Below are 127,282 nucleotides of genomic sequence, written 5' to 3'. Positions count from 1 at the left end.
GAGCTGCCTCAGTCCCGAGCTGCCCCTCAGTCCCAATCTGCTCCTCAGTCCAGTGGGGTTCTGGGTGAGGACTACTAGGCCATGGTCGGCGGCGAGGGTGGACTATCCAAGGACGCGAGGAGAAGGGACTAAGACATTGATTGAGTGGGGTCCACGTCCCGCGCCGGAGCCGCCACCATGGACAGACGCCCACCCGGACCCTCCCTATTGTTTTGAGGTGCGTTCGGGAGTCCGCACCTTAGGGGGGGGGGGGTTATGTCACACCCTGGTCGAAGTATTTTGTGTTTATCTTTATTTATTTGGTCAGGCCAGGGTGTGGCATGGGTTTTTGTATGTGGTGTGTATGTATGGGGATTGTAGCTAGTGGGGTGTTCTAGCTAAGTCTATGGCTGTCTGAAGTGGTTCTCAATCAGAGGCAGGTGTTTATCGTTGTCTCTGATTGGGAACCATATTTAGGCAGCCATATTCTTTGAGTTTGTCGTGGGTGATTGTCCTTAGTGTCCTTGTTCCTGTCTATGTGTTTCCACCAGATAGGCTGTTTAGGTTTTCGTTACGTTCATTACGTCCTTTATTTTGTAGTGTTTGTATTGATTTGTGTTTTACGTTTGTTTATTAAAACATGGATCGCAATCGACACGCTGCATTTTGGTCCGATCCTTGTTCTACCTCTTCATCAGAGGAGGAGATAGAAGAAAACCATTACAATGGGGAGATAGGGAAAGGTAGTTTGTAGGATGAGGGGGGGGCAGGTGATGCTCCCCTGAGGTTTTGTTTTGGGTTTTTTGTTAAGTTAAATTAACATACCATTATTGAAGTATGAATGAAAATTATGAGTTATAAAGAATGAATGGTATTGAACGTAATAAATAATATTTTTCATTTTTAGAAAAAATAAAGCTTTACGTTCGTTTTGTTATTTTGTATAGTTTGTTTAGTGTTCGTCTTCATTAATAAATAGAAGATGTATTCATATCACGCTGCGCCTTGGTCTCCTCCATTCAACGACCATGACACAAAGGTATAAACTAGAGGTGACATGCAGGGATTTGTAGTCTATTATTGTCTAATTAGCATTTTCAAATCTGAGCATAAATAGACTAATATATTGATAAAAGTCACCTTGCCCAAGAGAGATTTGCATGCCCTTATTTGAAGTATTTCTAAAATTCCCTATGGGAAAAATAATTGGTGGAAAAACAATTGGAACCATTTCCCTGTTTGACCGCTAGGTTTTATGGGCATTATGACACCTCTAATACGGTGTATCAAGACTAAGTGGGATGCTTTTTACATTGACGATCTTCTGTAACCTCTTTAGACATCTATCCAACATATTATCCCAACGAATTATACATTTCTGAAATCCTCAAGATGTTTCCTAATCACACAAAAAAAACAAATGTTGATATCATATTCACAGGAGGCATGACACACCCATTTGCGTGCACTGAGTAAAAAACATGTTTTCAGTTTGGATTTGGTAGACAGCAGGATAGATAAACTGGGACACCATTATAGTCCTAATTGTACCCCAATGACAAATCAATTTGTTTGATTAGGAAGCATTGAGGATTTCAGAAATGCATCATGAGTTGGGCTAATATGTTGGATGCAAAAAGTCTCCCACATTTTCTGAATTCACGTTCTTAACTGACTTGCCTAGTTAAATAAAGGTTAAATAAAACTTTTTTTTTATTTTTTTTATCCTGCTCCACTTTAGCTACTCCATCATGCTGTTCTATTGAAACATAATATTGGCAACTTCATGTATTTTGATGCACCAATACACAGTATGCACATTTACATCACAATTTCGCACAGTGCATTATTTAATCTGACCTTCTTTTCTTCCTGTTTTGATGTTATGTCACTGATCTTACCATGTGCTTTGCGGGGTGAGCTCCCTGTTTGAAGCTTACTTGGACTGCAACCCTCTTTGATGTCACACAAATGAATGGATGTGATTTTTACAATGTGGTTTCTCTGCAAGGACTTCACAATAGTTGTGATTGCCTCGTCAGACCAAGCTGTCCCCGTTTGTATGATGTTCAAAAGCTCTGACAAAGGCCAAGATAACAATAAACACTTTTCAATGAGAAAACAAAAATCCACTTTGGTTAAGAACATTTAAAAAAACGTTTTTCAAAGATGTAGACTCAGATGCAACAGGCCGACTCGTGATCAAAAACGACCTACCTTTGTAAGTGGTTTGAAATCCGATACAAATCTGATTTAATTAGCACTCAAGTGGTTTTTAGACTGTTATTTGCCTTGTTGCCTACTAGCTACTCTGTTGACAGTTTGACAAAAAAATGTGGTAGCTAACTAGCTTGTTAATTGTTTACAAACAAATTAGTGAATTTGTTATGAAGATAAACTGCTACCTAGCTAGCCAGTTGACTGCTGTGGCTAGCCAAAAAGGACTTGAAAGTTGGATCATCTTATTCTTAGAGGCTTTAAAAGTGTTCTTACACTATTGTTTTCAACATTCAAGGTTTAACTGACGGGGCCACAGTGTCTCAACCCCTCCTGTCTCAGCCTCCAGTTTTTATGCTGCAATAGTTTGTGTCGGGGGGCTAGGGTGAGTCTGTTATATCTGGAGTATTTCTCCTCTCTTTTCCGGTGTCCCGTGTGAATTTAAGTATGCTCTCTCTAATTCTCTCTTTTTCTCTCTCTCTCTCCTTTCTTTCTTTCTTTCTTTCTCTCTTTCTCTCAGAGGACCTGAGCCCTAGGACCATGCCTCAGGACTACCTGGCCTGATGACTCCTTGCTGTCCCCAGTCCACCTGGTCGTGCTGCTACACCAGTTTCAACTGGTGCTGCGGCTATGGAACCTGTTCACCAGACGTGCTACCTTGTCCCAAACCTGCTGTTTTCAACTCTCTCTAGAGACAGTAGGAGCGGTAGAGATACTCTGAATGATCGGCTATGAAAAGCCAGCTGACATTTACTCCTGAGGTGCTGACCTGTTGCACCCTCTACAACCACTGTGATTATTATTATTTGACCCTGCTGGTCATCTATGAACATTTGAACATCTTGGCCATGTTCTGTTATAATCTCCACCCGGCACAGCCAACAGTTGACTGGCCACCCCTCATAGACTGCTTCCTCTCTAGGTTTCTCCCTAGGTTCTGGCCTTTCTAGGGAGTTTTTCCTAGCCACCGTGCTTCTACATCTGCATTGCTTGCTGTTTGGGGTTTTAGGCTGGGTTTTCTGTACAGCACTTTGTGATATCAGCTAATGTAAGAAGAGTTTTATAAATTTGATTGATTGAACTGGGAAAAATCCATGGTGGGCAATTGTTGTCACCTTACCTTGCCACATAACTTCTGAGTGATAGGAAGCATGAGCACCACCACCAATCAGCCTACACCACTGCACACATACAGTTGAAGTTGGAAGTTTACATACACTTAGGTTGCAGTCATTAAAACTCATTTTTCAACCACTCCACAAATTTCTTGTTAACAAACTATAGTTTTGGCAAGTCGATTAGGACATCTACTTTGTGCATGACACAAGTAATTTTTACAACATTTGTTTACAGACAGATTATTTCACTGTATCATAATTCCAGTGGGTCGGAAGTTTACATACACTAAGTTGACTGTGCCTTTAAACATCTTGGAAAATTCTTGGAAAACTCCAGAAACAATGTAATGGCTTTAGAACCTTCTGATAGGCTAACTGACAAAATTTGAGTCAATTGGAGGTGTACCTGTGGATGTATTTCAAGGCCTACCTTCAAACTCAGTGCCTCTTTGCTTGACATCATGGGAAAATCAAAAGAAATCAACCAAGACCTCAGAAAAAAATTGTAGACCTTCACAAGTCTGGTTCATCCTTGAGAGCAATTTCCAAACGCCTGACGGTACCGGCCGCCATACCGCTCAGGAAGGAGATGCGTTCTGTCTCCTAGAGATGAACATACTTTGGTGTGAAAAGTGCAAATCAATCCCAGAACAACAGCAAAGGACCTTGTGAAGATGCTGTAGGAAACAGGTACAAAAGTATCTTTATCCACAGTAAAACTAGTCTTATATCGACAACCTGAAAGGCCACTCAGCAAGGAAGAAGCCACTGCTCCAAAACCGCCATAAAAAAGCCAGACTACGGTTTGTAACTGCACATGGGGACAAAGATCGTACTTTTTGGAGAAATGTCCTCTGGTCTGATGAAACAAAAATAGAACTGTTTGGCCATAATGACCATCGTTATGTTTGGAGGAAAAAGGGGGAGGTGTCACACCCTGACCTTAGAGAGCCTGTTTATTTCTCTATATGGTTAGGTCAGGGTGTGATTTGGGTGGGCATTCTAGTTTGTCTGTTCTTTGTTGGCCAGGTATGGTTCCCAATCAGAGGCAGCTGTCTATCGTTGACTCTGATTGGGAATCATACTTAGGCAGCATTTTTTCCACATGTGTTTGTAGGTTATTATTTATGTTCTGTGAGTGTTTGTGTGCCACGGTTGCGTCACGTTCGGTTTACCTGTTTTTTGTGAAGGTGTCACTCCGATTAAAGATGTGGAATTACATGCACATGGAGCAACATCTCAAGACATCAGTCAGGAAGTTAAAGCTAGGTAGCAAATGGGTCTTCCAATGACCCCAAGCATACTTCCAAAGTTGTGGCAAAATGGTTTAAGGACAGCAAAGTCAAAGTATTGGAGTGGCCATCACAAAGACCTGACCTCAATCCTTTTTGAAAATGTGTGGGCAAAACTGAAAAAGCGTGTGCGAGCAAGGAGGCCTACAAACCTGACACAGTTACACCAGCTCTGTCAGGAGGAATGGGCCAAAATTCACCCAACTTATTGTGGGAAGCTTGTGGAAGGCTATCCGAAACATTTGACCCAAGTTAAACAATTTAAAGGCAATGGTAACAAATACTAATTGAGTGTATGTAAACTTCTGACCCACTGGGAATGTGATGAAAGAAATAAAAGATGAAAGAAATCATTCTCTCTACTATTATCCTAACATTTCACATTCTTAAAATAAAGTGGTGATCCTAAATGACCTAAGACAGGGAATTTTTACTAGGATTAAATGTCAGGAATTGTGAAAAACTGAGTTTAAATGTATTTGGCTAAGGTGTATGTAAACTTCTGACCTCAACTGTACCCGTTGTTACAATGACAACTAGCGTAGCCTTGTCAGAAAGTGACTGCCTGTCTGAACACACTCACATCCGATTTGGTCACTTATTTGGTCACTTGTAATTTGGGCAGTCAGCTGTTTGGGCAGTCAGTAGTCCAAAACGGAAGGCGCATTGAAGCTGTTCTGGCGGCTTGTGATAGCCCAACTCCCTAATAAGAAACTTTACGTTGGTGTTTATTTTGGCAGTTCCCTGTATATAGGCCTAGTGAAAATTGTGTTGCAGCTGTGCTATGATTCAAACATATATGTTGTGATTCCTGGCCCCTCAGAGGGCTGAACATCTTCATGATATAATGTAAGCTGTTCACATTGTAGTATGATGTTAGAATGTTTTGTTGCCTGTACAATGTCCTGTCTTCTCTTGATTTGGGCCATTGGCCTGTGTGGGCCATTGGCCTGCTGGGATTTTACCCCTGGGAGGTATGCTGTCCCACTGACTGCCTGTATGCCTTTCAGGGCCTAATGGCCCACTGTTGCTCGGAGATAATCCAGTGAGTTTGTAATAGTAAACACGCATGCAGAACACAGGTGCACACACAGCATCATTTCAGATGCTAACTAGCATTCAGGCAGCTGCTTTGTTGCAGCTGGTATGTAGATGCCTTTCAAAGTTTCCTACTACTGAAAAAGGGCTACAACAAAGAGTATTTTTTTTACATGTTTTAAAGGCTCCACACACAGTGGATCTAGACATGAGTTTTCACTGAAAAATAAGCCGAGCGCTAAATGTCAAGGGAAATCAAGTCAGTCATCAATCTGTTTCATAATTCCGATCATTGAAACCTTTAACCCTTCACCTGGTTGAACCCACAACAAATCTCTTGACCACAGTATAATGTATTTATAGAAATCAAATTAACTATTAAACTAGAAGCACATGTGAGTTTCTGCGAGAAGATTCATAAACCCTCATACATCAGATAACTATGTCCCAAATGGAATGTGAGAGCAGATTACTCCCCAGGAAATGCCTGAGGAGCAGAATTTATCCAGTTAGACTGCAGAGATTGCTTCCCTAAATGTAGCTACTGCTAAACTGTTTGTGTTAATTTCTATTTATGAATATGCTCTGACATGTTGACTGTGATGTAGCCTACTTGAGTAGTTACACAAAGGCTGTATTGAAGTAAACTCAGTTGAATCTGTCTACACCATCAGCTACCTACCATTAGCCACACTCTTTTTATATATGAATAAAAAATATTTATGATTTGCGTAACTTAACATCTACGTTCAGTGCCTTCAGAAAGTATTCAGACCCCTTGACTTTTTCCACATTTTGTTACGTTACAGCCTTATTCCAAAATTGAGTTTTTTTTACATTCTCAGCAATCTACACACAATACCCCATAATGAGTCAGAACAGTTTGTTAGAAATTTTTGCACATTTATAAAAAATAATAATAATTACAACGTATTTACATAAGTATTCAGACCTTTTGCTATGAGACACGAAATTAAGCTCAGGTGCATCCTGTTTCCATTGATCACCCTTGAGATGTTTTTACAACTTGATTGGAGTCCACCTGTAGTAAATTCAATTGATTGGACATGATTTGGAAAGGCACACACCTGTCTATGTAAGGTTCCAACGTTCACAGCAGATACCAAACCATGAGGTCGAAGGAATTGTCCGTAGAGCACGAGACAGGATTGTGTCGAGGCACAAGTCTCGGGAAGGGTACCAAAACATTTCTGCAGCATTGAAGAACACTGTGGCCTCCATCATTCTTAAATGGAAGAAGTTTGGAACCACCAAGACTCTTCCTAGAGCTGGCCTCAACCGGGGGATAATTGTCTTGGTCAGGAGGTGACCAAGAACCCGATGATCACTCTGACAGAGCTCTAGAATTCCTCTGTGGAGATGGTAGAACCTTCCAGAAGGACAACCATCTCTGCAGCACTCCACCAATCAGGCCTTTATTGTAGAGTGACCAGACGGGAAGCCACTTCTCACTAAAAGGCACATGACAGCCCGCTTGGAGTTTTGCCAAATGGCACCTAAAGACACTGCCAAAAGGTGCTTCAACAAAGTACTGATTTAAAAGGTCTGAATACATATGTAAATGTGATATTTCAGTTATTTTATTTAAATTAGCCTGTTTTTGCTTCATCATTATGGGGTATTGTGTGTAGATTTGAGGGGGAAAAAAACGATTTATTTTAGAATAAGGCTGTAATGTAACAAAATGTTGAAAATTGGGGTCTGAGTACTTTCTGAAGGCACTGTAAGTCATAAAACGTTTGGAGTAGCTCTTCAATCCATTCAATTGGAGTTAAGACATGTTGTTAGACCTACACATTTTTGGAGGGCAATTTTTCTGCAATCTAATGTAGTCTTTGAGTCAGGTACATTTTTCATGTTTCAAACATTTTAAATATGTATGGGTTCACTCCTGGGGTGATTGAAAATAACAAAGCTCAACATATGACAAATAGATCGCCATCTGTTTATGCATTAGCTGCCAAGTTTATTTCATTAAATACTGATCAGTAACTTTTGTTTTACACAACGATTTTGGAATGATCACCTAACGAAGTGTCTTCTAAATGCGCTTTGTCCATTATTATCTATGCTTAGTGTGGTCTACTGGTACCGAGACGAGTGTAGGATAGGCAGAAGTTGATGCTCTACAAAGGAACTACTTTTGAATATATCTTGGCTCAGCACAGAAGCCTATTTGCTTTCATGAAAACATTTTCAAGAGGATTCAGATGTCATTAACTTCCACTTATGAACGTTAAGATATCTAGTTAGTCTAGTATATGTGTGGAGACTGCTGAAGGGAGGACGGCTCATAATAATGGCTGGAAGGGAGTCAATGAAATGGTATCATACACATCAAAGACGTGGTTTCCATGTGGTTGATCCGCTCCACTGACTCCATTCCAGCCATTATTATGAGCCGTCCTCCCTCCAGCAGCCTCCACTGTTGTACATTGACTTGCAAAGTGATCAGGGTTAACACATTTGATCAAGTCTGTTCTTTATTGGATTGAACATCTACTTAATCTATCCTATACAATGTATTGATGTCTGAGGGTGGAGTGCAAAGCACTTTTTTCTTAAATCCTATTCACCTCTTCTGTCCCCCTTTCTATTTGATTGGTTGGTATTTTTGAAATCTAGGTCCTCATGCCACCTGGGAAATGTCACTAAACTCTCTTCCAGTGAGTCTGGCTGATCTCAAGAACATCAACAAATCCTGTTAAGGCTATCTTGGTATTTTTAGATTAGAATTAACACATCAAATATGTCTGTCTATAGAGTAGAAGTTAACTATAACTTTTGTGCTACTTCGTGCAGGGCTACTGTCCCTAAAGGAGGGAACCAGTTTAAATGCTGCATGGTAAGTAATTGCTCCATTTTCCATATTAAATCATTACTGTATTCACTCTTATTCCTATAAAAGAATCCAGTCATTGCATTACAATATGTTGTAGTGTTAAATCATAAAATAATATGATTGCCATTGTTTGGATTGTGTGGAAACATTTGGCTGTATTAGCACAATTTACCATATACATTTTTACTCAGATCTCAATGATTAGTCAACTCTGAAGTAATATTCTCTATTTACTAAGTGTTATGGTGTGTTCTTTACAGAGAAGATGAGCTCTCCTTACCTGTGCAAACACCACCAGTGTTGATGTTCTCCTGTAAAACGGCACTCATCATTTTCAGTGTACTTTTCCATCCTCAGTAGGCAAACACTGTTTTCTGAGAGGCTGCATAGTCTGGCCACTACAGAATGACCGAGAGAATGGGACAAAAATCCAAGCAAGCTGGTCCTGGGGCTCTGTTCACAAACACAAACAGAGCCCCAGGACAGCAACACAATTAGACCCAACCAAATCATGAGAAAACAAAAAGATAATTACTTGACACATTTGGCCCTAAACAGAGTACACAGTGGCAGAATACGAGAGAGAGAATTTGCATTAGAGAAACTAATTTGGCTTCTCTGCAAGGCAGCACCGTTCTTCAGTGAGGTAATATAGTGCCATTTATGTACCTTTTTGAGTTTCTTTACAGGTCAGCTATTCTGGAACAATGTTACACAATAGAATTATGACACATACATCACTGTTCTGCAGTTGTAGGATCGCTAAGATTGATTTATTTAACTAGGCAAATCAGTTAAGAACAAATTCTTATTCACAATGACAGCCAAACCCTCCCCTAACTCAGACGGGACGATGCTGGGCCAATTGTGCGCCGCCCTATGGGACTCCCAATCACGGCTGGTTGTGATACAGCCCAGGATCGAACTCAGGTCTGTAGTGATGCTTAGACCGCTGTGCCATTCGGGAGGCAAAATAGACCAAGTTAAGGTTGGTCGTAAGGTATCTGCGTTGCATCATGCCAAGCCTATTTCACACAAGCTCTTAGACTGTTCACCAAAATCACATCCACTTGTTGGAACATCATATAGCCAGCCATATTGCTGTTGAGACATTTACACCAAAACTATCACTATCAGATAGAGCAGCTGCTGAAGATACATACAGCTAGCTCTACCTGATGGGATAGGTTTTGTTTGAGGACATTTGAAATGTTCTTCTTTCATATGCGGCAAAGCGGTGGGTGAGCTTCTCAAGGAAATCTATTCCTCAAATATTTCATGTGTCTGCGCAACCACGCACTCAAGAAGGGATGGGGGTTTGTCGTCCTGGAATGTTTTGGTGTGCGCGCCCCCGATTGTGTCTGATCGTGTGGCGCGCCAGAGGGCGAGGGTACGTACGCGCGGAAGCGCGATTTGTCTGTATCTGGAGTACAAGGAAGGAGGAAAACTGGAAAGGGGAGTGATGGCGGTAACGAAATGACAAGTTCGGGAGTATAAATTACACAAGAGTTGCATTATGAGGAGCCTTCAGCACCTAGGATGAAGAAACAAGTATCGTAAGAGGTAAAATACAACGGAAGTTAATTTGCGTGCGGTAAAGCTCTGAAATGTTTCGCTCACAGTTTACTTGTAATTGTTACAATGAAACTGATCACCACAAAAGACGTTTGGTATCTAACGTGTTTTGCACAGTTAGCTTATTTTTGTGTTTCATCTTTAGCTGACTTTTATTGTCAGTGTTTGACCGGCTACGAATTATCATAGGCTCTTAAAAGCCCACTCACATTCAATAATTAAAGAAGTTGGTCTACGACAATGTAGTGGTGAGGGAAAAGTAATTTGCTTTGAAGCAGCCGGAAGAATGCGATCGCAAGGTATATAGGAAGTTGCTTTGGATAGGCTCGAATAGTACTAACAGCTAGGTTTTGAAAGTGTATTTTCCTCTTGTCTCTGTAGATGACCACCACATTACGCATGATTTAGACTCCCTGACCAAGACGCCGAATAATCTGTGGGATCCATGGCACTGGTCGACTGAGAACAACAATAGGGGAACAAGAAACACTCAAAAGTTTAACTTCTATCGCCTCTTCCCAAGATACTCCCAGTAAATATTTGAAAATGATAAAAGCCGAGAGCAAAGGAGAAAGGGCGCTGAGGAGTGCGTCCCCGCATAGAAATGCTTACAAGTCGGACTTCCACGCTATTAAGTGTACTTTTGATGGGACGAAATCGGACGGTGCTGCAAAGTCATATGCAAATGGCTCTAACGACACACAGGAGGACACGAGGGGGAGGCATTTAGGCAATCGGATAAACAAGATAAAGAATATTTTCCTCCAGATGGATGGCCAGCAACAAGAGATTCAAGAGGTGAAAACAACTTTGAAAGCTGATTTGTCCCTGGTCTCCCCACCAAATGTGCCATTTGCAGTCACCACACACAAAACAAGTTTGAGCTGTGCCACTAGCCCAGAATCTCCAAGTCTAGACAAAACCCCCAAGGGAGAAGATGTCGAAGTTGACAAAACAGCTTTGGCAGAGAAGTTCTCTTCGACCAGGAAACTCTTTGAGAAGACTATCAAAGAACAACCCGCAGCGGAGAAGTCTCCCAACAGAGTTGTAAGCCGGGTGCCCCTGGGCAGTGTGTCTGATGGGGGGAAAAGTACCAGGAGATTGTCAGGGTCCACTGAAACTAGCAACATCAAAACAGAGCCTGGTCCCACTCCAGTGACGAGAAGCCAGCCAGATGAGAGGAGCGATACTGAGGAGACTAAACATGTGTCCAGGGTGTCACTGAAAGCTGGACCCATGTCCAGACGGCTAGACAACTTCATTGTGGACAGTGACAACGAGGCAAAAGCCACAGAGATGTTGTCTAAAGTACGCAGTCTCTCAGATCGCTCAATGCCTACATCTCCGACAAGGGACAGTTTTAACAAATCCACCATTCCAACAAATGATGCCACTAACAAACCTACCTCCATAGTTACCGGTGTCATTCTCAAACCAACTTCCCCATTCAATAACACTACTCACAAAACATTCCCAACAACAGCCAATGCCACTCCAAAGCCCATCTCCCCAGAGCCCGTATCCCCAGGTGGCCAAAGCGCTTACAAGCGCTCCCCTTCAACCAGTGACGGTTTCAGTAGACCATCTGTGGGTAGCGATGGAGTAAAATCCTCCAGTCCACCCCCCAGGGATCAAAAACAGCCTACTGTGTTTGCCAATAGCTTTTACAGTAGCAACAGGGCCAAAACCTCCAACAGTGCCAAGAGTGATGGGCATGTGGCACGGAGTCCCACCAGGGAAAAGCCACCTACCCAGGCCTCGTCTCTGCCTGGCATGGTCCGGGCTGAGCTCGTAGTGGTACAGAATGAGTCATCAGAGAGCGAGGAGAACGAAGGGGATAATATTGAAGACGATGTTTTTGAGGAAGTGCATGTTCAACCCCCAAAAGAGATCAAAGTTGAGCTAAAAGAATCGCCACCAAAGGCGATCAGTCAGAAGGATGACCACCATCAGCCGATCTCAGAGAAAGATGACGGCAAGGAGACTACACTGGAGAAGGAAGAAGGAAGTCGATTTGAGGAGTCACGGCATGAATTGAAAGAGGAGTGGAGAGAAGACACGAATCCTGTAAATCAAACCGCGGATTACGAGGAGGAAAATGCGGAGGAGGAGGTTGCTGAGGAGGAACAGGGCAGAAGGGGCAAGATTTCCCCAGTGGCATATGGTAGAGAGAACACAGCATTTGTGGATGATGGGGATACTGACCAGACCCTCGAGGAGGAGAATGAAGAGCAGCTCTGTGAGGAGGAGTATGAGGAGGCCCCTGGGCTTTCAGATGATGAGGAGGAACCGGAACCACTGAGGAAGATCAAGTTTTCAACGTCACCGATACGGGTAAGCATGGAGAAGAGGGAATGTTACATTGATAATCTGAAGTGAAGTGAAGTTGATGTTAATTGCTTTCATTTTGGGGTCTTAGAGAATGTGAACCTTACTATATGGTTTCTATTCATGGTAGCTAGCTAGCTTTTGTCTGGCCTAAAAGTTCTGAGAGAGGTCAATTGTACATGTGGTAATATACTGGACAATGTCACAGCTGGCGCCCTTTTGGATCAAATTTATTAACCAAGGAAGTCTGCTTTCGCTCAGGTTGTTGACTTATTTGTGGAGGGCATTCTTTGGTGCCTTGATTGACAGATCACACATAGGAAATTAGTGTCTTTGTTACACATGATGATGTTATGACTGCTGTAGCACTGTATCAGGTGAAGCGTGTCATGGATGAGAACCCAAACTATGGGGTGTTTAAGCTTCTGTAATTACTGAGGCATTGCCTAAAGCTGGTGTGTCTGACGGTCACATATTTCTCTTGTTAACAATGTTGTGGATCTAGGCTAGTAGTAGTGGAGACATTTCCGGATGTTAGTCCAGAATGCTCCACGCTGTATTTATGGAAACATTGTTGACATTACATAAGGGGTCTGTGTGAACCCCAGCTGAATGAGGACAGTCGGGAGGGAACTGGAGTGACGTGGTGGAACCCTGACTTAACTGTACTGTACAGTATAAACAACCTCATCATGGCTCTTCCAGTGACTTGTTGATGGTTGGTTGGAGGCCTATTCTTGGGGAATTATGATTTCCATTCACTGTGAATCAGCCTTTGAACATTAGGATTGGGCAGTATTCAGACTTTCATACTGTTTCTGTACCATACTATATATATATATATATATATATATCTATAGTACCAGTCAAAAGTTTGGACACCTACTCATTCAAGGGTTTTTCTTTATTTTTATACATTGTAGAATAATAGTAAAGACATCAACACTATATATATCACTAGCCACTTTAGACAATGCTACCTTATATAAATGTTACTTACCCTACATTATTCATCTCATATGCATACGTATATACTGTACTCTATATCATCGACGGTATCCTTATGTAATACATGTATCACTAGCCACTTTATACTATACTATGCCACTTTGTTTACATACTCATCTCATTTGTACATACTGTACCCGATACCATCTACTGTATCTTGCCTATGCTGCTCTGTACCATCACTCATTCATATATCCTTATGTACATATTCTTTATCCCCTTACACTGTGTACAAGACAGTAGTTTTGGAATTGTTAGTTAGATTACTTGTTATTACTGCATTGTCGGAACTAGAAGCACAAGCATTTCGCTACACTCGCATTAACATCTGCTAACCATGTGTATGTGACAAATAAAATTTGATTTGATTTGACTATGAAATAACACATATGGAAGCATGTAGTAACCAAAAAAGTGTTAAACAAATCAAAATATATTTGATATTCTTCAAAGTAGCCACCCTTTGCCTTGATAACAACTTTGCACACTCTTGGCATTCTCTCAACCAGCTTCACCTGGAATGCTTTTCCAACAGTCTTGAAGGAGTTCCCACATATGCTGAGTACTTGTTGGCTTCTTTTCCTTCACTCTGTGGTCCAACTCATCCCAAACCATCTCAATTGGGTTGAGGTCATGTGATTGGAGGCCAGGTCATCTGATGGAGCAATCCATCACTCTCCTTCTTGGTCAAATAACCCTTACACAGCCTGGAGGTGTGTTGCGTCATTGTCCAGTTGAAAAACAAATGGCAGTCCCACTAAGCGCAAACCAGATGGGATGGCGTTTCGCTGCAGAATGCTGTGGTAGCCATGCTGGTTAAGTGTGCCTTGAATTTTAAATACCTCACAGACAGTGTCACCAGCATGCAACCCCACACCATCACACCTCCTCCTCCATGCTTCACGGTGGGAATCACACATGTAGAGATCATCCTGCGTCTCACAAAGACACGGCGGTTGGAAACAAAAATCCCAAATTTGGACTCAAAGGACAGATTTCCACCGGTCTAATGTCCATTGCTCATGTTTCTTGGCCCAAGCAAGTCTCTTCTTATTGATGTTCTTTAGTAGTGGTTTCTTTGCAGCAGTTCGACCATGAAAGCTTGATTCACGCAGTCTCTGCTGAACAGTTGATGTTGAGATGTGTCTGTTACTTGAACTCTGAAGCATTTATTTGGGCTGAAATTAACTTATCCTCTGCAGCAGAGGTAACTCTGTGTCTTCCTTTCCTGTGGTGGTCCTCATGAGAGCCAGTTTCGTCATAGCGCTTGATGGTTTTTGCGACTGCACTTGAATAAACTTTCAAAGGTCTTGAAATTGACTGACCTCATTTCTTAAAGTAATGATGGACTGTAGTTTCTCTTTACTTATTTGAGCTGTTCTTGCCATAATATGGACTATTTTACCAAATAGGGTTATCTTCTGTATACCACCCCTACCTTGTCACAACACAACTGATTGGCTCAAACGCATTAAGGAAAGATTAACTTTTAACAAGGCACACCTGTTAATTGAAATGCATTCCAGGTGACTAGCTCATGTAGCTGGCTGAGAGAATGCCAAGAGCGTGCAAAGCTGTCATCAAGGCAAAGGGTGGCTACTTTTTAAAGAATATAACATATATTTTGAGTTGTTTAACACTTTTTTTTGGTTACTATATGTGTTATTTCATAGTTTTGATGTTTTCACTATTATTCTACGTTGTAGAAAATAGTATAAATAAAGAAAAACCCTGGAGTAGGTGTGTTACATTTTTGACTGGTACTGTATGTATGTATTTCTTTTTTAATTTACGCACAAGAATTTAGACAATCCAGGAGGGGATTGAATGTCTCTGCTGTAACCAAGAAGCTTCATCTTGACATGTAGCCGCTTAACTAGCAAGTTAGCAAATCAAATGCATAGCTGGAGCCCTGAGCTGGATATCATTTATTGACACGTGTTGGATTTTAAAAAATGGTTATACTTAACCTATATACCGTAAAAGCAGTGGCGTAGCCCTCGCCACCACAAGGCGAGGGTGCCCTCAACCCAAATGGTATTGAAAATCATACCGTCAGTATTTCGAAATTCCCCGGTATACGCTATAAACAGTATATCACCCAAGCCTAGTCAACATGTAAGGACTCTTGACCAACAAGACGTGTAGATGTTAATTCAACTCGTATGATCTCATTTTACTGACCGGTGCCAAGTCATTTCATGATAATGGTGGGGATAGTAAAATCAAGAATTCCCTATTTACTCTACCTTTTACGAGCGAGCGGAACTTAAATCCTTTTGGGAACAAACACATTCCTGCCCTCAGAACTCCCTCCTATCTATTGTGTTAATGATCCGCCTGGTCAATATGCTCAGTTCACTGCTGGTGAGTGACTTGAAGATGGTAAGCTAGAGGGTATTCTTATCTGTGCATGGCATTCTCCTTTACCACTGGCACTCATGGGAATGTAGGGCTGGGCGATATATCAAGTTAATTTAAATTTATGTTCATTCCTAATGCCTGTATCGCAGAATAGTATTTTGTTTTTATGAGCGTTTATGTACGCTTGTTCTCACGTTGTCTTTTTGGTCTTGTTCGCTCCTTCTGTGCTGTGCACCTTCCCATTTACACCAGAGATCTGTATATAATGACGAGATGCTCATGTCTCCGCCCTAACAATGGGAGTCGTTGTCCCAAAAGCGGGAAGGCAGGTGACAATCTTAGGTTCAAAACAAGAGCATAGAAATGCATTGGGCTTATTTTGGCGAGAGTGAAACCTCTTGCTTCACCTCTTTCACCCAAGCCTCTCCTCCTACCACTCACAACATCAACAGATGGGATATCCCATCTTCCTCTCTGACAAACAGTTTCAACTTGCTATTTGCATTTGAGGTTTGGTCCAACAGAATTGGTCACATGGACACCAAAACACATGGGAGACATTATTTTTCTGTAATAGATGAGAAGTTTCGAACCATAACCTTTTTTTAAATGTTTCAACTCCTCATGATTTGAAACAGAGCAGACACTACTGAAACGGATGTACCAATGAACATTCTGGAAAATGAATGCTCAGTTAGTCACGCGCGTATTATGGTACCACGTATCGCTAGCAGATTTTTAGTCAAATAAAGATTGTGTAGTCTGTTTTATAAATGTGCAATAAGCGTAAAACAATTTATGTGAGGAATTGGCAACCTGTTCTCATTCTTTAGAAACAAGGCAGGCCACTTGATTTCAACATTTGAACAAACTGGACAGGCTAGCATGCTGTTCAAACAGTTGGAGACAGACAGAAGGTTGTGTTCATAACAATACAACTGTTAGCTGAATTCAGATCCAAATTAGCCAAACTTGAAATATAAATATTAGCTGGCTACTCACTAGCATGTGGACTTGTTTATGAGAATGGTGTTAATTGTCTATAATGCCTGCTACGTTATTAGTGAATGGTAAAATTTCTAACAAAAAGGGTATTTTTTTATAGACCAACCTGAAAGCTAGTTCAGTGATTTGTTTGGGGCGGAAAAGCGGCTACAACTATTTTGATAAATAATGACATTATTAGTGGGTCTTATGGTTGTGGAATGCGTACACTACTGTTCAAAAGTTTGGGGTCACTTAGAAATGTCCTTGTTTTTGAAAGAAAATCACTTTTTCCCCTTCCATCCCTCCAAAATTGATCTGAAATATAGTATAAATGTTGTTAATGTTGTAAATGACTATTGTAGCTGGAAACGGCTGATTTCTAATGGAGTATCTACAGGGGTGTATAGAGGCCCATTATCAGCAACCATCACTCCTGTGTTCCAATGACACGTTGTGTTAGCTAATCCAAGTACTATTTAATGAAGCTGCCAATTGAGGACTTGTGAGGTGTCTGTTTCTCAAACTAGACACTAATGTACTTGTCTTCTTGCTCAGTTGTGCACTGGGGCCTCCCACTATTTCTATTCTGAGCCTGTTAGCACTGTTTTGTGAAGGGAGTAGTACACAGTGTTGTACGAGATCTTCCATTTCTTGGCAATTTCTCACATGGAATAGCCTTCATTTCTCAGAACAAGAATAGACTGACTAGTTTCAGAAGAAAGTTATTTGTTTCTGGCCATTTTGAGCCTGTAATCGAACCCCCAAACATTTGAACGTAGTGTACGTTCAGCCTAATTTCACAAGCTCCGAAATCATTAGATTATTGCTGACTGTTTTTAAATGAAGTGTATTTGACCTTTTAATTGTACAACAAAGCTTATTTAGAGAAAACAAATATATATTCAAATCGTGAATTGCCCATAGGTTTGAAAAATATTGAGATAGGGCTGGGCTATATGGCCTAAAACTAATTTGTGAAATGCGTCAAAATGAAGTGGGCTGGGCATGGGGGGTGTTGGGTGATATCTCCCATCAACGCAGCTTATCAACAATTTTGACAGATCAGGGGGGAAAAAATCACTTCAGGGCATTCCACAGCCTATATATTGGTCAATGTTTATCCAGGGCCTCATGTGTTATCTCAGGGTGTGGATGGCCCCAATTGGCCTGACATAGGGTCCTAGGGAGGGGGTCCTGTGAGAGGGGGCCAGTAGCTGACATGGAGGACGACACAAACAGTGTGCTGCATCTGTCCTAGGGACGACATAGCAGAGATTAGCCTAGCTTTACACTTCACGTCATTGGGTTACAGTAGCAGTTCACATATTGATAGAGCTCAGTAACAGTGTGAGTGAAGAGAGATACACAAATGTGTTCAGAAATTCAAGCCATTGCAAACTCCATTATCAAACACTGTTTCAGTGAAGAATGCATTACTTCTAAACTCCTGTACAAACGATGGATCGATTTATGATCACCAGTCTTTTTGTCCAGGTAACGCTAAGGTTAAAGGGCGTCTCCTTGTTAGGATGTGACATCTGTTGGTTGACAGTGTTCTTCCCGTGGTTGTGAAATGGTGGATTCTTCGTTTTGGTCTTGCCCTGGCATGTGCTGCTCATCATTCTTCCCTCCTTGTTTCTCAATTCTAACAGGCTGAAGGTAGATAGCATGTCATGTGTCTGGGACAAAGTGTTTACTAGTTATTAATGAAAGATTGTTTTCCGCAAGCTTTTTTGCACCCTTCATTTTTTTAGCCTTCTATACTCCTTAGGTAGGGTGCCATCTGTAAAATGGTGGGTGTCCTATTTTAGATGAGTCATGATTGAACTGCTTCCAGACAGTTTGAAGTGGGCACGGCACTTTAGGTTTTCCTCAAGCATGCACTTCCTGAAAACACTCCACCCTGGAGTATCTCTTAACAACACGAGGATGAGATGCGTCTTCTGCTATGTGTTGACTCAAAAGTGGAATGCTTCCTCTGGTCTTTCCTTTAAACGTCAACGATGATATTGCAAGCAGGGAGGGCTTCTGTTACAATACTTAACAATTTGTTTCCACAATTGTAGCATTACTTGCCTAGAGAGTAAAGTTATGTAAGCGGAGTTCTTTCCCTCTCAAACAGGCCTCTCAGGAGAAAAGACACTCTCCTTTTGCAATAGGAGTAATTTCGGTGACAGGTTGGCCCTTGCTGTTGGTGTTTGAATATCAGTTGAAAAAGGGGATTGACTGTCTAATCACAACTGTTGTCTTTTTCAATTATCTGGAAAGCAGAAAGATTTGCATTTGACAGTTTGGTCTTCAACCGAAGCGTCTTTCCATTTCATTTTCAACACCAGTCTGTCCTCACCTCTAGTGGCACAATACAGAATGATTCTAGTTTACCTCACTAGTAGTGCTTGACTAGGGTATTCAGTCGACAATGCCGCAGACAGTGTGCTGGTTTGAGCTGGCCCTGCCTGGCGTCGTATGGTGGGCCACTCTGGAGCCCTGGCCTGCTATCAGAGGAGAGTTGAAGTGCTTTGTGCTATAGCCTGCAGCAGGATTTAGGTCTTTGTGTGCAACCTGAGCCTGTACAGAGGGGACCTGTCGTCTGAGGAAGAAAGGTCTTCTTTGTCAAGCTGCTGTTGGAGACTCCCATTCTGAACATGTCCCTTGACCGAGGCTCAAAAGACAGTTTGCAGCTGCACATATGGAGAGTTACTGTTTGTTTTTTGCAAATGATGGATTGTAAATTCGTTGACACTGATTTTCAGACACCTGTACTCCTATCCCATTAGCTCTGTACTTAATCTGCTTGTTCGGCTTTGATGCATCTTTAAAAATAGAGGTTGTGCTTTACGTAAGGAATCTCAACTTAAGTTGACACTTTGTACCCATCAGAGGCTGAGTATTCCGGGCCTCCCGAGTGGCGCAGCGGTCTAAGGCACTGCATCGCAGTGTTGCGGCGTCACTACAGTCTGGAGTCATAACCGTCCGTGACCGGGAATCCCATAGAGCGGCGCACAAATGGCCCTGCGTCGTCTGGGTTAGGGGAGGGTTTGCCCAGGGGTGCTTTACTTGGCTCATCTCGCTCTAGCGACTCCTTGTGTCGGGCCGGGCGCCTGCAGTTGATCTGTGTTTCCTCTGACCAGTGGTGGGAAAAGTACCTAATTGTCGTCCTTGAGTAACAGTATAGCTACATTTTTTTTTAATAGAAAGTTACTCAAGTAAAAGTCAGCCAGTAAAATACTACTTGAGTAAAAGTCAAAGTATTTGGTTTAAAATATACTTAAGTATCAAAAGTAAATATAAATAAGAAAGAAATTCCTTATATTAAGCAAAGCAGGCGGCAATGTTTTCTTGTTTTTAAAATGTATGGATAGCCAGGGGCACACTCCAGCGCTCAGAAGTTATTTACAAAAGATTTTGTGTTTAGTGAGTCCGCCAGGCCAGAGGCAGTAGGGATGACCAGGTGTTCTCTTGATAAGTGCTTGAATTTGACAATTTTCCTGTCCTGCTGAGCACTCAAAATGTAATGAGTACTTTTGGGTGTCAGGGAAAATGTATGGAGTAAAAAGTACAATATATTCTTTAGGAATGTAGTGAAGTAAAAGTTGTCAAAAATATAAATGGTAAGTCGTTTTTTGGGGTATCTGTACTTTAAGTAGTACTTTACACCACTGACTCCGACACATTGTTGTAGCTGGTTTCCGGGTTAAGCGAGTGGGTGTTAAGAAGTGTGGCTTGACGGGTCATGTTTCGGAGGACACATGACTCCACCTTCGCCTCTCCCACAGCCAGTTGTGGAGTTGCAGCGACGAGACCAGATCGCAATCACAAAATTGTGGAGAATAAAGGTGTAAAAAAATGACTAACTATAAAAACAACAACAAAGAAGCTGAGTATTCCAACCTGAAGTGCTATAATGGTTATTTGAAGGTTAGGCTTAATTACAAGGTGACAATTATGTCAAAGTTACGTTGGACCTTTTTTGTCTACTGCCTGCTATACTACCCGGAGACTACCCACTGGCTTGTTGACACGTGCACACTGTCATATTTCTGTATGCCAGATAATATAGGGCAGACCACTTCTGCTCCTTGATTTACTGTAGTCGAAATGTCTGTATTGCCGCAGGTTCCTCAGTCAGTCAATGCATTAATGCAATGGTGGGGGGGGAAATATCTTCATGTTAATATTTGGATAACAGAGCACCTAGATGGGGTGTTGGATACGATGTACTGCATTCCCATAGCAGCTGAGTCGGTAGTAGTCTGTTGCTGCAGCAGTCTCAACCTTCTGTACAGGCCTCGTGATAAATGGTCAACATAAACACTGGGGTTATACCTTAGTCTTTTCCACACGTTTTATCTTCAAGATATCTCTTTGCGCAATCGTTTTCGTATCGTTTTATGTCATATTGCATAGCTTTTATTCTTACTTCAAAGAATGGCTGGGTGATCAATCAAATGAATTTGAATGCATGTTTTGGTGCGCTGTTCCAAATGCCTGTATCGCAAGAATCCTTAACATTCTCATCTGTTGCATCAGACTAATTGCTTTTTAAGGTAACTGGTTGTATGAATTTGGACTCTATCATCTCACAACTGTCCCAGAGTCTGTTTGGAATAGGCTATTTCTTTCTTGACAAGCTGACCAATAGAATAGGTCAACTTTTCTACTACAGGGGATAGTAGGTTGACAAAGGCCAGTGATTTTGCTGTTCGTTACTCGTCTTGCTGGCTGAGAGTTAGCAGTTATTCTAACATCTTCAAAGTGCACATCAGAATTCGGTAAGAAGGACCGCACATCATTCATCCTCGACTTGCATGTTCTGATTATATGAATTGCCCTAATATAAATGTGATTTCTGTCATTCTGAGCACAGTAGGTGGAAGCCCTAATCAGGTTACACAACCTATGCATATGGGTACGGTCAATTTCTCAAATGTCCGGTAAATTAAAATGCTGTTGGTCAAATGTCCGGCGCCATGTTTTCCTAATTGAAACCCAGTCATAGACAGACTTGAAAGCCAGATCGGTGATTATTGCAAAAAAGCAGGTTAAACTAATTTGATCAAATAAAATGATTAGTGGGTCTTATGGTTTTGGAAGGCATATTTAGCCTAAATATAATTGTATACCTGTATAACTGTATACCTGACTGTATACCTGACTGTATACCTGACTGTATACCTGACTGAAATGCAGTGCATTGACCTTTTTTTAATTGTGCAACAAAGCTTATTTAGATCTTGAATCGCCCATAAATAAATAAAAAAATGCAATATGATTTTCAGGACATATCTCCCAGCCCTATTTCAAAGGGCTTTTGAAACATTTGATTGTGTCATAGGCAGAGGTAAGGAAAGGGTTAACTCCTCTGTTCTCCGTACAGTTGGAATTGTGTTTTCTAGGTGTGGCCTAATCTGAAGAAAATTATGGAGTGGTGTGACACACAGAGCTATGTTCAAACTGTGAACCACAGGTCTAACAAACAGCACACCCGGCAATCTGTATCTGCTGACATTCACATTCACCTTGACACCAATGCTATGACCACATGTTGTAGAATTATAGTAGAGAGCGGTAACACTCCCCAGTTCCAGGTGTGTTATTATCCTGTTGTAGATACTGTGTGCAGTACCGAGGTAAGTACACTGTAGTTTATCCAGTTAATTCACTGTCCAGAGAGGCTGACTAAACTATTGTACTGTGCTGCTCATTGCTGTTGAAGTCTGGGTAGACATTTGGAGTTTAGTTTAGTTTTTTTTTTTTTTTTTTTACAGGGACAGTGCACATTAATCAACGTTTCAGTAAAAGTGCCGGTTTTAGCCAGCCGGCTAATTTTCAACCGCAGTCCCTGGGCAGGTTATTAAAAACAATTACAATATGGACAATAGCAGCATAGAACAAGCAAGACATAGCAACATAGGACAAGCAAGACATAGTATACAGACAGAGCAACATAGGACAAGCAAGACGTAGCATACAGACAGAGCAACATAAAGCAGCAAGACAAAATTCATAAAAGCAACAAAGTGTTTCCACACCTCACAAGCTACAGACAACAGACAACATGGAAAGCGGCAACACACAGCTAGGGAGTTGGGAATGAGTTAATCTTCAGAGAAAAGCATATTGGCACTGAGTATGGATCAACAATATTGTAGTTACTCCACAATACTAACCTAATTGACATTGTGGAAAGAAGGAAAAAATATGTATCCTGTTTGCAACAAGGCACTAAAGTAATACTGCAGTAAATGTGGCAGAGCAATTACCTTTTTGTCCTGAATACAAAGTGCTATGTTTGGGGCAAATCCAATACTATAAGGACAGACGCTGGAGATGAGAAGCAGGTACAGGGAGTGAACATTTAGCCAACGGACAGCGTAAACATAAACAAAAATAATGCTGACACGGGGAACAAACTGAGGAGCAGACAGATGTATAGGGACAATCATCAAAGTAAGGGAGTCCAGGTGAGTCTAATGAGCGCTGATGCGCGTAATGATGGTGACAGGTGTGCGTTATGAAGGGCAGCCTGGTGCTGGAGAGCGGTAGCAGGCATGACAGTACACCCCCACCCGGCGTCCTAACCTGGGCGAGCCTGACGGGCTGGCTGAAGCGTAGAAGCCCGACGAGCCAGCTGAATCGTGGAGCCCGATGAACTGGCTGAGGCATGACGTGGGTTGGGCGCCTGCCGAGGCAAGTAAACCGCTCAGGCCAACTGAGGCACCCCCAGTTCCATCGGCGACGGAACCCGGACCCAACTTCTCCAACAAAAACAAAAACTCCCTGATGCTTCACATATTGGTGTCAGCATTCTGTAAGGACAGACGCTGGAGATGAGAAGCAGGTACAGGGAGTGAACATTTAATAACCAACAAACGGAACAGAATACGGACAGGGGAAACTTAAACGACAATGCTAACATGGGGAACAAACTGAGGAGCAGACAGATATAGAGGGGCAATCAATAAAGTAAGGGAGTCCAATGAGCGCTGATGCGCGTAGTGATGGTGACAGGTGTGCGTAATGAAGGGCAGCCTGGTGCCCTCGAGCGCTAGAGAGGAAGAGCGGGAATAGGTGTGACAAATACAACACATTACTGAATATGACTATCCATATTTTCAAGCTTAGTGGTGGCTGCATCATGTTATGGGTATTCTTGTAATCATTAAGGACCGGGGAGTTTTTCGGAATTAAAAAAAAAAAAAAATGGATTGGATTGGAGCTAAGCACAGGCAAAATCGTAGAGGAAAACCTGGTTGTCTGCTTTACACCAGACACTGGGAGATTAATTCACCTTTCAGCAGGACAATGAACTAAAACACAAGGCTAGAGTTGCTCTACACTAGAGTTGCTCACCAAGAAGACAGTGAATGTTTCTGAGGGGCCGAGTTAAATCTTGAATTGACTTAAATCCACTTAAAAATCTATGGCAATATCTGAAAATGGTTGTCTAGCAATGATCAACAACCAATTTGATAGAGCTTGAAATTATTTGAAAATAATAATTGGCAAATGTTGCACAATCCAGCTGCGGAGAGCTCTTACAGATGTACCCAGAAAGACTCTTACAGATGTAATTGCTGCCGATGGTGCTTCTACAAAGTATTGACTCAGGGGTGTGACTCATTATGTAAATTAGATAGATCTGTATTTAATTCGAAATACATTTGCAAAAAGAAATGTAAACATGTTTTCACTTTGTCGTTATGGGGTATTGAGTGTAGCTGGTGAGAAAAACATAACTTTCATGTGTAGTAAGTAAAGGGTTATGAATGCTTTCTGAAGGCACTGTACAGTGTCAATGTTTAGGATCACTATGTTTGATGTACAGTTACCAGATGACATGTCGTCATACCCTGGGTTGTTATGAACAGAATGAATCTATGACTCAGATTGCCAATTATAATGGGCTGTTTTTGGATAGCGTGAACAACAATCGGAATTGTGTGATGGCAGGGATGCAGTGCTGTGTTCCAAATAAAACTACAAGTGTGCTTGCTGTAGTTCCTCAACGGCACAGCTAGGAGAGCTAAAAAAAACACCTTATAGTTGAAGACTCTTCTTTGAGTCATAAAAGTGCATTGAGATTACTGTGCACACTTTGAAAAGGTGTGTGGCCACTTGGAGACACCAGTTAGACCTCACTCAAGCCTTGTCATTGTTTGTCTTATGTTGCACCAACTCCACATTTTCCAGGAATGTTCCTATGATTTTACTCAATGTATCCAGTATATTTTCTGACTTGGTTATCAACAAATGCGGCAAAAAGTAGAGTAAATGTAAAATTCTCAAATCAACAGTGTAATGTTTGGATCCAGTCTTCTGTCAGGTGAACTGTCCCCAAACAATTTGATTTGTTGGTTCTAAGCATTAAACTTTCAAGTAGTTCTTTGTTGACTGTTGCTGGGTGCTATCGTCCTCCATCCTCACCGGCCCTAAGAGCTCTCCTAGCCCCTTACACTGTCTGAATTTGTCCTGCTAGGTGACCTAAACTGGGACATGCTTAAACCATCTGACCAAGTCCTAAAGCAATGGGACTCCCTAAATCTTTCTCAGATTATTACCAATCCCACAAGGTATGACTCAAAATACCCAGAAAAGGCTACTCTCCTCAATGTTATCCTCACAAATAATTCTGATAGGTATCAGTCCAGTGGTTTCTCTAATGACCTTAGTGATAACTCAGTGAAACAACCTGTCCTGATTTGTCATTGACACTTGCTAAAAAACGTAATGAACTGGCCTCTGTAAAATGGTATAGAATCAGCTTGAAGACTGTCGTCTGTCGAAGACGCTTGGATCTTCTTTTTTAAATATTTTCAGTGGTATTATTAACAAATACGCCCCATAAAGAAAATTCGAATTAAAAACAGGTTCAGCCCCTGGTTCGACTGTGATCTTGCAGAGTTACTCCACCTCAACAATTGCATTTGGTGAAAATGCTCAGGCAAATGAGAAATAAGTGCACTCAGGCTATCCGGAAGGCCAAAGTTAGTTACTTTAACTTCTCTGGGATATGTGGGACGTTGGCGTCCCACCTCGCCAACAGCCAGTGAAATTGTAGAGCGCCAAATTCAAAACAACAGAAATCCCATAATTAAAATTCCTCAAACATACCAGTACTTTACACAATTTTAAAGATAAACTTCTTGTAAAGTTTACTTGATTTCAAGTAGGCTTTATGGCGAAAGCATACAAAGTCAGGTCAGCACCTAGTTACAGAAAACCATATAGTCATTTTCCAGCCAAGGAGAGGGCTCACAAAATCAGAAATAGCGATTTAAATTAATCACTAACCTTTTGATGATCTTCATCAGATGGCACTCACAGGACTTCATGTTACACAATAAATGTGTGTTTTGTTCGATAAAGTTAAACTTTATGTCCAAAAACCTAATTTGAAATTGGTGTGTTATGATCAGAAATGCATTGTCTCAAACAAACATCCGCTGAAAGTGCAGAGAGCCACATCAAATTACAGAATGACTCATAATAAACATTGATAAAAGATACAAGTGTTATACATGGAAATAACTTTAACTTCTCCTTAATGCAACCGCTATGTCAGATTTCAAAATGGTTTTACGGCGAAAGCACACCTTGCGATTATGTTTGGTCAGCGCTAGTCACAGAAAAACATCCAGCCATTTCCCAAAAAAGGAGAGGTGTCAGAAATGGCGTTATTCACTTACCTATATATTCACTTACCTTTTGATGATCTTGATCGGAATACACTCCCAGGAATCCCAGTTCCACAATAAATGTTTGTTTTGTTTGATAAAGTCCATAATTTATGTCCAAATACCTCCTTTTTGTTAGCGCGTTTAGCCCAGTAATCCAAATGCATAATGCGCAATCACTTGTTCAGACAAAATGTCTATTACAGTTTGTAGAAACATGTCAAGGGATGTATAGAATCAATCTTTAGGATGTTTTTAACATAAATCTTCCAATAATGTTCCAACCGGAGAATTCCTTTGTCTTTAGAAATGCAATGGAATGCAGCAACCTTTCACGGGAACGCGCGTGATCAGCTCATGGCACTCTGCCAGACACCTGGTTGAAACGGCTCTCATTCGCCCCCACTTCACAGTAAAAGCCTCAAACAAGGTTCTAAAGACTGTTGACATCTAGTGGAAGCCTTAGGAAGTGCAATATGATCCCAAGACACTGTATATTCAATAGGCAATGACTTGAAAAACTACAAACCCCAGACTTCCCATTTCCTGGTTGGATTTTTTTCTCAGGTTTTTGCCTGCCATGTGAGTTCTGTTATACTCACAGACATCATCAAACTGTTTTAGAAACTTCAGAGTGTTTTCTATCCAATACTAATAATAATAATAATAATATGCATATATTAGCATCTGGGACAGAGTAGGAGGCAGTTCCGTCTGGGCACGCTATTCATCCAAAAGTGAAAATGCTGCTCCCTATCCCAAAAAGGTTAAGAACAAATTCTTATTTGCAATGGTGTCCTACCCTGGCCAAACCCAGACGACACTGGGCCAATTGTGCGCCACCCTATGGGGCGGCCTGGATTCGAACCAGGTACTGCAGTGACACATCTTGCACTGAGATGCATTGTCTTAGACCACTGCGCCACTCGGGAGCCCACTTGTTTAGACCCTTTCTTCTTTAAGGTTGCTGCCCCTATCATCGCCAAGCCTATCTCAGACCTTTTTAACCTGTCTCTCCTTTCTGGGGAGATTCCCATTGCTTGGAAGGCAGCCACGTTTCCTCCTTTTATTTAACTGTTAGGCCTATTTCTATTTTGCCCTGTTTATCAAAAGTGTTGGGAAAAACTTGTATGTAATCAACTGACTAGTTTACTTGATGTCTATAGTATTCTCTGGTATGCAATCTAGTTTCCTCTCAGGTTATGGATGTCACTGCAACATTAAAGGTCCTCAATGATGTCACCATTGCCCTTGATTCAAACAATGTTCAGCTGCTATTTTTATTGACTTGGCCAAAACTTTTGATACAGTAGACCATTACATTCTTGTGGGCCGGCTAAGGAGTATTGGTGTCTCTAAGGGGTATTTGGCCTGGTTTGCTGACTACCTCAAGAGTGCAGTGTATAAAGTCAGAACATCTGCTGTCTCAGCCACTGCCTGTCACCAAGGGAGCACCCCAAGGCTCGATCCTAGGCCCTACGCTCTTCTCAATTTGCATCAACAACATAGCTCAGGTAGTAGGAAGCCCTCTTCCATTTACATGCAGATGATAGTCATACTCAGCTGGCCCGGACTTTGTGTTAAATGCTTTACAACAAAGCTTTGTAAGAGTTAAGCAAGCTTTCTCTGCCCTTCAGAACACCTCCAAAACAATATGGTAAAAATAATTCCCTTCTCCCCACAGGTGTGATTACTACCTCTGAGGGGTTAGAGCTTGAGGTAGTCACCTCATACAAGTACTTGGGAGTATGGATAGACGGTACACTGTCCTTCTCTCAGCACAAATCAAAGCTCCAGGCTAAAGTTAAATCTAGACTTGGTTTCCTCTGTCGTAATCGCTCCTCCTTCACCCCAGCTGCCAAACTAACCCTGATTCAGATGACCATCCTACCCTTGCAAGATTTCGGAGATATAATTTATAGATCGGCAGGTAAGGGTGATCTCGAGTGGCTAGATGTTCTTTACTGTTCGGCCATCGGATTTGCCACCAATGTTCCTTATAGGACTAATCACTGCACTCTATACTCCTCTGTAAGCTGGTCATCTTTGTATACTCGTCGCAAGACCCACTAGTTGATGCTTATTTCTAAAACCTGCTTAGGCCTCACTCCGCCCTATCTCAGATATCTACTGCAGCCCTCATCCTTCACATACAACAGCCGTTCTGCCAGTCACATTCTGGTCCCAAAGCACACACATTCCTGGGTCGCTCGTCTTTTAAGTTGGCTGCAGCTTGCGACTGGAACGAGCTGCAACAAACACTCAAACTGGACAGTTTTATTTCAGTCTCTTCATTGAAAGACTCAATCATGGACACTCTCACTGACAGTTGTGGCTGCTTTTCATGATGTATTGTTGTCTCTACCTTCTTGCCCTCTGTGCTGTTGTCTGTGCCCAGTAATGTTTTGTGCTGCTACCATGTTGTTGTTGTGTTGCTACCATGCTGTGTTGTCATGGGTTGCTTGCTTGCTATGTTGCTAGGTCTATTATGTAGTGTTGTCGTGATGTGTGTGTTGTCCTATATTTATATTTTATTTTTGTAATTTTTAATCCCAGCCCCCGTTCCGCAGGAGGCCTTTTTGCCTTTTGGTAGTCCGTCATTGTAAAAAATAATTTGTTCTTAACTGGTCTAGTTAAATAAAAACAGTTTTGTCCTAAACTTTGGTCTAATAATTTTCCCATAATCTCCAAACTGTTGCCTTTCAATTACTACCATTATTTTCAGGTTTCTTCCTTAAGAAACATTTACATTTAGCCTATCCATATAGGCCAATTCCCACATGTGTAAAGGGTTCAAATAAATAATTGTTAAACATATACTTTTTTGCCCAGATGCACTTTTAAATTTAGATTTTGGCAAATAAGCCGTTTTTCTACTTACCCCGAATCAGATGAACTCATGGGTATCATTTTTATGTCTGCGCGCAGTTTGTAGGAAGTTGCTAACTAGTGTTAGCGCAATGACTGGAAGTCTATGCGAGCAGCTAGCAAGTCTATGGGAGCAGCTATTATAGATGTCAAGTCATTGCGCTAACGCTAGTTAGCAGTGGTTCACAAAACTCATTTTAACTTCCTTAATTCAAACTGCACACGGAGACAAATTGTATCAATGAGTTCATCTGACTCTGGGTAAGTATACGAAGGGCTTGATTGCCAAAATATTGCACTATCCCTTTAAATCAGTGACTAGTTACAATGTATATTTGTTGCCAACATAATTAGCAGTGGCGCTAATGAGAGACTTGAATCAGTTATATCTCAGATGGCGTCAACATAAATAAGTTTACTTTTTTTTTAAGTCACCAGAAGTGACTTTCTCAGTCGTTCTACAGAAAGAAACATTATGTTGTGGCATGCCCTTTGTCCTGCTCGATTTCCTGTGTGTGAATCCTGGAAAGTGGAGAGAAGTGAACGTAGATACCATTCGGCCCCACTACTCTATAGTCATGGACACTCAAGGAGGGGCGGCTCCTGTACATCCCCCTCCACAAAATGTTATACTTTAATTTCCTGTCTCTGTTTCGTTCTCTTTGGTTGCCAGAGGAATGTGTCTGACACACTCCACCAACGTTCCCTCGAAGCTGTGCGCACAGTAGCCCTGAGACTGCCGCGCAAAGCTTACAAGAAATATCAGCCCACGGAGAGACGAACGAGATTGAACTTCACTCAACTTTCTCGGGTTTTCCCCGTTAACACTATCGACGTTTCCCTTTACTGTGGCAATTGGGATCGAATCAATGCAATATTACCCACTTTCAATACGACATACCGAAACAAAACTAATTATGCAAGAGAGTTTGTTGTAGGCAGAACGAATCGGAGTAGGATTTTATTGGGCACGACAAGCTGCCGTAGGCCTAAATGCAAATCAACCATTGCCATATATGGATCTGTGCCATTTACTTTGAACTGGACTGTGTTTACAGCTGTGGTCGTGATAGAGATGAGCTTGTTTTGAGATCAAAGCAAGAGCTGCATGTAGCCACGTGTGGACATTTTGTTCATATATTTTGCTAGTTAGTGAGTTATTAGCCCAGTTATAGATAATTTGTAGTCAGCAATAAGGGAGTGATTGCTTCCTACAAGAGCTCAAAATGTGTACATCTCTAGACGTCTTTGAAAAGCGAGTCAAGTAAAGAGCTTTTTTGTCTTAAAGGCAGTGTTGTATTTTTAGACTGGCTTAAATAAGCTAAGTAGCCAATAGGCAGAGGGTAGCATAATTTGTCTGATTCTCTGTAATAATGGAATGGGAATAATAATTAATTTTATTTTGTAAAGTGGTTTCTTGTATCTAGCAACACAAATGTTTTCAGGCATCTCTTTGTCTGAAGGACAAGTGGATAAACAGGTTAATGTCAGGCCCTGCATGTTTTTTTTCCTTCTCCAAAGTCCCATGGAATGCCTACGTTGAACTCAACACATTCTCTGCTACTTTAGGCTGAGTGATAGAACAGCTATTTCCATGTTTAAAATGTTGTGGGATGCATAATTTTCTCCATTGTTTTTGATGGTTGGCAACTCTGGTAGGCCTACATTATGATCAAATAGCCACAGTAGCCTACTTGGCCACTGCTTAAACTGTAACTTAAAGCGGGTTCAGCCTCAGTGTTCACAGTAAACACATGCTGGAAGTTGCACAGAATTTTCATAATGTTCAAGTTTGCGCTCAGCAGACCTGAAATTTGCTTAGTGACGAAAATATTTTGAGGGAACATTGCACTCCACCCCTTACCCAGCCAGTAGAGAAGCCGGAGAGGTGAGGAGAAGGAGGCCCGGCCTGCCAGGATCTGTGCTCCCTCCAGACATCTGGGCTGGAGACTGGAGGGATGGGCCTGAATACTAATACAGCTGCCTCAATGCTGCCTTTTCGCTCTTTGGCACAGGGAGACGCCGACTAGTCTGGGGCTGATTGTGATTGCCTCATAATGCGTTTCATTGTGTGATTTTAAAAGTAAGTACATCAATAACTGTTGTTTTCACTTAGCTGGTTGACAGAAGATGAAGTGGTATCGGAGGGTTTTTGACAGCTGCCCATAGCAGGGCACGAGAGGTGCCTGTTAATCTGAGTCTGTGGGCCGTTTAGAAGCAAACCTGTTCAACCTGTCTGCACTCCACGCTCCTTTGAATATGATTCCAAAATGGAACCCAGCCGCATTCTATCCATCTTAATCCACGTCACCAAACACAAGGTTAGGGTATGGCCTCTTTGTCACAATTAAACAGTCAGTCACTTGCTTTTCCAGAGTGATTCATTGTTTATTTCTTCAAAGGTAGAGTTGAAAAGGAGGCCTATTTGACAGATATTTTTTGTTGTTGAACCAATGTCTATTTTTTTTTAAAATCTGGTCTCATCTTTTTGTAGAGCGTGCTAGCAGGAAGTATTGAACCGATTCCGTGCTCTGTTTATTCAGGACTGAATAACTTGGCGGCATGCTTTCTTTCCTAATTACTGTATGATCTGCACCAGGCCCCTGCCCTGCTCCCACAGCATGTTTTCATTTGTTGTCTTTGTAGAGCTGCTTACATTATGTGCTCTTCCCGATCCTGCGCTCGGCGCTCGCTTTGGTGCCCTTGCGTAGCTCGGGCTTCTCTGGTTAGCTTCCCTCCCAGCTGCTGACTCATTTCCCACAGTGGTATGTTTTGGGGGGAAGGGATAACGGGAGAGGGGGAAAATATGTGTGTGTGTGTGTGTGTGTGTGTGTGTACAGCAGGCAGGCCTCTGTGGTGGTTGAAGGTGGATGAAGTGTAATTGTCAAGCCAGGCGTGCTGGGAGACAGGCTTTCACAAGCCATGGAGAAACAGAAAATATGAAGCAGATGGCACTACGGTTTACCAAGCCACATCACAGCTTCTGCCACTCTATTAAAGATTTAGTGGCACAAAATGTAAAAAAATAAAATGCTACATTAATTGCCCAGCTTTCAGCTCAGTAGTCAAAGAGAATACTATGCGCTTGACCGATTTTGATCTGAATCTGCTTGTCCTTGCCCTCCAGAATGGAACAAATTGTTACTCTTACCTGGCCAACCACCAGGCCTGCACACAGAGATAAAGGTAAATGGGTGTTTCACATGGTAACTGGAGATTGGTGATCACAACGTCAAGCTGTTTTTTAGGGGGGGGGGGTTAATAAAGACATTGATTCCAGAGTCTCTATCTTGTGTGGAAGACGGTGCTTGAGTGATTAGGTTTCGGCAACAGAGAAAGGAACATTGTTCCGAATAGCTGGAATATTCCATGGCAACAGGAAAATGGAACAAAAGAAGTGAGAGGGGAGAAGCCAAGCAAAACCACTGCAGCGCTACTGCAGAGTCCAACTGAGGCCTGGGATGCATCAGTGTGTTCCCGCCGTTCTACAATTTACATTTTCTATTAACGTTTCTCCACTTAATTACTGTACACCCCCAAAACCAGGCCTTTTTTTATCCTTAATGACTTTTGTCTGCCTCGGTTTTATTGATTCTTTTTGGGATTTTAACTGGCTATTAAATCCCAAACCAATTGGATTCGGTTGTTCACATAGACTTTTTCTAGAGCACACTGTTCTCAGCCTTAGTAAATGTGTGCGTGTCTGATAATCCAAGGACTGGTGTGCTCCGACTAAACTATTTTCATTTGAAATGGCAGAGAGCACTTGTACTATACATCCTGTATTAATTGGCAGATTCAGTCATCTCAATACCAAGTGAGATGGCATTGCTTGTGTCCAAGCTTAAGCAATGTCTGTCCAGCTAGGAGAATAAAGCCAAAGCAGGGGATGCAGGCAGGGGAAATGGTGTTCAGCTATGAGATTATACCCACGGACACGGTCAAAATCTACATCTACCTCTAGTAAAATGAGGGCCATTCTTCACTTCCACAAAATTGCAATAGTGTGTACAAACCTTTTTGGATTGTAATCTGTTTACATGGGAATGTGCTTGTGAGAACCCATAGCGGTCTACACGGAGACGGACGGTTGGTCGTCTCCTACTCCCGCTGAGCTCCTGCCAGGTTCCTCAAGTCCTGACATGCTCCAGCACCCAGACCTCAGACTGGGCTTCTCAGAGTGGAAATGTTTACTGGATTACATCATGCAGCCTTCACACTACTCCTCCATCCAAGCTTCCATAGGGATCTACTTCTAATCATGTAGCTTTCCTCAGTCACTCTCTGCCTACCTCGGCAGACAGCAAACCTCTGCCTTTTTCTGAGGGCTGGCTTGTGTTGTCTCCTGGACCGCACTTCCTTACCACTCGCAACATTTGGGGAGGACTTGGAGATCACAACTGCCATGAACCGCCATGAAGGGAGAGGATTAGTCTCCCTCAGTTAGACATCTATTTTCTACATTGTAGAATAATAGCGAAGACATCAATACCATGAAATAACACACATGGCATCATGAAATAACCAAACAAGTGTTAATAAACAAATCCAAAATATATTTTATATTTGAGATTCTTCAAAGTAGCCACCCTTTGCTTTGATGACAGCTTTGCACACTCTTGGCATTCTCTCAACCAGCTTCATGAGGTGGAATGCATTTCAATTAAATGTTAATTTGTGGAATTTCTTTCCTTAATGCGTTTGAGCCAATAATTTGTGTTGTGACAAGGTATGTGTGGTATACAGAAGAGCCCTATTTGGTTAAAGACCAAGTCCATTTTATGGCAAGAAAAGCTCAAATAAGCAAAGAGAAACGACAGTCCATTCCTTTAAGACATGAAGGTCAGTTTGTCTGGAAAATGTCAAGAACTTTGAAAGTTTCTTCAAGTGCAGTCGCCAAAACCATCAAGTGCTATGATGAAACTGGCTCTCATGAGGACCTTCACAGGAAAGGAAGACCCAGAGACACCAATAAGAAGAAGAGTCTTACTTGGGCCAAAAAACACAAGTAATGGACATTAGACCGGTGGAAATCTGTCCTTTGATCTGATGAGTCCAAATTTAGATTTTTGGCTCCAACCTCCATGTCTTTGTGAGACGCAGAGTAGGTGAACGGATGATCTCTGCTAGAGGTCGACCGATTTATGATTTTTCAATGCCGATACCGATTATTGGAGGATACAAAAAAACGCAGATGCCGATAAATCGGACTATTTTCGGAATAATGACAATTACAACAATACAGAATGAACAATGAACACTTATTTTTTACTTAATACATAAATAAAAACTGTTTAGTCTCATAAATAATAAAACATGTTCAATTCGGTTTAAATAATGGAAAAACAGTGTTGGAGAAGAAAGTAAAAGTGCAATATGTGCCATGTATAAAAAAGCTAACTTTTAAGTTCCTTGCTCAGAACATGAAAACATATGAAAGCTGGTGGTTCCTTTTAACATGAGTCTTCAATATTCCCAGTTAAGAAGTTTTAGGTTGTAGTTATTATAGAAATTATGACGCGTCAACTATTTCTCTCTATACCATTTGTATTTCATATCTTTGACTATTGCATGTTCTTATAGGCACTTTAGCATTGCCAGCTTAATCGCGGGAGTTGATATGCTTGAAGTCATAAACAGCGCTGTGCTTCAAGCATCGCTAAGAGTTGCTGGCAAACGCAGTAAAGTGCTGTTTGAATGATTGCTTACGAGCCTGCTGCTGCCTACCACCGCTCAGTCTGACTGGTCTATCAAATATCAAATCATAGACTTAATTATAATAAACACTCAGAAATACGAGCCTTTGGTCATCAATATGGTCAAATCAGGAAACTGATTTTAAGAAAGGCATTGATGTTTATGGTTAGGTACATTTTGTGCAACAGGTGTGCTTTTTTTGCGAGAAAATTCCCGTTAGTAGATAGCAGGTGAGGGAGGATACATCTATCCTCTGGAGAATGAGAGAGACAGTTTGTGTCTGTCTTTGGTGTTCGCTACTATACTGAACAAAAATATAAACGCAACATGTAAAGTGTTGGTCCCATGTTTCATGAGCTGAAATAAAAGATCCCCGAAATGTTCCATAAGCACACAAAGCTTATTTCTCTCAAATTGTGTTCACAAATTTGTTTACATCCCTGTTAGTAAGCATTTCTCCTTTGCCAGGATAGTCCATCCATCTGACAGGTCAGGCATATCAAGAAGTTGATTAAACAGCATGATAATTACACAGATGCACCTTGTGCTGGAAGACAAAAGGCTACTCTAAAATGTGCAGTTTAGTCACACAACACAATGCCACAGATGTCTCGAGTTTTGAGGGAGCGCGCAATTGGCATGCTGACTGCAGGAACGTCCAAAGGAGCTGTTGCCCAGAGAATTTAATGTTCAATTCTCTACCATAAGCTGCCTCCAACATCGTTTTAGAGAACGGCCTCACAACCGGAGGGGGTGCTAAGAGGTATTTCTGTATGTAATAATGCCATTTTGTGAGGGGAAAAAACATATTCTGATTGGCTAGGTCTGGCTCCCAAGTAGATGGGCCTGGCTCTCAAGTGGGTGGACCTATGCCCTCCCAGGCCCACCCATGGCTGCGCCCCTGCCCAGTTATGTGAAATCTATAGATTAGGACCTAATGAATGTATTTCAATTTACTTATTTCCTTCTATGAACTGTAACTCAGCAAAATCTTTGAAATTGTTGCATGTTGTGTTTTTATATTTTTGTTCAATATAGTGCATGCTTTGACTAACATTGGGCCTCACTTTTCTGAGCTCGTCATTGGGTTGTAATAACACAGTGGGTCATGTCTAAGACTCTGTAGTGACATGAGGTAACAACTACCCTGTCCATGTATGGAGATTGCTGTTGTTACAGTGAGGTCACACATGAAGCTGACCCCATGCCTTAAAAATGAGGGAGAACAGAACAACTCTAGACTAGAGTTTGTTCCCTTGGCTTTGCAGTTGTAGACTCCGCATTCCAACTCTTTTAAACCTTGACATATCTTCCCTTTCCTCCGTTTCCTGTAGCTAGCAACACATTTCGTTTTGAGTGAGTTTCCTGCAGTTCTTGACATAGGATGTCCGAAGAATATCAAAGCTGAAGACTAATGTGTGGTCCGATCTATTCCATCCCCACCATCAGTAGAGCTCCCTTCTCTCGGAGCAGATCTGAGATCATCTGAAAAAAGAAGCTTTGAAATGTCAGCTGGCTGTGCTGCTTGCTCTGGCTCTGTCTCTTTGGCTGGATATCACATTGTGACTGAGGAGAGGACACCATACAGACCTGGGAGCCCACAGCCCAAGCCGTTTTAGATTCTTACTACATCCTGGTAAAGTAGTCACTGTAGATGGTTCTAAGAGTGTTTCACAAATTCGATTATGGAAGGCGGCCATGCCAGCTGACTAATACACGCGGTATGCCGGCTAAATGAACTGTGTGATGTTTGATTTAATCACAGATATGGCGGGATAACGCCCACCTGCAATGAAAGCTGGCAGAGGGCAGTAGATTGCTGACTGAATACAGGCTTTCTGTGAGCTATTCATTTTAGCGCTGAGGATTGCCACCTGTTGCCACAGAGCAATGATCTTTGCCACATCCACTCTTTTCCTTCCAGCTGTGGCCTGCTTTTTCTCGAGGCAGGGTGTGCTTTGCCTGCCACACTTTGTGCGACTAGGATCCTAACACGGAAACCGCTACATCGTCTCTGAACTGAACAGTGTCTGAACTAGTGCTCTGATGTTATGTCTGCTAAAATCGTAGGTTCTTTAAACCCTAATGGAATCCCTGTAACAGTGTGTCTTGGTGCATACTGGCATTTGCATGCCTCAGTGCTTTAGTTTGCTGTAAACTAGGGAGACTGCAAGTTACCTCACTGTCTGAAAACTAAGAGACAGAAGCCTCTTTCACTGGCAAAGGGTGAACAAGAGTTGATGGCACAGAGACTGCTTTTTTTAATTGATAATTAATGGAGGGTTAGAGTTCGAGACATCAAGGCCTAGTCTGCTTAATATTTATTGAAATGCATAACCACAGTAGAGACAAAAACAAATACAATAGTTCTGAGCAGAACAGACTTATTTTAGAGAATAACGTTAATTCTATGAGTACAGAGACAGAAAATGTGTCTGTCCCATATTAGGTCCATTGCTTGTTGTTGGAGTGGTTTACCTAGTTGTAAGCCCCATGCTTGTTGTTCCCACACTGCAGGTGTTCAGCACCTACTCTAACGAGGATTACGACCGGCGCAACGATGAGGTGGACCCCGTGGCGGCGTCGGCTGAGTACGAGCTGGAGAAGAGGGTGGAGAAGATGGACGTGTTCCCTGTGGAAATTGAAAAGGGTCCGTCACCTTGTCTGTCTTTCATCTTTCCTTTATTAATCCATTTGAGTACCATTGGGCAGCCCTGGCCAAGATACATCATCATCAACATCATCACAAGGGTCCAGAGAATGCAGTCCCATCCATCCATTCTAACTCCCCATCTGTCTTTGCCCCACAGGAGACAACGGCCTGGGCATCAGTATCATAGGGATGGGAGTGGGAGCTGACCAGGGCCTGGAGAAACTAGGAATCTTTGTGAAGACCATATCTGAGCGTGGAGCAGCTGAACGGGATGGCAGGTGATGCCCCTGCCTTTGGGGAAACGCGCTCCGCTCCACTGTGCTTAACCGAACAATTACAGTTTTAACCTTGGCATTTAAAATGTGTTGTGAATTATAGGCGTATCATGATGATCCACAACGCTGGAAGAATTTGTGCATTTCAAAGAAATTAAGGAAAAGCGTCACTATAACATAGTTACAGTATTTCTCAAATATCATCCCCTGTTGATTACACTCCCTCTTTCTAACATGCAGTATGTCTCAAATGTCTTGCCTTATGATTGCATTTTGTCCTTTCCAACTAGAATCCAGGTGAATGACCAGATAGTGGAGGTGGATGGGATCAGTCTGGTAGGAGTGACCCAGCTGTTTGCTGCTACAGTTCTGAAGAACACTAAAGGAAGAGTCAGGTGAGCTCAGAGTCCAGCTCTAATAGACCCTTTGATAGAATGGTGCCGGAGGAGATGGCACTCCACACCGTCCTTTCCCACCTGGACAAAAGGAACACCTATGTGAGAATACTATTCATTGACTACAGCTCAGAGTTCAACACCATAGTGCTCTCAAAGCGCATCACTTAGCTGACCCTGGGACTAAACACCTCCCTCTGCAACTGGATCCTGGACTTCCTGACCGGCCGCCCCCAGGTGGTAAGGCTAGGTAACAACACATCTGCCATGCTGATCCTCAACACAGGGGCCCCTCAGGGGTGTGTGCTCAGTCCCCTCCTGTACTCCCTGTTCACCCATGACTGCATGGTCAAGCACGACTCCAACACCATCATTAAGTTTGCCGATGACACAACAGTGGTAGCACTTATCACCCACAACGATGAGATAGCCTATAGGGAGGAGGTCAGAGACCTGCTGGTGTGGTGCCAGGATAACACCCTCTCCCTCAGCGTGACCAAAGGAGATGATCGTGGACCAGAGGAAAAGAGGGCCGAGCACGCCCCCCATTCTCATCGACAGGACTGTAGTGGAGCAGGTTGAGAGCTTCAAGTTCCTTGGTGTCCACATCACCAACGAACTATCATGGTCCAAACACACAGTGACAGTTGTGACAGTTGTGAGGGCACGACAAAGCCTATTCCCCCTCAGGAGACTGCTCTGCCTCCGACCACAAGGCACTACAGAGAATGTGTACGGTCCAGTACATCACTGGGGCCAAGCTTCCTGCCATCCAGGACCTCTATACCAGGTGATATCAGAGGAAGGCCCTACAAATTGCCAAAGACTCTATCCACCCTAGTCGTAGATTGTTCTCTCTGCTACCGCACAGCAAGCAGTACCGGAGCGCCAAGTCTAGGTCCAAGAGGCTCCTTAACAGCTTCTACCCCCAAGCCATAATACTATATTATGCTGATGCTACTCTGTTTATTATCTATGCCTGGTTACTTTACCTCTGTACGTATTACCTCAATTACCTCGACTAACCGGTGCCCCCTCACATTGACTGTACCGGTACCCCCTGTATATAGCCTCGTTACTGTTATTTTATTGTTGCTCTTTATTTATTTGTTATTTTCTTCTTTTTTTTCTTTCTTTTTTGACTTATTTGTTTATACTTCAGTTTTATTTAGTAAATACTTAACACTTATTTTTCTTTAAACTGCATTGGTTAAGGGCTTGTAAGTAAGCATTTCACTTCAAGGTCTACACCTGTTGTATTCTACGCACGTGACAAATAAAACGTGAGCTGATTTGATTTTGAAATAAGTCGTAATCATCCTAGGTGTGGCTAGCCTCGCCCCCAGAGTTCTAGGTTGCCTGGCAACACGAGATTAAGGTGTGACAGTAATGGAACGTCCCACAAAATACCTCCATAGCTTTCTTCAAGTGATATGGTATGACTGGAGGAAAATAAATATCCTTAAGGAATGTCGAAATATTGAATAAATCGGTTGGTTTTTATTATTGTCTACTGCATGTGCCTCAGGCCTCCACACAGAGAGTAGCCCACATGGGACACTGGTGAATATGTTAATGATTTACTGTACACAATTGAAACGAGAGCACACACACACTCTAGGAAAAGTTCAATAAACAGGCTTCACCCGTTTGCCTTACATTACAACGACTCATATCAGTATGAGCCCGCTATTATGATTGAAACTACGCTGGTATGCCAAGACTTAGAGCAAAGGACATAAAATCGACTAGGCAAGGTGTCTGCCAGATACTAAGGCGTCTACTGGTACTACCACTCTCCACGCTGACCCACTGCACTCTCACACAAACAGCTTTCTGATTGGCCGGGAGAAGCCGGGGACACAGAGCGAGGTGGCACGTTTGATCAGTGAGACCCTGGAGCAAGAGAAGAGCGAGCAGCAGCACCTGGACGACCCCTATGAACAGTCCACTGAGGAGGTGAGTCACCTGGCCCGTTCGTTAGCCCAATCCAGTTACACTCCATCCGGGAAGGGAGCAGTGAGTAACCCTGGTGCTGCGTGGGTGGGGTGGCTGCTGGAGCCTGCTGGAATTGTGCAATGTTTGCTTTTCAAAAGCACAGGCAACCACAGGCCTTTATTTGTAGAGGGAACTGGGCATGAAAAGGTAGGGCTCCTTGAAAAGAGACAAAGCTTAAACCTATTGGATCTGTTAAAAGGCGATATACACTGATTATACAAAACATTATGATCACCTGCCCTTTCCATGACATAGACTGACCAGGTGAAAGCTATGATCCCTTATTGATGTCACGTTAAATCCACTTCAATCAGTGTAGATGAAGGGGAGGAGACAGGCCAAAGAAGGATTTTTAAGCCTTGAGACAATTGAGACATGGATAGTGTATGTGTGCCATTCAGAGGCTGAATGGGCAAGACAAAATATTTTAGTGCCTTTGAACGGGGTATGGTAGTAGGTGCCAGATGTTTGTTTTAAGAACTGCAATGCTGCTGGGTTTTTCACGCTCAACAGTTTCCCGTGTGTATCAAGTATGTTCCACCACCCAAAGGACATCCAGCCAGCTTGACACAACTGTGGGAAGCATTGGAGTCAACATCCAAGTGGAACGCTTCCGACACCTTGTAGAGGCCATGCCCAGACGAATTGAGGCTGTTCTGAGGGCAAGGGGGGGGGGGTTGCAACTCAATATTAGGAAGGTGTTCTTAATGTTTTGTACACGCAGTGTACATGTCTCATTGTGGAGCATATCATGTAGATACAGTGCATTTGGAAACTATTCAGACCCCTTGACTTTTTCCACATTTTGTTACGTTACAGCCTTATTAAGAAATGTATTCCATTGTTTTTTCCCCTCATCAATCTGCACACAATACACCATAATGACAAAGCAAAACAGGTTTTTAGAATTGTTTGCAAATGTAAGTATTCAGACCCTTTACTCTGTACTTTGAAGCACCTTTGGCAGTGATTACAGCCTCAAGCTACAAGCTTGGCACACCTGTATTTGGGGAGTTTCTCCCATTCTTCTCTACAGATCCTCTCAAGCTCTGTCAGGTTGGATGGAGAGCATCACTGCACAGCTATTTTCAGGTCTATCCAGAGATGTTAGATCGGGTTCAAGTCCGCGCTCTGGCTGGCCCACTCAAGGACATTCAAAGACTTGTCCCGAAGCTACTCCTGCGTTGTCTGGGCTGTGTGCATAGGGTAGTTGTCCTGTTGGAAGGTAAACTTTCGCCCTTTCATCAAGGATCTCTCTGTGCTTTTCTCCGTTCATCTTTCCCTCGATCCTGACTAGTCTCCCAGCCCCTGCTGCTGAAAAACATCCCCGCAGCATGATGTTGCCTCCACCATGCTTCACCGTAGGGATGGTGCCAGGTATCCTCCACCTCAACAACAGCCCCTTCACATTACACTCCATGCAGTTTGGCTTCAGAGCAAAACACTCCACAGAAACGGCCAACTGCTTTCTTCTGGAAAATGTGAAGTCCAAGATGGACAAAGGGGGTGCTGTTGGGGCTGTGTTTCTGGACCTAAGGAAGGCTTTTGATACTGTTAACCATGAGATTCTCATCACAAAATTGTCCAAGTTCAACTTTTCCCCTGATACCTTGAAGGCAGAACTCAGTGTGTCAGAGTGAACAATGAGCTGTCGCCCACTCGTAGCTATGATGTGGGCGTGCCCCAAGGGTCAATACTGGGGCCCCTCCTGTTCAGCCTGTACATTAATGGTCTGCCTTCTGTCTGTACTGGGTCTGAAGTTCAAATGTATGCAGATGATACAGTGATATATGTGCATGCAAAGAGCAAACAACAAGCTGCACAAGAACTCACTACTGTAATGGTCCAGGTTACAAAGTGGCTCAGTGACTCGTGTTTGCATCTCAATGTGAAAAAAACTGTTTGCATGTTCTTCACAAAGAGGGCAACAGATGCTACTGAGCCAGATGTCTATGTGTCAGGGGAGAAGCTCCAGGTGGTATCCGATTTTAAGTACCTTGGCATCATACTTGATTCCAACCTCTCTTTTAAAAAGCATGTGAAAAAGGTCATTCAAATAACCAAATTCAACCTAGCTAATTTCCGATTTATACGAAATTGTTTGACTACAGAGGTAGCAAAACTGTACTTCAAATCTATGATACTCCCCCACTTAACATACTGCTTGACTAGTTGGGCCCAAGCTTGCTGTACAACATTAAAACCTATTCAGTCTGTCTACAAACAGGCTCTCAAAGTGCTTGATAGGAAGCCCAATAGCCATCATCATTGTCACATCCTTAGAAAGCATGAGCTCTTGAGTTGGGAAAATCTTGTGCAATACACCGACGCATGTCTTGTATTCAAGATCCTTAATGGCCTGGCTCCCCCTCCACTCAATATTTTTGTTAAACAGAAAACCCAGACATATGGCAGCAGATCCACAAGGTCTGCCATGAGAGGTGACTGTATAGTTCCCCTAAGGAAAAGCACCTTTAGTAAATCTGCATTCTCTGTGAGAGCTTCCCATGTCTGGAATACACTGCCATCAGACACGCATAACTGCACCACATATCACACTTTCACAAAATGCTTGAAGACATGGCTAAAGGTCAATCAGATTTGTGAACATGGTCCCTAGCTGTGTGTTGCGGCTTTCCATGTTGTCTGTAGCTTGTGAGGTGTGGAAACACTTTGTTGCTTTTATAAATTTTGTCTTGCTGCTTTTTGTTTTATGTTGCTCTGTCTGTATGCTACGTCTTGCTTGTCCTATGTTGCTCTGTCTGTATGCTCTGTCTTGCTTGTCCTATGTTGCTATGTCTTGCTTGTTCTATGCTGCTATTGTCTATATTGTAATTGTTTTTAATAACCTGCCCAGGGACTGCGGTTGAAAATTAGCCGGCTGGCTAAAACCGGCACTTTTACTGAAACGTTGATTAATGTGCACTGTCCCTGTAAAAATAAAAAATACTCAAACTCAAACGTGACTCTTGGCAAAGAGTTCAATCTTGGTTTCATCATACCAGAGCATTTTGTTTCTCATGGTCTGAGTCCTTTAGGTGCTGTTTGGCAAACTCCAAGTGGGCTGTCATGTGTGTTTTACTGAGGAGTGGCATCTGTCTGGCCACTCTACCATAAAGGCCTGATTGGTGGAGTGCTGCAGAGATTGTTGTCCTTCTGGAAGATTCTCCCATCTCCACAGAGTAACTCTGGAGCTCTGTCAGAGTGACCATCGGGTTCTTGGTCACCTCTCTGACCAAGGCCCTTCTCCCCCGATTGCTCAGTTTGGCCTGGCGGAAGTGGCTCCAAACTTCTTCCATTTAAGAATGATGGAGGCCACTGTGTTCTTGGGGACCTTTAATGCTGCAGAAATGTTTTGGTACCCTTCCCCAGATCTGTGCCCCGACACAATCCTGTCATGGAATTGTCCTTCGACATCATGGCTTGGTTCTTGTCTGACATGCACTGTGAACTGTGATAGACAGGTGTGTGCCTTTCCAAATCATGTCCAATCAATTGAATTTACTACAGGTGGACTCCAATCAAGTTGTAGAAACATCTCAGGGATGATCAATGGAAACAGGATGCGCCTGAGCTCAATTTAAACTATCAAAGCAAAGGGTCTGAATACTTATGTAAATATGGTGTTTCTGTTTTTTATTTTGAGTAAATGTGCAAACATTTCTAAAAACCTGTTTTTGTTTTGTCATTATGGGGTATTGTGTGTAGATTGAGGGAACAAACATATTTTAACCCATTTTAGAATATGGCTGTAACGTAACAAAATCTGGAAAAAGTAAAGTGGTCTGAATACATTCCGAATGCCGGACTACTCCTGTCCAAGGAGCTGTTGGTAGTGGTGAACAAATTTGGCCATTTCAATGTGGGTATGCAATTAATCTGTGCAGTAGTGTGATGGGGCTTTTTGTGTTGTTTTTTTCTAAGTGTGTGGTGGCTCATGTTTGGGGTTGTGTGTGTGTGTGTGATGGAACATGTTGATGAGCAGAAGATATGAATTTCCTGCTGATACAGGCCTCCTGCTGAGCTCTCTGCAGGCTACCACGGTAACACTGAGATATGATGTAGTGATTACCCATACCTCTCCCCTGGGCTCCGAGCCGAGCTGCTGGGCGCCACGTGGGCAGGTGATTGGCTGCGTGATTGTGTGGTTGTGGTTGTTTTGTGTTTCAGGAGGAGCACTATGAGGAAGAGGAGGGAGAGGAGGGAGGTATCCTAGGGTCTAGTTTCTCCGGCGGAAGGACAGTGGAGGTGTTTGACCTGCCGAAGACCGAGGCCATGTTCATGCCCTCCAACGTGGACTCCAAACAGATGGGCTTCAAATTCAAGGAGGTATTTCTAATGTTAGAATTATCACAAGTTTACAGTTTGGTGGCTGTGTAATTATGTGTGTGATATGTGCTTGTTTTTGTTGCTTAAATTGTTTCTTTCTTTACCCTAGCTCCAGCTGAAACACAACACAGCAACAGCTGAAATAAACCAACTGAAGGAAAAGGTAAAGTCAATCTGAAGAACAAACGATTGTTTTATAAACACGAGAACTTATGGATAAATGCTTGGAGCGTAAGCCGACGCCAGCCCGGTGACTAACCATAAATGTTATCAGTCACACTGTCTGTTTCTGCCTGTCAGTCACCTGACTGACCGTAATGATTTGAATATGTTGATTGTACTAGTAGACGAGAAGCCCTTACGTTTAGGTAGTAAAAATACCTTTCACTCTTCCTTCACAGCTACGGGTGTCTGAGGAGGACAAAGCATCCAGGGAGTCCATGGAGGTTGAGTTGGAGCAGAAGATTGAGGAGAATAACGAGAAGATGTTGAAGCTGGAGAAGTACTGGCTGGAGGCCCAGGCTCTGTGTAAAACTGTCAACAAGCAACTGTCGGAGACCCAGAGCCAGTACGGGACGCTGGACAAGAAATACAACAAGGCCAAGAAACTGCTCAAAGACTACCAGCAGAAGTGAGTTTTTTATTGTTTTTATTTCACTTTTATTTAACCAGGTAGGCCAGTTGAGAACAAGTTCTCATTTACAACTGCGACCTGGCCAAGATAAAGCACAGCAGTCCGACACATACAACAACACAGAGTTACACATGGAGTAAACAAACATACAGTAAATAATACAGTAGAAAAAAGAAAAGTGTATATATACAGTGTGTGCAAATGAGGTAAGATAAGGGAGGTAAGGCAAGAAATAGGCCATGGTGGCGAAGTAATTACAATATAGCAATTAAACACTGGAATGGTAGATGTGCAGAAGATGAATGTGCAAGTAGAGATCCTGGGGTGCAAAGGAGCAAGATGAAAAAATAAATACAGTATGGGGATGAGGTAGTTGGATGGGCTGTTTACAGATGAACTATGTACATGTGCAGTGATCTGTGAGCTGCTCTGACAGCTGGTGCTTAAAGCTAGTGAGGGAAACATGAGTCATCAGTTTCAGTGATTTTTGCCGTTCGTTTTGCAGTTCGAGTTGAGTTCACTAAGTTAGACGTGCATTTTTTCATTATTTAGAAGTCGCTACTTCAGCTAAGTAAGTTTCTGTGTTAACCAGGCCGAAGGCTTCCTTCCACTATGCTGAGTCACGTTGTGTAGAAAGTACAATATGTTTATACGTCAGTGGAATGATTTCTGAAGTTTAATGCTCTGATTCCTTTCCAGGGAGATTGACTTTGTGAAGAAGGAGGAGGAGATGAGGAAAGTTCTAGACGAGAAGGATCGATGGTACAAGGGGCAGCTTGAAAGCCTGCAGGACAGGGTAAGAGGGACATATTGGAATAAAGAGACTTCAACATTAGAACAGACCGAGTGGAGAAGAAGTTGACTGGCCATTCGGTGGTTCTCTCCTCAGATAGCGGTCCTGGAGGGCAGTGGTCCACCTTCTGTCCGTGAAGAGACCCAGGCGGGTCAGGACTCTGCTGTGGAGAGGAGACGGAGCAGCCAGGGGAGTGAAGGCCCTCTCATCAACACACAGTCAGTGGACTCTCTAGCGCTAGGTAGGGTTCCAACGTACACTTGACGAACAGGATAGAAGCCACCCATTATTTACTACCACTGGAAAGCGTGACTGTCTCTGTGACTGTCTCTGTGACTGTCTCTGTGACTGTCTCTGTGACTGCCTCTGTGACTGCCTCTGTGACTGCCTCTGTGACTGTCTCCGAACACCAGTATGTCTGAGAATAGGGTACAGTTTGCCTTATGTTGTGTTTACTGAGCTGTTTTGTCTCTCTTCCACAGATACAGACTGGAGCGAGCTGGTTCCGGAGACTGAGCGCTTGGACACCAGTGCACACAAAGCCAAGTGCCTACTGGCCCCAAGGAGGAATCGTCCGTCTCGCAACAAACGGAAGGAGAACCTCATGTCCCCTTGCCACTCACAGGTCAGCTCAGAAAGTTCTCTCGTTCATTTTGAAAACAATTTCAGGGTTCAATAGTACTATCTATTTCAAAGATTTCTTCTTCCGCAATCTCTTTCTATGGATGCATGTTCAATTTCAATATTCACATGTTTCAGTTCCATCTCCGAGCCACTGTTTGTCTGCTCAATTCACTGCTAACTGTTTTTCCCCTCCAGGAGAACGAGGAGGAGGAGGAGGACTCTGCCAGCAGGAAGAGGTGCATCCAGGAGAGCCTGTCCCTGCCCGGGCCCATCTGCTGTCCTAGGAACGGCCAGAGGGACGACACCCCCGAGGCTGCGGAGAGGTCCAGGAGCAAGTTGAAGCTCTCCAGCAGCCCCTCCCTGCCCCCGTCCCAGAGAGATAGTGTCGAAAGCGGGGGCAGTCCTTCCCTGTCCCCGCCGAAAGACACCTCTTCGCCCTCGCCACACTCCCCTTCAGGGTTCCTTCGCAACGTCAAGAAGAGGGAGTCCAAGGGGAAGGGCAAGGAGCTCAAAGGTACCGCCATTAATCTGCTACCCAAAATATGCTGTTTACACAGTACATTTATAAAACAAGTTGTTGCTGCTACCTCCACTGACTGTCACCATATTGATATGCCTCTTACTGGCTCTCTGCTTGTGGCAGTTCATAACTTTGTAAAAAAAAGAATTACAAAAAATTGACTCTGTTACAGATGAGACAAATGAGAGTTCTTCTGTCGGAAAACCCAAAAAGACAATTTTTGGGTAAGTGCCTGTAATAAAGATTAGTTTCCAGTTTGACAGTCCTGTTAGTCCCTGTGCAATCTAAAGCTTTTGAATAACCAACAGTGGCCTTCGGAAGTCTGGTGGCAAAGGGAAGAAACATGACAAGGAGGCGATGCGAGCATCTCTGGACAGCAGGTATGTCACATGTCATGTTACCAGGCTGACTGTTTCACCACATCCTAGATACGTCACCACAGTACACTCACAGCTCTGCTAGCAGAGGACCTTTCTCCTATTAAATGGACAATATGTAACTTGGAGACTTATTTTTCTTCTTTTTCCTAATGTCCAGGGGTTCTGCCGAGCTCCTGGAGGAATCTGGGGGAAACTTGTCCCCTTCTGAGTCCATGACCTCTATTCCCACATGTATGCCCTTCTCCTGGTTTGGGGACCGAGATAGGGACAAGGAGCCTTCGTCCACCAGCAGCAGCATACCATACGCAGCCACTGAGACCAGCAGTGAGCAGAGCCAGGACCGCAAGAACAAAGTGAGCACACACACACACACACACACAGTGCCAACTCCATCAAAAGACAGAATGAAAAAGCTCTCATCATCTAGACATCTTTATCCAAGAGGTAGAGATTTTCAGTCACTTCAGAAACAAACGGAAGCAGAACATATAAAGGAATGATTGCATTAGGCCATTTTACTGTAATGAAAAATATAGCCGGGATTCAAATTACATTTAATTTGCTACTACTAAGTGGAATAAAAGAAGTCCTATGTCACTGAACTGACCCCTCTCAGTCATTTCCTGACCGTTTCATGGTGAGTTGGCCAGTAATAAGCCAGTGATTCATTGGTCAGTAATCCACTGTTTAAAGCAGGTTTTTGCTTTGCGTGGAAATACCACATTCAGTCAAGAGATGTGTAGCAGCCGGCCGTTAACGTTTATCCCAGAGCGTGACGATGACATTGCTGTGGAGTGGCTGTTCTGTCTCCTATAGCTCCTCCCATTCAGGAAGAGAGCAGAACAGGGTTGCACTGCTGCTGCTCCTGCTGCCGCCTGTGGAACCATATGGGGGCCGTGGCTGCGTCCCAAATGGCACCCTATTCCTCTATGGGTCCTGGTCAAAAGTAGTGCACTATATAGGGAACAGGTTGCCATTTGAGACGGTACCCCGTCATTAATCTGAGAGCAAGAGGAGGAGGAGGAGGATTCACTGGCATTTCAATGGCTTAGCAACCAGATAATTATCCCCATTAAATGCATCTGCACAAATAGGCCTGAGTAATTCCCAACCAGGCTGCCTGGGGAGTAGACGGAGGCCAACAGCACAAGGGCTGTGGGGAGTGGGCGATGTGTGCCACAAACAGGGCCTCCCCTGGTTCCTCTGGCTGGAATTCTACTCTGTGTGGTCCCGTGGCAGCTGGAGGTGGGTGTCAACCCCAGTGTACAGTACGGAGAACGACATGACAATCTCTCCAACCGTTCTTCTTTTAAACAGACAAATCTCTCCTGGTCCTCTTTATTCAGTCGCTCGTTAGATTTGGTACAGTATGATTTCCTTTTTACAACCCCAGTCTTAGAGCTGGTAGATTAGAACTAACCAGTCATCTAGTTTAGTGTTGTGATAGTTCATTTCACATCTAGATTGTACTAATAACCCAACATTGATTTGTGGTGTTGTAGTGGAATTGGGTTTTGTGGTAGTGTGTCAAGCACTTTACAGTGCCCCCAGAAAGTATTCACACCCCTTGACTTTTCCCCTCGTTTTGTTGTGTTACAGCCTGGATTTAAAAGGGATTTACATTTAGATGTTTGTGTCTACACACAATACACCAGAATGTCAAAGTGGAATTATGTTTTTCAAAATGTTTACAAAATATGTAAAAATGAGAAGCTGAAATGTCTTGAGTCAATAAGTATTCAACCCCTTTGTTATGACAAGCCTAAATAGGTTCCGGAGTAAAAATGTGCTTAACAAGTCACAGAGTAAGTTGCATGGACTTAGTCTGTGTGCAATAATAGTGTTTGAACATGATTTTTGAATGTCTACTTCATCTCTATACCTCACACATAGAATTATCTCTAGGGCACTTCAGTCAAACAGTGAATTTCAAACACAGATTCAACCAATGGCCAAAGGCCAATGGTGACTTTAAAACAAGTTACAGAGTTTAATGGCTGGGATAGGAGAGAACTGAGGATGGATCAACAACATTGTAGTTACTCCACAATATTAACCTAATTGACAAAGTGAAAAGAAGGAAGCCTGTACATAATGAAAAAATATTCAAAAACATGCATCCTGTTTGCAACAAGGCACTAAAGTAATACTGTAAAAAATGTGGCAAAGCAATTCACTTTTTTGTCCTGAATAAAACGTGTTATGTTTGGGGCAAATCCAATACAACACATTACTGAGTACCACTATCCATATTTTCAAGCAGGCCTCATCATGTTATGGGTACGCTTGTGATCGTTAAGGACTGGGGAGTTTTTCAGGATAAAAATAAATGGAATGGCGCTAAGCATAGGTAAAATCATAGAGGAAAATCTGGTTCAGTCTGCTTTCCATCAGACACTGGGAGATGAATTCACCTTTCAGCAGGACAATAACCTAAAATACAAGGTCAAATCTACGCTGGAGTTGCTTACCAAGAAGACTGTGAATGTACCTGAGTGTCCTAATTAAGTAGATTATCTTATACTTACATCTAAGGCAAGACCTGAAAATGGTTGTCTAGTAATGATCAGCAACCAATTTGACAGAGCTGGAAGAAATGGGCAAATGTTGCACAATCCGGGTTGTGGAAAGCTCTTAGATACTTACGCAGAACGACTCACAGCTGTAATCGATGCCAAAGGTGCTTCTACAAAGTATTGACTCAGGGGTGTGAATACTTATGTAAATGAGATATTTCTGCATTTAATTTTCAAGAAATGTGCAACAAAAAAAAATGTATGGGGTATTTTCTCAGATGAGTGAGAAAATGTTGAATTTGAATTCAGGCTGTGACACAACAAAATGTGTGAATACTTTCTGAAGGCACTGTAAATCTAACTTCACATTTATGCTCCCTGGCCGTACCTTTCATATCACACATGATATGATGAATATTATCAGTTCGGAATTCATCACAAATGATTGAAAAACGTACTCTTGATACAGTACCACAAAGGCTTTTCGAGTGCTGCTGTTAGTGCTGTACCAATAGAAATTGTGTGTCATCATTGTCGTAGTAGAAGTCGTTTTGTCATGATAGCAATTCTGGCGAGTTATGTTTGCCTTGAGCTCAGTTGGTAATCCAGTTTGATTTATGAATGTGAAATCATTGACCTGATATCTTCTTCTTCCTGTCTGTTATGATGCAGATGCATTTTGACACAGTATTCCCAGTGTTCATATCACCACAGACCAAATCATGTCAATGATAATCCCTATTTAATTCTCAACCTCAATTTCCACGTTTACAGTACAACTGCTGATCGTCTTCCTCCCTAGAGCTTTAGGCCACTGAACTGTCGTTTACCCACCCATGTGTTTGTCTAGTTAATGCGTTCTTCCTTGTTTCCTCCTTGTTCCACTGCTCTAGAGTTTGTCAGTCATAGATGATTCGAACCTTGGCAGCCCCAGTTCAGACATCTCAGGCTTAGTTGCAGAGCCCAATCTGCCTGGGCGCTCACATACTTTAGTCTTCTCGTCCAATGAGGTGAGTGCTCTCTCTCTTTGTTCCACAAACCCCTGTGCGGGATGGTGCTGCTCTCAGATTTCTCTGAAAGGGGACAGTCTCAAGCATGCTTTTTGAGTTTACCCCCCTTGCGGCTGTGATGATGGAGTCGTGAATGACCACCGGAGAAGGAAGTTGCATGTGTGTGCTGAAGTTGTCTGTGTGGCGTTAAAACAAGTGTCTTTAGCTTTGGGTCCTTGTTGTGCTACTACCAGCTGAACTAGCAGTAGAGGCTATTTAGTTACTCCAGTGGTCTTCTGTTTTTCTCATCGACCTTAGAACAGGGATCATCAACTAGATACAGCCACAAGCCAATTTTTTTTTTACTTGAGCGGATGGTCGGTGGGGCGGAACATAATTACAAATCATTTGTAGAAGCCCAAACAGAAATCACATTTGACTAAAACATGAATCATTTCAAACCTCGCTTACATTTGTATATGATCACGTGTATTTCTAATATGCGTGGAGATACTTGGGAACAGATTTCCCAAATTAAAATCACTTGGAGCTGATTTCCTGGTGTTTTTACAGTCTTTTATGTCCAACAATGATCCTTTTAAAATTCACAACAACAACAAAAGATATGTTTGGGGGTCAAATACAACCACACCGCAGGCCGTCCGCCAGTTGGGGAACCCTGCCATAAAATGATCTGTGCCGCTCCTGTGTCTGTTTAGTGGAGCTCGACTTACATTCCTTTTCATATGGTTCTGGATTGTGTGTATAATTGTGTTTTATGACTGTTTGGCTTATCTTGTTGGGTGTTTCAGTGATAGGATTTTACTCTGATAAACACTACACCTAAGCCCTGCCTACTATACTCAAACAAGCAGACGTATGCCAGGTAGAACAAAACAGACATGCTCCCGCTGCATGTTCTGGCCTGTTCCACTTAATAGAGTTGTGATAAACTCTGAATGGACCATTGGACACAGATTTTTTTTTTAAATGTGATTTCAGTCACTGGATGTGCAATGCATGTACCAAATGCTTTGCACTGTGCCTTAGAGTTTTGATATTGTGCTTAAAACATGAATTTGTTATTTCATCCATTATACTGTGCTGTAGGTGAGTTTTTTTTTCGTTAGTTTTCTTGGGATGTCATGTGCTTCTTGGCGTTCCGTAGAACCTGGATGATGAGCCAGTGCCCACGGGGAAGGAATATCAATGGCAGAACCGCCCTGTCTCCGAGTGGACCAATCAGCAAGTCTGTCACTGGTTGATGGGCATGAACATGGACCAATACACGCCCGAGTTCACCGCCAAGGGTGTGGATGGCCATCAGCTCATGCACCTGGACAGTGACAAGTTGAAGGTACGAGGGCATCACAAGCAACAAGACCACAGTTCAGAACTCATATGTAGGCCACACAGTTTCAGTCAGAAGGAAGAAACTACAATTGAAGTGATTTTTCATATCATCCAAATGCAAGCGCTTCCATTTACAGCAGCGGTCAGGTTTATAAGCCATAGACTTCCACCTTATAGCCCCAAATAAACCGGCTGAATTCCACAATGATTTATACTAAAATGGTACATATGGAAAACGACACAATAAATGAGAGGATATTGTCCGAAGTGTATATACATTTCATAGAGGTGTGTTCTAAAATGTGACCAGTGATGTTTGTCCCCTCAGGCCCTAGGTGTGTCCAGCCAAAGTGACCGGGCCACCATCAAGAAGAAGCTGAAGGACATGAGGAAGGCCCAGGAGAAGATGGAGAAACAGAGGGAGAAAAGGGAGAAGGAATCACGGCGCAGCGGGAGACTGCCTCCCATCACTGACTCTGTCTGCTGAACTGCCCCAGAGGTGACCCACTGTCTCTCTCTCTCTCTCTCTGAACATAACCCAACACATTCTCCCTCAAGTGAGGCAGGACATTCAACGACCCTTGTATCTGTTCTGTTTCACATATAGGTCTACGTAAGTGCCATCCACCTCAGTTCCCCGCAGTTACTAAGAGAGCCCTAAAGCAGTCACTCATCATGTGAGTTTATAATGACAGCACACCCAGTGTTGATTTACCATGCCAATTGGAAGAATCATCTGAAAATAGCCCGATTTGTGGCTATTGATACTTTTCCTAGTTTCCTAGTTTTGGGTTATTCACAAGAACACACGAGCTGGCTCTGCTTTATAATCAAATCAAACACGCTGACAGTCCTGTCGCCAGCAGTATCTGTTGTCACATCATTGTGGTAGATTTGGGGGGGGGGGGGGGGGGGGGGGGTTGAAAGTGAAAGTGATACTGTAATGACAAGTGTTGGGGACATGACCAAAGGCAAAACCCAACATGTTTTTTTTTTACCTTTATAAATCTATAGAAGCAGTAATTTTATCTCTTTTTGAGTTTCCAGATATGTAGTTGCAGGATTTGTGTACATTTACCCATACAACAAGTGGAATGAGTTCAGTACTACTTTTTACATGTTTTATAGTGTATTTTTGCTAGCGTAACTTTCCTGTAGCCATGTACAGATATTTTGTTGCAGGAACTTTGTACAGTTGAGATAAAAGTACTATTAAGCTTAAGGGTGACAAGGTTTTAGGTGTATAAATTAACTTTTCTACATATCAAGTAACTGCATAACTTTTTAAAATCAAATTATTAAAGGTTCCATCATTTATAATACTTTTTCTACTAAGTAGAATAGCCACTAGGATGAAAACATCTCTGCTAAAGGCAAAAGAATCAAGTAACAACAACGTAAATGCTGTTTATATATAACCCGTTCCCAACTGTGCCTGTTTTGAGAATGGATGTACTACTCCGTGGTCCTATTGAGCCGGAGAATTTGACGTGTTGCTGAAATGGTACCAAGACATGCAATATTATTCTACAGTGCATGCACTCCTTGCTGACAGGGTGTGGGGTCCATGAGAACACGAGGTGTGTGTGTGCCTATGACAGTAAATCTGTTGAATAGCTTGCTGTCTTGTCAACATGAATGATGGGTGCATGTTAAGCAGCATAAAATAAACAAATTCTCACATCAGATTCTTTTGTGGGTGTATTTTGTGCTTTATTGGAAGGTCTAATGGTTCTGCAATCATGAGATGAAAGTTCCACTAAGGTCAGTAACACTTGACAGATAACACATCAGTTAGAACAAGTACTATATTTTTATTTCTCTGTCATGTATCACTGGAGGACAAAGAAAACATGTACTTCTATACTGTCGATAAAATAACATTCCTTCAGCGATAGCGGAGGACATGGAAAAAGACCTCGTAGCTGCACAACTTTAACAAACATCTTCAGCCAGTGGAGAACACTCAGTATAAATAACAAGCAATATTCACCCTTTTTCCCCTTTCAGCAAAATGCTAGAAACCAAGCAATCCTTTCACATAATAAACATGTCAGTTTTGAAAAAGCAACACAAACGTATGGCACTAGAACTTCGCTAGTTATGTATCCATACAACCAGTAAAGGTGCAAAGGGTTTTGACCTATTGCTTCCCACAGTGGAACAGCTATAGCGTCACTCACACAAAGCAATTCATGTACAGTAAGTCATCTAGCAAATGACACTAGTCTAACCAGGAGGCATCTAGGCCTAAAAACTACGGAACGTTGTCATGTCCTTGGGCTCCTTGCTTGGAACACACCAGTCGTCTGCCTCGTGCATGGTCTTGTAGTGCTTCCAGACTGACTTGTTGTAAACAGGAAGCCTCTCGATGGACTCCGTGGACAATGCCTGCACACAATTGTAGAGGGAATAATGGGAGAAATTAGTTTCAAGTTACTCTGAAAAATGTCAGCACTTGTATACAATGCTTTTAACGTCTCGTTTTTGTGACTTACCCGGATATATATCACAGCATCGGTGCCATAGCCCTCCAGAGAGTACAGCTTCAAATCACCTTGGAAGTATCTGGCATATAATCGAGAGATGGGCAGGCCATACCCATATCCAGCCTACAACAGAACAGATAAGAGAATGCTTACAATACTGTAATTAATATTAATACTATGTGCTCCTTGTTATAAAGTGGAAAGTCTCACCAGAGGGCTGCGTTGGCCGTCCATGCTGGGCGGGGGGGCGGTGGAGTAGGTGTAGGTGAACAGCCTCTCAATCTTCCTCAGAGGGACCCCACCTCCGCGATCACTCACCTGGAAGAGTAAATAGCATCGACTAGAGATGCACTGATAAGCCTGATATGATATGGCGTCTTTCTAGCCATATAAGAGAGGACAAATGAGAAGCAGCACTGCAGAGTAGTTGTACCTTGACTGTCAGGTCTTCACTCCCCAGGGCCACCTGGGCATGTACAGGAGGATAGTCCATAGAGTCGCCATACAACTCCATGGTGGCTCTCATGGCATTCTGGAGAGATCGAATCCACATTTAAGGTTACATTTTTTTCTCAGAACTTAAAAAAACGGAAGCTCATAAGTCATGCATTTTGAAGTAAAAAAAATAAGGCATACCTTGAAAAGTTCAAATACCATGTGGTAGAGATGGGATGGCACATACACTACAGTCACTGGCTTTCCATCTTTCACTGTAGGGACAATTGGAAAATGTAGGAACTGTCATGCAATAATTTCAGAAAATACATGTAAATGCAGTCTAATATCATAAAAATGTCCACCAAGTTTATTATTATGCATAAGTCAGGAATGAAAACCAAACATTTACCATTGAATTGTTCCAGTACCAACTCAGGAGAGTTCATGTAATACCGATCACAAAGATTTCTTGCATTTTCATACGCATCTGGGGTAAAGGCAAAGCAGTTAGGAAAGTAATACTAAATTGTTACCATCAATTTAGGCCTATTTCAGTTGTTTAAAATTGTGCAGCACTTACCCCTAACTACTTCAGTAACACTGCAGTGCGGATCAATACTGCCAATCTGTTTAGGATGCGCTGGGTTTACCCTCACCTTCCCACCAAAGAGCAGGGCTAAAATAGAAGACGCGCAAAACCGTCACCACTAACATTTCACAGATGTTTATATAACGAGTTTGACACCTCTGTGCCCTTACTTGTCAATTTCTTTCAGATATTCTGGTCGTAGGATGTAAGCTATTTTTCGCCTTAAAACAGAATGTCTTTAAACTGCCAGAAACAGTTTCCATTTCAAATGTTCCTTTGCTGAGCAATGCTGTAGCTTTTGATGTCAGTGTGGGTGCTATAACAGGTGACATGCTCACTGTGCTGGTTAAGTAGCATCCTGATGGATATTCTGCTCATGTAGAAGCGATCCAGGAAATACTGAACGTTCTGGCTGACGATGGGGTCTGTGCCATAGGTCTCCTTGTACTCCACAACTCCCTGGGCCATTGTCGGGATGACGTCATTGTGACGGTTTCGGATCTTTATAACAGCATCAGTGAAACTGTGTGAAGACAGACACCAAAAGGAATTATGATCCACAATGGGCCCCGTTTATATCAGTGATATGTCAGCATGAATAACGAAACGGGATTATAATCTTACTCATATGTTACTTTCTCATCATCGGCATCTTTCTCCTTGAACTCAATAATGTCTTGAAGACTTTGCATGTACCTAAAAAAAGAGAAATGACCCAATACATTGGTTAAGCTATTCATAGGCCTGATGAAAATGCATAACAGGAGAAGATGGGAATTAGCCTGGTAGAATTGATTTCTGCATTCATCATCCTGCTTTACTGAAGTGAAATGCAATGGAATGGTAAAAGCAGCATTGAGGCTGGTTCCACAAGGCTAGATGGGGGTCCGTTGACAATACTCACCAACTCTGTACCAACCGGACTGATGGAGTCTTTAGCAGATTATCAGGTAACAAGTTGATCTCCTTCATTATGTTTGCCAACCTCACAGGTAGCTCCTGTCTGAGGAATGCAAACGATGTTTTCTCGCATGCATTTTCACCAGACCCTGAATGTGGAACAAAACAAACATGACTGTTGGTTAGTTCGATGAAAGATATGAAACAGGTGAAGCAGCCATTTAAAGCATATGTGCCACATATCTCAATAAAGCTAGTCAACAGTTGGCTAAATACATTGAAAATCAAGTACACTTACCGAAGTCCAAGAACTGTTTCATTGAGAGGGGAGAAGGGGAGAACCTGGAGTAGTAATCAATATGCTTTCCCATTGAAGCGGCGTTACTCATCAAGGCCCGTAGAATCCTCATTTTGATCGATTTAGCGCAGTTGATAAATGGGCGTGGATATAAATTATTCAGTTGACGGTGTTGAACAGCCGATTGCCCATGGCATTGTTGACATCTGATGAACGCAGCGAGATATGTAGCTAAGCTAGCTTTTAACAGCTAGCTAGTTAGCTTTTGTGAAGTTCGTTTGCAGCCATCACGGTCCACAAGTAAACAATTAGGCTAGGTAACAGTTACAGTTTACAATAAATGACAAAAGCTCAGTGGAGATAGCCAGCTTATTTAGCTAGCTAACGTTAGTACTCCAGCATGTCATTCATTCAAGTCGACTGGAACTGTTCGCAAAAGTTCCTAGAAAGTGAGCTATTTACATTATCTTAAAACATGTATTTATACGTATTCGTTTAGCGTATTATAACGTTACTTTCTACATTGAACAACCCATATATCGCTTCAAGAATCATGCATTGGTTCTGTTGTGCTAGCTAACTTCCAGCAGCATGCTAGCAATCAAAACAAACACGAACGAGCTTCATCTTCTTCTTCGGTGGGGTTTTTGTCGGTGGTTGGCATCCAACGTTATGGTGTATTACCGCCTCCTACTGTACTAGAGTTTGGTCCATGAGACAGGGAAAAACGAAATCCTACCTGCCAGCCCTTTTTCTCTTAAAAAATATAACAAAATATTTGAGACTGTAACTAATGAATTCCTCCACCCACTGCAAGGCCAACAGCATGGCCATCACACTTTTTTTTTGGAAAATGTATAAAAATGTCAAACTGAAATACCTTATTTACAGAAGTATTCAGACCCTTTGCTATCCGACTCGAAATTGAGCTCAGATGCATCCTGTTTCCATTGATTGTCCTTGAGATGTTTCTACAACTTGATTGGGGTCCACCTGTGGTAAAATCAATTGATTGGACATGATTTTGAAAGGCCTGTCTATATAGGTTCCACAGTTGATAGTGCATGTCAGAGCCAAAATCAAGCCATGAGGTTGAAGGAATTGTTTGTAGAACGCTGAGGCGAGATTGTGGCAAGGCACAGATCTGGGGAACGGTACCAAAACATTTTTGCAGCATTGAAGGTCCCGAAAAATCCAGTGGCCTCCATCATTCATTTTTTTTTTTTTTTTTTTTTTTACCCCGTTTTCTCCCCAATCTCGTGGTATCCAATTGTTTTTAGTAGCTACTATCGTGTCTCATCGCTACAACTCCCGTACGGGCTCGGGAGAGATGAAGGTTGAAAGTCATGCCTCCTCCGATACACAACCCAACCAAGCCGCACTGCTTCTTAACACAGCGCCATCCAACCCGGAAGCCAGCCGCACCAATGTGTCGGAGGAAACACCGTGCACCTGGCAACCTTGGTTAGAGCGCACTGCGCCCGGCCTGCCACAGGAGTCGCTGGTGCGCGATGCGACAAGGATATCCCTACCGGCCAACCCCTCCCTAACCCGGACGACGCTAGGCCAATTGTACGTTGCCCCACGGACCTCCCGGTCGCGTCCATTTACGACAGAGCCTGGGTGCGAACCCAGTACAGCACCCTTAACCACTGCGCTACCCGGGAGGCCGGCCTCCATCATTCTTAAATGGATGAAGTCTGAAACCACCAAGACTCTTCTTAGAGCTGGCCGCCCGGCAAAACTGAGCAATTGGGGGAGAATGTTCTTGGTCACCTCCCTGACCAAGGCCCTTCTCCCCCAATTGCTCAGCTTTGCCGGGCGGCTAGCTGAATATCACTTTGACAGAGCTCCAGAGTTCCTTTGTGGAGATGGGAGAACCTTCCAGAAGGTTAACCATCTCCGCAGCATCCCAGCAATCAGGCCTTTATGGTTGAGTGGCCAGATGGAAGCCACTCTTCAGTAAAAGGCATATGACAGCCCACTTGGAGTTTACCAAAAGGCACCTAAAGACTCTCAGACCAACAAGATTCTCTGGTCAGATGAAACCAAGATTGATCTCTTTGCCTGAATGCTAAGCGTCACATCTGGAGGAAACATGGCACCATACCTACGGCGAAGCATGGTGATGGCAGCATCCTGCTGTGGGGGATGTTTTTCAGCAGCAGTGACTGACACCAGTCAGGATCGAGGGAAAGATGAACGGAGCAAAGTACAGAGCGATCCTTGATGAAAACCTGCTCCAGAGTGCTCAGGGCCTCAGACTGGGGCGAAGGTTCACCTTCCAACAGGAAAACAACCCTAAGCAAACAGCCAAGACAACGCAGGAGTGGCTTCGGGACAAGTCTCTGAATGTCCTTGAGTGGTCCAGCCAGAGCCCGGACTTGAACCCGATCAAACATCTCTGGAGAGACCTGAAAATAGCTGTGCAGCAATACTCCACATCCAACCTGACAGAGCTTGAGAGGATCTGCAGAAAAGAATGGGAGAAACTCTCCAAATACAGGTGTGCCAAGCTTTTAGCGTGATACCCAAGAAGACTTGAGGCTGTAATTGCTGCCAAAGGTGCTTCAAAAAAAGTACAGAGTAAAGGGTCTGAATACTTACGTAGATGTGATATTCCATTTGTGTTTTTTATGAGCAGAAATGTCTAAACCTGTTTTTGCTTTTGTCATTACAGGGTATTGTGTAGATCTCGGGGGGGGTAATTAAGTTAGCAAAAAGGCTGTACCACGACAAAATGTGGAAAAGTCAAGGGGTCTGAATACTTTCCGAAGGCACGGTACATGGTCCTCAATGAGGAACTCTCAGCCCCCCACTCTTTCTCCATCAGACAGCGCATGACATTTAGCTCATTACTTTCCCACCACTCTCTCAATGTGTTCTGCCCAGGTCAGCCTAGTGTTAAAGTACACCCCAAGAGTGAGCTTCCTCTTTGGTTCAGGGTCCTTGATGTCACACATGGCACTTTAGTAGACTCAGAAGTGCCTGTTTCCTTAGTCTATATACTTTTTAAGCATTTATTTAATCAAAACAAGCACACAAAGTGTTCGGCCAGTAGCCAAAATGTCGCTAGTTCGAATCCCAAGCCGACAAGGTAAAAAATCAGTCGACGTGCCGTTGAGCAAAGCAGTTAAACCTTATGCTCCCGGGTTGCTGTTGAAAATGGCAGACACTGGCTGTCACCCCATTCTCAGAGGTTGTCTCAGGGAGACTAAAGTATGCAAAAAAACACATCCCCCCCCCCCCCCCCCCCCCCCCCCCAAAAAAAAATAACTTTGAGCCATTTATTCTGTTTTTATTGCAATTTGTCACAAAACACAGTATTCAAAACATCTGACTAGAGGAATGAATGACGAGCCAGTGATGAGACTTACATTTTTTTTTTCTTCAAAGCATGTTTTAGGTAGGCCTAGTACAAAATAGGCCTTTTCACACTGCATTGTTCTTAGCCCCAGGCTAGACTGGCCCTGGGCTAGCTTAGTCGGTGTTCACACAAACATTTGTTAACCCTGAGCTAAGGTGCAGTGTGAAAGCACCTAATGCTTCTCATTGATCACCATTCCACAGCAATTACCCTTTGAATAGCTTCCGTATCAAATGAAGTCTGTTAGGCCTACAGACAGCATTCATCAAGAAGATCACTTTCCGAAGTCGGCATTTTGGGGGTTTGTATTATGATTCTTATGTCAGGTGGCATCTCAACCTTCAAGACACACATAACAAATACCATTACTGAGTGCCTTCCTTCTTACTCAGGAATGCTCAAATAAAATTAGCGAAACAATAAACTGCATTTTACTGCTTCTTTCAAGCTCCAGTTTTCCCAGCTGCATGCTACTGAAGTATCACCCAGTACAGTATTTGCGTATATGAAATGGCTTTGACAGGGGCACTGTATTGGATAAACAGAGGTTTGGTGGGAATCAGTTAAATATCTCAAACTCATAACTGACATAACTGTCTTAGAAATATTCATAAAGGTGCTATTCTTTTCTAATTCGGGAATTGAGAGGCATTGCATAAACTTTGTACCTGTTTGACTTGTGTAGAAATGACATACCTTTTTTTGAATAATCAAAGTGCAAAGAATGAGTCCCAATTACAATATTATTCACATAATACCTGTAGCTACTTTTAAGTCTGTGCAGCACTAGAAAATCAGCAGTACCATTTACCCTTACTTATTATACTGAAAAGTAACTTGGGATAAAAAAAAATGTAAAAAGACTTTGGCCAATGCATATCTGTTTTTTTTTTATACAGATAATGACAAAAATAAATATACAGTGTGCTAAAGTATTTAAATATATACAAAACATACAGAATGTTCCAGTCAATTCATTGCAGGGATTATACAATATGGAGATTGGATAAAACTGACTGCAAAAGAACACAGCAGAAAGATTATCTACAGCTAAACATTGGAGATTGAAACTCAATTCATCATGTCATTAAAAAAATTTATCAGTGGCAGATAATGGATTTCAAAGTCCCAATTTCCTTTTTCTACCCAAATGTAAGACGCGATGCTTCTAATTTCCTCAGATGCAACACAGGATAGATTTCCATCTGAGAGTCCTTGGGGAGAATAGAAAACGTTTATTTTGTAGTTTGCTTCCCAAAATGCAGTCATTGGATGTTTAGAAAAATAGGATATTGTATCTGACCGTATCCCAACAGTCAAGTGTCTCATGAGTAGCTCTCGTTCTCATTCCAGCTTGTCATCCACTGCTTTTTCTCAAAGGAATCCAGCTTGGCTTTTCCGTCTTTAAACTGACAAGCCTCCTTCTTGATCCGTACGGCATGGTATCTTGGAACGCTGTCATCATGCTTTGAGCGTTTGAAAAATCCACACTGGCAAGAGAAAATATACAGTGGGGCACAAAAGTATTTAGTCAGCCACCAATTGTGCAAGTTCTCCCACTTAAAAAGATGAGAGAGGCCTGTAATTAACTATGACAGACAAAATGTGTGGAAAAAAATACAGAAAATCACATTGTAGGATTTTTAATGAATTTATTTGCAAATTATGGTGGAAAATAAGTATTTGGTCAATAACAAAAGTTTATCTCAATACTTTGTTATATACCCTTTGTTGGCAATTACAGGTCAAACGTTTTCTGTAAGTCTTCACAAGGTTTTCACACACTGTTGCTGGTATTTTGGCCCATTCCTCCATGCAGATCTCCTCTAGAGCAGTGATGTTTTGGGGCTGTTGCTGGGCAATACGGACTTTCAACTCCCTCCAAAGATTTTCTATGGGGTTGAGATCTGGAGACTGGCTAGGCCACTCCAGGACCTTGAAATGCTTCTTATGAAGCCACTCCTCCGTTGCCCGGGCGGTGTGTTTAGGATCATTGTCATGCTGAAAGACCCAGCTACGTTTCATCTTCAATGCCCTTGCTGATGGAAGGAGGTTTTCACTCAAAATCTCACGATACATGGCCCCATTCATTCTTTCCTTTACACGGATTAGTCGTCCTGGTCCCTTTGCAGAAAAACAGCCCCAAAGCATGATGTTTCCACCCCCATGCTTCACAGTAGGTATGGTGTTCTTTGGATGCAACTCAGCATTCTTTGTCCTCCAAACACGACGAGTTGAGTTTTTACCAAAAAGTTATATTTTGGTTTCATCTGACCATATGACATTCTCCCAATCTTCTTCTGGATCATCCAAATGCTCTCTAGCAAACTTCAGACGGGCCTGGACATGTACTGGCTTAAGCAGGATTTGAGTCCCTGGCGGCGTAGTGTGTTACTGATGATAGGCTTTGTTACTTTGGTCCCAGCTCTCTGCTGGTCATTCACTAGGTCCTCCCGTGTGGTTCTGGGATTTTTGCTCACCGTTCTTGTGATCATTTTGACCCCACGGGGTGAGATCTTGCGTGGAGCCCCAGATCGAGGGAGATTATCAGTGGTCTTGTATGTCTTCCATTTCCTAATAATTGCTCCCACAGTTGATTTCTTCAAACCAAGCTGCTTACCTATTGCAGATTCAGTCATCCCAGCCTGGTGCAGGTCTACAATTTTGTTTCTGGTGTCCTTTGACAGCTCTTTGGTCTTGGCCATAGTGGAGTTTGGAGTGTGACTGTTTGAGGCTGTGGACAGGTGTCTTTTATACTGATAACAAGTTCAAACAGGTGCCATTAATACAGGTAACGAGTGGAGGACAGAGGAGCCTCTTGAAGAAGAAGTTACAGGTCTGTGAGAGCCAGAAATATTGCTTGTTTGTAGGTGACCAAATACTAATTTTCCACCATAATTTGCAAATAAATTCATAAAAAATCCTACAATGTGATTTTCTGGATTTTTTTTCTCATTTTGTCTGTCATAGTTGAAGTGTACCTATGATGAAAATTACAGGCCTCTCTCATCTTTTTAAGTGGGAGAACTTGCACAATTGGTGGCTGACTAAATACTTTTTTGCCCCACTGTACATTATTATAAATGAGACTTGTATCAACCTGCACATATAAATACAACACTTATAAAATATAATGCTCAAGCAAATCAGAGGCAATGCAAAGAGAGTGATTTGTGAGAGAGCATGCTTCCCTTGGAAAGAGTAATATTCAAAATAGCATTTCCAAACAGCCAGGCGGGCAAAGCAGAAACCTAGAAAAATAAAGAAGCTGGGATAAAAAGTTAAATAGGTTTGAAAATTAAGGGAAATCGAATATCTGCTCATTCGGGGGAAAAAACTTGAAATGCTGACCAAATTCAAACACACAGATACTGTATCTGAATAGTGCATACTCTTTGCACATATTCAAATTAGATCGATTCCAATGACCAGATATAGTACACTCCCATACGTATTTATTTGGACAGTGAAGCTAAAACTTTTAATTTGGTGTCACACTCCATCATTATGGTTTTGAGATCAAATGTTTTATATGAGGTGACAGTACAGATTTTCCCCTTTTTTTTAGGGTGTTTTCATTCATATCTGTTTTACAGTTTAGAAATAAAATCCCTTTATGTATCTAGTCCCCCCCATTTGAAGGTATCATAAGTATTTTGACAAATTCACTTATCGTGTATTCAATTTAGTCAAAAGTTTTAGTGAGAAAGTTACAGAGGCATAAATATCATGCTTTTTTTTGGGGGGGGGGGGTGTATGATATTTATGCCTCTAACTTTCTCACCAAATTGTTTTGGGGGCATGATCTTTGTGCATCTGTAACTTTCTCACTCATCATTATTCACGATTCATTCATGATTATCCGTAATCATGGTGGCGTTCAAATTAATGTAGAGGTGTTCAGAAACACACTCTATTCTTATTGACAATAAACATGAATCCAAAATGATATAATGCATTATTTACCATTCATTTCTATTGGGCACAACATAATCCGAAACACAACCAAAACAAACTGCAAATGCATCCAACAAGTTTGTAGAGTCACAAGCTTGGTATAGTCATTGCGTGCTAGGAATATGGGACCAAATACTAAACTTTTGACTACTTAATATATAATAAGCGAATTTGTCCAAGACTTATGACACCTTCAAATGGGGGGGGGACTAGATACATAAAGTGCATTCACTTAGGGAGTATGGGAGTGTGTCCCTTCAAATATTTTCACACGAGACGTTCGGAAGTAGCTTCGGAAGTAAGCATTTCCTTTAAAGCCAAAGTGAGTTAGTCTTTGTTAAGCCCACACTCCATGCTGTCTGCAATGTCCATTTTACCCCAGGTCTGAGTGCAGAGATCAGGCACTATGCCTCAGTAGTGAGTTCCTCTTTGTCAGAGGGCTGAACATGGATCTGTGCCTTGTGATACGCTGCATCATACTGTGGGGCTCTCTTGAAGAAACCACACTTAAGGAGAGCAAGGGTGATGAGAATCAATATGAGAATGGAAATATACTGTAACACCGCAAGTGTGAATAAAATCCATTTTTTATCAGAAAGGTACGTTCTAATCACTGTATGTTATGATTACCACCTGAATGAATAATGATTCACTGTTACATGCGTCTACTAATAGCAGAGTACAACACAGTGAATATATTAGTAAATGTGTTGCAGCTAGACTGTCCTTACCTTCCAGAGTAGAAACACTAGCAACGCCAACATCAGAATACCAGCCAGGACAGCCACGAGGATGATCCACCATGGGACTCCACCAAACTGGGCTACTGCCTTCTCCGGAAACACTGTGACTCTCACCTGCATGGGCACAAGAAGAAACCGAATGTGTACTTTGATTTGTTACATAGAAACTCTTAGTTGTATTGATCAGTGAAGGAGTCATTGTGTGAGTGGACTGTGCAACTCACCTGAGTCTCAGCATTCCTGAGGACCATATTCTTTGCAGGAGCATCAAGGCTGATGGAAGCTTTCACAATTATATCAAGATAGTTCAAAGACGCGTAATTCTGTTTCAAAATAAAGGTTTTCAATGTTAGAGAATGTCCGAATCAATCGTAACGGCTATTTAGGACTATTTTGAAAAGCAAATAGCAACAGACATGTTGTTTCTCACCTCAAGGAAGGTAGCATTCCACAGACGGGACCTTAGAGAAATCACTGCACTACTGTCCAAGCCCAGTAGAGGGCACTTGATCACCACACATCTAGAGTCATAGCCATTGCCACACATCTGAGAGGAAAATACTTTTTGTCAGACAACCTAGCTGTCATTATTGATAAAAAAAATTTTTAAAATGCAAATGAAAGTGTGTTTACCAAAATCTTGTGCTTTCTTTGGTCTGATACCAAAGAGATTTTGCCTCCAGATGTTTTGCCTCCAGCTTCACGCTTTTTCCTAGATGTGCTAGACTCCTAAAAAAAAAAAACATCACAAGTTAGTATTTCAAACTAGAATTTCATTAAGTGTTTTAAAACCTCATCTCTGGACATTTTTTGCTTCTACAAAAATGCATAGAGTACAGTGAAACTGCATTAGGAAAGTATTACCTGAATGTGTTTGAGAGAGTTGATCTCAGTTTCTGGGGAGCAGGGGATCTCTTCCAGGCCAGTGGTGCTGATCTTAACCAGATATAACAGCCACTTCCCATCCACATTCTCTTTGGGCCACTGAATGTTCAACGAGGCTGTGCCAAAGGACTTCAACGGCTTACCCAAATTGATTATCTGGAGGTATTAACATTTTCAACATCACAGTCCTCAGATCAGTCCTCTAACCTCAGATCAAGTTATATTGAGAAACTCAGTGAGATAAGCAGACAACGATAATTACCCTAAATTCATAATCGATCAAACTGCCGATCTCCTCTTCTGTCTTGATGGCACTCTCTCCTTGCACATCGCCCCCAAAATACACCTGGGAAGGTCTCGCAACTCTGTTGATAAACAAACCACATGTTAGAGGACCACATTGCTCACAATAGCTTTCAAAACTAATTGATGCAGTAGTCAAAAAGTGTCAATGTTTGAATACTTACCCTGCAACAGAAAGTAACATCTCAATCACTACTTTTGCCCTTGCTTTCAGACTGCCCGTTCTTTCCTGTGTACTGGTCCTGAAAGAAGAGAAATGACACAAAAAAAAGTGTTTTACAAGGCCACCAAGTCAGTCATCAGTCACGTTTGTGCGAAAACTATAGTGCTACTTACGTTTGAAGCTCAAGGTCAATGTCGATTTCGGTGGTATTGAGAGAGATACCAGCAGTGCTCAAGATTATGTAGAAAGTAACCTGGAAACACGTTGCATCCAAATATTAAATAACCTTCACCATGAGTGAGCCACACAATGACAGAATAAGAAAAATACTGTAAAGTAATACTGCTTCATAGCCTACCTCTGAATCTCTTTTGAATGGATTCCCCAGTTCACACTCTGTCTGGGAGCCATTCTGATTGGCTAAACAAAGCACCGGTTTATCCCTCTGGAGAACAAGAGCCCATTACAATGTTGTTACTTGACTGATAGCAAATCTATGCTGAAATAATCCAGTGTCCCTCCACTTACCGTAGTTTTCTGAGAGCGAAAGCCGGAGAATGAGAGAGCATTAGGGAACATCCCCACCAGCTTAGCCTCATGGGCATCATCCCCATTTCTGTTCTTCACTGTCACCTCCAGAGCTATGTCCTTCTGATCACTGAGGGAGATCACTGGTAGCCCATTCTGCCTGGATAAAAACAAAACATTGCCTTATACCTCTTCCTCAGATTCATGGTTTTCTTTTTCCAAATCTTAGCATGAACATCCCAGAATGTACAGTGCCTTGTGAAAGTATTCGGCCCCCTTGAACTTTGCGACCTTTTGCCACATTTCAGGCTTCAAACATAAAGATATAAAACTGTATTTTTTTGTGAAGAATCAACAACAAGTGGGACACAATCATGAAGTGGAACGACATTTATTGGATATTTCAAACTTTTTTAACAAATCAAAAACTGAAAAATTGGGCGTGCAAAATTATTCAGCCCCTTTACTTTCAGTGCAGCAAACTCTCTCCAGAAGTTCAGTGACGATCTCTGAATGATCCAATGTTGACCTAAATGACTAATGATGATAAATACAATCCACCTGTGTGTAATCAAGTCTCCGTATAAATGCACCTGCACTGTGATAGTCTCGGAGGTCCGTTAAAAGCGCAGAGAGCATCATGAAGAACAAGGAACACACCAGGCAGTTCCGAGATACTGTTGTGAAGAAGTTTATAGCCGGATTTGGATACAAAAAGATTTCCCAAGCTTTAAACATCCCAAGGAGCACTGTGCAAGCGATAATATTGAAATGGAAGGAGTATCAGACCACTGCAAATCTACCAAGACCTGGCCGTCCCTCTAAACTTTCAGCTCATACAAGGAGAAGACTGATCAGAGATGCAACCAAGAGGCCCATGATCACTCTGGATGAACTGCAGAGATCTACAGCTGAGGTGGGAGAGTCTGTCCATAGGACAACAATCAGTCGTATATTGCACAAATCTGGCCTTTATGGAAGAGTGGCAGGAAGAAAGCCATTTCTTAAAGATATCCATAAAAAGTGTCGTTTAAAGTTTGCCACAAGCCACCTGGGAGACACACCAAACATGTGGAAGAAGGTGCTCTGGTCAGATGAAACCAAAATTGAACTTTTTGGCAACAATGCAAAACGTTATGTTTGGCGTAAAAGCAACACAGCTGAACACACCATCCCCACTGTCAAACATGGTGGTGGCAGCATCATGGTTTGGGCCTGCTTTTCTTCAGCAGGGACAGGGAAGATGGTTAAAATTGATGGGAAGATGGATGGAGCCAAATACAGGACCATTCTGGAAGAAAACCTGATGGAGTCTGCAAAAGACCTGAGACTGGGACGGAGATTTGTCTTCCAACAAGACAATGATCCAAAACATAAAGCAAAATCTACAATGGAATGGTTCAAAAATAAACATATCCAGGTGTTAGAATGGCCAAGTCAAAGTCCAGACCTGAATCCAATCAAGAATCTGTGGAAAGAACTGAAAACTGCTGTTTACAAATGCTCTCCATCCAACCTCACTGAGCTCGAGCTGTTTTGCAAGGAGGAATGGGAAAAAGAGTCAGTCTCTCGATGTGCAAAACTGATAGAGACATACCCCAAGCGACTTACAGCTGTAATCGCAGCAAAAGGTGGCGCTACAAAGTATTAACTTAAGGGGGCTGAATAATTTTGCACGCCCAATTTTTCAGTTTTTGATTTGTTAAAAAAGTTTGAAATATCCAATAAATGTCGTTCCACTTCATGATTGTGTCCCACTTGTTGTTGATTCTTCACAAAAGAATACAGTTTTATATCTTTATGTTTGAAGCCTGAAATGTGGCAAAAGGTCGCAAAGTTCAAGGGGGCCGAATACTTTCGCAAGGCACTGTATATGCACTAAGAATGTTTGTTCATACTCACATCTGTAACGGGGGGAACACCTCTTGGTTGGGCTCTTTGGAGCAGAATCTGTACTCCAGTTGTAAATTACTCTGGCAAATATTATCAGTTCCACATCCTTCCTTTAAGAAGTTAACCTGTAGTGAAGCACAATACATAAAAAGCATATTTCTAATGCATCTGACATTAAGTCCATTCTAAACGTTACTGAATTCCATTCGCCCTGAGACATTCAACGGCATCGTGAAGTATATGCAACAATGGGGACATGGAGATCCTCTCTCAGCTCTGAAGCAGTATGATTACCTCAGTGACGACCTTGCTTGGCTGGGAGTGGTCAAGAATAGGCACAAGCTGGGGGAGAGCGTTCTGCCTCTTCTGACGCTTGGTACCCTGGATTCCCACTGACACCTCAATGGGAATACCACGCAGCTTGTCCCTAATGTTATCCTACAGACAGAGAACACAACCATGATGAGTACACCGTCTCCCTCGCCACATTCTAGGTGTTATTCTAAAATCTCAAGAGGGTTACACGTCAGACAACTATACGCCAGCAGTGACTCTATACGCTGGCTACATTGATGGACACGTTGTAGACCACTTATGAATAGTTACTTGAAAGGTCGGTATTAATACATAGATATTTCACTTGTGCATAATTTTCTGTTGGAAATGTTGAGTAAGTGGTTCTTTTTAGTTTTTCACAATTTAGTTGTGCATCAACTCCTCTGTACCTGCAGTCTGATTTTTGTCTTGGTACACGCTCTTTTGTTTTGTCCCCGGAGGTCCAGAAATCCGGTGGACTGGAAGTCCTGGTCGGTGCGAGACTTGTTCAGAAACAGGACCCTAGAGATCAGCCCTTGCTTCCTGCGATCTGCTTCAGCCTCAAATGCATAGCGGATAGCTGTAAGGAAACATTCCAGGACAACAGTATGTATTATGTAAGGACAAATGGATTCAGTAATTTCGAGACTACGACAAATGATCCCAATTGGGGTGGGGTTACTGGAGAGAGAGAAGCTTTGCTTACTTAGTTTTGGGCTGTAGGATGCAGGGTTTGCTTTATAGGTGAAGCATGCTTCCACGGTCAAACTATAGACAACAAATGGATGTCAATTCAATTAAATTAGCAAACAAATGTACAGAAGTATAAAGATGTCAGACAGATATTCAAACATGAGTAGTCATCAAATCCCATCAACACCTTACCAGATACTGTTGCCACAGGTTTTCTTTGTGAAGTCAATTTCCTTCGGAGTAATTTTGACATCCTTCTTGATACTAATAATTGGCCTTGCCCTAAAAAAAAAAATGTTGTTATGTGTTATCTTGAAATGGATTTGTGAGGTCGAAACTAGACTGCTATAGATAGCCTAACAAGATCATCACCTGTAAACGAGTACTGTATCTGAGAGCGACCCAATGGCTATATCAGGATAGGAATTCTTATCTAAGTCCATGTTCCCAGCCAGAGAATATCCAAATAATCTGATGTTGTTGGGCTTTCCCTCAAGGATCTGAAATGACAAATACAAATAGGATGCAGCAGAGATGTCATTTCACTATGTCAACAAGGATATTCACAACCAATAAAACACTGCAAAACCAACCTGTGCAGGCATGGTGTTGATTCCATTAGCAGAACCATGGTAAATGTACACTTTTCCTGCACCAGCGTCAGCGTAGGGCGCTCCAACAGCAATGTCTGTAAAAGAGAAGCCATTTAGCTATGTGATTTGGTGGAAAAAGCACAGAAAAGGCCAGAAACAAGAACAGATACCAGGTTCCCACCTTGATAGGAGTCCTGATTGATGTCACCGATGTTCTCCACTGCCAGCCCAAACATTGAGTCTTTGGTTCCATTGAGGCGGATTGGGGTGATCTTGGCCCACTTTCCTGCCTGGTTGATGTAGACATAAACAGCTCCTCCAATGTCTCCCTCTTTCATGAAGAACTGAGGGGCTCCCACAACAATATCCTGCCACCTGGGATGCAAAAAAAAAAAAACATTTAAAAAAAGATTGAATCATAACTTACAATATCCATGTAGGTTTGATTACATCATGTATGGATAAGCCACAACTGGGAAAGTAGAAGTGAACTTGTGCCACATACCCATCTCCATTCAGGTCGACCACAGCTACATCATATCCAAAAGACGATGCCAGTCCAGGCCCTTCTAGAATGTACTCTGGGGAGAGTCTTGCTGACGCTTCATTCTCTTTTCGCAACAGGACCACAGCCCCACAGTGATTGGCTCGTGGTGCTCCAGACACAATAGTTAGGCCATGCCCCTTGGTGATGCTAAAGCCAGAATCAAGGGAAAATCCTGCAACGTGAAATAACAGGAATCAAGGTATATCTCTTACACGGTCTATAATACAGATCATGCATATTTCATGGATAAATGAGTGAATTTGGGATGTAAAGAAAAACACAAATAAATATACTAGTCATGTTATCTTGACGCAACCTAGAAAACATATGTTGATGCACACATAATTATACCAGTAATAATAACTGCAGTGCATTCAAGCATTATGTTAAAATAATGACATGCTAAATATTCACACTATAAACCATTCACTAGTTAGCCATCATGGAGATGGAATGGTTAATGTTTTAGGCACCTCGAGGGTCACAAACCTAAGTAAGTATTGGTCGTCACATCTAGAGTTCTCTCAAAGCTGACCTGCAGAGAAGGCGACTTATACACAAACTGATCAGGGTTGGCAGCAGACAAACTGGTCATGAACAGGATACCTAAGCACACAAAACACATGATTCCCACAATCAAGGTTCAGACCTACTGTACCCACCTAGGTAGCTGTTAGCAGGCACAGGCACCAGGTCAGGATCCAAGCGGTTCTCATCTCCAACTTCATAAGGTCCGTCATCATAAAATCCCTTTTCCAACAAAGTGTTGTTCTTTTGCTCTACACGTACAATGCCTAGAGTGGTTGAGAGTGAGGGGTGAAGATGTCAATGGAATGCTGCTGGCTTAAATATGACCCTCAACAAAACAATAATGACACAAGCTAAATCTAATTGGGTGAATTTATTCTACAAGTGAAATAAAAATTCAATTAAAGCACAGTATGGAAATGTCAAATGAAGAATGTTGCAATGCCTTTCTTTACCTCTAGAGGGCAATGTAAGTCACAATTACTACATGGTTCATTCAGCTGACATTCAAATCAAAACATTGAACACCCATTTTCAAAGTAAATAGGTTTGGCAACTACAACTTAAGTTCTTGCCTTATGAACAGACTCCTACCTTTCCAGTTGTAGGCGCCAGGCGCTCCAAACACCACGTAATGGTAGTCCTTGGTGAATGTGGCAGCAAGACCCTGCTGGCATGAGCCAAACCTCTCATGGCCTCTGGCACGTCCCTCACAGAACTTCCAGTTCCCTCCGTCTTCATCAGAGGACGTATCAATAGTGAGGTCCTGACTCAGGACGTAGCAGCGGCCTGTGATGTCACGGGACTCCTGAGCAGTGTCCACAAACAGACGTCTCTGGTAGCGATGAGCACAGGTCTGCAATGACAAGACAGTGGAATCAGGTTAATCTGGAGGCGAGAGAAATGCACACCTGTTTAGGCGAGATGCTGGCTAGCGGAGGAGAACACTTGAAAAAGAAAAAGAGAGCCGCACACTCTAGGAGCTCCGATGCAATAATTGAACAACCTAAATAACCAACGTTTTGACAGACAAGCTGTCTTCATCAGGGTATAATGAAATCAGGTTAACATCCACCAAGTAAGACAGATCCTCAGCTAATGAATACTGTAGATCTAACGCGAAGTTTCACATGTGAGATATACAAAGCAAAATGAACCTGGTCAGGAAACCAACCAGTATATCCTCGGACACTGACTTACCACAATCTTCCCTCCGGGGCCCTGGCTGTTAACTGTCACCCCCATCCACTGGTTCTCCTTGTTCTCAACTCTCACATCCTCTGTGGAAATTCATCAGAAGGAATCAGGATGTTTATTTTATTCTTGCTTTAGAATAATTTATTACAATTACAGTATATTGTGAATAATAAAGCATCGTGTTAATTCATATGTTGTGTAGGAGAGAGAAACAGAGAGAGAAACAGATATGAGTAACACCTCACCTTCATTGTCAAAATCGATGCGATCACAGTCATCGGATTCTGTGGTGATGTCACAACTGTACAGGCCTCCGGTTATGTTGGCTCTCTGGTTGGCCAGAGCTTTGGCTCTTGGTGCTCCAATCAACAGTCTAAGAAAAATCCAATGACTGTATCTTTAAGATATGTATGGTCTGTAGATTAATGTACTGTGACAATAGCAGATGTCAGAGATGTTTGGTAATCCTATACTGCAGCTGTTCTATTCAATAATTCATACTGACCATTTTTAGACATGGGATTAGATGCAGTCAATTTAGTACCCAGGACTGCACTGAATGACATAAACCATGTCAAACTGGCAAACACATGTCCATTACTGTGTGCCTATACAAATTGCCAGACAAACATCCAGCATTCATAATACTGTCTCAAGCGTTTTAAAATAATTGGGAACATGCCCTTTGAGACACAAATACAAACAATTTGTATATCAACTGGCTGTCAGTCCTCAAAATAATTATTTTGGTGGCTAGGGACAAAAAAAAGAGATTCTCATGATCTATTTAGTCGGAAGTTTACATACACCTCAGCCAAATACATTTAAAGTCAGTTTTTCACAATTCCTGACATTTAATCATTGTAAAACATTCCCTGTCTTAGGTCAGTTAAGATCACCACTTTATTTTAAGGATGTGAAATGTCAGAATAATAGTAGAGAGAATTATTTATTTCAGCTTGTATTTCTTTCACCATATTCCCAGTGGGTCAGAAGTTTACATACACTCAATTAGTATTTGGTAGCAGTGCCTTTAAATTGTTTAACTTGGGTCAAACATTTCGGGTAGCCTTCCACAAGTGTCCCACAATAAGTATGGTGAATTATGGCCCATTCCTCCTGAGCTGGTGTAATTGAGTCAGGTTTGTAGGCCTCCTTGCTTGCACATGCTTTTTCAGTTCTGCCCACAAATGTTCTTTGTGATGGCAACTCAAATACCTTGACTTTGTTGTCCTTAAGCCATTTTGACACAAATTTGGAAGTATGCTTGGGGTCATTGTCCATTTGGAAGACCCATTTGCGACCAAGCTTTAACTTCCTGACTGATGTCTTGAGATGTTGCCTCAATACATCCACATAATTCCCCTGCCTCGTGATGCCATCTATTTTGTGAAGTGCACTAGTCCCTCCTGCAGCAAAGCACCCCCACAACATGATGCTGCCATCCCCGTGCGACACGGTTGGGATGGTGTTCTTCAGCTTGAAAGCATCCCCCTTTTTCCTCCAAACATAACGATGGTCATTATGGCCAAACAGTTCTATTTTTGTTTCATCAGACCAGAAGACATTTCTCCAAAAAGTACGATCTTTGTCCCCATATGCAGTTGCAAACCGTAGTCTGGCTTTTTTATGGCAGTTTTGGAGCAGTGGCTTCTTCCTTGCTGAGCTGCCTTTCAGGTTATGTCGATATAGGACTCGTTTCACTGTGGAATTAGATACTTTTGTACCTGTTTCCACCAGTATCTTCACAAGGTCCTTTGCTGTTGTTCTGGGATTGATTTGCACTTTTCACACCAAAGTACGTTCCTCTCTAGGAGACAGAACGCGTCTCCTTCCTGAGCGGTATGACAGCTGTGTGGTCCCATGGTGTTTATACTTAGGTAATATTGTTTGTACAGATGAACGTCGTACCTTCAGTCGTTTGGAAATTGCTCCCAAGGATGAACCAGACTTGTGGAGGTCTACAATTTTTTTTATGAGGACTTGACTGATTTCTTTTGATTTCCCCACGATGTCAAGCAAAGAGGCACTGAGTTTGAAGGTAGGCCTTGAAATTCATCCACAGGTACACACCTCCAATTGACTCAAATTATGTCAATTGGCCTATCAGAAGCTTCTAAAGCCCTGACATCATTTTCTGGCATTTTCCAAGTTGTTTAAAGGCACAGTCAACTTAGTGTATGTAGACTTATGACCCACTGGAATTGTGATACAGTGAATTATAAGTGAAATAATCTGTCTGTAAACAATTGTTGGTAAAATTACTTGTGTCATGCACAAAGTAGACGTCCTAACCGACTTGCCAAAACTATGGTTTATTAACAAGAAATTTGTGGAGTGGTTGAAAAACAAGTTTCAATGACTCCAACCTAAGTGTATGTAAAAGTCCGACTTCAACTGTATGTAGTAGAGTAGACTATTGTGCAATATAATGAGCAATAGGCAGAGCAACAGTAGAGCCGACAATCTAATTTGCAACATATTCAATAATGTGATTGTCCTGTACAACATTAGCTCACTGACAACAACTTATCCAAATCATCTCCCAGTCCCTCAGAGAATCCTAACAACCGCCGGGGGACAATAGGCCTGTGTGAATACGTTAAAGGCTTGAATAATTTGTATAGCCATTCACATTTGTATTTACTTATTTATCTGGGCAAGTCAGTTAAGAACAAATTCGGCCTACACCGGCCAAACCCTAACCACGCTGGGCCAATTGTGCGCCGCCCTGTGGGCCTCCCAATCACGGCCGGTTGTGATACAGCCTGGAATCAAACCAGGGTGTGTGTAGGTATGAGATTCAGTGCCTTAGACCGCTGCCCACTCAGGAGCCCATATATTTATGCACAATGCTTTATAAGACCTGTGACTGAATGAGATATTGGAATGAAACATTTCAAGTAATATCTTAGCAGGGCTTTTAGGAATTGGCTGTACTTGCACTTCACTAAATGAAAAAAGTGTTCCTGTTAGACTAACACTATAGAGGGAAACACACAGGCAGCTTGCGCATTGTTGAACAACCACAGTGAGAGAAACACCTCAGCAGGACCACTCTGGGTCACATTTTCCAGCCTGAACAGTGAGTGAGAACCACAGCCCATACCAGGGAGCACTGAGAAAAATGTGAGCAGAAGCATCAATATGAGAATGGCTCACTCTGGGAGAAAATATTGCATAGGCCTATTGCATATTAACTAGAGGAAGTCGTTTTGTAATGCAATTAGGGAAATGTACTACAGTCCATACAGTACAAGTCCTCTGTTCAACTGCTTAGGGACCGATCTAATGGAGAACACATTTGGGTGATCGTGGACCACAGTGTGAATCCAATGGAAACATTGTAAGAATTTCCTCAAAGGGGGTCAGGGAATCCTCTTCACCCTCTTCCTCCACTCTGCATGATTCCACAGGCTCTTCCGTAAACCCCCTATTGATTCATTGGATAGTGTCATAGACCTCCAATTAACAAACAAGAACTCCCAAGAGGAAGCCTGTTGGGAAAGAGGAAGATAGAAGCCCAAATTCTGTCCCCTCCCTTCTATCAACAGCCAGTGAAATGCAAATAAGAGCTTAGTCAATACAAAGATCGTAACTACAATTTCACAGTGCAGCTGAGCTTCAGTGCTAGGCACAGTTAGAATGTATATAGTTGAGGGCTTTCAGAATCCTAATTTATTTATTGTAATGTTACTCTTGCACATCACACTTTCACTTAACCCTGGAGAAAACAACCCCATACACTTGTAGAAAAAAAGGTTCCAAAAGGTTTCTGCGGCTGTCCCCATAGGATAAGTATTTTTGGTTCCGGGTAGAACCATAGGGTTCTCCTATGGGGACAAGCGAAGAACCATTTTTGAGTATAGAGCATAGTATAGAGCTATATTAGGTGGGAAACAACACATCAATGCAGAGATAGTAACACAGAGATAGGGATTTGTATCTGCAAGAAAAGGTTTTCAGCATGGCTCCTCAGTGATAATTCGGCAAATCACTGAAGAGTAATATTGACATTAACACGCAACACTTCAGCCTTTGCATCCAAAGTCTGGTGCACACATGTAAACAAGCTGCTAATTTCTGATGACTTATGGACAAGCACCTTATCCACCCTGTCATATTGACTACTAAACAGCTTCTGATGTAGATAAACTCATTCGGAATGACAAAGCAATTAGAAACAAAAGGTCAAAACTGCTACTTGGAGCTTCTGAAACTTTCTTCCCTATGGTCTTCATAGATCTGAATGCCCTAGAGAAGTAATGGGAACACTGTGATGTGATATAAGCTACCGCTAAGCTACCTTCTTCGTAGCGAACTGCCAACAAGTTACATTTGCGGGAAATTAGACATTTTCGGACATACATGGGAAGCCATATCCCTATCCCTGTCAAGAAGTCTAAAAGACAATAGGAAGAGCAAAGAAAGTCAAAACAGAGACCATGTCAAAGCATGGCAGATCAACCAACAGAATGGTTGGTTACAGACTAACAGGAAATGAATAGCGGTGACCAAATTATGGGTGCATCCTTTGTTCACATGTGTGACGCTACCCCCACCACCACACACTCACAGTCCCCAGGACCCCTGCAGCTGTTCTAACTGTATCCGTTTACCCACACCAACACTTGGCACTGGCCTGGAGTTGGCTTGTTATATCAGCCAGGCCATTACAAGAATTAGGCGTGCTGGATTTAAGCAGAGATCCTGCTCAGTGAAAGCTCAGATAGGAACAAAACCCCTGTTAGATCTGGTGCAAAGAGTTCATATACATACTACTGTACAGTGTGTTCCAAGAAAAGCCACGATTTCTACTTGGTTTTGAGTGTCTTGTCTGAGAGAAAACTGCTGCAAGCGGTCTATTGGGTTACATGTGCACAGATGGCCTGGCATGTACAATTCAATGGCCTTTTCTCTGGTTTCACTGTGGAGATATCCTAACCAAATCATCGACGTACATAGCTATTCACGGCGGTATCCAATTCATTGTTTTGAAAAGGATGCATTAACATGTTCAATATATACACTACCTTTCAAAAGTTTGGGGTCACTTAGAAATGTCCTTGTTTTTTAAAGAAAATCACCTTTTTTGTCCATTAAAATAACGTCAAATCGATCAGAAATACAGTGTAGACATTGTTAATGTTATAAATGACTATTGTAGCTGTAAAACGGCAGATTTTTTATGGAATATCTACACAAGCGTACAGAGGCCCATTATCAGCAACCATCACTCCTGTGTTCCAATGGCATGTTAGCTAATCTAAGTTTATATTTTTAAAAGGCTAATTGATCACTAGAAAACCATTTTGCAATTATGTTAGCACAGCTGAAAACTGTTCTGCTGATTAAAGAAGCAATAAAACTGGCCTTCTTTAGACTAGTTGAGTATCTGGAGCATCAGCATTTGTGGGTTCGATTACAGGCTCAAAATGTCTAGAAACAAAGCACTTTCTTTTGAAACTGGTCAGTCTATTCTTGTTCGGAGAAATGAAGGCTATTCCATGCGAGAAATTGCCAAGAAACTGAAGATCTCGTACAACGCTGTGTACTACTCCCTTCACAGATCAGCGCAAACTCGCTCTAACCAGAATAGAAAGAGGAGTGGGAGGTCCCGGTGCACAACTGAGAAAGAGGATAAGTACATTAGAGTGTTTGAGAAACAGACGCCTCTCAAGTCCTCAATTGGCAACTTCATTAAATAGTACCCGCAAAACACCAGTCTCAACTAGAAGTCGACCGATTAATTGGCATTGGCCGATTTATTAGGGCCGATTTCAAGTTTTCATAACAATCGGTAAATCAACCTTTTTGGACGCCGATTATGGCCGATAACATTGCAATCCACGAGGAAACTGCGTGGCAGGCTGACCACCTGTTGCACGAGTGCAACGTCAAAAGGACCTTGTGGCTGCAAGGAGCCAAGGTAAGTTGCTAGCTAGCATTTAACTTATCTTGTAAAAAACAATCAATCTTCGCATAATCACTAGTTAACTACATATGGTTGATGATATTACTAGGTTAACTAGCTTGTCCTGAGTTGCATATAATCAATGTGGTGCCTGTTAATTTATCATCGAATCACAGCCTACTTCAACTTCGCCAAAAGGGTGATGATTTAACAAAAGCGCATTCCCGAAAAAAGCACAATCTTTGCACAAATGTACCTAACCATAAACACTAATGTCTTTCTTAAAATCAATACACAGAAGTATATTTTTTAAAACCTGCATATTTAGTTAAAAGAAATTCATATTAGCAGGCAATATTAACTAGGGAAATTGCTTCACTTCTCTTGCTTTCACTGCAAGCAGAGTCAGGGTATATGCAACAGTTTGGGCCGCCTGGCTCGTTTCGAAATAATTTACCAGACTTTTACATAATTATGACATGACATTGAAGCAATATTTAGACTTAGGGTTGCCACCCGTTCAATCAAATATGGAACGGTTCCGTATTTCACTGAAAGAATAAACGTTTTGTTTTAGAAATGATTGTTTCCGGATTTGACCATATTAACGACCTAAGGCTCGTATTTCTGTGTTTATTATATTATAATTAAGTCTATGATTTGATATTTGATAAAGCAGTCTGACTGAGAAGCGGTAGGTAGCAGCAGGCTTGTAGGAATTCATTCAAACAGCACTTTACTGTGTATGCCAGCAGCTCTTAGCAATGCTTGATGCACAGCGCTCTTCATGCCAATCAACTCCCGAGATTAGGCTGGCAATGCTAAAGTGCCTATAAGAACATCCAATAGTCAAAGATATATGAAATACGGGCCTCCCGGGTGGTGCAGTGGTCTAGGGCACTGCATCGCAGCGCTAGCTGTGCTACCAGAGACTCTGGTTTCATAATTCCTATAATAACTTCAACCTAAAACTTCTTAACTGGGAATATTGAACAACCAGCATTCATATGTTCTCATGTTCTGAGCAAGGAGCTTAAACGTTAGCTTTTTTACATGGCACATATTGCACGTTTACTTTCTTCTCCAACACTGTGTTTTTGCATTATTTAAACTACATTGAACATGTTTCATTCTTTATTTGAGACTAAATAGATTTTATTTATGTATTATATTAAGTTAAAATAAAAGTGTTCATTGTTCATTCATTATTGTTGTAATTGTCATTTTAACAAATATATATATATATAAACTGTCTGATTAATCGATATCGGCTTTTTTTGGTCCTCCAATAATCGGTATTGGTATTGGCATTGATAAATCATACTCGTTCGACCTCTAGTCTCAAAATCAACAGTGAAGACGTGACTCCGGGATGCTGGCCTTCTAGGCAGAGTTGCAAAGAAAAAGCCATATCTCAGACTGGCCAATAAAAATAAAATATTAAGATGGGCAAAAGAACACAGACACTGGACAGAGGAACTCTGCCTAGAAGGCCAGCATCCTGGAGTTGCTTCTTCACTGTTGACGTTAAGACTGGTGTTTTGCGGGGACTATTTAATGAAGTTGCCAGTTGAGGACTGGCCAGTGGAAGAGATCTTCAGTTTCTTGGCAATTTCTCGCATGGAATAGCATTCATTTCTCAGAACAAGAATAGACTGACGAGTTTCAGAAGAAAGTTCTTTGTTTCTGGTCATTTTGAGTCTGTAATCGAACGCACAAATGCTGATTGTCATGTGTGCTCCCTCTCCGACCTCTAGGTCACCAGGCTGCTCATTATGCCGCACACCTGTCACCATCGTTACGCACACCTGCGTGTCATCAGACTCACCTGGAATCCATCACTTCCCTGATTACCTTCCCTATATATGTCACTCCCTTTCCCAGTCATCATTGTTTACATTTCTGTTTCATGTCTGTGCGTGTTTCTTGTTCTGTATTATTTTGCGTTTATTTATAAAAACACTCACTCCCTGAACTTGCTTCCTGACTTTCAGTGCACATCATTACACTGATGCTCCAGATACTCATCTTGTCACGTTCTGACCTTAGTTCCTTTGTTTTAGTATTGTCAGGGCGTGAGTTGGGTGGGTTGTCTATGTTAGTTTTTCTATGATTTTCTATTTCTGTGTTTGGTCTGATATGGTTCTCAATCAGAGGCAGCTGTCAATCGTTGTCCCTGATTGAGAACCATATTTAGGTAGCCTGTTTTCCTTTGTGTTTTGTGGGTGGTTATTTTCAATCTTTGTGTGTCTGCACCAGATAGAACTGTTTCGGTTGTCACTTTGTTGTTATCTATTTTTGAAGTGTTCCGATTCTTATTAAAAAGATGAACACTAACCACACTGCGTTTTGGTCCTCTCCTTCTTCCACCTCTGAATGCCATTACAGAACCACCCACCAAAAAAGGACCAAGCAGCGTGGTAACGGGCAGCAGCAGCAGCGGTCGCAGGACTCCTGGACATGGGAGCGAGATCCGAACTATGTCACAACTTGGGAGGAGATAGACAGGTGGTCGGTCGACCCAGGGAGAGTGCCGGAGCCCGCCTGGGATTCTCTGGAGCAGTGTGAGGAGGGATACCGGCGAATGGAGTCAGCACGGCGGCGCGGAAGGAATCCCGAGAGGCAGCCCCAAAAATGTCTTGGGGGGAGGCACACGGGGAGTGTGGCGAGTTCAGGTAGGAGACCTGCGCCAACTTCCAGTACTTACCGGAGAGAGAGAGGGACCGGGCAGGCACCGTGTTATGCCGTGAGGCGCACGGTGTCCCCGGTGCGTGTGCATAGCCCGGAGCGGTACCACCCAGCTCCTCGTATCGGCCGGGCTAGAGTGGGCATCGAGCCAGGTGCCATGAAGCTGGCTCAGCGCATCTGGTCTCCAGTGCGTCTCCTCGGGCCGGTGTACATGGCACCAGCTCTACGCATGGTGTCCCCGGTTCGCCAGCACAGCCCAGTGCGGGCTATTCCACCTAGCCGCACTAGCCTGGCTACGGGGAGCATTCAACCAGGTAGGGTTGGGCAGGCTCGGTGCTCGAGACCTCCTGTGCGCCTTCATGATCCGGTCTATCCGGTGCTACCTCCACACACCAGCACTCCGGTAGCAGCCCCCCGCACCAGGCTGTCTCTCCGTCTTCTGCCTACAGGTGCTCCCTCCTCTCCAGTGCTGCCAGAGTCTCCCTCCTCTCCAGCGCTGCCAGAGTCTCCCTCCTCTCCAGCGCTGCCAGAGTCTCCCGTTTGTCCTGAGCCGCCAGAGCCTCCGGTCTGTCCTGAGCCGCCAAAGCCTCCGGTCTGTCCTGAGCCGCCAGAGCCTCCGGTCTGTCCTGAGCCGCCAGAGCCTCCGGTCTGTCCTGAGCCGCCAGAGCCTCGGGTCTGTCCTGAGCCGCCAGAGCCGACGGTCTGTCCTGAGCCGCCAGTCTGTCCTGAGCCGTCAGTCAGCCAGGAGCTGCCAGAGCCGTCAGTCAGCCAGGAGCTGCCAGAGCCATCAGTCAGCCAGGAGCTGCCAGAGCCGTCAGTCAGCCAGGAGCTGCCAGAGCCGTCAGTCAGCCAGGAGCTGCCAGAGCCGCCAGTCAGCCAGGAGCTGCCAGAGCCGTCAGTCAGCCAGGAGCTGCCAGAGCCGTCAGTCAGCCAGGAGCTGCCAGAGCCGTCAGTCAGCCAGGAGCTGCCAGAGCCGTCAGTCAGCCAGGTGCTGCCAGAGCCGTCATTCAGTCAGGAGCTGCCAGAGCTGCCTGTCACGCCGGCGATGCCAGAATTGCCCTTCACTCCGGAGCTGCCGGAGTCTCCCGCCTGTCCGGCGCTGCCAGAATCTCCCGTCTATTCGGGACCCATGGCTAGGGTCCCCAGTAGGAGGTTGGCGGCAAGGATCGCCGCTCGTAAGAGGCCACGAGGGTGGTTGAGGAGGCGGACAAAAACTGTGGGAAGTGTGGTCCCCGTCCCGCGCCAGAGCCGCCACCACGGACAGACACCCACCCAGACCCTCCCCTATAGGTTTAGGTTTTGCGGCCGGAGTCCGCACCTTTGGGGGAGGGGTACTGTCACGTTCTGACCTTAGTTCCTTTGTTTTGTCTTTTGTTTTAGTATTGTCAGGGCGTGACTTGGGTGGGTTGTCTATGTTAGTATTTCTATGATTTTCTATTTCTGTGTTTGGCCTGATATGGTTCTCAATCAGAGGCAGCTGTCAATCGTTGTCCCTGATTGAGAACCATATTTAGGTAGCCTGTTTTCCTTTGTGTTTTGTGGGTGGTTATTTTCAGTCTTTGTGTGTCTGCACCAGATAGAACTGTTTCGGTTGTCACTTTGTTGTTATCTATTTTTGAAGTGTTCAGTTTCTTATTAAAAAGATAAACACTAACCACACTGCGCTTTGGTCCTCTCCTTCTTCCACCTCTGAATGCCGTTACACATCTAGTCTAAAGAAGGCCAGTTTTATTGTTTCTTTAATCAGCACAACAGTTTTCAGCTGTGCTAACATAATTGCAAAAGGGTTTTCTAATGATCAATTAGCCTTTAAAATGATAAACTTGGATTAGCTAACACAATGTGCTATTGGAACACAGAAGTGATGGTTGCTGATAATGGGCTTCTGTACGCCTATTTAGATATTCCATTAAAAAAACAGCCGGTTCCAGCTACAATAGTCATTTACAACATTAACAATGTCTATACTGTATTTCTGATCAATTTGATGTTATTGTAATGGACAACAAACATGTGTTTTTTGTTCAAAAACAAGGACATTTCTAAGTACCCCCAAAATTTGAAAGGTAGTGTATATTATTATTTTACTAGGCAAGTCAACTAAGAACAAATTATTATTTACAATGGCGGCCTACACCAGCCAAACACAGACCACACTGGGCACCACCCTATGGGACTCCCAATCATGGCCGCTTGTAATAAAGCCTGGATTTGAACCAGGGTGTCTGTAGTGACGCCCTTTGCACTGAAATGCAGTGCCTTAGACCACTGCGCTACTTGGGAGCCCTAATATACAGTGTCAAATGGAAAAGGGTAGAGCTCTACTTATCACTTCCACTCCACAGGAAACTACATAATTAGAAGGAAGGAAAATACTCTAGTGTATCACACTTAAAACGAGGTTGTGCTTTCAATGCAACCATTGGGGAGTTGCAGTGCACAGAGACTGGTGTTGTAGTGCACAGAGACATTGGCAATAAGACCCTGAAGGGCTTGAGGTTGTTTTGAGTTCAAATCAGTTTAACACAATCGGTGCTAGACACCGAAGGTTATCTAACTAGAGAGGAAGGGTAAGTGAGTTAATCACTTTGGTTGAGTTGAGTTCAGACAGTGAGGATATTAGTCTGTTATATAGACACACCCGCTGCTCCAATAAGTATGGCCAGCTCATCATAATAGACTACAATATGCTCCTTTAAAAAAATTGTTCCAAGCCCCAATGTACTAAAAAGGAAGTGGTCACTCAGTACAAGCAATAGCCAATAAATGAGTTGCTAACATTATTAATTAATTCATGTTCCCAAATAAATGTTGCTGATAATTTGGCCAGATTTGCATTTTCCATTAACGCCACTGACTGTGAATATCAGATGCTCTAGGTGGGGGAAAATATAAATAAGAGTCAATTGTCGATTGGTTTCACAAATATTTGCGTTGACATTTGGTTTTCTGAGCTGTGTAAAGACATAGCGGGTTAATGAGCATCACAGCTGTTAGCCAGGGCTACACATTAACTATCTTTGTGATCAACTCTGCTTTCACTTGGTTTGTTCATTATCTAAGGTCACATGAGGATTTACATTTGAGATCACAGCCAGTTCTTGACTTGGGCAGGAGCTCACCAGAGCTGAGTACCGGTACCTCAAATGTTCTACTGCTTGAGCTCCTGTTCCTAGAATATTACATCAAAAGTATTGTGGAGCTCCTGCACCTAAAGATAAACTGTACCGGCACCCAAAATGAGTACCGGCACCTATTTCAGTTCAAGTAAAGCACTGATTACAGACAAAATGTTTACAAGACACTGTGTTTCCCTTCTGGTCTCAATGACCTAAAACGGATAGGCCTACACATTTTTTTTATGATACTATCTTCTTTGTAACAACCAACCAAGGACAAGAACCCAACAGGGAGGGGAAACTGTCATAAAGGCAAATGGCTAATTTTCCACACGTCTTCTTAGCCTTCAGAGTTCTGTAGAAGACAGGGACAGATTTACTAGAATGTTTGTCATTCTCCTAACATTGACTTGACTTTTTGTTTGAATTGTTATTCTTCCGAAATGACATTGCTTCGTAAATCTGATCCCAATGTGTGTGGCTTTTCAAAACACCAAGGCTTGAGCTCTTCTATCGTTGTTAATAAATCAGTGGCTCTCTCTCTACCCAACCAAGGAACTCTAGCTTCCCTTTGAAATTGACTGGGACACAGCCAACTGCCAGGCTCCTGAGAAATACCAAGCTTCTGTTTGTCCAACAAATACCATGAAATGCACTATATATTTTAGAGACTGCTGCTTTGGGCCATCAGCAGGCTTCTCTTGAACTTATTTCTTGGACAAGCAGAGAGATACACACACTTGTAAAACATTAACATACAAGTAGGACATTCAACTTTTTTTAACTAGTAATTTACAGCAGCCATTACGGTGAAAATGTGCTTTGAAAATAGCATTAAAAAACGTTTTAAAGTTGTGTTGTTCATCTGTTTCCACTCCCTATCCATTTATGGGCACAAAGGCATGATTTTGTCTAAGATGAGCATTTTAACTGTCTTATTCTAACCTTTATTCAAAGCACTTAACCTCAAGCGTGTTCCCTTTCAAATGACACTATGGTTATGCTTAACTGCATCCTCTTACTGTATATGCTAATTATAATAATTTAACTGTGGGTCCATATTGCTTAACCTAAAAATCTCTGGTGTTGTAGGTGATAAACATGTAGTAAATGTGTTAATAGTGATACCAAGAACTGCCGTACCTGGAGAGGTTCACATTGCATTCCTCAAAGCAGGATCTAAGTCAGGATCTAAGCAAAAGAAGGGCAATCTGAGTGATCTAAGGAATCCTGGCCAAAATGTTGTTATCAGTGCATTGCAGACTGGGCCTTTGCATCTCTAATGTACTGCAGCAAGTGCCCTCTGGCTGCCACCAAATGTGTGCTTGCTTGTTGGAGCTCAGCTAAGCTCACCCTGGCTACAGTATGTGTGTGGATATGACATGCAGCAGAGCCCATCCCCCTGCCCTGTTCTTCTGGTGGGTAGCTGGAACACACACCTGTGAGGCATGGTTTTGTCCCGCACTGGATCAGTGCACTCACCCCTAACTTTCCTGGCACCTCAGGGTTTGCTAAATGAAATGAATCACAGGTTACACACAGATGGTGCCCATCCTATCTATCATTACCATTACTAATCATTATTAAATGTCAGGTATGTCAAAATATTTTGCTCTTTCGGTAATAAAGCAATGCTGACCATAGTTAAAATACATCTTTATTTGATAAAGTTAGACTTCATGGATTGTTCTTTATCTAAATATATTCAATGTTCATGGCTGCAATGTTTTTAAATTATGCACAGTGTGTTCTGTCTGGGCCACTGCCCTTAGCACCCTGTCCTAAACCAATAATTCACCCCGACCCATGCCACACTCATCCACTCTCAGTTGGGACAATTACATCAGGTCACCAATCATTCCTCTTTTCAGAGGAATTAATCTAAACTATCAGAGAATGGATTACAGGTGAATAGATAAAACCATGGTTGCACCACTGCAGATGCCTGAGTTGCTATTTAGTAGAATGACAACCATTTGTTATAAACTCGGGTTTATATATAATATAAAGGTAAAATAAATAACCATGTTATGAACTCATTAAATAAGTGCACAATAATGGAGTTGCTGGCAGATCTATTTGTAAGAAAAAAAACAGCAGAAGTGATGCTGTTGGTTACTTGACACCAAAATTCTTCTGAAATGATAACAGTGATAATATACTTTTCAATAAACATCTGGGTGCGCAATACAGTGTCTCATACTATGAAAAAAAACGTATGATATCCCGTGTGTATTCACTTTTTAATGTCCTTACATATTTCCTATTCATATTCAGATGTCCCCATCTCAACCTCTCATTTGGGGGATAGAGTCACTTTCTTTTGAACAAATGTCATTAACATGCATGATTTCTCCAGTGACAAAGCTCGTTACCTCTGGTTTTCCATTGTTAATTTGTAGCAAGGACCCTGTCAAAGGGTATTCTGAAACACACAATGACTGGACCCACGCACTACTGAATATAAATACTCATTGTGCTTCTAGCCTATTAACACGCATTCAACACGTAGGTCTCCAAAACATAGAGTAAAAAAAAATGTTTAAATGTTTCACTTTAAAATATTTAAAAACCATGTACGAATAGAAATAGTTAATTTCTCTCCATAACGAAACAATTGTGGAACGTTGCGTTAATAGGAAACGTTTTTAAATGCACAGTATCGTTTTAAATGCACAATATTCTCCTCCCTTGACAAGAAAACGGTCCCACCGGAATTTGGTCAATGGACCTGCTACCATACATCAAGTGATGAACGCTCCAACTAACGTTACTGTAAAATGGAGACCGGAGACGCACAATAAGTAGCCTAACCTACCCACACGAAGTGTAAGCCTAATAAATGTTACATAACTAATTCAACAACAATATCAACAACAACAAAAAACTAAACTTACATTCTCTTATCTGAAGGAATAAGTTGCCGGTGCATGGCTAGAGAGAATCCAAATAAACTGCCCGGTTCCCCGTCTTTCCTCAGGACATTCAAGGTATCCAGGTTGAAGGCTGATATAGGAGTCCATTCTAGCAAACAAAAAAGTGCCACATGAATTGGAATATATCTTATTGGGAGAACCATTGCGCTAGAAGCAAATGGTACCACTATAGTCCAATGTTGTGCCGCTGTCTCCACGTTCCACTACACCTCGCTCAGGATTCTCTGCTGAATGGTTCTGTTGTTTTCCCGGGGTTATGGATAAAGTTCGTGTAGTACAGCGCCCCTCCCTCCTCTGCTTGGTTGTCACTAGTTAACACATCGACAAAGTCTAAATTGGCTATGGTAAACATTCTTGAAAACAAAAAAAAAATCTGCTTTTTGCTTTTAATTTAAGGTTAGAGTTAGGTTTAGAATTAGCAGTGTGGTTACGATTAGAAGTTAAGGTTAGGGTTATGTTTAAATCACATTTTAAGAAGAGAAATTGTAGAAATAAACGGGGTTTAGCCATTTGTGGCTGTGTTGACTAGTGACACTCCTCTGCTGCCCTCCACCCTTTACTTACGTCAACTTTCAAATCCCCACAACAGTTTTCTGGGGTTTGATTTTATTTAGATTTGCCCTGCAATGGCCATTCAGTAGTCGTCATTCATTCCAGTTTCCATTTAAGGTTTATTAGTGTGTAACTTACCATTATTTTTAGACATTTTTTCCCCTTGACATGGTCAAATAACTATGGAAGCCCATTCCCACCACCAAAAACAATATAAAGTGTAGATACTATCTCAGAATGTCGAGATACTTAAGTCAAAAATTCGACATACTAAATCGAAATTTCGAGATACTAACAAAAAAATGTAGATGCCCCAACACTTTTATTCGGTTAAAAAAAGATGGACACAAAAGCAAGTATTGTTGTTTAGACTGATTTTCATCATTGTCAACTCACGCGCAATTAATCTGTGCTTCAGTCTGATCAACTGTAGTTTACTGATAACCACCACAGCTGCAGGTAGCCTAGAGCTCTGATCCCTCTGGCCAGGGGAAATGAAGCAGTAATGTCATGTATTTATAGCCCAAGCTATGCATTTATAGCCTAAAAAAATGCCTATTTATTTGTGTTAAGAAAAATGGGAATGTGATAAAATGTTGTTTATATTCAAATTTCAGGTGGCTTAACTACCTCGACCTTTTCAATCCAAAATTATTGACTGGAATTAATTAATCAACACAATAGTGATGACATACTATGTGAGTAACTTTTTAATTACAGATGCCCTGATAATTCTATTGTCCAATCGCATTAGTTGTTTAGTCAAAAAAACACATGACTTGTATGACTAGCCCATATAAAACCATTTTACAGCTGGGTCCGGAGTTTTAACTGGTTAGGTTAGCCCAGTGGTTCTCAAACCTCTCCCCGGGGACACCCAGATGTTTCACAATTTTGTTTTAGCCTTTAACTAGTTCACTTGATTGACCTAATCAAGCAAGGGCTTGATGGTTAGTTGACCATTTGAATCAGGTGTGCTAGTTCTGGAATAGATCAAATACATGAACCGGCTGGGGGTCCCCGAGGAGAGGTTTGAGAACCACTGGATCAGCCTAACCAAAAATAATGTTTTTTTTTTTTATTTCACCTTTATTTAACCAGGTAGGCTAGTTGAGAACAAGTTCTCATTTGCAACTGCGACCTGGCCAAGATAAGGCATAGCAGTGTGAACAGACAACACAGAGTTACACATGGAGTAAACAATTAACAAGTCAATAACACAGTAGAAAAAAGGGGAGTCTATATATACATTGTGTGCAAAAGGCATGAGAAGGTAGGCAAATAATTACAATTATGCAGATTAACACTGGAGTGATAAATGATCAGATGGTTATGTACAGGTAGAGATATTGGTGTGCAAAAGAGCAGAAAAATAAATAAATAAAAACAGTATGGGGATGAGGTAGGTGAAAATGGGTGGGCTATTTACCAATAGACTATGTACAGCTGCAGCGATCGGTTAGCTGCTCAGATAGCAGATGTTTGAAGTTGGTGAGGGAGATAAAAGTCTCCAACTTCAGCGATTTTTGCAATTCGTTCCAGTCACAGGCAGCAGAGAACTGGAACGAAAGGCGGCCAAATGAGGTGTTGGCTTTAGGGATGATCAGTGAGATACACCTGCTGGAGCGCGTGCTACGGATGGGTGTTGCCATCGTAACCAGTGAACTGAGATAAGGCGGAGCTTTACCTAGCATGGACTTGTAGATGACCTGGAGCCAGTGGGTCTGGCGACGAATATGTAGCGAGGGCCAGCCGACTAGAGCATACAAGTCGCAGTGGTGGGTGGTATAAGGTGCTTTAGTGACAAAACGGATGGCACTGTGATAAACTGCATCCAGTTTGCTGAGTAGAGTGTTGGAAGCAATTTTGTAGATGACATCGCCAAAGTCGAGGATCGGTAGGATAGTCAGTTTTACTAGGGTAAGTTTGGCGGCGTGAGTGAAGGAGGCTTTGTTGCGGAATAGAAAGCCGACTCTTGATTTGATTTTCGATTGGAGATGTTTGATATGGGTCTGGAAGGAGAGTTTAGAGTCTAGCCAGACACCTAGGTACTTATAGATGTCCACATATTCAAGGTCGGAACCATCCAGGGTGGTGATGCTGGTCAGGCGTGCGGGTGCAGGCAGCGAACGGTTGAAAAGCATGCATTTGGTTTTACTAGCGTTTAAGAGCAGTTGGAAGCCACGGAAGGAGTGCTGTATGGCATTGAAGCTCGTTTGGAGGTTAGATAGCACAGTGTCCAAGGACGGGCCGGAAGTATATAGAATGGTGTCGTCTGCGTAGAGGTGGATCAGGGAATCGCCCGCAGCATGAGAAACATCATTGATATATACAGAGAAAAGAGTCGGCCCGAGAATTGAACCCTGTGGCACCCCCATAGAGACTGCCAGAGGACCGGACAGCATGCCCTCCGATTTGACACACTGAACTCTGTCTGCAAAGTAATTGGTGAACCAGGCAAGGCAGTCATCCGAAAAACCGAGGCTACTGAGTCTGCCGATAAGAATACGGTGATTGACAGAGTCGAAAGCCTTGGCAAGGTCTATGAAGACGGCTGCACAGTACTGTCTTTTATCGATGGCGGTTATGATATCGTTTAGTACCTTGAGCGTGGCTGAGGTACACCCGTGACCGGCTCGGAAACCAGATTGCACAGCGGGGAAGGTACGGTGGGATTCAAGATGGTCAGTGACCTGTTTGTTGACTTGGCTTTCGAAGACCTTAGATAGGCAGGGCAGGATGGATATAGGTCTGTAACAGTTTGGGTCCAGGGTGTCGCCCCCTTTGAAGAGGGGGATGACTGCGGCAGCTTTCCAATCCTTGGGGATCTCAGACGATATGAAAGAAAGGTTGAACAGGCTGGTAATAGGGGTTGCGACAATGGCGGCGGATAGTTTCAGGAATAGAGGGTCCAGATTGTCAAGCCCAGCTGATTTGTACGGGTCCAGGTTTTGCAGCTCTTTCAGAACATCTGCTATCTGGATTTGGGTAAAGGAGAACCTGGAGAGGCTTGGGCGAGTAGCTGCGGGGGGGGGGGGGGGGGGGGAGCTGTTGGCCGAGGTTGGAGTAGCCAGGCGGAAGGCATGGCCAGCCGTTGAGAAATGCTTGTTGAAGTTTTCGATAATCATGGATTTATCGGTGGTGACCGTGTTACCTAGCCTCAGTGCAGTGGGCAGCTGGGAGGAGGTGCTCTTGTTCTCCATGGACTTCACAGTGTCCCAGAACTTTTTGGAGTTGGAGCTACAGGATGCAAACTTCTGCCTGAAGAAGTTGGCTTTAGCTTTCCTGACTGACTGTGTGTATTGGTTCCTGACTTCCCTGAACAGTTGCATATCGCGGGGACTATTCGATGTTAGTGCAGTCCGCCACAGGATGTTTTTGTGCTGGTCGAGGGCAGTCAGGTCTGGAGTGAACCAGGGGCTATATCTGTTCTTAGTTCTGCATTTTTTGAACGGAGCATGCTTATCTAAAATGGTGAGGAAGTTACTTTTAAAGAAAGACCAGGCATCCTCAACTGACGGGATGAGGTCAATGTCCTTCCAGGATACCCGGGCCAGGTCGATTAGAAAGGCCTGCTCACAGAAGTGTTTTAGGGAGCGTTTGACAGTGATGAGGGGTGGTCGTTTGACTGCGGCTCCGTAGCGGATACAGGCAATGAGGCAGTGATCGCTGAGATCCTGGTTGTAGACAGCGGAAGTGTATTTGGAGGGCCAGTTGGTCAGGATGACGTCAATGAGGGTGCCCTTGTTTACAGAGTTAGGGTTGTACCTGGTGGGTTCCTTGATGATTTGAGTGAGATTGAGGGCATCTAGCTTAGATTGTAGGACTGCCGGGGTGTTAAGCATATCCCAGTTTAGGTCACCTAACAGAACAAACTCTGAAGCTAGATGGGGGGCGATCAATTCACAAATGGTGTCCAGGGCACAGCTGGGAGCTGAGAGGGGTCGGTAGCAGGCGGCAACAGTGAGAGACTTATTTCTGGAGAGAGTAATTTTCAAAATTAGTAGTTCGAACTGTTTGGGTATGGACCTGGAAAGTATGACATTACTTTGCAGGCTATCTCTGCAGTAGACTGCAACTCCTCCCCCTTTGGCAGTTCTATCTTGACGGAAGATGTTATAGTTGGGTATGGAAATCTCAGAATTTTTGGTGGCCTTCCTGAGCCAGGATTCAGACACGGCAAGGACATCAGGGTTAGCAGAGTGTGCTAGAGCAGTGAGTAAGACACACTTAGGGAGGAGGCTTCTGATGTTGACATGCATGAAACCAAGGCTTTTTCGATCACAGAAGTCAACAAATGAGGGTGCCTGGGGACATGCAGGGCCTGGGTTTATCTCCACATCACCCGCGGAACAGAGAAGGAGTAGTATGAGGGTGCGGCTGAAGGCTATCAAAACTGGTCGCCTAGGGCGTTGGGGACAGAGAATAAGAGGAGCAGGTTTCTGGGCATGGTAGAATATATTCAGGGCATAATGCGCAAACAGGGGTATGGTGGGGTGCGGGTACAGCGGAGGTAAGCCCAGGCACTGGGTGATGATGAGAGAGGTTGTATCTCTGGACATGCTGGTTGTAATGGGTGAGGTCACCGCATGTGTGGGGGGTGGGACAAAGGAGGTATCAGGGGTATAAAGAGTGGAACTAGGGGCTCCATTGTAAACTAAAACAATGTCACTGATTGGCCTATAGGTGGCGCTGTTATAAGCAGTCTCACTTAAATCCTCATATCCGCCACCCTGTTTGACCAAGAGACTGCAAACTTTGTAGGTAGAGGTCTTTCTTCATGCTGAACACATTTGTCTCTGAAAAAAACTGCTGACTTATTAATAAATCAGGAAATCCGGCCTCCCAAGTGGCACAGTGGTCTAAGGCAATGCATCGCAATGGCATCACTACAGACCCAGGTTCGATCCCAGGCTGTAACACAACATGCCGTGATCAGGAATCCCATAGGGCGGCGAACAATTGGCCCAGCATCGTACGGGTTAGAGGAGGGTTGGGCCGGGGGACCTTTAGTTGGCTCATTGCGCTCTAGAGACTCTTTGTGGCGGGCCGGGCAACTTCAGGCTGACCTTGGTTGTCAGTTGAATGGTGTTTCCTCCGACACATTTGTGCGGCTGGATTCCAGGTTAAGCAGGCGTGGTTTGGCGGGTCATGTTTCGGAGGAAGCGTCTCGAGCCTGTTGGGGAGTTGGAGCGATGAGACAAGATGAGACACGATCGAAATTGGGGAGAAATCTGATTTTACACGTCCATTTAAATCCTTTGTAAATACACTTCACAGTGGCCTATCAACGTGAAACGATATAGGATCATCAAAGACATTACCGTGATGAAACATTCAGTTTGGCATTGATATCTTAAAAAAATAAGGAAACTATTAGCAATTCTCTTTTTTGACTATGTAACGCTAATGCTTAAAATAATCATGAAAAATCTTCTCATTGACTAAAACTCAGATTCACTCCAAATTTTGTAAATGGACTCATCACAATAGTCCCTAAAGATTTTGAGAAAAATAACGTTGATGCACTCAAAGATGGCCGCCAGTAGATGCACATACTCACATATGCTAAAAATGCAAAAAATACTTCTCATGAACCATAGGACCAAATGTTGTAGGCCCATGGTACATGTCTTAACTTAGTTTAAGAAAGCTAAGATATTGGTCAAAAGATGGCGGAGTTATAAAAAATAAAAATAGCGTTTTTACTTGTCCATTTAATCCACTGTAAATCCACTCCACAGCGGCCTATCAACTTCAAACAACCCTCTTATGGACATCCCTAAGATGAACCACACTGAATTTGGTATTGATATCACACTGAATTTGGTATCGATGCATATCGTCGAAAACCTCGTAACTAAATGTTTACCAATTACATTTTTTTTATATTTATTGAAAGCAGTACCTACCCTCATGAATAGCTTCATTAAATTAAATGAAAGTTTGCTGTAGCCAATATTGATCAGAAATGGCTATTTGGTAACGAGACTGGACTGAGAGATACATGTAGTCTATTCATCAATGTATATGTACCAATAATCACACTCTTATGCCGACAAATTATAATCAAAAGAGGTCCATATGTTTTAGGGCATCTAGCTAATAATGTCGAAGTGGCCAGGGCTTTTTAGTATTACTAATGTTTGGACATGGATGGACAGCAGGTCAACTGTGAAGACAATCAGTTGGATAATGAACCTCCCAAATCCAGGCAGACAAAGAGATATAGTTGAAGTCGGAAGTTTACATAGACCTTAGCCAAATACATTTAAACTCGGTTTTTCACAATTCCTGACATTTAATCCTCGTAAAAATTCCCTGTCTTAGGTCAGTTAGGATCACCACTTAATTTTAAGAATGTGAAATGTCAGAATAATAGTAGAGAGAAGGATTTAGTTCAGCTTTTATTTCTTTCATCACATTCCCAGGGGTCAGAAGTTTACATACACTCAATTAGTATTTGCTAGCGTTGCTGTTAAATTGTTTAACTTGGGTCAAACGTTTTAGGTAGCCTTCCAATTTTGTTCCATTCCTCCTGACAGAGATGATGTAACTGAGACAGCCTCCTTGCTCACGCACACTTTTTCAGTTCTGCCCACACATTTTCTATAGGATTGAGGTCAGGGCTTTGTGATGGCGACTCCAATACCTTGACTTTGTTGTCCTTAAGCCATTTTGCCACAACTTTGGAAGTATGCTTGGGGTCATTGTTCATTTGGAAGACCCATTTGTGACCAAGATTTAACTTCCTGACTGATGTCATGACATGTTGCTTCAATATATCCACGTAATTTCCCTGCCTCATAATGCACCCCCACAACATGATGCTGCCCCCCCCCCCCCGTGCTTCACAGTTGGGATGGTGTTCTTCGGCTTGAAAGCATCCCCCTTTTTCCTCCAAACATAACGATGGTCATTATGGCCAAACAGTTCTATTTTTGTTTCATCAGACCAGAGGACATTTCTCCAAAAAGTATGATCTTTGTCCCCATGTGCAGTTGCAAACTGTAGTCTGGCTTTTTTATGGCGGTTTTGGAGCAGTGGCTTCTTCCTTGCGGAGCGGGCTTTCAGGTTATGTCAATATAGGGCTAGTTTTATTGTGGATATAGATACTTTTGTACCTGTTTCCTCCAGCATCTTCATAAGGTCCTTTGCTGTTGTTCTGGGATTGATTTGCACGTTTCGCACCAAAGTACGCTCATCTCTAGGAGACAGAATGCGTCTCCTTCCTTAGCGGTATGACAGCTGCGTGGTCCCATTGTGTTTATACTTGCGTACTATTGTTTGTACAGATGAACGTGGTACCTACCTTAAGGCATTTGGAAATTGCTCCCAAGGATGAACCAGACTTGTGGAGGTCTACAATTGTTTGGAGTTCTTTTGATTTTTCCATGATGTCAAGCAAAGAGGCACTGAGTTTGAAGGTAGGCCTTGAAATGCATCCACAGGTACACCTCCAATTGACTCAAATTCTGTCAATTAAAAAATTAAAAAATTACTTGTGTCGTGCACAAAGTAGATGTCTTAACCGACTTGCCAAAACTATAGTTTGTTAACAATAAATGTGTGGAGTGTTTGAAAAATTAGTTTTAATGTATACCTAAGTGTATGTAAACTTCCAACTTCAAACTGTAGGTAGAATTGGCACACTGACTTGTCCAGTCTTTGCCTCAAGCCTTTTTTTTTCTTCATTAAGCTGCAAGGAATGGAGCTTCTCAAATTCAGGCTCCATAAGCTTCTTAAAACAAGGAATACTTTTGATAGACAATGGTCAATTTGATAGGCTCCTAAATCCTTCATCAACAAGAGAATGGCTTCTAAAATATGTATGACCATTCTGACTCATAACACCTGGTGGACACAATGTTCATGAATAAGTAATTATTCCTAAATGTTGTGGTCTCTACACTTACAGTATGTCTCAAATGAAATGGCATCCTTCTCTCCCAGGGAACCATGCCAGCTCCTTGGCACATCCCCTTACAAGAAGAACACAGCTAATGTGCCAGCTATGCCCTGCTATCTTCTCAATACATTTTGGGAACATAAAACAATTGAATGATGTATGTAGTGCTGTCCTTGAGCTGATCTGTCCTTGAGCTGTTCTTGTCTAATGTATTCTGTATTATGTCATTCTGTATTATGTTTCATGTTTTGTGTGGTCCCCAGGAAGACTAGCTGCTGCTTTTACAACAGTAAATAGGGATCCTAATAAAATACCAAATACCAAAAATACCAAAATGAGTCAAAGCCACTCTGGGTCAGAGCTGAGGACATCCTAAAATGCTGACAACACTGCCCACGTAGCGTGCGCGAGCGATGCAAAATAAATGTACACATTTTTGTTATTCAATCATTGCTCCCACACTGCTTGAGCGCATCAACGAGAGTCTGCGTAGTCAGACACTAAAATAGAACTTGGTTCTATTTGTGTCGCTTGACGCGCAACATGTCCTGCCTCTCCCATTGGGGGATTGTGGGTGATTGAAAGATGAACTGAGGTCCACACTCCAGTCCAGTTGGTGGTGGTAAAATGCACCTTAAAGTTGGTTGCCAACCGCCATATAAAGTCCAAAGAAGAAGAAGAAGATTCCTGAAGGAGGAGAGATTACTAGAAACGAACTGGTTTATCCTTTTATCTGTGGATTAATTGTCGGAGTAGAGGACCATTTCAGGTAAAATAACAGCCCAATATTTATATTGGTTCAGAGTTCGTTTTGATATTTCAACCTTCAAAATCAACATGCGCACGATGGTGCATACACATGCGCGAGCGGTGTGGTCAGCATGTAAGGGGCACTCTGCCCACAGCCTTGTCTGATGAACTAGAGAACAACACTGTGCATAACACTCTTGTTGGGAGACTTCTGACTCAAAGTGTGAGCATTAGTCTTCTCTCTGTTGGACAAAGGCGTGAAAACAGTTTGTTGGCATGTCCTGCAAGAAAAGATTATTGATGAGTAGAGTGTACTTTAGCCTCAAATAATACTTAATTTTTAAAAAATTAATAACCCAACCCTGTGTACATTTGTTCACACATATCAAATACACATGGTCTTAACATGTTTCAATGGAATGTTTGCCGCCAATTTCTCATTCACAAAATATTGTGTTTGATCATGCCTTTAAGATGGTTTACAGATTGAACTGACCTGAGCCTTATTCTCACTGCAGAGAACAAAACAATGTGGGCATTGTAGAGACCTCAAAGCTAAATCTGTTCCCATTTCAGCTAGTCAAAGATTATAGGGAGAGAGAGTGAGTGAGAAAGAGAGAGAGAGAGAGAAATTTCATTTAGACACAATTGCTTTAGAGCACACAAAAAACGACACATACCTCGGCCTACACATCAGCGCCACATGTAACTTCCAAAAGCAGTGAACGATCTGAGAGATGCCATCAAACGGAACATAAAATTTGACATACCAATTATGATCTGACAAAAAATACTTGAATCAGTTATAGAACCCATTGCCCTTTATTGTTGTGAGGTCTGGGATCCGCTCACCAACCAGGAATTCACAAAATGGGACAAATACCAAATTGAGACTCTGCATGCAGAAATATGCAAAAATGTCCTACAACGTAAAGCACAAAATAATCCACGCAGAGCAGAATTAGGCCGATACCCGCTGATTATCAAACTCAAGCTGGTCCTTGGGTAAACTGGTCCTTGGCCTCTGTTCACAAACACAAACAGAGCCCCAGGACAGCAACACAACCAAATCATGTGAAAACAAAAAGATAATTACTTGACACATTGGAAAGAATTAACAAAAAAAACAACGCAAACTAGAATGCTCTTTGGCCATAAACAGAGAGTACACAGTGGAAGAATGCCTGGCCACTGTGACTGCCCCAAAATTAAGGAAAGCTTTGACTATGTACAGATTCAGTGAGCATAGCCTTGCTATTGAGAGAGGCCGCCATTGGCAGACCTGGCTCCAAAGAGAAGACAGGCTGTGTGCACACTGCCCACAAAATCAGGTGAAAACTGAGATGCACTTCCTAACCTCCTGCCAAATGTATAACTATATTAGAGACACATATTTCCCTCAGATTACACAGAGCCACAAATAATTTGAAAACAAATCCAATTTTGATAAACTCCCATATCTTTTGGGTGAAATACCACAGTGTGACATCACAGCAGCAAGATTTGTGACCTGTTGCCACAAGAAAAGAGCAACCAGTGAAGAACAAAGACCATTGTAAATACAACCTATGTTTATGTTTATTTATTTTCCCTTTTGTACGTTAGCTATTTGCACATCGTTACAACACTGTACTGTAGCCATATTATGACATTTGAAATGTCTCTATTCCTTTGGAACTTTGAGTGTAATGCTTACTGTTCATTTTTTGTTTATTTCACTTTTGTTTATCATCTCTATCACTTGCTTTGGCAATGTAAACATATGTTTCCCAATCCAATAAAGCTCTTTGAATTTAATTGAGGGGGGGGGGGGGGCTATGACTGGGAGGTGCCTATGCCAGGTCATTATAATAGAAGCATTACTGGTTACAGCAAAGATGTGTCAGAACACAAGGATTACAATAATGGAGATCATAAGACCAAAGCAAGATACCATTAGGCAAGTCTCTTTACTAATGTAATCCAGTTATCTCATGAGGTAGAACAAATAGTACAGTGCATGTATGTACAGTATGTAACGTTATGCTCAGCATTTCCTCAACAAAAAGATTAAAATAGTTTCCATCAAGTCAATGTATGCTTTATAATTGCAATAAAGCAGGATATTGAGTTCCAATACTAAGGAACTTGATTATCTATCCTCTCAAACTACAATCTTGTGGAACACAAAGTCAATTACATGACCATTCTAAGTCAGGAACGAGAATTCCAGATTACTTGTTGAATAGCTTCTGAGTCAAATTGTCCCTATTATGAACAACAATTATGAACTCTTAAGTCCAAGCGTCTTGGTGCCCGCCTATCTCTCATAGGGTAACCGCGGTCAATCTGACTATCAATAACAATGTCTTTAGACAGTGGCATTGTCACAGGTGTAGGCATGCAAGTAGCCTGTGTCACAGTCTCGTTGCACACTTGCGTGGATGCAGCTGAGTCAGTGTCCTGAGAATTTGACTGTGAGCCCCCAGGTGATGACTGCTGGGTCAGAGGGTCACCCAGTAACAGTTCTGGACCACTCACGACTGGTGGTTCTCTCGGTGTGACAGTAACTGATTTGTGTGCCTTCTCCAGATGACGTACTCTGCAGGTTGAACAGTGTAGGATACAGGACCAGTCCGAGCAATGACTGTAGCAGGAACCCACATTTGTCCATTGAGGCAGTTCCTAGCTAGACCATTTCTCCAGGATTGAAAGCTCTGTCCTTTGCTCTCTGTTTACAATGTATGGCTTGACTCTTCTGTTGACTTCACACTTCGTCTCTTTTGCGTTCTGAGGTTTGAGTAGGTTGAAGCTTGTGCGTAGCTCTCTTTTCATGAGTAGAGATGCAGGCGAAGCCTTGGTGGTTGCGTGCAGCTTGTTCCTGTAGGATAGCATAAAGCTGTTCAAGCGTCCCTTGACCCTAAGACACTTTCAAGGCATGTTTCATGGTCTGTAGGAACCTCTCCATCAGGCCATTGGTAGATGGATGATACATTTCAGACCTGATGTGCTGTCTCACATTCACCTGTAGGAACATGGACATTTCTTGGGACACTAACTGTGGTCCGCTGTCGCTAACAAGATCCTAACCGACTAAACACTTCTCCAATCTTCTTAATGGTCTTCTCAGTAGTAGTAGACCTCATGATTGCAACTTCTGGCCACTTGCTATAAGCATCCATGACCACGACAAACATTCTGTCTTTGATTGGACCTGCAAAGTCAATGCTTTCTCCTCAATGCTTCCATCCAATCTAGGCCACCAGAAGTAGCTTCGTGTGATTTCCTTCATGTGAACCATTCCACAATGACCTGAGTGTAGCTGTTGCAACACTGGTTTCTTTAGTGAAAACGGAATGATAACTCTCCTCCCCACAGCAGACAAACCGACAGCTCAGGTTTCAGGTCCGGAGCATCTCCTGCAGCTTTACCTTTGATGATAATGTCCATCACATCAGATAACACAGGTAATTTCTGGCGTTTCTCCACACTTATGTTGAAGTGAATGGTGCGTTTTCCACTTGTCTGAAGTAGAAGATGTCCACTTGGTGTGACTCTGGTTTGACCACAGGTAGTGGTAATCTGGAAAGTCCATCTGTGTTGCAGTGCAGTACTTACTTGCGGTACTTGATGTCGTAGGTGTGTGCTGACAACAACAAAGCCCAACTTTGCATATTCCTTGCAGCAAGTGACAGAATCCCAGTATACGGTCCAAAGATGCTCCTCAGTGGACGATGATCTGTAAGAAGGGTGAACTTCCTCCCATACTGATACTGGTGAAACTTCCGCACTCCAAAAATTATGCCTTGGGCTTCTCGTTCTATCGGTGCATAACTAGTTACTTTTCTGCTTCGTTCAATGTCCTCAATGCGAAAGTGATCGGCTTCTCTTTACCGGAAGGCATGATATGGGACAAGATTGCTACCACACCATATGGACTACTATCATCAGCTAGTTGGATGGATGGGCAATGACAGGTCAAAGTGTGTCAGTGCCTGAGGTTTCAGGAGTGCATCCTTGGTTTTCATGAATGCTTCCTCGCATTGTTTAGTACATTACCATGTTTTGTCCTGACAAAGCAACTGATGCAGTGGCTTCAGCTTTGTTGCTAAGCTTGGGATAAAGCGTCCATAGTAATTCAGTAACCCCAGGAAAGAAAGTAGTTGGCTCCCGTTCTCAGAAGCTAGGGCGTCCAAGATAGCCTTGACCTTAGATGGCGTGATGACATGTCTGGAGTATTCAACCCATGATTGGAAGAATGCACGCATGTCCTTACAAACTCACTGTCCATAGTCTGTCAATCTCTGTAAGGTCTCATCCAAGTTCTTATCGATGGTCTTCTTTGTCCTTCTCACTAACGAGGATGTTATCCAGGTCGCACTGTACTCCTAGCAATCCACACAAGATCTGGTTCACCGCCCTCTGGAACAGTGCTAGAGCACTTGTGATTCCAAATGGTAGACGACAGTACCTGAAGAGCCAGTCCCTTGTGTACGACGACGGTCAGCAGCTCCTTTGACTTTTCATCCACGTCCATCTGCAAATAGGCTTGGCAGAACTTTTGACCCCCAGCTAAATTCTCAAAAGGATTGTTGATATGTAGTAGTGGATACTGCTCAGCGGACAACTCAGGGTTAATTGTGACTTTAAAGACTCCACATATCCTGACACCACCGTCCTTCTTGAGGACTGGTATGATAAGTGTCGCCCATTTACTCATGCTGACCGGCTCCAGTACTTTGTTCTTGACTAAAGCATCCAAGTCAGCCTCAACTTTTGGTCTGATAGCATAAGGAAACTTTGGTTTGCTGTCTGGCTTAATGCTAATCTTCACTTTAATATATTTCATACTACCCAGTTCTCCATTAAAGACTCCTCAATGTTTCTTTAACATGGAGGGTAGGTCTGTGTCTCCATGTGTCGTTGTAGTGATGGCCAGTCCAGTATGATGTTCTCCAACCACGAACGTCCCAATAGTGATGGATAGTCTCCTTGTACGACGTAGAGGGGTAGCAGTTTGTCCGTTCAACTGAACTTTGACGTCAGTGAGGACTCTCACAGTGATAGTTCACCACAGGCTCTGCAATCCTTGTCCTTACACCAGCATGTAGACAGACGCCGGATGTCCCACTTTGCCACAGCAGAAGCATGTGCCTTGATTTCCCTGTCTCTGATTTTCAGTTGCAAGTCTATGCACTTTTCCTGATGAACTTAACTGCTGAGCCTCTTTAGCTGCTAGTTCCATGGACACACTGACTTCAGTGGTCTTTGTCAAGGTCATATTACTTCTGCGTAGCTTTACTCCGTACCCCACATACTCGTTTGTCTCTAATGGTGTCATTTAGAACATCATCAACTTCACAGTGCACTGATAGTTTCTTTAACGCAGCAGCATTTTTTTCTGTGGAACCTAAACCTTTCAGCAATAACTAGTGGTTTCGGGGAAAAGTGCCATTTCAGTATTTCCACAATATCCCCATACATCTTATTACTGGGCCTCTCTGGCTGTATCAGGCTGCGAGGTGAATTGTTAACACAATTTTGTCCTCATTAATGTAATTTGCAAAAACAAAATACTCTAACCATTCTGTATATGAGCTCCACTGCTCAATACTTTCATCAAACTGTCAAATGTTTCCAACAATTCCAGACATTTTTTTTTTCAATAGGCTCCTGATTGTCACTCACTTCAATATTGTCCTCAACCACAGCAAGAGTTTCCTTAGTCACGTGATCTTCATTCACTTCACTAACTAACGTTTCATCTTCAAATTCACAGTTTTCTTCTTCCCATGTTCGTCTTCACAGTTGAATACATTTTCCTTTCCTTTACTCACTGAATGTTCCTCCCTTTTTAACCACATTGTTTTCCCGCTCCGATGTCCATAGTGAATCATTTTCTGCCATCCATGCTAACTCTCTCTTAGCTAGCTTGACGATGCACTTGCCACTGCTATCAATACACTGTCCTAACATTAGCCTAGACAGTACCACGGAAAACTTGTAAAAACGGACTCCTCCCGGGCAGAATTGTCACTGCACTGTAGGTTCAGACTTACTCGTCGCCAATCTTTTGTTATGTCTCATTCAACAATGATGAAACAGGAGACAGGAATTCAGTTCAAACATTTTTCTAGAACGTGATCATATCAACACACACAACTCTGTTGATGCTCTGCTGCACAACCCCAATACACCACAACTGCGGCTACGCTACATTACCTGGGAGAATGTGATTTGGCTCAGTGGCAGTGAAGCATGAGTCAAATAAGTTTTCAGTGTAGGTATTTCTAAGATTCCATTGATCCGTCATGGTCTGTGCATCTTCACCTCAGGCATACAATGAGTGTACAAAACATTCAGGACACCTGCTCTTTCCATGACGTAGACTGACCAGGTGAATCTAGGTGAAAGCTAGGATCCCTTATTGATGCCACTTGTTAAATCCACTTCACTCAGTGTAGATGAAGGGGAGGAGACAGGTTAAATAATCATTTTTAAGCCTAGAAACAATTTAGACATGGATAGTGTATGTGTGCCATTCAGATGGTAAATGGGCAAGACAAAATATTTAAGTGCCTTTGAACAGGGTATGGTAGTAGGTGCCAGGCGCACTGGTTTGGGTTAAGAACTGCGACGTTACTGGGTTTCCCACGTGTATCAAGAATGGTCCACCACCCAAAGGACGTCCATCCAACTTGACACAACTGTGGGAAGCATTGGAGTCAACATGAGCCAGCATCTCTGTGGAACGCATTCAACACCTTGTAGAGTCCATGCCCCGACAAATTGAGGCTGTTACGAGGGCAATACAGAGGGGTGCAACTTAATATTAGGAAGGTGTTCTTAATGGTTTGTACACTCAATGTGTACAGTACTACCCTTTACGGTGATACTTTCTGAGCAGTGATTAATAACTGTACAGTATAAATATGTAATGTCACAGAATTGACAGGCCAGTTGAATATAATTACTGATAATGCTTAGAATTGATAATGATAATTGGTTTAAGAACAATACAGGTTGTGCCGTGGCGGAGATCTTTGTGGGCTATACTCGGCCTTGTCTCAGGATGGTAAGTTGGTGGTTGAAGATATCCCTCTAGTGGTTTGGGGGCTGTGCTTTGCAAAGTGGGTGAGGTTATATCCTGCCTGTTTGGCCCTGTCCGGGGGTATCATCGGATGGGGCCACAGTGTCTCCTGACCCCTCCTGTCTCAGCCTCCAGTATTTATGCTGCAGTAGTTTATGTGTCGGGGGGCTAGGGTCAGTCTGTTATATCTGGAGTACTTCTGCTGTCTTATCCGGTGTCCTGTGTGAATTTAAGTATGCTCTCTCTAATTCTCTCTTTCTTTCTCTCTCTCGGAGGACCTGAGCCCTAGGACCATACCTCAGGACTACCTTGCATGATGACTCCTTGCTGTCCCCAGTCCACCTGGCCGATCTGCTGCTCCAGTTTCAATTGTTCTGCCTGCGGCTATGGAACCCTGACCTGTTCACCGGACGTGCTACCTGTCCCAGACCTGCTGTTTTCAACTCTCTAGAGACAGCAGGAACAGTAGAGATACTCTTAATTATCGGCTATGAAAAACCAACTGACATCTACTCCTGAGGTGCTGACTTGCTGCACCCTCACCAACTACTGTGATTATTATTATTTGACCATGCTGGTCATTTATGAACATTTGAACATCTTGGCCATGTTCTGTTATAATCTCCACCCGGCACAGTTAGAAAAGGACTGGCCACCCCTCATAGCCTGGTTCCTCTCTAGGTTTCTTCCTAGGTTTTGGCCTTTCTAGGTAGTTTTTCCTAGTCACCTTGCTTCTACACCTGCATTGCTTGCTGTTTGGGGTTTTAGGCTGGGTTTCTGTACAGCACTTTGAGATATCAGCTGATGTAAGAAGGACTATATAAATACATTTGATTTGATTTTGATTTGATTAAGTCAAATATAGATGTGAAACCAGCATCTCTATTAATAGTCTCAGGCATGTGCAGATTTTTCAACAGTGTTGTTTGAATCTGCTATAGAGCTCTAAGGCTGTGTTGATACCAGGCTGGAGACTGAGGTAAAGTGAGAGAGGAAGTGCCAAAAAAGCTAATGATAGCGGTCATGCAGCTGGTATCAGCACGTGAGAAAACCATCAATCCACACATACAGAATGCAAGATTTTAAGTCTACGGTTTCATATGCTATATGCAACTGAATTTATTGCTATTGTGAAATTAAGATGTGCTTAGAAATGATTTATCTTTATCTATGTTGGCAATTTACCAAATTAGGTGGCAAATTAATGAATGGCTTTGTGACATAAATCAAGGCGACTGATAGTGCCCTATGTGCTGTACTGTATGTTATGCATCCTCATCAAGAATTATAGCCTATTTTTCTGTCTTACTGTCCAGAATTTTGATTTGATAAATTAATGGGTAGCAAAGGGTCATGAAGTCACCAGGGCCATGAAGTCACCAGGGCCTTTGACCTATGAGGTATGCCTCCCATTACCAAACTAGTATAGAAACCCAAAAAAGAAACCACATAAACAGCAGGCAGGGCTTTCATGTCCACTATAGCCCTGGGTGGGTATGTAATAGGAGATGTCAGAAGAGGTCAGTTTGCTATGCCAGATTGTCTCAGGTCAACGGTACGGTATAACCTGAGAGATATTGGGGACAGACAGGTGGATCTCCACAGATGAGAGAGCCTTTCTTCACAGATTTGCTTATATTATAGCAAGAACAGCTCAAATACGCAAAGAGAAATGACATTTGATCGTTACTTTGAGACATGAAAGTCAGTTAATACGGAAAAGTTCAAGAACTTTGAAAGTTTCTTTAAGTGCAGTCGCAAAAGCCATCAACCACTATGATGAAACTGGCTCTCATGAGGACCGCCACAGGAAAGAAAGACACAGAGTTCATTAGAGTTACCAGACTCAAAAATTGCAGCCCAAATAAATGCTTCACAGAGTTCAAGTAACAGACACATCTCAACATCAATTGTTCAGAGGAGACTGTGTGAATCAGGCCTTCATGGTCGAATTGCTGCGAAGAAACCACTACTAAAGGACACCAATAAGAAGAAGAGACTTGCTTGGGCCAAGAAACACGAGCAATGGCCATTAGACCGGTGGAAATCTGTCCTTTGGTCTGATGACTCCAAATTTGAGATTTTTGGTACCAACCGCCATGACTTTGTGAGACAGAGTAGGTGAACGGATGATCTCTGCATGTGCGGTTCCCACCATGAAGCACGGAGATGTTAGGGTGTGAGGGTGCTTTGCTGATGACACTGTCTGTGATTTACTTAGAATTCAAGGCACACTTAACCAGCATGGCTACCACAGCATTCTGCAGCGACACACCATTCCATCTGGTTTTCATTTGTTTTTCAACAGGACAATGACCCAACACACCTCCAGGCTGTGTAAGGGCTATTTGACCAAGAAGGAGACTGATGGATTGCTGCATCAGATGACCTGGCCTCCACAATCCCCCGACCTCAACCCAAATGAGATGGTTAGGGATGAGTTGGACTACAGAGTGAAGGAAAAACACCCAACAAGGGCTCAGCATATGTGGGAACTCCTTCAAGACTGTTGGAAAAGCATTCCAGGTGAAGCTGTTTGAGAGAATGCCAAGAGTGTGCAAACCTGTCATCAAGGCAAAGGATGGCTACTTTGAAGAATCTCAAATATAAAATATGTTTTGATTTGTTTAACACTTTTTTGATTACTACAGTACATGATTCCATGTGTTATTTCATGGTTTTGATGTCTTCACAATTTTTCTACAATGTATAAAATAGGAAAAATAAGGAAAAACCCTTGAATAGGTGTGTCCTAGGTGTGAGTAGGTGTGTCCAAACTTTTGACTGGTCCTGTACATTTTTATATACTTTATATTCCATTAAACATCATTTATTATGTATATACATATTTTACCACTTTAAATATGTTTTGCCACCAGACTTTATTGCTTTGTTAAGGCATCTTAATACCAGTGCTGTTTGGAACCCATGCTGCTTTTGAGATTGGAGGGCTGGCTTCTGAAGTTACAGTGGTGAAATCAAAACTGACTGGTTGAAGAAACCAAACCCAGAAGTTATCGGACAGAGCCCAAAGAGCACAGCAGGCTTGGCACTCATAAAGGCATTTAGACAACTGCCGTTACACCCCATCTAACAATCTTGGACTAGTCACTGCAATGCAATGCAATGACAGATGCACCATTAGACCACTAAGGAGTACAGCACTCCTCATTCATTACCACGCCATCTGTTCACCTCATTTATTACACACTTAGCCTCTTGTCATTCTGTGTCTTCAAGTCTCAATATGAGGAAATGGGAGTGTAGTGTGGTTCAAAGGGATTTAAATGCATTCTAATTGATGACATCCATTTTAAGTTTGATTCTTTGGTGTAGCTCTAATAAATGGTCACATGATCGCATCATAATGATTTCTCACAGGATTTTGTTACATCTGTGTTTGGGGAGATATTTGGGCTGCTTGCATATCAGGTGGTTCTTTGGTCTCATAAAAACATCACTTGGACAGATTTATCATCCTTATGTTTGCATACGCATCTTAATTCAGTCTGACATCTCCAACAGGCAAGATAAAGTGTCACCTGAGACAAATTCACCATGAAACTCCAGAGAGCACAGACTCACATACCATTGTGACCCCACTGCACAGTTCTCCCTGCATCACTTCAGATCAATCGATTTCTGAGATAATACAAAATGTGTAAACAAAAATATTCAACTCTGAAGCTTGTTATCAAGGTTATACATTTTAGGAAATGCGGTTGGAAAAACACAAACATCAGTCACGGCTATTAACAATTGAGCCGCAGAGCGCTTACTGCTTTTCATTAAAAGTGTGTGAAGGTCTGGTGAGTGAGTGTGTGTGACACTAAAAGCCACAGTGAAAAGTCTCCGGCCAGAGAGGCACCAGTAGCTGTGTGAAGCGTGGCGTTAAATCACACTGTGTGAAAGGGAGAGCTCCTGATCTACTCCTGTTGTGACAGTGGCACAGCCCTTTGTGGAGAAACCCCTGGCAGTAAATCTGCTCTGGTCCCCCTCACAAAGGACTGCCTCCCTTTTATGACTCCTGGGAGGGTGGTGTGCCTCTGAATAAACAATGAGGGGAGTGGGACCTTGCGGCATTCTTTCTCAGGCAGGTCCAGCAGATGACGCAGGGAATTCTGGGGGACTCCCCTTTGTTCTCACTTCAAACTGCAGGATTGTGTTTCCCTCGATACAAAGCCATGCAATTTCTCCATGTGTCTCTCAGGTTGTTCTGGCATAGCATCGTAAGGCTCATCGCAGGTAATAAGGTCAATTTGTAATATCCCCAAGAAGTGCTAATTCTAAATGATAATACATATATAATACATTTAGAACATAATTGTATCCTGTGCACTGCAATGACATATTCACCATTTAAATGCACAGAATGAATGCACTGCGTGAATAAATAATACAGTTTCAAAGTGTCAATTGGCTAAACACAAATAATCCAATCAATGTTGACACTATCTGCTGTATAATATGCACTCAAACACATCGCTTCATCTGCAAGAAGGTAACCTAATTATAGTGTTGTTTGAAAGTGAACACTTCCTTCCAGTTGTTATTCCAGCTGCAGCTTGCCCATTTGAAGCTATTGTATTTTTTTAAAAGACCCTCTCATCTGAAAAAAGGCAACATTACTTATTCAAAGGAAACAGGTGCTCAATCATGAGAGCCCGGGCATGGATGGTTCTACCATTAACTTCGGTCTCTTCCTGCACCTAGCAGAGGAACTCAGAGGTCTCAGAGAGCTACCCTGGCCAGAGTCTGACCAGGAATGGTCTTACAAAGCTAAAAACCAGTTGAGGAAATCATATCCATGTTCAAAGGATGCATGAATATGTGAGGTACATTGAGGAAAATCCATATACTGATGGTATTCATGCATTTTTCTTGACCAATGGTTATATCAATCATATGAATTGCATTTTCAAATGGCAGTTGGTGCTTGACTAATCAGCAAAACAATATAAACATTTTCAGAATTTTGTGTGCTAAGACAAAGGGAAACATAAATCACCAGTTGCGTATGGATGTCATAACCATAAAATCAACCATGTATAAACATCGGGTCCAATTGACTAAGGGATGACCAAGGGCGAGTTGCCATGGTGATGAATGCTGCAGCCATAGAATTAGGAATTAGAAGACTTAGCAATTTAACAGGATCTCTATAGCTGCAACACTCCCAGCAAGACAGGCTCAGCGAATCACACGGCAGCCAAAGCCCTTTTACTGAACTCGAAAGCTGCCTGCATTCATTGAGTGATCTCACTTATAGATTACTCAACCTTAAATGTTTGACATTGTCTTATAGTCATTGTCTTATAGTCATTGTCTCATACAGTATGATTCGGGCTATGGTAGATTTGAACTCCACAGTAGGAGAGAGAGAAGCCTTTTAGCACCAGGCAGGCTCAGTTGATTTATGGGGATCCTATGCATCACTGCTCCCTCAGCACTGAGTGAGTGAGTATTCAGAGCAGCAGGAGAACCCAGCTAACACAGTGGGGTTGCCCACAGTTGATTTGCCTCACAATGCATCACAATGAAAGTCATATCCTCCACTTTCTTCTATAATCTTGTTAGGTGCAGGAACAGTCCTTGGCCACTGAAGTGTTGCAAACTCAACTAAGTATAGTGTGTGTGTGTGTGTGTGTGTGTGTGTGTGTGTGTTTTCTCTGTTGAAAGTTTAAACAGAAACAGATTTGTCTTCACTGAAATGGGCCTGAAAAATCATTTGAATCTCCCTACTTTGTCTGTATTGTCCAACTTCAGAATAATTTAAAGGATAAATAAACAACATGAAAACATACTAATAAAAGTAACCTTACCCATTAGGCATTGGGGTCTTCCCCTCCCCTCTCCCACTGCAAATATCTGCCTGATGAGAGGAATGGCTGCTTTTGTAAAGAACATTGGAAGTGTAAACAGGCACTATTGGTCACCCTGGATACCTGGAATTCCAAACAGGGACCGGGGTGGACAACCAAATTTGGATCAAGGCTCATGTTGGCCAGGGCCCGAGTCACATGGTTTATCAACAATAGAAATACATAACTACAATTAAATATTGCACAACACATTTTTCCAGTTTAAGGGACATGCTCATGGACCATAATGTATTAAGTTGATTTTCAGCGATCCTGTGATCTGTCCACGTCCAATGTCTGGTCAGCTTTATTAGATCACTGATGAAGAATGTTGATCTGTTGTCCGCGTCTATTCATTGGCGACCTAATTCATTGTGTGTCACAATTCTGAGTTGATGACTGATTTTATTTTTTAAACCGCTCAGCATTTAATTGCCTCAGTGAGCGGCTGGACAGATATGGTTCCCATCCCCCTCACTTCTGCTGAGCCTGTTAGTTGTATGAGATGAATGCCATAATTTGAAATGACTCAACTGTGCAAAATGAACGTCAGTGACCTACATCGTAGTCCCATAAGGGCTGTATCTACTATATATTTCTAGATTAAATCTACACACTAGCTTCAATCCAGCTCTTTAGTCGTCAAACTTCCTCATAAAAACACATTACAAAAAAAATATATGTTTTTTGCCATAACTATAGACTTTTCATTGGAATGCTTGTGTGTTGCCAGGGCGACCACTAATGAATTATCTTTATCTATTCCTAATGTAACGGTCTTCTGTATGAGAAGGAGAGTCGGACCAAAATGCGGCGTGTCTATTGCAATCCATGTTTAATGAAATAACACACTAAACACAAACACTACCAAAACAATAAACTTAACAAAACCCGAAACAGCCTATACTTGTGTATCCTAACACAGAACAATGACATCAGGACACTAAGGACAATCACCCACGACAAACTCAAAGAATATGGCTGCCTAAATATGGTTCCCAATCAGAGACAACGATAAACACCTGCCTCTGATTGAGAACCACTTCAGACAGCCATAGACTTAGCTAGAACACCCCACTAGCTACAATCCCCATACATACACACCACATACAAAAACCCATGCCACACCCTGGCCTGACCAAATAAATAAAGATAAACACAAAATACTTTGACCAGGGTGTGACACCTAAACCATTAGTGTTGTTCCCACTGCAATGTTGGGAAATAAACTGTGAAGATGTAGTTTACCAAGCTACCAATTACTTCACACTGAAAGAAGTTAAGCTACACCAAAGCTGCTCTAAAGAAATCTTTGACCCGTGCGTTAATTGAATTAACATAATAAAACAATTCCCATCAAACTCTGTCAGTTTAACCTAGAGATACAGTACATGACCAAAAGTATGTGGACACCTGCTCGTCAAACATCTCATTCCAAAATCATGGACATTAATATCAAGTTGGTCCCCCCCTTTGATGCTATAACAACCTCCACTCTTCTGGGAAGGTTTTCCACTAGCTGTTGGAACATTGCTGCAGGGATTTGCTTCCATTCAGCCACAAGAGCATTAGTGAGGTCGAGCACTGATGTTGGACGATTAGGCCTGGATCGTAGTCGGCGGTCCAATTAATCCCAAAGGTGTGCAATGGACTTGAGGTCAGGGCTCTGTGAAGGCCAGTCAAGTTCTTCCACAATGATCTCGACAAACCATTTCTGTATGGGCCTTGCTTTGTGCATGTGGGCATTGTCATGCTGAAACAGGAAAGGGCCTTCCCAAACTTTTGCCACAAAGTTGGAAGCACAGAATCGTCTATAATGTCATTGTATGCTATAGCATTAAGATTTCCCTTCACTGGAACTAAGGAGCCTAGTCCGAACCATGAAAGACAGCCCCAGACCATTATTCCTCCTCCACCAAACTTTACAGTGTTCACTATGTATTGGGGAAGGTAGCATTCTCCTTGCATCCAGTCCAATGGCTTCAAGCTTTACATCACTCCAGCTGTCGCTTGGCATTGCGCATAGTGATCTAAGGCTTGTGTGCTCCTGCTCGGCCACGGAAACCCATTTCATGAAGCTTCCGATAAACAGTTATTGCGCTGATGTTGCTTCCAGAGGCAGTTTGGAACTCGGTAGTAAGTGTTGCAAACGAGGACATACAATTTATACGTGCTATGCGCTTCAGCACTCAGCGGTCCCGTTCTGTGAGCTTGTGCGGCCTACCACTTCGTGGCTGACCTGTTGTGGCTCCTAGACGTTTCCACTTCACAATAACAGCACTTATAGTTGACAGGGGCATCTCTAGCGAGGCATACATTTGACGAACTGACTTGTTGGAAAGGTGGCAGCCTATGACGGGCCATTCTACTGCCAGTATTTGTCTCTGGAGATTGCATGGCTGTGTGCTCAATTTTATACACCTGTCAGCAACGGGTGTGGTTGAAACAGCCGAATCCACAAATTTGAAGGCTTGTCCACATACTTTTGTTTTTTTGCATGGGCATATGCCTATGTCGGCCTTCTGCATCTGCAGTGAAAAGTGGCAGAGCTAACAGTGCTGTTTGTCAGACCAGGAGAACATGAGACATCCCAAAAATCGGTCTTCTCATGAAAACATCTGTAGTGTCTGAATGGTTTGGCCTACTAACTAATAAAAGACTACTCTATGAAAGATGATTCTCTCACAAATACGTTTGCTCTAAGACCCCAAGGGTGTCACGGGACTCGTCTGAAGGTAACCCATACAAATGAATGGGATGTATGGTGGCAGTTTTGTGCCAACAAAAAAAAACGTTAAATATGTGTCCAAAATGTTTTTTACAATTTATTTTTGGACTGTCTTTTTTGCCATTTATGAATGTGTCATTCAATGAGTTTCTATGGGTCAAATTAAATATTTTATCAAATGTTAATTTTTTTAAATACATACAAGGGTTCTAAGATTCCAAATCAAATAGCTTAATGATACATGCATGGTATGACCATCTTAAATCAATTCCATATTTTAGCTTAGTAGAACTTCCCCCAGGCTTTGACTTTTAGAGGTCTAGAAAAATATAGTTTACTTAACTAAAGCTACCTTGAAAAAGTAGTCCACTACATCCAAACTACTTCATGAAAAATTAGAATACAAATTGCAAGAACAGGTCACTCTGTAGTCCGATTTTAACATAATGTGTCATTTATTCTATTAAACACAAAAACTATGTTTCAAGTGTGAACTAGGCAGAATTGAGCAACTTTTTGCCTACTATTTTATTTTATTTTTGCAAAAAAGCTAGTGTGTTGTTCCAGTAGTTAGCTACACTGCTAATTAATGACTGAAAACACTACCAAGATTTGAATTTCGTTCAACTACTACCAAGCTACTGTAAAATATTGTTTAATTACTAGTTGAACTACGTGTAGTTCACTAATCCCCAACACTGTCCCACTAGCAGCCAATAGTTTTGAGAAGAACTTCTGAGCTTTCTCTGCCAGGAATAGCTCATTAATGGCCATTCTGATAGATGGAGCCTGAAGTCTGTCTTTGGTCCAGCATGGGGATTTGGCTTCAGGTCAAATGAAGCATTACAGTGAAGACCCAAAGAAAGAGCACATCAATCTGAGAAATTGCCAGTAGCTGTGATTTCAGTCCAGTATACATAGACACATCATATTCTCAGGCCTCATGTTGGCAATAGCATGATGTGGTCATAGGCAAAGCCACGGCAGCCAGGGCAGCGAAGCCATGGCAGGGCAGAGACCCTGCCAGATTGAACACTGGCCCACCCATCATTTGATTTGTTTGTATTGTCTCCTGGTAAATCAGAAATGTTGAAAAATGCAGTAAGAAGTTCCTGGGATCTAATTGGTTAAACCGCAATCATATGGTACCCCTACCATCACTGCGTTGGTGTAACAGTATAACTTTAGACCGTCCCCTCGCCCATACCCGGGCGCAAACCAGGGACCCTCTGCACACATCAACAACAGTCACCCACGAAGCATCGTTACCCATCGCTCCACAAAAGCCTTGCAGAGCAAGGGGAACAACTACTTCAAGGTCTCAGAGCAATTGACGTCACCGATTGAAATGCTATTTAGCGCGCACCACCGCTAACTAAGCTAGCCGTTTCACATCCGTTACACTCATCCCCCTTTTGACCTCCTCCTTTTCCGCAGCAACCAGTGATCCGGGTCAACAGCATCAATGTAACAGTATAACTTTAGACCGTCCCCTCGCCCATACCTGGGCGCGAACCAGGGACCCTCTGCACACATCAACAACAGTCACCCACGAAGCATCGTTACCCATCACTCCACAAAAGCCGTGGCCCTTGCAGAGCAAGGGGAACAACTACTTCAAGGTCTCAGAGCAATTGACGTCACCGATTGAAACGCTATTTAGCGCGCACCACCGCTAACTAAGCTAGCCGTTTCACATCCGTTACATTGGGAAGGTCAGGAATTCCCATCCCTTATTGAAGTTTAGGACAGCTGCAGCCCTGACATTTTCCCTAACATCAATAGACTACTAAGGGCCTCACCCTTCCTACTGTGTGACTTCATGTACTGTTGAGAGACTCTTCACCACTACAGGCCGTATCGAAACATCCATCCGACCTTGCATGCTGTCTGCACCTCAACAACCTAGCCCTATGAAATAGGATGGCTGTATTCATACCCACCGTGGTATTATGTATTGTGGCAAAGAAGGGGGTCGAGTGATAAATGGCAGATATGTGAGAGCAGAACTAATAAACAGGCTCTGCCCGATCACTAAAATGGCCACCCCTGTCAGAACTACAGATCACAAAATGGCCGACCGCCAAAACTACAAGTCCCAGAAGCAAGGGGAACCCTCAGAAGGTGGAGCCGACACACAGATAAAGGGTCAAGAAAAACTAGGAAGAGAGAGAGAGAGTGCTGGAAGGATCTATGAACAATAGAGAAAGAGACATTAGAGATTGGCTGGATTTACCGTGTATGAGCTGGATTGTTTTGGACTTACCTGTTGGCGTTTGGACCTGGACCTACCGAGAACCCGATTCGTGTACCGAAACCTGCTATCCTTGACCTCGCCTACGGCCTGGGTGGACCAGGACGGAGAAACAAACACACAGGTACTGTCCTGTTCGAAATAACTCTCATTCTTGGGTGATTTGGTGACAGTTTACCACTTCATTTGTGACAAACGCTCCTAACCTTGAAGAGGTTTGCCACACGTGGTGGAGAATGCGGGCATGGACTAACCATACCACTGGTTAGGTAGAAGAAAGAAAAAAAAATGTGTTCAGTTAGCACTCCAAAGGGGAGTCAGGTTTTTTTTTGTGGCTTTGTTTGGTTAGGACAGTTTCTCAGGAAAATGAGTATGGAGGGAGCCATACAGGCCCTGTTACAAGCGGTGGCCGCCCAACAAGAGGCAACTAGAGCTCAACAAATAGCTCATCAGGATGCAATGCGAATGTATCAGGACACGTTACAGGTCCAGCACTGCACCAACCAGCTGCTCAGAGAAGAGCAAGAGAGAAACACCCGGGAGTTAAGAGAAGGCCTAAAGGGGCTAGCGGACCAAATTGGGGCTCAATTACCAGCTGCAAATACCCAGAAGCGGGCCAATCATTTTCTTCAAAAAATGACAGCACAGGATGATGTGGAAGCATATCTTACCACCTTCGAAAGGACGGCAGAGAGGGAGAAGTGGCCGAAAGAAGAATGGGCAGGGCTTCTGGCACCATACCTGGCAGGGGATGCTCAAAAAGCATATTTCGACCTGGAGTTGAAAGATGCACAGGATTACGATAAACTAAAGGGAGAGATCTTGACTAGACTGGGAGTGACCGATACCGTGAGGGCACACCGCTTCCACCAGTGGTCCTACCGACCGGGACAACCCCCACGAACACAGATGTTCGACTTGATTCACCTGGCACGGAAATGGTTGCGACCAGAGACCCGGTCATCCGCAGAGATCGTCGAGACCATCGTACTCAACCAGTTTCAGCGAGGTCTACCCCAAGAAGTGAGACGATGGGTTGGCCAGAACGAGGTACTTTCCTCCGACCATCTCGTGGGCCTGGTTGAACGGTATTGTACGGCAGGAACAGCTGAGCAGGCACAGAAGGAAAGATTCCCGTTCCCCAGGCCTGGGCGAACCAGCGGACAGGGTAAGGCTGTCCCAACATATAGAGGAGGAAGAGAGCAGCGTGGGGCCATGAGGAAAGAATCAGAATCAGGCCGAGACACTAAGGAAAAAAACGTAAACCGGGATTGGGTGTCGAGGGGGTCTCCCCCCCGAACCCCTATTATCTGTTACAATTGTAATCAACCGGGACATATTGCAGCCTACTGCCCTATTAAAGAAGAGCCAATGCAATGTAAACTCGGTGAAAATGAAGATGATATACGGTATGCATGTCCTGTTGTAACCACTGTACTTGAAAGATCAAGAAACAAACATATGTGCAGGGTGAAGGTTGAAGCACTGCTGGATTCCGGCAGTATGCTAACCCTGGTCGTTGCAAGCCTAGTGCCGAATCAGACACTGGATACAAGACAGGATATCAGTGTTACATGCATTCATGGGGATACCCGTCTGTACCCCACGGCCTTAGTGAGCATACAAACAGAGGACGGTCTGCTGGATTATGAGGTCGGCGTGGTCCCAAAGATGCCATATGATGTAATATTGGGTAGAGACTTTCCTAACTTTGCAAAGTTAGGCCACAAGAATGACATATTTGAGAAGCCAACAACCCTGACCAAGCAGGAAGAAGCATGGGGCCTTCAACCAAAGCCAAGAAAAGAGGTCTCCCAGGAGACAACATCACAGGTGCTAGTAGGGGAGGAGGAGGATGAAGTGGCAAACCTCGCTGATAACGAACAGCCCGGTACTAGTGGGGCTGGGGTCGATCTGAATCCAGAGGACGACGATCTAGAACCAGCAGACCTGGCAGGGTCCTTGACTAATTTCGGGACGGCCCAAAACCAGGATCCAACCCTGCAGCAAGCCAGAGCAGATGTGCAGGTCGTAGATGGTACTCCCATAAATGTTGGGATGATGCCTAATAGTTTTCCCCACTTCATCATGAAAAAGGGTTTGGTGTACAGAGTCTCGAAAATAGGGGTTGATGTGGTGGAACAGTTGTTGGTTCCCACTCGGTACCGGAGGACAGTACTGGATCTAGCTCATGGGCACATTCTGGGTGGACACCTTGGTATCGATAAAACCCGAGACCGGATTGTAAGGAGGTTTTACTGGCCAGGAATTCAAGCTGAAGTGGCTCGGCATTGTGGAGAGTGCCCGGAGTGCCAGTTAACAGCTCCCCGACCAGCTGTTAGAAGCCCGTTAGTGCCACTCCCCATAATCAAAACGCCATTTGAGAGGATAGCGATGGATTTAGTGGGCCCACTACCCAAATCCGCCAGAGGGCACCAATACATTCTGGTCATTCTAGATTATGCCACTCGCTACCCAGAAGCCATTCCCCTTCGGACGATGGCTTCCAAAAATATCGCAAAGGAATTAGTGCTCTTGTTCACCAGGGTAGGGGTTCCAAAGGAGATCCTTACCGACCAGGGGACCCCCTTTATGTCCCGCCTTATGGCGGACCTTTGTAAACTGTGGCAGGTGAAACAGTTGAGGACATCGGTTTACCATCCTCAGACAGACGGGCTGGTTGAGAGATTCAACCGAACCCTGAAGTCAATGCTCAGGAAGGTAATCGATAAGGATGGGAAAAACTGGGATTGCATGTTGCCGTATCTGATGTTTGCCATTAGAAAGGTTCCTCAAGCCTCGCTGGGGTTTTCTCCCTTTGAGCTGGTATATGGGAGGCATCCCCGGGGAATCTTAGACATCACCGGGAAACCTGGGAGCACCAATCCACCCCGTATACTAGTGTCATAGAGCACGTCACGGCAATGCAAGACAGGATAGCCACAGTCATGCCCATCAGAGAGCACATGAGACAAGCACAGGAGCACCAGCGGCACACTTATAACCGACAGGCTACCCTGAGGGAATTTCAACCGGGAGATAAGGTGTTAGTGCTGATCCCCACGGTAGAGTGTAAACTACTAGCCACATGGAAAGGACCATATGAAGTACTGGAGAGAAAAGGAGAAGTCAATTATCGGATCCGACAGCCAGGTCGACGGCCCCAGGAACAGATTTATCACATAAACCTGTTAAAAGCATGGAGAGAGAGAGAAACACTAATGGTCACATACCCCACACACACTCAGGAGACAGCCGAAGTAAATATTTCACCCACTCTGTCCCCAGCACAAGAACAGGAAGTAAAGACCCTGATCCAGAAAAACAGAGATGTGTTTTCAGAGGTACCTGGCCGAACTGAGGTTACGGCTCATGATATCGTTTCCCTACCAGGGAGAAAAGTGAGTATGAGACCATATCGGGTACCCGAGGCTCGACAGGCCGCGATTAGAGCTGAGACGGAGAAAATGTTGACAGCTGGAGTGATCGAAGAGTCACATACAGTGCCTTGCGAAAGTATTCGGCCCCCTTGAACTTTGCGACCTTTTGCCACATTTCAGGCTTCAAACATAAAGATATAAAACTGTATTTTTTTGTGAAGAATCAACAACAAGTGGGACACAATCATGAAGTGGAACGACATTTATTGGATATTTAAAACTTTTTTAACAAATCAAAAACTGAAAAATTGGGCGTGCAAAATTATTCAGCCCCCTTAAGTTAATACTTTGTAGCGCCACCTTTTGCTGCGATTACAGCTGTAAGTCGCTTGGGGTATGTCTCTATCAGTTTTGCACATCGAGAGACTGACATTTTGTCCCATTCCTCCTTGCAAAACAGCTCGAGCTCAGTGAGGTTGGATGGAGAGCATTTGTGAACAGCAGTTTTCAGTTCTTTCCACAGATTCTCGATTGGATTCAGGTCTGGACTTTGACTTGGCCATTCTAACACCTGGATATGTTTATTTTTGAACCATTCCATTGTAGATTTTGCTTTATGTTTTGGATCATTGTCTTGTTGGAAGACAAATCTTCGTCCCAGTCTCAGGTCTTTTGCAGACTCCATCAGGTTTTCTTCCAGAATGGTTCTGTATTTGGCTCCATCCATCTTCCCATCAATTTTAACCATCTTCCCTGTCCCTGCTGAAGAAAAGCAGGCCCAAACCATGATGCTGCCACCACCATGTTTGACAGTGGGGATGGTGTGTTCAGCTGTGTTGCTTTTACGCCAAACATAACGTTTTGCATTGTTGCCAAAAAGTTCAATTTTGGTTTCATCTGACCAGAGCACCTTCTTCCACATGTTTGGTGTGTCTCCCAGGTGGCTTGTGGCAAACTTTAAACGACACTTTTTATGGATATCTTTAAGAAATGGCTTTCTTCTTGCCACTCTTCCTTAACCTGTCTACGATACTGGTTCCCAATTGGGAATCAACCCTCCCACGTTCAGCTGAAACGGTGGCGCATGGAACGCAAAAATATTCTTAAAAATATTTAACCTCCACACATTAACAAGTCCAATAGCTCAAATGAAAGATAAACATCTTGTTCATCTAGCCAGCAAGTCAGATTTCTAAAATGTTTTACGGCGAAAACATAGCACATATATATGTAAAACCACCACCAGACACAGCTCATTTCAATAGCCAAAACATGCAATCAACAAACGCAGGATTAAAAAATAAATCGCTCACTAACCTTTTGAAAATCTTCATCAGATGACAGTAATATGACATATTACACAGTACATATTTTTTTTTTTCAATAATATGCCATTTATATCCATAAATGTCCATTTACAGTGAGTTCACCTTCAGAAATTACTCAAAAATGCCCGCAGGAAATCTATGTAGCGCGGCAAGATAACGTAAATAGACATCATAAACTTTGACTAAATATACATGTTCTACATATAGTTAGAAAGATACATTGCTTCTTTATGCAACCGCTGTGTTAGATTTATTTTTAACGTTACAGAAATCGCACACTATTGACAATCCATATGCTGAGACAGCGCTCAGTTCCAAGCTACATTTCCACGTAATGTTGGAGTCAACAGAAACACAGATTTAAGCATAAATATTCCCTTACCTTCGATGGTCTTCGTTCAGAATGTTCTGGAAGGCTTCATACTTACCCAATACATCGTTTGGTTTCAAGTCTTGCGTCTTTGTATTAGCTACTGCTAATAACATCAGCTGAAATGCACCCAAAACTTCCTCTGGTCCGGATAAGTTGCGCATCAAAACTTCAAAATTACACATTATATGTCGACTAAACAGGTCAAACTAAGTGCAGAAGCAAGCTTTATGATGTTTTAGACATGCAAAACAAACTTCAATTCAATCGGCCATCGTCTGCCCTTCTCTTGAGTGCTGGAAACAAAGGAATGGCTGGGACCAATTCGCGCCCATACGCACAGCCTATTCTCTCGTGGCACGCACTAATTTCACTCCCATAGGATTTGAAGCTCTAATGAAAGAGGACATCTAGCGGAAGAGATAGAAAGTGTCCCCAGAATCATAGCTGGTTGGGAAGGGTGGGGGCCATGACGTCAAAGTTGCTCCAACTTTCATGGCCACAAAAACTAGTTTGGAAGAATGCCTGCCCTGTGAGTTCTGCTATACTTACAGACATAATTCCAACGGTTTTAGAATCTTTAGAGTGTTTTCTATCCAGTTTACTAGGGGTACCCAATCTCTCCAAAGGGGGTGTATGTCTGCCATATCCTTAACAGGCCAGATTTGTGCAATATACGACTGATTGTTGTCCTATGGACAGAGTCTCCCACCTCAGCTGTAGATCTCTGCAGTTCATCCAGAGTGATCATGGGCCTCTTGGCTGCATCTCTGATCAGTCTTCTCCTTGTATGAGCTGAAAGTTTAGATGGACGGCCAGGTCTTGGTAGATTTGCAGTGGTCTGATACTCCTTCCATTTCAATATTATCGCTTGCACAGTGCTCCTTGGGATGTTTAAAGCTTGGGAAATATTTTTGTATCCAAATCCGGCTTTAAACTTCTTCACAACAGTATCTCGGACCTGCCTGGTGTGTTCGTTCTTCATGATGCTCTCTGCGCTTTTAACGGACCTCTGAGACTATCACAGTGCAGGTGCATTTATACGGAGACTTGATTACACACAGGTGGATTGTATTTATCATCATTAGTCATTTAGGTCAACATTGGATCATTCAGAGATCCTCACTGAACTTCTGGAGAGAGTTTGCTGCACTGAAAGTAAAGGGGCTGAATAATTTTGCAAGCCCAATTTTTCAGTTTTTGATTTGTTAAAAAAGTTTGAAATATCCAATAAATGTCGTTCCACTTCATGATTGTGTCCCACTTGTTGTTGATTCTTCACAAAAAAATACAGTTTTATATCTTTATGTTTGAAGCCTGAAATGTGGCAAAAGGTCGCAAAGTTCAAAGGGGCCGAATACTTTCGCAAGGCACTGTAGTGAGTGGTCTAGCCCAATTGTGATGGTCTCCAAGCCCGATGGGTCTTTGCGGTTCTGTAACGACTTTCGGAAGGTAAATTAAATCTCCAAGTTTGATGCCTACCCCATGCCCCGAGTAGATGAACTACTGGAGAAAATTGGTAATGCTCGGTACATTACGACCCTTGATCTGACAAAAGGGTACTGGCAAATTCCTCTGACCCCCAGGGCCAAAGAAAAGACAGCCTTTGCAACACCTGACGATTTGTTTCAATACACCGTCATGCCATTCGGCTTACACGGGGCCCCAGCCACCTTTCAACGGCTCATGGACAAAGTCCTAAAACCGCACAAAGCATACGCCGCAGCTTATTTAGATGACGTAGGGATCTACAGCCCAGATTGGGAATCCCACTTACCCCGGGTACATGCAGTGTTAGATGCCCTTAGAAAGGCAGGGCTCACGGCAAACCCTGCCAAGTGTTATGTGGGGTTAGAGGAAACAGAGTATCTGGGATACACTGTGGGAAGAGGGTTAATCAAACCCCAACGTAAGAAGGTGAAGGCAATTAGAGAATGGCCAAAACCAGTAAATAAGAAGCAGGTTCGAGCCTTCCTAGGGCTGACCGGTTACTACCGGAAGTTCATCCCAAGTTATGCCACAGTGGCCGCCCCACTTACCGACATGACTGGAGCCAGAGGGCCAAACATGGTCAAATGGGATGAAAGGGCCACCAAAGCATTTAGGACATTACAGGAGGCTCTCTGCTGTAATCTAGTGCTGGTGGTACCAGACTTTGAGAGAGAGTTTGTGGTTCAGACGGATGCCTCAGAGGTCGGCTTGGGAGCAGTGCTATCCCAAGAGGTAGAAGGGGTGGAACACCCCATCCTGTTTTTAAGCAGGAAGCTGGAACCACGGGAAACCAACTACTCAGTCGTTGAGAAAGAGGCGCTGGCAGTAAAGTGCCACTTCACCCTCATCAGTGACCATGCCCCACTCACCTGGATGCATAGGGCTAAAGAGAAGAACGCTCGGGTGATGCGGTGGTTTTTGATTCTCCAACCGTTTCATTTTGACTTGAAACACAGAGCAGGGAAGGAAATGGGAAACGTGGATGGGTTATCCCGCATGCACGCATATTTTGCTGCGGTAGCCCAACCTAGGGGGTCGGATCTAGGGGGAGAGATGTGTGGCAAAGAAGGGGGTCGAGTGATAAATGGCAGATATGTGAGAGCAGAACTAATAAACGGGCTCTGCCCGATCACTAAAATGGCCACCCCTGTCAGAACTACAGATCACAAAATGGCCGACCGCCAAAACTACAAGTCCCAGAAGCAAGGGGAACCCTCAGAAGGTGGAGCCGACACACAGATAAAGGGTCAAGAAAAACCAGGAAGAGAGAGAGAGAGTGCTGGAAGGACCTATGAACAATAGAGAAAGAGACAATAGAGATTGGCTGGATTTACCGTGTATGAGCTGGATTGTTTTGGACTTACCTGTTGGCGTTTGGACCTGGACCTACCGAGAACCCGATTCGAGTACCGAACCCTGCTATCCTTGACCTCGCCTACGGCCTGGGTGGACCAGGACGGAGAAACAAACACACAGGTACTGTCCTATTCGAAAGAACTCTCATTCTTGGGTGATTTGGTGACAGTTTACCACTTAATTTGTGACAAACGCTCCTAACCTTGAAGAGGTTTGCTACAGTATAATGATTTCATGTTTTCATTTCTGAATGCCTATACAGTAGTTTTCTTATTCAAAGTGAGGCTATTTATTTCATACCTGCCATAGAGCTCAAGATATAGGCTTAAAGTGTTTGCATTGTATTGTGTGTGGGTGTTTTCATATGGGAAAGGTGTACACTTGGGGGCTTAATTGCATCTTTGTGCAATAAACTGTTTGCACATATTCCAATCCAGTGCCGAGCTGGTGTCCGGCTGATGCACTGACCATGGTCCTGAATCCACCTGTTGCGCCTGTACTGTAGATAGCTCCTTTTAGTGGGAGTGGTCAGTCTGATCTGATAATATATTGATTATTTCATGAGGTTGGACTCTCGGACTGAACACCAGCCATTATCCATTTTTTTTATAACGGTATAATTTTTCACGTTTTGTCACTGTACTTGTTTGCTGCTGTAGAATCTCTTTCTTTGGTTCTTTCTTTCTTTCTCTCTCTGAATATGTAGGTGATAGACATGTATCAAATCAAATCAAATGTTATTAGTCACATGCGTCGAGTACAACAGGTAGACCTTACAGTGAAATGCTTACTTATGAGCCCCCAACTAACAATGCAATTAAAACAATATGGATTAGAATAAGAAATACAAGTCAAAAGTAATTAAAGAGCAGCAGTAAAATAACAATAGCGAGACTATATACAGGGGGGTATCGATACAGAGTCAGTGTGTGGGGGCACCGGTTAGTTTGTCACGTCTGCACCTGGACTCACTTATCACCTGTTCATTTCCTCCCCTATATTTGTCAGATCCCCAGCTCTGTTCCCCGCTGCTGTATTGTATTGTTGTTGTCTTTAGTATTAGTTTGCTGATGCTGTTCCTGTCTCGTTCTATGTCCATCTATATTAAATGTTTTACTCCCCGTACCTGCTTCGTCTCTCCAGCTTCATCTCATGTGACAGAATGCAGCAGCCAACATACATTGGGGAGTACTGGCGTTACGGTTGGTACGGTGGCATCGGATCTGGGTCGCCACCAATGGAACCGGGGGTACCTAGCCAGCTCGTCCGGCTTCCACGCCCTAGCTGGCTCGAGAGGTTTCCTTGCCCCGGTTGGCTCGGATGGCGCCCACGTCGTGCCTCGGCCGGATCGTCAGTTCTTGTTCGCCAAGCGTCTTGGTGTGCTTGGACCAAGTTAGGAACCAAGGAACTTGAAGCTCTCAACCTGCTCCACTGCAGCCCCATCGATGAGAATGGGGGCATGCTCAGTCCTCTTTTCCTGTAGTCCACAATCATCTCCTTTGTCTTGATCAAGTTGAGGGAGAAGTTGTTGTCCTGGCACCACACGGCCAGGTCTCTGACCTCCTCCCTATAGGCTGTCTCATCGTTGTTGGTGATCAAGCCTACCACTGTTGTGTCTTCGGCAAACTTATTGATGGTGTTGGAGTCATGCCTGGCCGTGCAGTCATGAGTGAACAGGGAGTACAGGAGGGGACTGAGCACGCACCCCTGAGGGGCCCCTGTGTTGAGGATCAGCGTGGCGGATGGGTTGTTACCTACCCTTACATCCTGGGGGGCGGCCTGTCAGGAAGTCCAGGAACCAGTTACAGAGAAAGAGTCTTTAGCTTATTGATGAGCTTTGAGGGTACTATGGTGTTGAATGCTGAGCTGTAGTCAATGAATAGCATTCTCACCTAGGTGTTCCTTTTGTCTAGGTGGGAAAGGGCAGTGTGGAGTGCAATAGAGAAGCATCATCTGTGGATCTGTTGGGGCGGTATGCAAATTGTAGTGGGTCTAGGGTTTCTGGGATAATTGTGTTGATGTGAACCATGACCAGCCCTTCAAAGCACTTCATGGCTACTGACATGAGTGCTACGGGTTGGTAGTCATTTAGGCAGGTTACCTTAGTGTTCTTGGACACAGGCACTATCAGCTGCAGAGAGCGTGATCACAGTCTTCCGGAACAGCTGGTGCTCTCATCCATGTTTGTGTTGTATTTCATTATGTTTGTTTACTGTTGTACTGTTTTGTCAGTGGTGGTGTTGTAAGCAGTTGTGTAGTTGTGCACTTGCGCTGCCTACTTGGCAATAATAACGGGCTTGTTTGTGGTGTATTTGGTCACATTTATGACGTGTTATGTGTTAAATTATGCAATGTTGTAACGGTTTTCTTGAGGTGAAGGAGAGGCGGGCCAAAACGCAGTGTGGTGGTTATTCATGGTACTTTAATAAAGACACTATACATGACTAAACTAACAAAAACAATACATGTGCGAAAACCTAAACAGCCCTATCTGGTGCAAACACAGAGACAGGAACAATCACCCACGAAACACTCAAAGAATATGGCTGCCTAAATATGGTTCCCAATCAGAGACAACGATAAACACCTGCCTCTGATTGAGAACCACACCAGACAGCCATAGACTATACTAGATACCCCTACTATAATACAAACCCAATACCTAACAAAAACCCCAAGACAAAACACACCACATACAAAACCCATGTCACACCCTGGCCTGACCAAATTAATAAAGAAAACACAAAATACTAAGACCAGGGTGTGACAAATGTGATTGCGTTAATTTTCACTTGAATATGTCAGGGGTGGAAAATGTTGGCCCAGACACTTTTACTTATGCCCAGCCACACAGCAATTTCTGCCTGCGCCGCTGGGCGTGGTGGACGACATCTGGAAGAGATTGTTAGCATGATTGTGTTCCCATGCAGCTCCATTACCTACTAGGAGGGCTAATCCCCCACTGGTGTCTGAGGTGTGATCACAACAGCAACTCTCCCACTTGGAGTGCTCAAATCAATCCAGGGCAAATTGGGATGCCATGGAATCAGACCAAGTCATTTTTTTTCTCCAGAAACTGTGTCCAGCTAAAGTTTCTCAGGTGTTGCCTGCTTCAAACAGCTTTTACACCTCCAATATGGGATATGTTGGACACTTAAGTAGAATGTATAGATCGTCTCTAGAGGTCAAAATCGTTATCTGTCACATTGACATCCTGCTGTCTGAACTTTGACTGCTAACAGCAAGTATCAATACCAGTTGATGTTTAACTACTGAAACCTGTTTGTAACCATTTTGCATCATACAGAACTACAACCTACCTGCGGTAGGCTCTTGTATGAGGCTCTAAAGTAGCAGAGGTGGGTGAAGATAGGGCAGGAATGTGTTGTTGTGCCAGTGAGGGCAGTGAGAGCTACATGGAGTCAGAGAGTGAGGTTGTGGGTGGGAATGCAGGGGAGTGAGAGGAAGATATAGACGCCATTGCTTTGCCTTGATTGTACAGATTGTGTGCTGTGAGAGAGAGAGAGAGAGAGAGAGAGAGAGAGAGAGAGAGAGAGAGAGAGAGAGAGAGAGAGAGAGAGAGAGAGAGAGAGAGAGAGAGAGAGAGAGAGAGAGAGAGAGAGAGAGAGAGAGAGAGAGAGAGAGAGAGAGAGAGAGAGAGAGAGAGAGAGAGAGAGAGAAGAGAGAGAGAGAGAGAGAGAGAGAGAGAGAGAGAGAGAGAGAGAGAGAGAGAGAGAGAGAGAGAGAGAGAGAGAGAGAGAGAGAGAGAGAGAGAGAGAGAGAGAGAGAGAGAGAGAGAGAGAGACAAAGGCAGAGAAAGAGAGGAATATGATCCTGTTATCAGCATAACCAAGAAGTTAGAGGATAACAGAGCACAGCAACCTTGTCTGGCCTTGTTGTGTCTTCAGGAGTATTTAGAAGAGAATAATAAAGTCTAAATAAAACACACTAACACAGTAATTTATAAATGCCCATTCACACCAAGACATATAAATCACATCAACTCAATGTGGCAATGACATTTGCTTAAATTAAAAAACAAATAATATTGTCAGCCATCTTTGCTAACGTTCCCTATTGACTTACACAGTAATACATAATATATGAGCATTTTAAGCATTCAATTATTGATAATGCAGCAAAAAAGAGAAGTGCTTCTATTACACATGATTTCAAGCTTTTATCCTATAACAGATCCAATAGGAAGTCTGTACAGCATGTGAATTGGCCAAAGAAAAACATCCAATCAAGAAAGGTCCATTTTTCTCAGCCATTGAAACAATACATCTGGAAAAATCCTGTTAATTGAATTCTCCCTGCAGCTATCTGTTCTACTTACCATCAGCAGATGTTCACACTGTTTCTTATTACGTCAACACATTGTAACCCCATTCTCAAAATCAGAATGAAACACATTGGGAGATGGATACTGTCAAGTTAGTGCTGCAAACCAACTAAAACGATAGTCATTGTGGCAAAGATCATCACAGACATTCAAACCAGACTGGTTAGTGAGCTTCTCCTTGGGTCAAGGAGGGTTACGAGCACAGGGGTGAAACACGATTGTTCTAGACGGCCTTGGCACCTGCTCCTTGTCTCTTGTCATTATCCTCATTTCAGTTAACACTGAGAAGATCCACTGTGCCATGCTGGAGCACAGCGCTGAGGGGAAAAACTCAGG

The 127,282-nt window shown here is 42.9% G+C and overlaps 4 protein-coding genes across 9 annotated transcripts; 2 read left to right on the top strand and 2 right to left on the bottom strand.

Moving 5' to 3' along the window:
• Positions 1-9,884: 9,884 nt before the first annotated feature.
• On the top strand, positions 9,885-54,158 carry LOC110520112 (neurabin-1). 4 transcript variants are annotated; one of them, XM_021597167.2, is made up of 21 exons: positions 9,885-10,070; positions 10,464-12,416; positions 37,529-37,661; positions 37,822-37,942; positions 38,230-38,334; positions 40,167-40,293; positions 44,503-44,661; positions 44,771-44,824; positions 45,063-45,292; positions 45,995-46,091; positions 46,185-46,329; positions 46,571-46,713; positions 46,908-47,226; positions 47,405-47,456; positions 47,541-47,612; positions 47,770-47,965; positions 48,930-48,974; positions 51,022-51,138; positions 52,286-52,474; positions 52,799-52,969; positions 53,078-54,158. In XM_021597167.2, the coding sequence occupies exons 2-20, from the start codon at positions 10,629-10,631 to the stop codon at positions 52,955-52,957; spliced, it is 4,251 nt and encodes a 1,416-aa protein (XP_021452842.2). In that variant the 5' UTR covers positions 9,885-10,070; positions 10,464-10,628; the 3' UTR covers positions 52,958-52,969; positions 53,078-54,158. The 4 variants fall into 4 exon arrangements, with proteins under 4 accessions (XP_021452842.2, XP_021452841.2, XP_021452843.2 ...); XM_021597166.2 differs by having other exon boundaries at positions 52,799-54,158; XM_021597168.2 differs by lacking the exons at positions 48,930-48,974; positions 53,078-54,158 and having other exon boundaries at positions 52,799-52,964.
• Positions 54,159-54,161: 3 nt separating this feature from the next.
• On the bottom strand, positions 54,162-57,914 carry pdk1 (pyruvate dehydrogenase kinase, isozyme 1). Its single transcript, XM_021597164.2, has 11 exons — positions 57,185-57,914; positions 56,891-57,035; positions 56,611-56,682; positions 56,325-56,509; positions 55,978-56,073; positions 55,807-55,884; positions 55,596-55,669; positions 55,393-55,491; positions 55,170-55,277; positions 54,969-55,082; positions 54,162-54,861 (listed from the first exon to the last, which is right to left on the bottom strand). The coding sequence occupies exons 1-11, from the start codon at positions 57,294-57,296 to the stop codon at positions 54,721-54,723; spliced, it is 1,224 nt and encodes a 407-aa protein (XP_021452839.2). The 5' UTR covers positions 57,297-57,914; the 3' UTR covers positions 54,162-54,720.
• A 2,547-nt stretch (positions 57,915-60,461) lies between these two features.
• itga6a (integrin, alpha 6a) lies at positions 60,462-88,021 on the bottom strand. Of its 3 annotated transcripts, XM_021597163.2 has the most exons (26): positions 87,515-88,021; positions 73,142-73,269; positions 72,900-72,979; positions 72,294-72,555; positions 71,834-71,965; positions 71,130-71,343; positions 70,806-70,999; positions 70,625-70,719; positions 70,404-70,531; positions 70,224-70,313; positions 70,045-70,106; positions 69,749-69,918; positions 69,318-69,461; positions 69,033-69,148; positions 67,131-67,290; positions 66,961-67,047; positions 66,776-66,855; positions 66,604-66,681; positions 66,399-66,501; positions 66,116-66,292; positions 65,885-65,980; positions 65,682-65,798; positions 65,476-65,574; positions 65,240-65,365; positions 64,886-65,014; positions 61,842-62,041 (listed from the first exon to the last, which is right to left on the bottom strand). In XM_021597163.2, exons 1-25 carry the CDS (start codon positions 87,694-87,696, stop codon positions 64,913-64,915), a joined length of 3,222 nt encoding a protein of 1,073 aa, XP_021452838.2. In that variant the 5' UTR covers positions 87,697-88,021; the 3' UTR covers positions 61,842-62,041; positions 64,886-64,912. The 3 variants fall into 3 exon arrangements, with proteins under 3 accessions (XP_021452837.2, XP_036830319.1, XP_021452838.2); XM_021597162.2 differs by lacking the exon at positions 64,886-65,014 and having other exon boundaries at positions 60,462-62,041; positions 87,515-88,020; XM_036974424.1 differs by lacking the exons at positions 64,886-65,014; positions 71,834-71,965; positions 72,294-72,555; ... (1 more) ...; positions 73,142-73,269; positions 87,515-88,021 and adding an exon at positions 71,661-71,810 and having other exon boundaries at positions 60,462-62,041.
• A 26,952-nt stretch (positions 88,022-114,973) lies between these two features.
• LOC118944672 lies at positions 114,974-123,998 on the top strand. The gene is made up of 2 exons (XM_036964921.1): positions 114,974-115,844; positions 123,745-123,998. The coding sequence occupies exons 1-2, from the start codon at positions 115,043-115,045 to the stop codon at positions 123,996-123,998; spliced, it is 1,056 nt and encodes a 351-aa protein (XP_036820816.1). The 5' UTR covers positions 114,974-115,042.
• Positions 123,999-127,282: the final 3,284 nt, after the last annotated feature.

This window comes from Oncorhynchus mykiss, chromosome 3, assembly GCF_013265735.2.
Source record: "Oncorhynchus mykiss isolate Arlee chromosome 3, USDA_OmykA_1.1, whole genome shotgun sequence".
Taxonomy (NCBI): domain Eukaryota; kingdom Metazoa; phylum Chordata; class Actinopteri; order Salmoniformes; family Salmonidae; genus Oncorhynchus; species Oncorhynchus mykiss.
The sequence above is the reverse complement of the archived record's forward strand: the minus strand, read 5'-3'. Positions and strand labels throughout refer to the sequence as shown.

What these genes read in the sequence shown, in the direction of transcription:
- LOC110520112 (XM_021597167.2), top strand. Translation starts at nt 10,629, where the DNA reads ATGATAAAAGCCGAGAGCAAAGGAGAAAGGGCGCTGAGGAGTGCGTCC. An exon ending in CGAGCATCTCTGGACAGCAG is followed by an intron (nt 47,613 to 47,769) that starts GTATGTCACATG and finishes CCTAATGTCCAG; the next exon opens with GGGTTCTGCCGAGCTCCTGG. An exon ending in TCAGTCGCTCGTTAGATTTG is followed by an intron (nt 48,975 to 51,021) that starts GTACAGTATGAT and finishes CCACTGCTCTAG; the next exon opens with AGTTTGTCAGTCATAGATGA.
- pdk1 (XM_021597164.2), bottom strand. Translation starts at nt 57,296, where the DNA reads ATGAGGATTCTACGGGCCTTGATGAGTAACGCCGCTTCAATGGGAAAG. An exon ending in GATGCTACTTAACCAGCACA is followed by an intron (nt 56,074 to 56,324) that starts GTGAGCATGTCA and finishes CTTCTATTTTAG; the next exon opens with CCCTGCTCTTTGGTGGGAAG. An exon ending in ACGGCCAACGCAGCCCTCTG is followed by an intron (nt 55,083 to 55,169) that starts GTGAGACTTTCC and finishes GTTCTGTTGTAG; the next exon opens with GCTGGATATGGGTATGGCCT.
- itga6a (XM_021597162.2), bottom strand. Translation starts at nt 87,696, where the DNA reads ATGGTTCTCCCAATAAGATATATTCCAATTCATGTGGCACTTTTTTGT. An exon ending in CATCGATTTTGACAATGAAG is followed by an intron (nt 72,980 to 73,141) that starts GTGAGGTGTTAC and finishes GAATTTCCACAG; the next exon opens with AGGATGTGAGAGTTGAGAAC. An exon ending in ATTGACCTTGAGCTTCAAAC is followed by an intron (nt 66,682 to 66,775) that starts GTAAGTAGCACT and finishes CTCTTCTTTCAG; the next exon opens with GACCAGTACACAGGAAAGAA.
- LOC118944672 (XM_036964921.1), top strand. Translation starts at nt 115,043, where the DNA reads ATGAGTATGGAGGGAGCCATACAGGCCCTGTTACAAGCGGTGGCCGCC. An exon ending in TGGGCGAACCAGCGGACAGG is followed by an intron (nt 115,845 to 123,744) that starts GTAAGGCTGTCC and finishes TCGTCTCTCCAG; the next exon opens with CTTCATCTCATGTGACAGAA.